At 44.4% G+C, this 135,347-nt stretch overlaps 2 protein-coding genes and 1 non-coding gene across 8 annotated transcripts; 1 reads left to right on the forward strand and 2 right to left on the reverse strand.

Annotated features, from left to right (window-relative positions):
• Positions 1 to 2,369: 2,369 nt before the first annotated feature.
• FAM83A (family with sequence similarity 83 member A) lies at positions 2,370 to 24,407 on the reverse strand. 4 transcript variants are annotated; one of them, XR_006885682.1, is made up of 6 exons: positions 23,752 to 24,407; positions 14,405 to 14,572; positions 12,629 to 12,753; positions 4,852 to 5,898; positions 3,964 to 4,045; positions 2,370 to 3,771 (listed from the first exon to the last, which is right to left on the reverse strand). XR_006885682.1 is itself a non-coding variant. In XM_046642674.1 (4 exons), the coding sequence occupies exons 1-4, from the start codon at positions 24,229 to 24,231 to the stop codon at positions 5,364 to 5,366; spliced, it is 1,308 nt and encodes a 435-aa protein (XP_046498630.1). In that variant the 5' UTR covers positions 24,232 to 24,407; the 3' UTR covers positions 2,370 to 5,363. The 4 variants fall into 4 exon arrangements, 1 of the variants encoding a protein (XP_046498630.1); XR_006885681.1 differs by having other exon boundaries at positions 3,964 to 4,111; XR_006885680.1 differs by having other exon boundaries at positions 3,964 to 5,898.
• A 21,794-nt stretch (positions 24,408 to 46,201) lies between these two features.
• TRNAM-CAU (transfer RNA methionine (anticodon CAU)) lies at positions 46,202 to 46,274 on the forward strand. The gene has a single exon. It is a non-coding gene; the product is annotated as a tRNA-Met (tRNA).
• A 4,803-nt stretch (positions 46,275 to 51,077) lies between these two features.
• TBC1D31 (TBC1 domain family member 31) lies at positions 51,078 to 116,001 on the reverse strand. 3 transcript variants are annotated; one of them, XM_046642386.1, is made up of 22 exons: positions 115,838 to 116,001; positions 111,599 to 111,745; positions 107,769 to 107,884; positions 104,144 to 104,322; positions 97,396 to 97,547; positions 94,262 to 94,421; positions 92,032 to 92,232; positions 87,838 to 88,014; positions 82,992 to 83,071; positions 82,766 to 82,912; positions 81,186 to 81,319; positions 76,252 to 76,385; positions 75,748 to 75,927; positions 74,550 to 74,782; positions 74,122 to 74,274; positions 72,969 to 73,104; positions 68,332 to 68,424; positions 62,596 to 62,736; positions 60,770 to 60,964; positions 58,534 to 58,672; positions 53,153 to 53,245; positions 51,078 to 51,416 (listed from the first exon to the last, which is right to left on the reverse strand). In XM_046642386.1, exons 1-22 carry the CDS (start codon positions 115,912 to 115,914, stop codon positions 51,283 to 51,285), a joined length of 3,201 nt encoding a protein of 1,066 aa, XP_046498342.1. In that variant the 5' UTR covers positions 115,915 to 116,001; the 3' UTR covers positions 51,078 to 51,282. The 3 variants fall into 3 exon arrangements, with proteins under 3 accessions (XP_046498342.1, XP_046498341.1, XP_046498343.1); XM_046642385.1 differs by having other exon boundaries at positions 53,153 to 53,248; positions 115,838 to 116,000; XM_046642387.1 differs by lacking the exon at positions 107,769 to 107,884 and having other exon boundaries at positions 53,153 to 53,248; positions 115,838 to 115,972.
• Positions 116,002 to 135,347: the final 19,346 nt, after the last annotated feature.

Below are 135,347 nucleotides of genomic sequence, written 5' to 3' on the forward strand. Positions count from 1 at the left end.
GTTTTTTCTCAAGTCCTTTGGCCATTCCAGCATCTTCCTGCCCAAGCCTGTTGCCCATCGGGTTACCTCTACTTGGAACATTCTCCCCTGCATTCTCCCAACCCTGCCACAAACGTCCCCTTCCTGCAGCTCTAAGCTCAAACGTCACTCTCAGACCAGATGTTCCTGATCCCACGCTTGCTCAGGTCCCCCTTTAAATGTTTTCATAGTGCCTGTACTTTTTTTTCAAAGTGCTTAACGTAGGGCCCGGCCTGGTGGTGCAGTGGTTAAGTTTGAACGTTCCACTTCAGCGGCCTGGAGTTCGCCGGTTCGGATCCTGGGTGCAGACCTATGCACCGCTTGGCAAGCCATGCTGTGGCAGGCGTCCCACATATAAAGTAGAGGAACATGGGTACCAATCTTAGCTCAGGTCCAGTCTTCCTCAGCAAAAAGAGGAGGATTGGCGGCAGATGTTAGCTCAGGGTTACTCTCCCTCAAAAAAAAAAAAAAAAGAAACAAAGTGCTTAATGGAAATATAACTGAATATTCATAGTATGAATCCTCCTTGCTCCATGATAAGTTCTAGGACTCTGTCTGTGCTTTGCCCCTTGATGGCAGAGCTCGGCTTCCTGGACTTGCCATGACCTCTGCTCCTTGCTGGCTTCCTGGGGCCCCCAGGCCCTTGCAGAGGCAGCCCTGGAGTCTGGTGAGCTAGCAGCCTGTGGGCCCGTCCCTACAGAGCTCCATGCCAGCGCCAAAGTGCCCCTGCTCACCTGTGCAGACTGCATTTCCACAAAGATGTGCTTCCTTTTAGCAAAACCTTAGGTAGACATCTCTATGGAACAAGTCCAAGTCCACTGTTTACAAAAAAGATTGTTTTAAATAGTCGCTTTCTAGTGCTTTTGAAATTTCATCTATGAAGGTAGTTAATACACTACTTTCCAAGATCTTAATCATAAAAGCAAAAAGCACAGAAAAACCAGAGCAGCTTACACAAAAGAATCCAAAGCTTTCGAAACTTCGGTCCTTGTGAGGGGCAGCGCAGGCCTGGCTCCCGTCCTGTCTGCCACTCGGAGTGTGTCCCCTGGGAGCCTTCACTGCAGAGGTCAGGAGAAAGAGGGCACAGGCGTTTGTCTACCTGGGGCTGCCCCTTCCTGGTTCTTTTCTCCCTCCCCAGCACAGAGTGGCTTTGTCACCTAAAGCTTCCGTGTTGTTGTTGTGTCTGCTCAGCCCTTGAACTAATGACCACCCCACCCCGCCCCCATCTCTGGGAACTGCCCTGTCACCCACAGGGGTGGGACCTGGCAGCCATATTTGTTCTCAGTGATCCAAATTGATTGGAAGGAGAGTTTACTTGACCTAAGCTGAACCACTCAGAATCTCCCCTGGAGATTTAGAAATGAAAGATTCTTCTCAGGCGTCTGAAACTAACACGGTGAAAACATGCGGTGGGCTGTGTTCTGCCAAGTGGACTGAGGAGCAGAGAGCAAAGGTCTGCAGAGAGAGAGAGCAAAGGAAAGAGATGCCCAGAAAGGCACAGAGGGACAGGTCTCTGCTATCTCCTGACTCCAGGCTCTTCTTGTCGTCTGGGCCCAGCTACGTTGTTGGCTGAAACCTCCACCAAACTCCTGGAAGGAGGGAGGCAGAAGAATGGCCGTCAGGTGTCCCCGTCCTAGCCCCCAGAACCTGTGAATGTGTTAGGTTACACAGCCAAGGGGAATGCAGTCTGCTAATCAGCTGGGCTTAAACTAGGGGAGTAGCCCTGCTTATCCAGGTGGGCCCAGTGTACGCCCTGGGCTCTTCGCAAAGCCAAGATGGAGTGTATTAGTCAGGGCTCCCCAGAGGGCCATCTGCAACCAGGACAAGGGCCGGTGTCAGAACCTGACGACACTGACACCCTGACCTTGGACTTCCAGCCTCCAGAACTGTGAGAAATAAAATCCTGTCGTTTATAAGCCACCCAGGCTGCGGCATTTCGTGACAGCAGCCCGAACGAACAAGGACACCTTTCTCCTTCCTCTGCTTCTCTCCTTTCCTGAAGTCAGGGGAGAGGCCTGGCTTGTGTTCTTCTGGGGAGATGGGGAACAGGGGGCGCAGAGCCTGGGGAACTTCACTAGCAACCATTTCAGTGGGAGGGTCTAGAAATCTGTTCTCAAAGACCAGCCACCAGGCATCTCTGTGTGAATTTGCCTGACGTGGTGAGCGGCAGCGGCCTTGGCGAGCTCAGCTACAGGCTGGATTCCAGCCTGCCCTTGCCCTTGGCCTTGTGCACCCTTTGAGCCTCTCTGTCGGCTCGGCGTGGCATCATGCAGACACCCTCACCCACCGCACCCTCCAGAGGAATGAAGCATGGAGCGCCTTGGGAGGCAGTGTGTCTGTCTCAACCAAAATACAGTGAACGAGAAAAAGGAGGTCGTGTTGATGCTTCCTACGTGCGTGTCTGCAATATTTACATTCTCTGATAACAGTTTTTCTGACACACATCCACTCTTCAGGAGGAAGCTGAGAATGTGAGTGACAGTTTCTCTGTGTCTAACAGCTTCTTGGACCAAGTTCAGGAAAGGAAGCATTTGAAGATAGGGCTCTGGCACTTCCATGATGGGCGGGCGGGTGGAGGCGGGGAGCCCAGGTCAAGGTGGGGGCAGGACAGAGGGGGAGGAAAGGTCATCCTGGGGCATCTGAATGTTTGTGCCTCTTGCAAGAGCAAAGCTCCTTGACCAATCGGTTGTCAGTCTGCCCTGGGGACGTCCAAGCCACTGTGGTTAGGGTTCCTCAGGGCCTACAAAGATATCCGTGGCCTCTGGCCTCTTACAATGCAGACAGGGGGATAACAGTTGGTATCTGGTGAGGACCCAGTGAAAGCTACAGATAGAGAGAGTTTGGGGGGCAGGGTTGGTCATTAGCAATCAGTTCTCTGGTCAGTCCTGGCTGCAATCCTGCAGGCGGATAATGTGATCCCCAGTCCCTGACTGGGGTACGCATTTGGCCTTAAGTGAAGCCCCCCTTCACCATGTCCCCTGGACAAGACTATCATCGTGTTTCTTTCATTCTCTCGTATTCTTCATGGGGGTTGTTCCGGCGGGTGTGGCCCCCGCTGACTTTGGAGTTCTCCAGGACAGAAGCGAGTCTGGGTCTCTGCCTGTCGCTGAACCCGTGCCAGGCACATGTGGGCGCCCCTTCGCTGTTGTTGAATTTCACCCTGTAGGAGAGACTGCAGATGTTCAGGACCGCCCCGTGCAAGTAGGCCGGCCAAGGCAGGCGCAGGTGTGCCTCCAGCCCGGAGCAGAAATAAAGATGGGCGTGCTAGGTTTGGGAGGATTGCAAACTTGGATAAGGACTTGCTTCACAGGTATGTAAAACTCTCCTAGACGCCTGGTGGATATGGTGTCTTGCAACAAGAGCCCAAGGCTGAGGGCCCTTGGGAATCCAGTCCCACAAAGGGATGGCCCAGCCTGGCATCTGTGGGTCCCAAGGTTGTATCAGTCAGACCGGGCTGGATCACAGTGCAGTAAGAAACAACTCCAAATCTCGGCGGCTTAAACAACCAAGGTTTATCTCTTGCTCTTATTACTTATCCACTGCTGGTCGGTCGGGTAGGAGGGGAGGGCCTGCTCAGCACAGTCTCTGAGGAGCCCGTGCTGGCAGAGGGGCTCCATCCTGAGGCATGCTCCTATGTGGCCGGCTGCTCCCAGGCTCTTCAAGCTTCCGCCTGGAAGTGGTCCTCACATTCCACGGGCCAAAGCAGACCCCTCCTAATGCCCCAGCAGGCAGGGATCACACACGACAAGGTGCCTGGAAGAGGAAACGCAGTACTTGTGAACGCCTAAGACGACCACAAAGGGGAAGCTGGCTGGCAGCGAGTGAGTGGGAGCAGCGGGGTTCCTTCTGGCAGCTAGGTCTCCTCTCCCCTGACACCGAGGCCGGGCCGGACGTGGGCGGGGGCCAGAGCAGCCCCTTGAGCTCCTGGCCCTTCGGAAGCTTTACCTTCCTGAAGCTCTCTCGGTAGACCGTGAAATCCAATTTAGAGCACCCCGTGGCACCCAGTCATTGAACCTCCTCATGGCCGCTAGGAGGAAGACAGCAGCATCAGGACCAGGGTTTGAAAAACCCTTAGGAAACAAAGGGTTCTGAGCTGGAAATGGCAACAGGGAAGACATCTGCTGAGATGAGTTGCAGGTGGCGGGGGCGTAAGGGGGACACAGAGAAAGGCAGATGGATGCAGGTTTTGCACCTGTTTCTCTCGGGCTGGAGCAGCCGGGATCACACCCACCCCCAGCTATGACACCCTTGTTCTTTAGGTCTCCGTGAACTGTCACTTCTCTGGGAAGTGTTCCCCAGCCTCCCCGAGCTGGGCTGGCCGACCTCCTCTGTGCTCCCTACGCACCCTGTATTTCTTCCTTATCCCCTGGCTAGGCGGTGCCCTTAGGATCTAGTACCAGCCCGGGAACAAAGTGCACACTGTGAATCTGAGAAGCAGCGAATGATGGGGCTCGTGAGGGCTCCACATTCGCGCTTCAGGTTGTCAACAAGCCACAGAGGCACCTGGATCTGGAGACAGCTGGCTGTGCCTGGGCTGCAAGGTCAACGCAGGAGCCTCCCTGGTTGCTCAAGGCTGCCCTGGGCACTGCTGCAGGGCCACCCCCAGATCCTGACAACTCAAGGCCCTGGGACTCAGTCCAGACTCAGGGACCTCCAGGCCGACCCAAGGCTCTTGGAAGTGAGAACCTGAGCTGATAAACTGCCCTGTCCAGCTCCATCACCTAGACGCCTCAGCCTGCCTCATCCCCAGTGGCTACACTTTCACTGGGGCCTCATCCCTAATTCATCAGGCCCAGGGATGAATTACACCTTTCCAGGGACGAGTTTTCCCACCTCTCCCAGAAACATCCAGAATGTTCCCATCCTTTCTCCTGAATCTCTGGGGAGTGGACTGTTCCTGGGCACTGGGAAACAAGAGTACCTTAATCACACCCACCCTCTGCCTCTCAGTGCCTCAGTTTACCCATATGTAAGGCTTGGGCTGCATCTGCCCCTTCTCACAGAGATTCCAGGAACATTTATATTAAGGCGCTGGCTGCTCTTTGGGAGAAAGGGGCTCTATTTCCATGATTTTGTCCTCTGGCTCCCCATCCCCCACCTCCCTGGAACCTTCCGGGATGTGCTGCGTAGGCCATGCTGGAGGGAAACCCAGGGAGTCGGGGGGTCAGCAAGTGCATGGTCTCAGGCCTGGGAACATTCAAACACAGGCAACGATTTCGTCTAAGTGCCTTTAGTTCAAAGGGAAGCAGGTTAAAGCTGCTAGTCGTCGAGGCGGGGTCCTTGGGCCAGAAAATCCAGGAATGCCCAGCCCTGGGCCAGGGAGGGCGGCTGGGGGCAGGGACCCTTCAGAAATGAGGTGAGGCCTGTAGAAAGGGCCTCCAGGTGTGGGCCACCCTGGGCACCAGGCCGAACTGCTCGAGCTGCAGCCGCGTGGGCCTGTAGGCGTTGAGGTTGCTGTAGAGAGCAGGCGGGCCATCCAGGGGCCTTGGGGACAAGTGGGCCTGTGGGATCAGGGCCCCCCAGGGACCGTGGTGGGACTGAAACCTGGGGGGCGGAGGTGGGTTTGGGGCCAGGGGACTGCTGGGCCCCGAGGACAAGGACAGGCTCTGGTTCTGGGGGTTGCTGCCCGTCGACGGGCTGCTGAAGGGGTTGGAGGATGTGCGGTCACTGGCAGAGCAGCTGCTGCCACTGAGGCGGGCGGGCGGTGGGCTGGGGCCTGCCCTGGGCTGGAGGGGTGAGGCCAGCCTGGGGGACTTCAGGCCCATCACGGGCTTGGAGGAGGCGTAGAGGTGGCGGAACTCCTCGTCGAACAGCTCCACTGCCTGGCCTGTGAACTTGGAGAGGATGTTCCGGTGGACGTGTCCGCAGAGCCAGGTGAAGCTGGAGGGGAAGAGGAGAGAGAGTGAGGGGTGGAACTGGGGAGGCGGCGCAGGGGGTCTCCGTGACACTGCCCTGGGAGCAGTGGGGGCTGATGGCAGGGCTGGTAGGAAGGGATTAACATACGCCCACCACTCCTGGAAGGAGGACCCCTGGAGGGGGAGGCCCTGGAGGGAGACATGGGTGTGCTCCTGTCACAAATGACAAAACTGAGGCTCAGACGCCAGCGACTGTCTGCAGGTGAAAAATTAAGAAGCCAGAGTGAAGCCCTGGCCTCAGGTCCAGGTGCCATCCTGGTGCTCAGATTACGGCCCCTTCAAAGATCCCTGGGGAGGCACAGAGGGGCTGCGTGCCAGCTGAGTCCCGGTGTCCTGACTCTGTGCTCCTCGGAGTCACCTAGCCACTGCGGCTCCACCTGTGAATGTGAGGCCACCTGCTCCTTCTAACCCAACAGGGGGCCGGTCAAGGCTGCTCCCTAGAAGGCAGGGGCTGTGTTGTCACGAAAATCTAAAGGCGATGGCTCCATTTTGGGTACATAAACCTGTAGGGGGTGGGAGGGCGAGGGAGAATCCCATGCTCTCTGGGGGCGGAAGAGAGAGCACAGGGGCGAGCCCACAGGAACCGGAAGGATGAACAGAAGTGCAGTTTGCCCGGCCACCCACCAGAGCTCCCCGTCAAGCAGAGGCCTGGGCCCTCCATTTACAGGTTTTAAATGAAAACAAAATGCTCAAGGCATTTATGCATTATTTTTATGATTCCCTGATTTAACCAAATTCCTTTCTATCTTTGATGGAAAACTCTCCTCATCACACCCCCCCCCCCCCCCAACCCCTGAAATGCCCGATGACAGCCCAGAAGACCCCCCCAGAGCACCAGGGTAGAGATTCCCGGGTCCCTAGTTATGTGAACCCAGGCGTGGGGAGCAATGGGGCAGGATGGTCACAGGGGGACAAGGTTACCATGGCCTACAGAAACGACCCTCACCAAGGGTCTCAGCCCCCAGCCCCCAGCCAGCCTGCCTTGCCACCGAAAGGCTGGGCCCAGCCTGTGGGATCCCTGCTCTGTGAGCCTGGGGCAACCCTGGAAAGAACAATGAGGCTTTGTTTAAACCCCACCTGCCGCCCAGGAGCCACCCACACAGCCCCAGAGAGGCGAGCAGCTGAGGCTGAGCCTAGAGCCAGCCAGGTGACAGGGAAGGTGACAAACACAGGGACAGGGGGACGCTCGGCTACACTAAGAACTCAATCGCCCTGTGTTGTTAGGAATCAGGCTAAAGTAGGCCAAGCAACTGCATGCTTTGCTCAGAAACAGGTTCGAAGATGCCCTGGCAACTTTCAGGCCCCTATGCACCCAGCATGTGCCTGTGCCCCCACCCCCCGGCGGCCCCAGCACACCCCTGGGTCCCTTGTGCTTCCCTGCAGCACCTGCGTGCCCCCACCCCCACAGGGGTTCCCCTTCTTTACATGGCACATGCCCATTCATCCTGTGCTCTATCTTCCACATTTTCTTTTATCACCACCCATAGTAAGAAATACATTTTATTTTTATTGTTTTTTGGCCCCTTAGTACATAGAATTGCCTTAATCATAAGCTTTGGCTCAAGACCCACTCTCATCATTAGTCTATTCATGAACCATTTTAATTTATGTAGCTATTTAATTTTTTTTTTTTTTTTTGCTGTAGAAGATTCACCCTGAGCTAACATCTGTTGCCAATTCTCCTCTTCTTTTGCTTGAGGAAGATTAGCCCTGAGCTAACATCTGTGCCAATCCTCCTCCACTTTATATGTGGGTCACCCCCACAGCATGGCTGGTGAGTGGAGTAGGTCCACACCTGAGATCTGAACCTGCAAACCGAGGCTGCCAAAGTGGAGTGTGCAGAACTTTAACCACTCAGCCATGGGGCTGGGCCCCTTAGTTATTTCCAATAATTTAATAAGCACCTATGGACCCACCACCTGAAATAAAAAGCTAGCATCTTGACATTAACCAGCATCTAACCATATGGTGCTTCTCAGAAATCCATTTTCTAGGTTCCCCCAAATAGAGGAAATCATCACCCTGAATCCTATGTCATAGTTCCCACACTTTCCTTTTTCTATAATTAAAAAAAAAGTTTTATGTACTTTGGAAAGTAAATATTTTTATTTTAGTTGTTTTTGATCAATATATGTGATCTTTGGGGATTTTGTTCCACTTAATATTAGACTGCTAAGATTCATCCATGTTGTCTCTTGTTACTATACTTCATTTGTTTTGACTGTTGTCTAATATTCGCCTGGTGGCCATAGCGTGATTTGGTCACCCATTCTCCCACTGACAGGCATTTGGGTCGTTCCCACGGTTTTTCTGTTGTGACCAGCGCTGCTATGACCATTTTTATACGTGTTTTCCACTGTACCGTGGACTCGCTTCTCCTAGAAATACGCCTAGGACTGGAAGTGCTGGGTTATAAACTAGGCGAATATTCAGCTTCAGGAGAAAATGCTGACCTCTTTCCAGAGTCACTGTCCCGATTTGCAGTCCCATCAGCAACGCAGAAAAGATCCTGTGAATCCAACATGCGGTATCGTCAGTCTTTGTATTTTTTTTTTTTTGCCGGTTGAAAGGTGTAAAATGCTCACTCCTTCTAGCCTTGCTTTGCGTTTTCCCGATCATGACGATGCCGAGCGCGTCTCCATGCATTCCCACACGTATCCTCCTCGGGACGTGCCGGCTCGCGTCCCTCGCCCACGCGTCCGTTGTGCTGCTTTGCTCTGTGATTCCCGGGAGTTCTTGGTGATTCTTGACATCGATCCCGTCAGCGCATCTGGAAAACCTGCTCCCGGTCTGTCATCTGACTTTTCACTTTCTTTAAGACGTCTTTCGACGAGCCGGAGTTCTCACCGTAAGACAGTCAGATTCAGCGATCTTTTGTAGTCAACGCTTTTTCGTGTTCTTTTTGACACAGAGGGCTGTCTGCGTGAAGACACCTCGTCCTACCCTGAGGTCTCAAAGATATTCATCTGTATTTTCTACTAAGAGTTTTAAAGTTTGTTTTTGACATTTAAGTCTTTCTAATCTATTAGGAGGGTTTTTTTTTTTTTAATGTGTGGAGTGGAATCCAATGTTCCATATGGAGAATTATTTTTTCCCAGTTTCTCCTTTCCCCGCTGCTCTGACAGGCCCCATCATGTGTGGGCCTGTTCTGGGCTGTCTGTTCCGTTTGTCAGTTTGTCTGTCCCTCCTCCAACACTACATTGCCTTGACTACTGCGGCTCCATGACGGGTCCCCATCTCTGATAGGGCAAGCCCCTGCTGCCTGTTCAGACTTATCCTGGCTATTCTTGGAGAGAGACATTTTACATCATGGCCTACTCATATATACAAGGACACACATAACCACACAGTTTCCAGAACATGCCTTACATCAGTGTGCTCTGATTATTTTTACTCTATCCTATTTCATTAAAGAAAAAAAAAAAACTGGGCATCATCCGTTAGGTTGATTTCACACTCTGCTAATACATGGTGATTCACCATTGGAAAAACTTTGCTCCTTCAGCCACGCTGAATGGCCAGGACCTAACATGGACTTTCATTCACTTATTCATTCACTCATTCAACAAATAGTTATGGTCACATAGTGTTCAGACTGTATTAACTGTCCTTCGTGCCAGGAATGCATTAGAGAAGAAAACAGACCCAGTCCAGGCCCTGACATTATGTTGTTTACAATCTTGGCTAAATAAGTCCACAGAGAAGGTCTCTAGGAAATGATCTGGAAGCTACCACCTGCAAGATAGGTTAACAGGATAAAGGTAACAGGAATGAACTCTCCAGCAGAGGGAATAAACAGCAAGTGCAAAGGCCCTGAGGTATGAAACAGCATGAAAGACCTGGGAGGAGGCTAGTGTGGCTACAGCACAGTGGAGTGGGAAGAATAATCTTGCTGAGACAGAGGCCATGGTAAGAATGTGGATGTTCTTTTCCTAGGACCAGTAACAAACATGGAAGGATTTTACAGATTTAAATGATTTGATCTCATTTGCGTTTAAAAATCTTTCTGTTTCTGGTAGAGAAAGCCCAGAGAAGAGACTGCGGGTCAGGGCAAGAGTGAAATCAGGGGCCAGTTAGAAGGCTGTGCTGGTATCATGCTGTTCCTCATGCTGTTCCAGCTACCTGATTTTGTACCCCCTCCCTGCCCCAGTCTTTCTCATCCTCCAAGGCCCAATCGAACCTCCTGGACCTGCCAGCTGGAGTGGGAGCTCCCTCCTGGCTGACCCCAGGGCACTTTCTTAGTCCATGCAGATGTTTGGGCACACACCACACCGCTCTGGGGCCATTTATCCATGTGTTTTGATGACAGAGAAGAGTTCTGTGTCCCCAGCACCTGGCACAGCGCCTGTGCTGGGTAAGATCCTCTACAAGGGCTTAAATGTTGAAATGCACACCCCCACCTGCACCCACACCCAAAGTTGAAGATGCAGACAGAACTCTTCCGGTTGGGAGAGCTGCATACGACCAGAGGGAAGAGCCAAAATATCTGAGGCCCAGACATGGCTGCACTGAAGGAATGGGATGGAGACTCTGTTTCGTTTCACTGGAGAGAACTCTGAGGGTCCCAGGGCAAAGGATCCTCAGAAAGGCTGGCAGACTGGTCGCCTTTGACCGTCAAGTGCAAAAACATTCCAGCTGTGCTGTGCTCGCCCCAGGAGCTGGCCTCTCCACGGTTCTCAGAAAAGGCCCTGCATGGCTCCAAGCCCACTGCCACCCTCCTTGTGGTGCCTCCCACGTCAGGATGACAAACCCAGACCCCACTCAGTAGACACTAGAGAGCTGGAGACCTAGTTAAGGAAGCTGGTGACCCTGGGCCAGTCACCCACCCTCTCTGTGCCTCAGTGCCCCCATCAGACAATTAGAAGAATAAGGCCTCCCTCAAAGGCTGTCATGTGGAATAGATCCTTCCTAAAGGTCTGATCGCACCCGGCTCAGGGCCTGGCCCAGAGCTCAGCGCGGTTAGTTCCGCTTCCTCCTGCCCGTAGCGAGGGCGAGGGCCTCTGTGAGGAGCTCCAGGAGGCGAATGCGAGGCTCGAGTCTCCCTACTGAAAATAAGGGGAGACTCTCCGCCCTCTTCATTGCTCTTTCAGAATGTCTTTCTCTGTCCCTATCAAACGTTTGGAAATCTTTGGGACGGCTCACTAAGCCTCTTGCTAGGCTCACAGCTGGTTGCTAGGGGTGGGGAGACAGGAATGGGGAGCGACTGCTCAATGGCAAAGGGCATCAGGACCTGCCTTCCCAAATCTATATGCCGCTCTCAGATGAGAAATGGTTTAATCTGCAGGAAGCTGAGAAACAGCCGGTGCGGGACCGAGTCTCCGAGCTCCCCTTCTCCCTGAAGCAGGTCACTAGACCCTCATGGGAGAGGTGCCCTCCCGATACCAGGAGGAAGGGCGCATCCTTATCCCCAAGGACGGAGGGACTCCGAGAGGAATCCGAGAGGTCAGGCCTTGCTATGTCCCCAAGTGACTACACTCAGCTCCCACCCTTCCGTCCTATCACGCTTTTCCAGGACCTTCCACTCTTCACCAAACCTCGTATGAACACGCTCAGGCTTAACTGTTTCTCAGAGACCTCATTTCCTTATGAATGCTCCCGTGTCATGTGAAACTTATATTAAGTAAATCTGTATGCTTTTCTCTCATTAACCCATCTTTTGTCAGTCCAGTTGACAGGGCCCCAGATGGAGAACGTAGGAGGGTGGTAGGAAAAAGGAGTTTCCCTGCCCGTGTAATGGGTCGTCTGACTTCTAGGCCAGGCTGCTGCCACTTCAAGTCCCTAGCACCAGCCTTAGGTCCCGTGGGGCGTGGAGACGCTCTGACAGGGGAGTGGAGAAGGGGCCGGGAAGTGTGTGGTTGGGGCCACAGAGGGTGACGCTTGCCATCTTATCTAGGACACTGCGACAGTTCAACAAGCCCTGCAGTGCTGAAGCGATCGGACGGCTGTCTTGGTGGCCTCCAGTCTTGTCCGGCCCACAGTCCGTCTCCCGAGGCCTGCCTGCTTGGCAGCACCCCCACCATCTTCTCAGCCTTCACTCTTTCAAATCTTGCCTATCCCGTCTCCCCTTGCCCTGGGACCTTGCCAGGGTACCGGCTGGCTAGTAGCAACCATTTCTTGAGCACCTACTATGTGCTAGGAACAATGCCACATGTTTTGCAAACTTTATCTCACTGAGCCTTACAATAATCTGGTGCAGAATGTATTGTTACCCTCATTTTACAGATGAGCACAGTGAGGCCAAAAAGAATTGAATTGCACACTTTGAATGGGTAAAATATCTGGTATGAATTATATCTCAATAGATTAGTTATGTTAAAATAATAAAACGTTTTGAAAAGAAAATGGGGCGCATACACACAACAAAACAAAAATTGCATGGCTTTATAATCACACTTGAGTGGTCTCAGGAGGGAGAAAGGATTCCATGTCGGATGGCAATGTCAAGGGAAACTGAGGCACTCGGAGGGGCCTCTCTCCCCTGGAGTCCACCAGGAAGGGCCCAGGTTTCCCCCTGTGCCCAGGCTGGTCCTGCCTCCAGCCTCATGTGTGGGATGAAGGCCCAGCTCTGGGCGGAGGAGGAGCGCCCTGGGAGCTGCTCCTGGGCGTGTGTGCCTGTGTGGCCGGCTGGTCCGCACCACACTCAGCCTTGGCCTCTGCGAAGCCTCAACTTCTAGAAGGGGCAACTGAGCGCTCACCTGTATGATCCAGACAGGACGTATCTCCAGTCGGAGATGATGAACTTCTCCTGGATTTGGCCGGCGAACTTCCTGCCTGATTTGGCACAGTACACCTCTCCTTCCACGCTCCGGATGGAGATGTTCTGGCGGAAGGAAGGCAAGGCTCTCTCACTAATTATGCGTTTATAGAAATACGTTTGCCTCGGAAAGAGTCGGGGAGGATGGTCACCAAGATGTAACACAGAAGTTATCTCTAGTTGGTGGGATTATGGGCAATTTTTATTTTTTCCTTGGCTGAATTTTCTAAATTTTCTTTGTTGGCCTGATATTATTTGAGTAATGGAAAAAAAAAAAAAAAAGAAAAGAAAAGAGGAAAGGGGAGATGGTGGAATTTAAACAAAACAGAAAATAGAAGAAAGACGAGGGTCTGATGCCCATGGCGTCCTCCGTCTAGGCTCCCATGGACCACAGACGTCTGGCAAGCCCAGCCCTGCTTTGCAAGTGGCGTTAGTGACATGAGTCCCTCAGCCCACGCTCGTCAGAGGGAAGGCCCAGTGCAGTGAGAGGGGCAGCTCTGTGGAGACCCCAATAGACACTAGACTGTCCTAAGAAAAAGTGTGTCTACAACCCAAACCATGGCCCTGTGTGTCCCTCTCCTCGCCAGCAGCAGCTGCTGCCCCGGCCCTCCTGCTGGAACACTTGGAAGCCTGCAGACGTGAAAGGGCGGGTTGAGCATGGGGGTCTCAAAGGAAGGTGGGATACTTTTGGGATCCTGTGAATGCCCACCGGTGGCTGGGCGGGCTCTGGGAAGGAGATACCCAATGCCTCCAACAGCCCCCCCGGCCCACCATAAGCTCTGTGAGATGGTGAGGGGGGCCACATCCCGCTGTCCCTTGGTGGGCAGAGCACTGTCAGGTGTGGCCGGTGCGGGCCGTGAAGGCAGGCCTGTGCTGACTCTCTGGGCCTGGTTCGATGGCCTCAAGAGCAGGAGGAGCGATGCAGATAACATCAAGCAAGCCCAGCCATCAGAGGACCTGGGGCCTGTGGCAGCAGAGGTGCCTCCTGGTCAGGGTGGAGGGGAAGGAAGGAGGAAGGGAGGAGGGTGGGGTCTCCTGGAGGCTGGCCTGCCTGAGAGAGAGGCCATCACCAGGGGACCGCCCACCAGGCATTCAGCGGGGCCTCCTCATGAAAGCTGTGGGTGGTTTTACATCGGCCCTCGGATTACCCTCCCCAGATTTGACATGACTAAATGAACCCTTATTTCTGGGTTTCTTTTCTCCCTGGTAGGAGAAGGAAGTGGGAAGTTCAGTTAAATCCAAGAAGATCCTGTTGGGGCTGTGGAGTCCTAAATATGTATCAAACAGGTCCTGGGTGTCGCCCTGCCCCATGGGGCACACCCACTGGGTTTCCTCGGCTGAGAGGAAAATAGCCATATGCCACAGATGTCGCTGCTCACCACCTATCTATCCATGGGCGCCTTTACACTTCCCAGCCCCCAAGCATCTAGGTGGGGTCAAAGGGCTATGAGTGGAAGTGACAAGAATCTCTTCCAGGTCAGATCCTAAAAAGACGCTATAGAACCCTCCAGCCCTCTCTCTCCGTGTCACTACCATCTTGGAGGCCACGTATTCCTTCTGGTGTCGCTACAAGTTGAGGGAGGGCCCTCTGACCTACTCTGGACTTCGAGCGAGAAAGAAACCTGTATGATGTTAAGCCGTTGAGAAGGGGGCATCTGTTACCATGGCACCGCCAACCCTATCTTGACTAATATAAAGTGCCTTTCGGGGCCCCTACCTTGAGGTGACTGTCGGAGATCTGGACTTTGTCACACATCTCCTGGAAGAGCTTCACACCTCCCTGGTCCAGGAGCACACAGACGAACACCCCACGCTTGTTGGCTGCCTCTAGAATGTCACAGAAGATCTCCACATCCGTGAACACGTCCATCAGGATGGCCAGGACCTGGGCCAGGCAGAGGGGTCGAATTCCAGAGGAGTCAGGGCGGGATGCTAACCAGTTTCAGCCAAATGTCCTAAGTCCCACTGGGCCTGGGAGAGCCATTCCCATTGCTACAGGGGACAGGATGGGGCCGGGGAGGGTCTGACAGGGCAGGACTCAAGGAAGGGGAAAGAGCTGGAGTGGAGGCTGCTGCTCTGTCCTGACCCCACCTCTCCAGCCCCGCCACAGATCCTCTGGCCTCTGTGCCCACTGTGGGAGCGGAGAGCACAGAGGAGGAAGGAGAGAAAAGCACAGAGAGAAGGAGAGCAGACAGGGGCAGAAAACAAGGGGATGTGGCCGGGCAGGTTCAGAGGACAGGGACAGACTTAAGGTCATGGATTCTCAGCCGTTTGGAGCTCTAACGCACTCTATGGCCACTGGATTTCAAATGTTTTTAAGCCATAGAATCTTCACCTCTAATAAAATCCAGTGTGGAGACCCCGTATGTAAACTAGACCAGACTGAGCTGCCCAGTGGGATGGAGAAGGGAGTCCTGCCCAGCCAGCAGTCACTCATCCTCTGTCACAGCAGCAACCTGGGGAGAGGGAGCCCTAGGCATCCAGCAGAGGGGAGCGACGGATGTGTTCCTGCCTGCCAAGCATCCATTCCTCCTTCTTCTGCCAACAGCACCCCAATCTCACTTTAAGGAATCACCTCTCCCCCACAATCAATGTGGTTTGGGTGGGACGACTGCCATGCCCTGGATTGGGCACGGGGAGGGCCCATCACCAAGGCCAGACCAGTGAGAGCCCTGTGTCCCCCGCTGACCCCAGAGATGGGTTGCGTGATCCAAGTTATTCTCCTGAGAGTCAGCCCAGGACTCCTGCTGGGTCTCTTGGGGAAGGCAGGCTTTCTTTCTAGTGGGTTGCTTAGCTGGTAATTTATAAGCTCCAGCTGCTGACAGCCATGTTGCCACCACGTGGGGACAGCCTGCCTGAAAATGAAGCCAGCCCCGGAGAAAGTAGGGCCAAGAGGTGGAGACAGACGGCCAGGAGCATCATTTGAACGTCTCGTTTCACTCGTGCCTGAAGCCAGTCCCACCCTCGACTTCTCCACGGTGGATGCTGAAGCACGTTCCTCTCCTTCAGCTTGTTTGGGGCTCCTTTCTGTCACCCAATCGGGAGTCCTTCCTAACACCCAAAGTGTGGTATATTGACAAGTGGATTATTATGTAGCCATTAAAATTGATCATTACAATGGTTACATAGAAACTATAAGACATCATGAAATGTTAAAGTAAAATTTGCTGTGTGGTAAGTGCTCAACAAATGTGTGTTAAAAGTAAATGAATCGAGTGAAAAAAGAAAACAGAACACAGTAGTTTGTCCACTATAACTGCCAGGGAGGGAAAGCGGCGTGCAGAGAGATAAGGACAGAGCCAAAACCAGCAGTCATGTTCACATGGGGGACAACAGTGATTTTCTTTCTTCAACATTACCTATAATAATGTGCTAACTTTTAAATAATTTTTCTAATAATTACAATAATTTGTGTGTGTGTGTGCTGAGGAAGATTAGCCCTGAGCCAACATCTGTTGCCAATCTCCCTCATTTTTTGCTTGAGGAAGATCAGCCCCTGAGCTAACATCTGTGCCAATCTTCCTCCACTTCGTATGTGGGTTGCTGCCACAGCATGGCTGATGAGTGGTGGAGGTCTGCACCTGGGATCCAAACCCGTGAACCCGGGCCTCCAAATTGGAGTGCACCAAACTTAACCACTACGCCACAGAGCTGGCCCCACAATAAATTTTTTTGACCATCAGCATCTGGGAAGTAGCAAAGAAAAGAAGAGTGTCATGGAGACAAGTGAGGGACATGGGTGGGATTCACTCGGAGCTGACTTTCTGCTCAGTTGACGTGGGCGTCTGAACAGGGTCGGGACCTGCTGAGAACTGCTCACCCTGGGCTAGAAGTCAGAAAGGCTGTCCTGATAGTGAGCCCTGTGACCCACTAGGACCACGGCCCTGTTAGCACAAGATTAAGTGTCTGTACACATTTGAGCTTATGGCGCCCATAACATCTAACACCAACACCCTCTCTCTCTCTGCTGAAGCATAAATGCTTCCTTGTCCAAGGTATTGACCAAAGAGACAATTCTCTCCTCTCCAGAGGTCAGTAAATCCTCCAACTTGTGTTCCAGTGAGTCCTTGTCTCCCTGGGATAGGGCTGCTGAGCGGGCGACCAACTGAACAGAGAAGGGGGCAGGTTGGCAAATAACCCAGCATCCTGGTTTAAGGGATGCTCACAGACACAGGCTCACGATGACGAGGTTCATCTTGTTTGCCTCCTGTTGGGACTGTCTCCCAGCTGGGTTGATTCAAGGCCAATGACTTCCCCAGTCCCTGGCGTGGGCGTGTGCCTGACAGGGTGTAGGGGGTTGACTGACGACCTCCCAAAAGACACATCCACATCCTAACCCCCAGAGCCTGTGGTTGTGACCTGATCTGGACAAAGGGCTTTTGCAGATCTCAAGATGAGACCATCCTGAATTATCCAGTGGGCCCTAAACCCAATGACAAGTGTCCTTATAAAAGACACCCAGAGGAGAGACAGGGAGAAGAGAAGTCCATGTGAAGACGGAGGCAGAGACGGAGGCAGCCATAAGCCAAGAAATTGGGGCTGGCCCCATGGCCTAGTGGCTAAGTTTGGCACGCCCTGCTTTAGCAGCCCAGGTTCATGGGTTCGGATCCCAGGTGCAGACTTACACCGCTTGTCAGCCATGTTGTGGAGGTGACCCATGTGCAAAATAGAGGAAGACTGGCACAAATATTAGTTCATGGCCAATCTTCCTTACAAAAAAAAAAAAAGGAGCAAACACAGTCCCTTTGTGATGGAGCTCACCTACTCAGACAAGCTCCCAAGGCCTTCCCAAAGCACCACGTGGTGCCACCTTCCAGGGGTGGACACTGGGGCTGAGTGGACCCTGTGGTTCCCAAGGAACTTTGCCTCCAAAAAAACACAAATGCCTGAAGCCACTAGAAGCTGGGAGAGGAAGGGAGGTTCCTTTCCTAGAAACTTCAGAGAGAATATGACCCAGTTAATATCTTAATTTTGGACTCTGGCCTCCAGAACTATGAAAGAATAAATTTCTGTTGTTTTAAGACACCAAATGTGTGGTAATTTGTCATGGCAGCCCTGGGAAACTAATCCAGAGGAAGAGTGGTCTGCTGGGAGACAGGGAACTTCGGCTCCAGCCCCAGGGCAACTGGAGACTAGCTGAGTGCCTTTGGACAAGTCACTCACCCTCTCTGGGCCTCAGTTTCTTTTTTCTTTTTTAATTTTTTGCTGAGGAAGACTCGCCCTGACCTAATATCTGTACCAATCATCCTCTATTTTGTATGTGGGTCACCACCACAACATGGCCACTGTTGAGTGGGGTAGGTCCGCACCTAGGATCTGAACCTGGGCCACCGCAGTGGAGCACGCCGAACTTAACCACCAGGCCATGGGGCCGGCCCCGAGCCTCAGTTTCTTTACCTGTAAAACATTGCCCAATAATAGAGCATTAGTCATCATGCAAGGTGGGTCTAACTGTGAGCCCAGATAATATAAGTTAAAGCATGTGCAAAAGTCAAGGTTGTTATTCTAGTGTGTAGTTAAAATGTATTATTTTTATATGCATAATTCATGAGCAAGTCTGGATAATGGTAGACTAACATCATGGATTGTTCTTTTAATCCAGGTTATTGAAGAGGATTAAAATCAGTGTCCACACCTCTAGGAGCGTAAAAACAGAGACAGGAGAGGGAGAGCTGTGTTCTTGTCAGGGCCAATGGGATGGACCAGCACAGTGGGCTGGGGTTGGCTGAGAAGAAGGAAGCCGCTTCTGTGACACTTCGCTGAAGATGGAAGTCAGCCTGGAAGCAGAGCCCAGCAGGCGGCTCTGGGAATAGGGGGCAGGCGGCAGCCAGGGGGATGCTGGTCTGCTGGGGTGATACCCAAAGGCAGGGATCATCCTGCAGTGACCTCAGATCTAAATCCTGCCTGGGGATCCCTCACTCCCTGCCAGGTGGACACGAGTTTCTCCTGGGCTGGAAATCCTGCCGCTTTGGGAAGGGCAAGCGTAGGAGGGAAAATGGGATTTGCGTCCTGGTGGGGCCATCAGTCATACTGGGGCCAGTTGTTGGGGGCACTTAGCAACCCATCCCCCTTTCTGTGCTTGTTTCTACTCTCTCCTCTTTCTCTTCTATGAGCCACGCTCATTTTTCTGAGCTTGCTTTTGACAAATGAGTAATAACAGGAGCAATGATTTGTCAAGCACCTCCTCTTGGCCATCTGTCATCTTCTGTAACCGTCACAACACTGTCATCCCCGCTTCCCAGGTGAGGAGCCAAGGTGCACAGAGGTGAAGCAACTTTCCAAAACCCACATGGCTAAAAGGCAGGGGAGATGCCCCGGACCCCAACCCAGAGCCAGGCCCGTAGTCATTCTGCTTCAGGCCTAAGAGGAGGACTCTGATGTCTGTCTGTCTGTGTGTCTGTTTACAGGATCAGATACAGCCTGAGGGGCAAAGAGCCTCCTCTGCTTGTGGGTTAGGGCTGGGCCAGGGAAGGAGAGTCAAGCCCTGGGAGGGTGGGGGGACCCCAGAGCAGAGCTCAGTGGACAGAGAAAGGTAAGGGGCCCAGGTGGACCCTCCACCAGTACCCCTCTGCTGACCCCAGAACGATGTGGCCACAGCCCCTGAAAAGGCAGCTGTGAGATGAGCCCACTAGGGAAAACACCTCTCCAACCACATGCTCCCACACCGGTTTGTGTCGCCTCTGGCTGTGCCTGGTGTTCCCCTGGTATTACCCTCCCCCACGGCCCAATCTGGAGCCATGACAATATGCCGGCACTTTGCCACATCCTGGGCACCCAGAGAGGAGAGTGACTTCCTTCAGGAAGTCCCATGGGGTGTGGAGACATGCCTATCACAGATCCCAGGAGGGTGGAGCTCCTCTGCTGGTCCTTGGGGGCCACCCCACCCCAGCAGGACCTGGGCTGGGTGGAGGCACCCTCCTGCCCGGGCCGGCACCCCCTGCACACCTGGGGGGCTGGACCCCTTTCTCAGTGGCTCCTTATCAGAGAAACAACCAGCGATCTCGCCCTGGGGCCCTGGTGGCCCTGGTATCCCCGTCACAGGTGTGGGGTAAGGGACCCCCTCATCAGCTCCCTCCAGGGGGTTATGCAGTTTCTGCTCAGGTTGCCCGCTCAGTCCCCCTTCCTGACCCTGAACCCTCATCCCTGTCCCCTGACCACTTCCCTCAGCTGGGCTCATCGTGACCCAATGACCGTGTTGGGGGAACAGCCGCTCCCAGGCAGAGGCTCAGCCTGTAAAGATGGTCCTTGACACTGGGGTTGGGGGTTGGGAGTGTCTCCGGAACCTTCTCGATATTTTCCCCTTCTCCTCCTCTGCAGGCCCTCACCCTCCCCTCCGCCTCCCAGAGGGCTGCCTGGATCTCTCCTTTCTGCAGTGAATCTGTGCTACTTGTCCAGGGAAAGGAGAGGGAGAGGCGTCGAGTGGGAAGAGAGGGCTTGCCTGAGAAAGGTCTCTGACTTTTTGATCTCAGACTCCTTGCTAGTCTTCAAAATTATCGAGGATTCCAAAGAGCTTTGGTTTATGTGGATTATAGCTATTGAGGTTTGTCATGTTAGAAACAAAAACTGAGACAATTTTAAAATGTCTGTTTGAAAATAGCTAATATTAGTTACTCATAATACTATGAAGCCCATTACATGTTACCATAAATAACAGTTTTAATGAAAAATAACTGTATTTTCCAAAACAACAACAACAACAAAATGGAGCGAGCAGGGTGACATTGTTGCACCGTTTTGCCAACCTCTGTGGCATCTGGTGTAACAGAGGACAGCCGGCCTCTGCTGTCTGCTCCTGCTGCAATCTGGGGCGACATGTTGTTAGGTGGGAGGGTGTGAAGCTGGTCCAGCCTCACACAGGTAAGTGGTTAGCAAGGGCAGGACCTCACAGACCCCCTGCAAGGGTCTCAGAACCTCAGGGATCCTTGGTCACACACACACTCGTGGCTTTTGTTGTTGGTATTCTATGATGCGTTAGCATCCCAGGGCTAGCTGATTCCTGGAGAGAGCAAACAGCTTGCCCATGAGCAGGCCTGTGATGTGCACACCAAGAAACACAGAGCCCACATCCCAACCATCTCCTTTATCCCTGACTCACCCCAGGGCCAGGCACTGGACAACCAGGGACCACAAATAGCTCAGAGCCTGCTGGAAGGATTCAGATGAGCCAGTCCTCAGCAGTTTACCCCACCTGCCTGTCTTTCCCGCAAAACCACCATCAAGGCCTGGGCCCACGAATGCCCCTCGCTCCCTCTGCTTCCTGACCCACCCTGGTGCTTCCTGTGTGGCCCTGCCTGGGGTGCCATGCCTTCTGCTTCGAGGGAACTGAGAGCAAAACCTCTTCCTTCATGACATCCAGCCCTCTCGCACCTCCTGACCTTTGTAGTAGACACTCCCAAGGCCTGGAATTTCTTTTCCCTTCCCTCTCTGCCTGGCACACTCTTACTCAGCCTTTGAGACTCAACTCAGAGGCCACCGCTTCTGCAAAGCCTGCCTTAGTCACCCACCTCTTCACTCCCAGGCACAGAGGTTGCTCAGGCCGGGGCTGCCACTCACCCGTGTTCTCTCTGACTCTCCCCGCCTCTCCCCTGCGGGCAGGCAGCTGGCAGGAAGCTCCCCAGAGGGAGGGAGGCCTCTTATTCTGCGCTGCCCTCCTGGGTGCAGGGCCTGGCCTGTAAGCTAGACTTTGTGGCATGAAGGAATGAGAGCATGAAGGGAAAGAGGGAGAATTCTTGATGCTTAGGGAATGGAATCACTTCAGAAAACACCTAGCAGGTTGGCTCTATTCCCCTCTCCTCTCAGGGGGCTGAAGCCAGAGGAGAGAGGGAATGCAAACCCATTCTCTCCACCCTCTTCTCTCCACCTCTGTGTGGGGATAGGGGGGCATGGCCTACTCCTATGGACAGCCTGTGGCTGGGTTCCAGCCCCACCCCTGGCATCTCTGTGGGAGCAGGCCACCCCTGAGGCCTCGTGTGTGTGTGCATGGGTGTGTACATGTGTGTTGTGTGTGTATGGGAGGGATATCACAAACTCTGCCTGCAGGGGCCTGACAGGCAACACAATGGGTGAGGCTCATGGGGCCTGGGACGACAGAGAGTGGTGGGGACTGCAGCAAAGGAGACCTACCCAAACAGGTGGCCACAACTCAGAGCCCACTCTTCCTTCCTGCTAAGAGGAGCTAGAGAGTCTTGCTCTTAGGTGAAATCTGATTTTTAAGTATTGTCCTAAATTCATAACATGCTGTCTTGCTGGAACAAAGGACGTCAGTGAGCCTCAGGGCCACAGAGGCAAAGAGAGGGAAGCCTTGCTGGGTGGGGACGCAGGGGAAGAAGAGGGGCTCAGCCAGGGGGTTATGTTTCACACGCCCCAGCCTGGCTTCTCTCTGGGGAGTCTCACCTGCTGGGTCACAGCTGCTGTTGAGAATATCCCCAACACCACTGGTCCCTACCCCTCAGGACAGCACTGAACTAACACACAGACAGACCAGAGCTACACCCTTAGGAACAGGCCCTTGGAGCTGGAAGGGGCCTTAGTCCAGCGTGGAATCTGAGGCCTGGGGAGGTCAAGGGACTTGACCTAGGTCATGCAGCTGGCCCCAGGCGGTGGCGACACTCCTGGCTGCCTGCCTGGGCCCATCTGTCAATTCCTAATGCTGCCCTGCCAGGGAAACATGAAATACCGCTCTGAAGCAGCCCAGTGGCATGAAAAGCCCACGCTCCACCCGTTGTCACCTTCTATTTATTTTCCAGAACTCAGCTCCCTCCCTCCCCATCCAGGCACAGCCTCCTCACCCCTGGTGGCTTTTTCTGGAGTCTTTAGATTTCACACAGTATTGGACTTGGGAGGGGACTCAGTCTTGAGACTGGGATCCCAGCAGAAAAGGAGCTTACGTATCAGCTTGTTCTTCGAGTTCTTTAAATGCAGCAAAATAAATCATGTTAGTGATGAGAGAGATTGAGGATCTTTAGAGATGGCAAATTTCTTTCCTTGGCGTCCGTTCTCACCCTGCCCCTCTGCAGCTTCGGGAAGCAGGAGCAGGCGTCCACAACCCTCAGCTGAATGGTCATTTTGTGCACCTGGGGTGGAATGAGCTGGACGGCCTCCACCCATTCCCCAGCTGAATTCCCAATTCCCCAGCAATTCCAGGAGCTTTGGGAGAACTCCTGAGCCAATGCCAGTCACGCGGCCTGCAATTCTGCCAGCCAAGCTCTGGTCTTAAAGGATTTTTCTTCTTCTAGACTCACTTATTAAAATATAAATACTCTGGGGAGGGAGCATCTTCTCTGCTGCCTGCTCCCTCTTCTGCCTGACCCCCGGCTGGATGCAGGTGCCACACAGTCGTTTGTGGGCAGACTAAGCTGAGTCTGAGAGGACAAGGGACAAGTGTGAGCCCCAGGGGAGTGGCCCCTTCATTCAGAAGCACATGGGGGAGGCCCCTCGGCCAGCCTGGGGAATTCAGGAAAGACTTCCTGAGAAAGGGGCTCCAGGGCTGGAGCTTGAGAAGGAGAAGGCGTTAGTCAGGTGAAGAGCAGGGAAGGTGAGGGGGGGGTCCCAGGCAGAGGGAACAGTACATGCAAAGGCCTGAAGACAAAAACAAGGCGGGTTTGAGAGTCGGCAGGTCACTCAGCACAGAGCGGCAGGAGGTGGCAGAGGAGCTGGAGAGGTTGTGAGCCATCCTAAGGGGTTTGCTCTTCCCACTGTGGGCACTTGGGAGCCATGGAAGGCTCTAAGCAGGGAAGGGACCATGTTAGACTTGAAGTATGAAAAAAGTGTCTACAGCAGCATGGAGACTGGGGGGTTGGGAATCAAGATGGAAGATGAGGGCCAGGCAGGAAGCCATTGCAGGAGTTCCAGTGATGGGTGGTAGTGGCCTGGACCCGGATTGTGAAGAGCGGGATCAGAAAGTCAGTGATCCAGGGCAGGGGCAGAGAGAAACACCCCAGACTCCATGCTAAGCCCCAACCATCTGGACTCCATCCCTTTGAGCAGGACGCACCCCTCTTCCTCCTCCACCAGCCCCCCGTTCCTCCCACCCGTGGCTGAGGAGACAGGCTCCGCCACGGCTACCTGCCCCGTCCGGTGGATGCAGCGGCGGATGAGGTCTCGGATGTTGTTGTGCTTGTCCGTCTGGAAGTACACGGTGGCACTGGACTTCTCCTTCAGGTAGGGCTTCTCAGGCGAGGCCCAGGTGTGCAGCAGGGTCGGCTCGCTGCCCTCCGAGGCCATGGGGTAGTAGGTCCCTGACTGCTGGGAGCAGGAGTCGAGTCCCTTAGGGCCTGCCTCGACCCCTCCCAGAGACTCCAGGGCACAGGGGGGCCCCTTGGACTGAGCCTGGATGTACTGGGCCTCTGCCGAGGACAAGAAGTCCACCTCGCCTTCCTGGCTGAGCACCTGCCAGTAGGCCTCAGGCCCCCCATCCAGGAGGGCATCTGTGGCCAGCCGGGCGCTCTCATTGTCGCTGAAGTCTGCCCTGGCCGGCCGGACCCAGTGGCTCTTGACATCTTCCAGGCGTTTCCAGATCTTGCCCACGTGCCTTGGCCGGCTCATGCTGCCCTGTCCCAGAGTGGTGGGGGAGAGACCCACTTGAGCTCTTCCTGATGACAGGGGCAGGCAGGCCACGCCACAAAGGAGGACCGAGGCTCTCGGCACCCCAGGGAAGCTCCCCGCGTCCAGCCCAACCTGCCACCCGTCGCGCCTGCTCCGAGGGACTGATTTCCCGCTGTCCTGGGCAGTGCTTCACAGTGATCATCCTCTGCACCAGGGGTTGGCTTATCTGTGAGTGACACCCGCCCTGCCCGTGGGCCTGGAGGGCTGGCTCCATCACGCCTTGGCACACTCAGCCCTGGGAGATTTCCTCTCCTCCCAGCAGCAGCGGGAGGCCAAGGTGAGCCAGCTTCCCGCCTGCTGGTTGCACAACTCTCCCGGAGACCGTCAGGCCTCTGTCATAAAACAAGGAACCTCTTGCAGCACCCTCCCCCTGAGCTCACCCTGGGTCCCTTGTGCTCCTCCGTTCAAACACCGAGTGGTTCAAAGACAAGAGTTTCCCCATGGGGGAAAGGTGCTGCCCTGAGATGTGCCATCCCTGTGAGGAGGGAAGCTGGAGGCAGGCCAGGCAGAATGTTCGCCAGGCGCCCCTCCTTTCTCTTGGGAACACCCCACGCTCCTGGCCCTCCTGGTCCTCTGAAAAAGCTCTTCCCTCCCGTCTCTCCTGGACTGTGTCTGTCGTGGTCATGTGTGAACGGAGCCCCCAGAGAGGTTCCGGTTCTGGGGCCAGCGCTGGTCCCGGGGAAGCAGCTGCTTGCAGTAGTGTCTGGGGAAGAATGTGGCGGCATCTGGGCCCATGGACCTGTGGGATCGGTCTCTGTCTGTGCTGGAGGGGCTGCTGGTCGCAGGCGTGTTGGAAGAATGTGAACAGCAAGGGAGAAGCCACGTTTTCTTTCCAGATCAAGTCAGCATCAATTCCACGTCAATGGAATGCAGTATCTAGAGTCCTGACTCTGTAATTGGGTTCTGCTAGAAACAGACTCTGGGACTAGGATTCCAGTACCAGGAGCTAATTGGATGGTGGGGGTTGGCAGGAGTGAGACGGGAAGGGAAGGGAGCTACTGTGGGTATGTTACTGAGCAGCTCACCAGTGTGGACATCTGGGGTCTAGGAACACTTGGGAACATCTGGGTCCTGTCCTGCCGGGGACCTCTGAGAGACAGTGTAGACGCATCACAGAGTTTTCCTACCCAAAGGGTGAGAAAGCTATAGAATGTGTCTACCGACCTCCATTTACTATTGGGCGAGGGCTGCTCCAGGGGCTGCCTTAATGCCCCCCTGAACTGCTCACCAAGCACAGCCCTGAAGCTGGAGAAGCCTCGAGGCAGAGAGCTCAGGGGCAGGTCAGAGACTGTCGTGGGAGTGAGGAGTGCTGAAGCCATAAGGCCGGGCCCTGACGATATCTGCTAAGAGAACATGCCAGAAAACCAGGCCCGCTCGGCCTTCAAATAACTGGTATCTAGTAAGAGCCAGTTGTCTCCCTGTGGCACGTCTACTCTTGGGAGGAAAATGCCCACAAGTGTCTGCAGCCACGCCGGAGCGGTGGCCCAAGTGGCTCAGTCCAGGAGTGGAGTAGAACCCTTGAAGCACAGTGCAAAGAGGAGAAAAGGAATTTAAAAGGAATTTCTTCTCCTCTTTTGACAGACGTTGAGGGAATCTGATTCATGACCTCGGGCAGCCCTCCCTTTATTCCGTTTTAGCTCCTCCCCCAGTCCCTGGAACCTTCAGGAAGCTCTCTCCCTATCGCCCCCTTCGCTCCGGGCCCGCTTCCTTCTCCCTTCTGCCAACTCTTGCTTGTGTGGTTGACTTAACCTCTTTCCCACATTCTCCTCCGATCTTCCCTCCTCTCTGGTCTCGTCCTTGTCCTCCTCAGCTCATTCTCTGCTTCTGCGTCACCTGGGTCCAGACCCCAGGCCGAGGAGGAGTTCCTGAGCTTAGCATCTGAGAGCCTGCATGTTTGCGAGCTGTGTGAACATTCCAGCCTGCCCTCTCCTACACTTGGCCATCCATGAGTGCTCACTGCATGCTGGCCCTCTGTGGTGAGGGAGACACGGATTGTTAGGCCTTATTTCGACCAAGGCTCAGAGAGGTTGAGTAAGTTGCCCAAGATCACACAGCTGGTAAGTGACAGAGCCTGGGCACTGTCCCTCCAAAGCCCATGTACTTTCCACTGTGCCAAACTTCACTCTTTCCCTTCCTCCCCCCTTTGTCTTTCTACCCTCAGCACAATCCAAATCCTCTTATCAGTTCCAGATTGTGTGTAGGGGAGAAGGAAAGAAGTGGTGGATGTCCTGGAGTTCTCCTCTCGCCTGGGCCTAATTCTCTTTGTTGGATGAACAAATGATTGAGGGTCCCCTGAGACAGAGGCAGGGCTCCATGGCCTGTAGGGACCATTTTCTCCTGTCCACTTGCAGAGCAGCTCTTATTTTAAAATAGAATCTTGAGGCAGGGGCGGGGGGGCTTTCCCCTCTAGAGATGCTGGAGGAAGAAGAGCCCTGCTCTCCTGTCCCCAGCTCCTTGCCCTCACACAGACCCCAGAGATTCTAGATGAATCCTTTAGAATAGACAGCAAATATATTCCATGCATGTCGTCACACCTGATCCCCCCATTCCTGTGCTTCTAACAGACATTACTAGTTGATCACAGAACTCATTCCCTGTGAGCTGGAAGCCGTCCCCTCACTGCTCTTTACAGGGCTCAAAGAGAAGCGCTCCCCTGGCAGAAATCTCAGATGTCCCGCAACTGCTCCGGTTTACTGATGAGAAAACTGTACCCAGAAAGGGGAAGTGACTGTTCTCAAAGTCACATAGCTGGCCGGGTGCTGTCATCAGCATTGCCCTCATCTCCTCTCCTCTGCAGCCCCGGCCTTGTGAAATGTCATCATTCTTGCTGGTCTGCTGGCTGAAACAACAAATTCCTCATCTGGGATGGCGCTTCTGGACCAGGAAGGCTGGCTGGCTGTTGAGCCACACCTTCACATGCTGAGAAATCCTGAGCGCTCGGTTCCAGGCACTGTGGATGACGGAGGACTGACTTACCCTCTCCCTTCCTGCGGCCTGCAGCATAGTCCCTCCTGCTCATGAAGACACTCCACAACGAGGCAAAGAATGAGAATCCACGCTCCTGTTAGCAAAGGAGTGGTTTGGGGGCTTCCTGAGAATTCCATTTACCTGGGGCGATGGTTCTCAACTGCGGGTGATTTTGGCCCCCACCCAGGGGGCCTCTGGCAGTGTCTGGAGACACTTTTGGTTGTCACAACTCGGGGAGTGATGCTCCTGGCATCAAGTGGCTATAAGCCAGAGCTGCTGCCACATTCTACGATGCCCAGACAGCCCCACAGTAAAGAACTACATGGCCCCAAATGTCAATAGTGCTGAGACTGAGGAATCCCCGTCTAGGACCCCGGCCCTAGCGGATGACGGACCTTGTCCATGTGGCAGGTCCAGTCTCCTGCCTTTGTTCAGCCTGTGCCCTCAGCTGGAAGTCCTTGCCTCCACCATCACAACCTATTCGCATCTTTCTCAGCGTTCAAGGTCGATCTCCATTCCCACCTAGGCGAGGGAGCCTTCCTGACCATTCCCAGGCAGCTGTCATTGCTCCTCCTCTGAGCCTTCACGGTGCTCGCAGGTCTTGTCTCGGCCAGTCTTGCAGTAGTTATGGGCGCGCTGCCTCATCTCCCCCCCTGCACTTCATTCCTCGAGTGGTGCAATGGTAAGAAGCTAGCGTGCCTTCGGAATCAGGCATCAGTGGGTTCAGAGTGTGCCTGTGAGAACCTGTGACCTTGGGTGGGGAACTCACGGAACTTCACTTTTCTGTCCATATACTGGCAGCTAACATGGTGGACCCTGTGCTGTGTGCCAGGTGCTGATCTCAGTGCTTTTCGTGTGTTAAGGCGTGCCGTCCTCAGAGGCCTGCGAGGGAGTGCTGTGGCCATTTCTGTTTCGTGGATGAAGCGAACTGAAGCACAGAGCTTACCTAACTACCTTGCCTGAGGTCACCTGGCCAGGAAGTGGCAGTGCCAGGAGCTACACACGGGTGGTCTGGCCCCAGAGTCCCCCAGGTAACCGCAATGCCATCTGCCTCTTTCACAGGACGAACCTCAAAGGGCGTGAGACCTAAGGGAGCAGGCCTGGGTAGCCAGTGAGCAAACCTCGTCCCGCTTCTGCGCCACTCTTCAGCCTAAGACAGCGCCAGTATTTTTTTCTGAGCTTTTTACATAGTTGATATTATACCACACGTGCAATTTTATATCTTGCCTTCTTTTATAGCTTAACAATACTCAGAAGCGTATTTTTCATATCATTAAAAAAGGGCCAGGCTTCTCCCTCCCTGTCCCTTCCCTTCTGCCTTTTCTTCCTGAACAGTTCAGTCCTAGAGTCCTTGGGTGGGTTGGAGCAAGGGAGGGCGCCTGGTGGGGAGGGGCCTGGTGGGGAGAGGACTGGTGGGGAGAGGACTGGTGGCCCATAGCAGGTGTCAGAGGCCGAGTAGGATGAGGAGGTGCAGAGTGAGGGGCGTCTGCACGGGGGAGGGGGCAGCCTGGAATGGGTATCAGAGGTTGAGCCGGGAGAAGTGGCCAGGGAGATGCTAGACTGGTTACAGACAGGGGCATTGAGCAAATAAGGAAATATATTAAGGACGATGGAAACTACGTGTCCTACTCTCAGACTAGGGAGTGACAAATACAGAAGGGGAAACCAGAATGAACTCTTTAGGGCTGACTATGAACTGGAGACACTGATTTGAACTCACAGCTTCCAATATAGATAAATTTAAACACTTTAGAAATTATATGAATTCTAATATATAATATAAAAATTATAAATAAATATATAAAATGAGTGATGTAAAACACAGACATGTTATATAAAGATATATATTTATGCCCTAGTTCCCTAGATCTGTCCACTGACAGTGACACGCCTACAGCAATGTCCACACCCAGTGCCCAGGGCTCCTGGGAGAAACGGCTGTTTTCACACCCGGGACAGGGAACATACAAGATGATCCTGGAATATCCTGTGCCGCAAAGAATGATGAAGTCATGTCAAAAAGACGCAAGCCAGCTTGAAGGGGCTCCTGCTCGCTAAACCTAGGACAACTTAAGCATCAAAATAATGGTAATAAAGGATTATAAACATGAAATAAAGTAGGAAACCATGAGTCCAGACTGATATAAATAAATATGTTGAAAGTTTGAGGAACAACAGGTATTTAAGTAGTTTTCAATACATTCCCCATAAAATACTTAATAATTACAAAGAAGGAAGAAGAAACTACATGGAGAAGCCTGTTGGACACCACCCTAATCAAGTGATCAGAGTGATCCTCATCAATAGTGGGACGAATGGAAATCTTGAGCCACCTACTGGGATGCAATGAGAAGAGCCCAGCATCACTTCCGTGATATTCCTGCCAAAGATGTATAACCTGAGTTTTGACTTTTTGTGTGTGTGTGTGTGTGGCGAGGAAGATTGGCCCCGGGCTAACATCTGTTGCCCATCCTCCCCTTTTTGCTTGTGGAAGATTGTCCTTGAGCTAACATCTGTGCCAATCTTCCTCTATTTTTGTATGTGGGATGCTGCCACAGCATGGCATGAGGAACAGTGCCTAGGTCCGTGCCCAGGGTCCAAACACACAAACCCTGGGCCACCGAAGCAGAGCATGTGAATGTAACCACTACGCCACCACACCGGCCCCTGAATTTTGACCTAAAAAAATATTTATTTTTTAGGTGATCCCACAAGGAGGAAACAATCAGACAAATCCAGGCTATGAGACATTCTATAAGACAAGCAGATGGGAGAGCTGGGCAGAGGCGGGGAGAGGATGTCATCAGGCACCTGGGAGGGAGTGGGCAGTCCCGTTACATACACACTGCACCCTATTACAGCCCTGCAGACTTTTTGTAGCTGAGGAAACTGAGGCACAGGGAGGTGAAGTCAATTCTTCAAGGACCCAGCCGCAGAGCCTGGATTGGGCTTGTCTTCAAAGCCCTCACTCCCATCTGCAGGCCGATTCTGGAATTGATGGTTGGAGCAATTTGGGGTGGCGGATGGGGCACAGGCAAGGCATGACTGAACTTTTTGGCTGGGGCTGGCACAGGGCAGGCATTCACTCGACATTTGTTGGCAGATACAGGGCTCCGTGCTCCCGGGCCAGCGGCCGGCTTACACAGGTAGAACATGCACAAAGAGGATTCCAGACGCATCCCTGCTGGGGGGCAGCCAGGCTGAGAGCCCGGGCTGTGGGCCCAAGGGCCTGGAGGAACAGGGTGCCTTCTGTTTGACCTCAAGGAGCAGCTGCCACCTTCTCCCTCCCACCTCTCTATCAAGGCCTGTAGCAGCAAGAAAATTGTAGTCTCATTACCCAGTGACCCGAGAAGCACAATTAAGCTGAAAATTAGTTGGCATAATTAATTAGATGGGTAAATAGCTCCCTGTCAACACCAATCAATCCATTCTGCATATAATCAGCTCAGCACCGGCAGGAAGGAGCTCCTGCAGCTGCTGCTTCTGCTGGCGGGCCAGGGCCTGGCGGGGAGCGGAAATGGGCACCAGGGGACAGGATGTGCAGCCAGGTACGCTACACCCCACCCACCCACCCCCAGGACCTTCTACAGTTGCTTTTCATGGGAGCAGTTGCTCCCGGCTATCCTCAGCGAGTCCCTCATTGGTCCCCAGCAAAACCACGGCTTAATTCCCAGGGGCCTGCAGCTGGAAAGTCCCTTTGCTTTCTCAAGTTTTTTATTTTCGAGTTCCTGGTTCATTGCTCAAGATTTCCGACATCATTAAAAACCATGGGAGCTCCCATTTTTTTTTGCTAGTAAATTTGCAGAAGCTTTTCTTAAATTAAGGTATAACTTAGATGGGGTAAAATTTACCCGTGTTACTATATGAGCTCCATGAGTTTTGAGAAATGCATACAGTTGTGTAACTACTACCACGATCAAATATAGAATATTTCCATCACTGTAAAAAAATCCCCACTCTCTTCTGTAGTCAACTGCTTCCCCCACCCTCAGCCCCTGGCAACCACTGAGCAGTGTTTGCTTATTCCAGAATGTTCTATAAGTGGAATCCTATAGTGTGAGCCTTTTGTGCCTGGCTTCTTCCGCTTAGCATAACGCACTTGGGATTCATCCATATTGTGGCATGTGTCAGTGGTTGGCTACTCATTATTGCTAAGCAGTATTTTATTGCATGGATGTACCACAGTTTATCTGTTTCCCAGCTGAAGGACGCTGGGCTGTTTCTAGTTTTGTGCATTTATGAATAAAGCCACTATAAATACTCATATGTAGGTTTTTGTATTAACATAAGTTTCCATTTCACTTAGATAAATACCCAGGGGTGAGGCTGCTGGGTCTGCAGTAGGTGTGTAGATCACTTTATAAGGAACTGCCAAACTGCTTCCTGAAGTCCTGTACCCTTTTCATGCTCACCAGCAATGCATGAGACTTCCAGTAGCTCTGTACCTTTGTTAGCGCACAGACTTTAAAGATCAATAGGGCTGACCCAGTCGTGCAGTGGTTAAGTTCATACTTTCCACTTCGGTGGCCCGGGGTTCGCTGGTTTGGATCCTGGGTGCAGACCTACGAACCTCTTGTCAAGACATCCTGTGGCAGGCATCCCACATATAAAGTAGAGGAAGATGGGCACAGATGTTAGCTCAGGGCCAGCCTTCCTCAGCAAAAAGAGGAGGATTGGCAGCAGATGTTAGCTCAGGGCTAATCTTCCTCAAAAAAATAAAAAAAGAATTAAAAAAATAATAATAATAAAAAAAGATGATATCCATTCCTGGTGACAGCAGGGCCGACTCCACAATTTGCAGGGCCCAGTGCAAAATGAAAACGTGGGGCCCTTGTTCAAAACAAAAGGAAGAAAGTGCCATAGATGGTGTTGAAATAGAAAGCTTTTTCCCTTCTTCTGTAGTCTTTCTCTCAGCTTCTCATAGTGTTTTTTAATTTGCTCTTTAATGTTGTTAAGTAAAGAAAAATTAAACATTAGAATTATTAGCATGAATTTTATCTTTCATTTTTATATTGTGCAATGTCATTTTAAACGCAAATATGAGAGCTTTTAACTTGTATGTAGAATGGGTGAAATTACACAGTCTGTGTTTTGTTTGTACACGCATCTGTATTTCGTTCTTACTAGAAAGTGGAAATACTCCACTGTGTTTATTTCACTTCCGAACATGCGCTCATTCTACCTTATTCTCTACCTTTGGCTCACTGATGAGTAAGGAAGGACAGAAAAGAGAAGGCACTATCTTCTCTTTCCTTCTATGTCGTCGTTTTCAGCATGAAGTGGTTGGCTAATACAGGGAAGTCACACGAGTAAGAAAGCATGTGGCAGAATTCCTTGGTCGTTTATGTCCTTCGAACACCATTGCCTTTTTCTGCATTTGAAGCAAATTCTGGTCCCAACAGAAAGTCGGATGTCTTGGGTCTGTCATCAGCCCCACCTAGTCAGAGATGTAAGACACTTACTTTGTCTTCACTGCGTCTTGCTGACCTCCCACGCGGCGTGGGTCCCCCCAGTTCAGCGCTCACAGGGCACGGTGAACACCATATGTGAGTGGTCGGCAAGGAAGTGTGGACTGGCATAGTGCGTGCATCTCTTCTGGTCCCTCCACCGATGGAGTTCACTTACAAAACCCAAGTTCAACGATCAAATCGTTGAGAATTTCAAGATGGTGACGGCAGAGCATTAAACCAAGTGTGGGACCCTTCTGAGCACGTGTGACCACATAGGTTGCACATCCATGAAGCCGCCCTGGGTGAACGTATGGAGAAATGTTTTTTCATATAAGCATTATTTGTGAAACCAAAATAAGATGTATTTTGTAATACAAAAAGAATTCAATCCCTGAAATCCTATCTAATTACATTATTTGGGCCAGTATTCTTCAGATGTTTATTTTGCTTGTGCTTTGTCTTTCTGATGAAATTGTCCTTTCTCTAGAATGAAGATGATAACGTCTGCTCTTTCATTACAGCACAGCCCCTGGCCCAGGCCAGGGCTGCCATGGGAACTCACGAAGTTCTGGCTCGTTTTCAGGGAAGTCCACTGCACTGGAATAAGCTGCCTGTGCCAGCCCAGCTTTGTGTGGGAGCAGGAGTGGGAGCAAGAGGACTGGGGTTCCCCCATTTCTACCACCTCCCCCGACCCTTCCCTACATATTTGAGAGTGAGTGGGGAAGGAAGGTTGAAGATATCAGCTGTTAAAGGAAGGAATTTATAAGTAGCTCATCTTTCTTTAACAACTTAGAAATAGTTCTCATGAATTTCACATAACCCTGGGTGCAGGTCACCCAGTGGTCAGAACCCGCCCACGGTGGCCATCAGGCTGGACGGGATCATCAGAAGGCCCCTCCCTCCAAGCTGGGCTGGGAAAATTTTCTCCTCTACAGGAATCCACTCAGTCTCCTTTCTTCTGAAAATAACTCTATTGGCTTTAGCCCTTTGTTTTGTGAATATGACATGTTCATTATAAAAATTTGGCAAAAACAAATAAAATAAAACGCATTCATATGATAGGAAAAAAATCAAGCATCTTCCATAGTCACAGCACTAGAGATGGTAATTTTTAACATTTTCTGGGGTGCTGTGGCAACAGTGTAGATTAGATCCTGGGACCCTCCACAGCTTAACTCTGGGGAAGGAAGAAGGACTGATGTGATTATATGATAAGAAGGACGTATCATCTCCTTTGTAGCACTTACGCAGTGTTTGTTTACCTACTTAACAACTCTTAATGAGGGAGGAACCAATTCTGTCTCCAAAGTTCACCACTTTGACCCCAGCGGCTATCCCACTGTTGGGTGGGAGGGGCACCTTCCAGCAGCCCCTATCCCAAGGGAAAGCAGAAATACCAGCTTCAGCCACTTCTGTAGACCTAATGGGCTGTATTCCTTCTACGTCTACCCCCCCCCCACACACACACTAGCTAATTGCCTCTTTCTGCAGAGAAAAGCAATGTTCTAGAAGATTCCCACCTGCACCCCTCTTTGGCTCTAGTGACTTAAAGATTGTAAGGCTGAATCAGCTCACTGGGGCCAACGCCCTGCTTCCCTTCAGTGAGCAAAGACCTGCTCTGTGGTGAGTGTGTGTGATAACTGGGGATAGATTTCTTTTCTTTTTTTTTTTGTGAGGGAGATTGTTGCTGAGCTGACATCTGCACCAATCTTCCTCTATTTTATGTGGGATGCCTCCACAGTGTGGCTTAACGAGTAGTGCTAGGTCCATGCCCAGGAGCCAAACCTGTGAACCCCGGGCTGCTGAAGTGGAGCCCCTGAACTTAACCATTGAGCCACCCGGCTGGTCTGGGGACAGATTTCTGAATAGAAAAAGACCCTGAGACTCAGGATAGAAACGTCATATCATTCATAGATTCCACAAACACTCACTGAGTGCCTCTTATGCACATGTGCGTGAGGTGCTGGAGGGGACCCAGACCTCCCAGCAAATGCCACTTGGTAATCAGACTTTCTCCTTTTGGCCACCAGACTGTCACCTACATTAGTTGAAGCCTCTAAGCCTTAAATTATGAGCCAGATGATGTGACTTTGCCATAATGTAGTTGTGGCAATTTCAGGCACAAATGTTATCTTTGAAATACAGGTGTGGGAGTAGATTTTAATGATATGATTTGAAAGGATTGATGTTCAAGCAGCCCAGCCCCTGGCTGCCTCAGGGAGGAACCACGACACCCATGAGACCTGTGAAGAAGGGGGCCTCATGGCTCTGTGTCTCAACACAGCCGGGGGAGCCAGGACACTCACTGTGACCCCCTGACATTGCCATTACACCTGTTGGAACTGTGGACAAAACCATGGCCCTGTTCCAGATCTAAACCTGGAAGGAGAGGCCCGGCTCCTTGGGGCCCCAGGGCTGCTGGGACCACACCCACTACCCTCATCTGTCTCACCTGTCGCAGGGGGTGGAGTGGGAGGGCCCTGAGAGGTGAGTGCTGTAACCCTTTCCTTCCCTCAGGGTAGGAGACCTTGCTGTGCTCCCCACACCGCATGTGGAGCGTGGGCGATGGACCTTGGAGCCCGTTCCTGGCCAGGTCACGGAAAGGCCTACCTGGTCACTGAAATCAGAGCCCACACACCTTTGGAACGAGGAGCCAGGTCTTTGATCAGAGTAAAAGCTGAGGATATAGAAATGAACCAACTGCAGGCCTGCCCTCAAAGAAAGACGTGCAGTTACAGTGGAATGTGAGGAGCGCTTCCTGTCATCATCAAATGCTGGTGGGCCCGCCGTGGGCTCTGCACAGCCTACAGCTTGGCCCCCGCTGTGGAGGGGCCTACACTCCAGTGGGAAAGACAGCAAAGGAGGAGTCACGACCTCCAACCTCCAGCTGGGATGAGTGTTAAGGTCAGGGGAGCAAGAGCTGTGAGAATACAGAGCCGGGTGTCCTGGCCCAGCCCAGGGCTGGAGGCGTGGTGAGGACGGCGAAGAGACAAGTTCCAGAGGGCAGGCCTCGGCGCTGGGGCACAGGGTGACTTCCTCCTGAAGCTGTTAAGCAGGACACAGACAAGCCCAGATTAATGCCTGTGACAGAGGCCTCTGGCCACAGTGTGGAGAAGAGCAAGAGGCCCTCAGGGAACATCCGGGCTGGCAGGGGTCAGGCCTTCCTTCTTCTCTGTGCTTCGTCAGCACAGTCAGAGCAATGACTCTCAGACGCTTCCAACAACAGGCTGACTCACACGGTGCGGTCCGCTCGTCCAGTCACAAATGGAGCTGGGAGGACGTGGCCTTTCGCTGCCCTGGATAGATGACAAAAGAACTGTTGGCTGTTCCTCCCGCCCTGCACTCGACCTCCCTGAACTTGCCCAGCTGGCTGCACCCTCGCTTCTGGCTTGTCACAGCCAGAATACTGAGAGGAGACACGTGGGCCACAGCGGGGTCCTACACCACCCCCAGTCCTGGTTGGGAAGGGGCCAGGCCTGGGAACCCTTTGCTGCCTCTCAAGGTACCACAGGAGAACTTTCTCCTGAAATGGGGCCTTTCTGCCCAGCCTCCTTCTTTCCCCGATAACCTCTCCCCTCACCTGCCCTCTGGACTCCCTCTAGAGTTTTTATTTTTTTTAAGCAGAGAGGACTGCAAAGCTAATGAGAGTCACAGTGAGCATGGATTCCGGAAGCCACTCACCCTGACTTCCCTCCCACCGGAGCAGCGACCGCAGAGGACTGTGAGAGGAAAGACAGGCTGTGGGCCGCGGCCAGCTCAGATGCGGCCCACTATCGGATTGTGACCCCCGCCGAGCCGATGGAGACAGTGACCCGTGGGTGGGAGGGAAGCTCAGGGAGAGGTCAGGGGTGAAAACAAAAGTCCCAGCTCTTAACACCCGTGAACACCCCCAACACAGACAAATCTTGGAGCTTCTGGGGGTGAAACAGAAAACCTGCCCAAATTCAGGACGGAACATAGTTTCTGGCTATCCACAAGCTCCTCAGACTTCCACTGTCAACATGCACAGGAATGTTCGCTACCGTATTTGCTCCTAACTGGGAAGAATTCGATGTTCTAGAATTAGAAGGCCTCGAGGAGCTCGGGCTCCATCACTAAGGACCACAGACTGTGGGGCTTGAACAAGAGAAATTTGTTCTCTCACAGTTCTGGGCACTGGGAGGCCCAGATCAGGGTGTTAAAAGGGTTGGTTTCTTCTGAGTCCTCTCTCGCAGCTTGCAGGTGGCCGTCTTCCTCCCGCATCTTCACATGGTCTTTTTTCTTCGCGTCTGTGTCCTGATCTCGTCTTCTCAGAGACAGTCTGTTATGGTTAGAAAGAACAGGAAGATCTACGTGTATTGGCAGGGAAAGAGTTTCCAGCTATTGTTGAGTGGGGAAAGTCAGTCACAGGACAATATGTTGAGGGGCGAGGGTGGGAAGAGTGCTCAGTTCTTCACTCTCTCCCTCGCCCTGGCTTTACAGCCTCTCCCACCGTGGGCCGAGTACATTTCCCAGGCCCAGGGATGTTGAACTTGGCCAGGTGACTTGGTTTGGCCAATGGAACTCAACGGAGGTACCCAGAGCAGACCCCTTCAATGTGCTTACTCAGCAGAGCTTGGTCTCTTGGGATGCTGTGACCCCCAGTGAGAAGAATACACCCCAGGGAATGGCTGGTCCAAGGAGAATGTGGAGATGTGACAAGCAGAACTGAGCCCAACCTCAGCCTGGAGCTAGCCCAGCAACTCACATACCCAGGAGCAAGAAAAATACACACTTACCTGGAAAGCATTATGCTGAGTGAAGTAAGCCAGACACAAAGGACCAATATTGTCTGATTCCATTTGTGTGAAATATTTAGAATAGGTAAATCCATAGAAAGTAGACCAGAGGCTACCAGGGGCTGGGGGGAGAGGCGAATGGGGAGTTAATTACTTAATGGGTACAGAGTTTCGGCTTCGGGGGATGAAAAGGTTTTCGAAATAGTTATGAGACTTGCACAACATGGAGAATGTACTTAATGCCACTGAACTGGGCACCTAAAAATGGTTAAAATGGTAGATTTCGTGTTATATATATTTTACCACAATTTCAAAAAACGATGTAATACATACAGTCATGAACCACAACGATTGACCAAATATACGACAGCGGTCCCGTAAGATTAGTACCATGTAGCCTAGGTGTGTAGGAGGCTCTGCCTTCTAGGTGTGTGTACGTACACTCTCTGATGTTCACACAACAACAAAATTGCCTAATGACGATGCATTTCTCAGAACACATCCCTGTTGTTAAATGGCTGTACACAGAAGCCATTGAACTGTACGCTTTAAATGGGTGAATTGTATAGGATGTGAATCATATTTCAATAAAGCTATTTTTTAAAAGCACACTTGTTCTTTAAACCGTTACGTTTGGGGTGACTTGTTAAGCAGCACTAGCGCAGTGTGGGAATAGCTGACTGATACAGTTTGTATGTGTGTAAGTATTTTATAATGAGCACACTTATTTGCGTAATACAAAATGTACAAAAACGGAGTTTACTGGGTTCCCCCAAACAGGCCCCTTCTTTGCTGTCTTCCTGCCTGGTGGTGGCACCGGATGTTTCTGGACCTTGCTCATCCTAATTTGGAGTGACTTTGCTTCCCTCTTTGTGCTTGGCAGTTAAGCAGACCCAAGGCCTGGCTGCTCCTGTAGACTCTGTCTCCACGTGGCTCCCTCCTCTTGGTCTCTGCAACCATCTCCCAGGACCTTCTTTCATCACCCTTGGCTGGGACTGTTTCATGGGTTTCCCAGGTGGTCTCGCTGCCGGGGTCCATCCAGTGCCACGGGAGACGGCTAACTCACAAGTTTCCATTAAGTTACTCTGCTCAGGCAGCCCTGAGCCCTCCACACACACACACACACACACACTCTCACGCTCATACACTTACCTTCTGTAAAATGGGCTTACAACAACCCCTACTGCCTGTCAGATCAAATCTAAGCCCCATCAAACGTCACTTGGACATGTACCCCAGAGGTCCATAAAAATGTCCTAATATTGATCAAGTGGAACACGAGCTGCTGTCGGGGGGGGGGGTCAGGCCATGGCTCATTTCTGATCTCCCCTTTCCCATGTGCTCTTCTGCCACCTTCAGGATCTCACTACTTGGGTGCGAAAACCTCCAGCACTGCAAATAAAGGGAATGTTCGACTGAAAACACTGGTTTACAAGTTGAGACAGTGAAAGTCTCTAATGACCAATGACTGTGGCTTCCAATTCAAAACCGGAAGAGGACCTAACCAGCTGATAGAGGGATGAGAAGTGACTTTTTAGGATATAACCTGAAATTGTTGTTGTTTTTTTTTTGAGGAAGATTAGCCCTGAGCTAACATCTGCCTCCAATCCTCCTCTTATCGCTGAGGAAGACTGGCCCTGAGCTCACATCCGTGCCCATCTTCCTCTACTTTATATGTGGGACGCCTACCACAGCATGGCTTGCCATGTGGTGCCATGTCCACCCCTGGGATCCGAACCGGTGAACTCCCGGCCGCCAAAGCGGAATGTGCGCACTTAACCACTGCGCCACCGGCCCGGCCCCCTGAAACTATTTAAGGAATTAAGTTTTAGTACTGAAACAAAACTCTTTCCATTCTTTTTTATTTCATGTGAACAAAGTTTCTCAACATTTTTACATCTGTAAATACAAAAAATATGAACAGAATTCATGCTGAACCCCATCTCATTCTAGCAAAAAGTAATAGCTGGTGACCCACACACGAACTAAGTGGGATTAGAAAGTTGCATCTATCTCACAGGTATTTGTTTTTGATAAAATTTTACGTTTTTCTATTTAATAATTGTTCTTCAAATCTATAAATAAATTTATAATTTTTGATTAATTGTGTACTAATAAAAATAATGATATGTCAATTTAGAAGAAAATTTTGACACTTAGATCCTTATTGCCACAGGAAACAAAAAAAATTTCAATTTATGTGTATATTTGTATTGCTGAGATGCATGTTAGGGTGATCAATAACAGACATGCCGTCATAAAATATGTATTGTATGAGGATAAAATTCTGTAGGGGGAAATAGAATGGAAATATGAGTTCAGGGGGGAAAATAAATGTAAACTTGTGTTAAAGAGGAGCTTATTATGTATATTTAAATTAGATTATGGTCAGTATGGAATCCGTAGGCTATCCCGAGTTCATTGGATGCGTGTTAAAAAATCATATATGTGTTTTTTTTGACAAGATCCTACAGCCATTTATGATAAAAACTCTTAACAAAAGGGGGCTAGAAGGAAATTACCTCAGCATAATAAAGGCCATATAAGACAAACCCACAGCCAACATCATACTCAATGGGGAAAAACTGAACGCCATCCCTCTGAGAACAGGAACAAGACAAGGATGCCCACTATCACCACCCTTACTCAACATGGTACTGGAGGATTTGGCCAGAGAAATTAGGCAAGAAAAAGGAATAAAAGGAATCCAAGTAGGGAATGAAGAAGTGAAACTCTTGCTGTTTGCAGATGACACGATCTTCTATGTAGAAAACCCTAAAGAATCCATCAGAAAATTATTAGAAATAATTAACAACTACAGTAAAGTTTTGGGGTACAAAATCAACTTACAAAAATCAGTTGCATTTCTGTACTCTAATAACGAACTTACAGAAAGAGAACTCCAGAATACAATCCCATTTACAATCACAACAAAAAGAACAAAGTACCTAGGAACAAATTCAACTAAGGAGGTGAAGGACTTACACAATGAAAACTAGAGGACATTATTGAAGGAAATAGATGATGACATAAACATATGGAAAGAGATTCCATGCACATGGATCAGAAGAATAAACACAGTTAAAATGTCCATGCTACCCAAAGCAATCTAGAGATTCAATGCAATCCCAATCAGAATCCCAAAGACATTCTTCACGGAAATAGAACAAAGAATCCTAAAATTCATATGGGGCAACCAAAGATCCTGAATTGCTAAAGCAATCCTGAGAAAAAAGAACAAAGCTGGAGGCATCACCATCCCTGACTTCAAAATATACTACAAAGCCATAGTGATCAAAACGGCATTGTACTGGTACAGAAACAGACACACAGATCAATGGAACAGAACTGAAAGCCAAGAAATAAAACCGCACATATATGGACAGCTAAAATCTTTGACAAAGGTGCCAAGACCATACAATGGAGAAAAGACAGTCTCTTCAATAAACGGTGTTGGGAAAACTGGACAGCCACATGCAAAAGAATGAAAGTAGACCACTATCTCACGCCATACACAAAAATAAACTCAAAATGGGTCAAAGACTTGAAGGTAAGTCCTGAAACCATAAAACTCCTGGAAGATAATATAGGTAGTACACTCTTTGACATCGAACTTAAAAGGATCTTTTCAAATATCACGTCTTCTCAGACAAGAGAAAGAAAAGAAAAAGTAGACAAGTGGGACTTCATCAGACTAAAGAGCTTCTGCAAAGCAAAAGAAACTAGGATCAAAACAAAAAGACAACCCACCAATTGGGAGAAAATATTTGCAAAACATATATCCGATAAGGGGTTAATCTCCATAATATATAAGGAGCTCACACAACTGAATAATAAAACAACAGTCTGTTCAAAAAATGGGCAGAGGATATGAACAGATATTTTTCCAAAGAAGGTATACAGATGGCCAATAAACACATGAAAAAATGTTCAACATCACTAACCATCAGGGAAATGCAAAGCAAAACTACACTAAGATACCGTTTTACACCTGTTAAATTGGCTATCATCACTAAGACTAAAAATAACAAATGTTGGAGACGGTGTGGAGAAAAGGGAACCCTCACACACTGCTGGTGGGAATGCAAACTGGTGCAGCCAACTATGGAAAACAGTATGGAGATTCCTCAAAAAACTGAAAATAGAACTACTGTATGACCCAGCTATCCCACTACTGGGTATCTACCCAAACAACTTGAAATCAACAATCCAAAGTAACATATGCACCCCTATGTTTATCGCAGCACTATTCACAACAGCCAAGACATGGAAACTATCCAACTGCCCATCAACTGATGATTGGATAAAGAAGATGTGGTCTGTATATATACAATGGAATACTACTCAGCCATAAAAAGGACAAATGCATCCCATTTGCAACAACATGGATGGACCCGGAGGGAACAATGCCAAGCGAAATAAGCCAGTCTGAGAAGGACAAAGACCAGATGATTTCACTCACATGTGGAATATAAGCAAACACGTGGACAAAGAAAACAGTTCAATGGTTACCAGGGCAAGGGGGGTGGGGGGGTGGGCACAGGGGGTGAAAGGGTGCACTTAGGTGGTGACAGAGAAGAAATAATGTACAAGTGAAATTTCACAATGCTGTAAACTATTATAAACTAAAAAAAAAAAAATTTAAAGGGCCAGCCCCAGTGGCCTAGTGGTTAAGTTCAGCGTACCTCACTTCCAGGGCCTGGGTTCGGCTCCTGGTGTGAACCTACACCTCTAGGGGCAGCCATGCTGTGCTCGCGGCCCACATGAAAAAAAAAATCATATGTGCAGTTTTGTTGTTAAAATATCAGCATATACAATCTGCTGGAAATGACATAGTGTGTAACTGTTTGAACTTAGAATGATAAAGTTTAGATATCAATTTAACATTATGCCAGGAGGTGTACAGACTTTTTCCAAAATTATTTCAGGGGGTGCCCATGACGAAACACTTTTGGAAACTGCTGCTGGGGGCGGGGGAATCGATGGTTGAGAGGCCTGCGTTGCCATCTGACTCAGGATGGAATCCTGCCTCCGCTGCCAACAGCCGTTCGACCTCGGCTGGTCGCCTAATCTCTTTGGAGTTTGCGCATCGGTAAATGTAGGGCAATAGTTACACGGACCCCTTTAGGTTGTTGTTGGAGTCAAGGAGCCGCCACAGGGAAAGCGTATAGCCAGGATGAGGTGGGGTGGGCGGGGGCTGGAGGAGAAGCCGACGAAGAAGGAAATGGAGATCAGGTTTTCGCAGAGCAGGTGACCTTGACCTGGCTGAAGAAGGGCGAGGAAGAGATCTCCGTCACAGAAGAGGGGCCTGATGTCAAGGGGCATGTCAAGCCGAGAGAACAGCTCGGGCAAAGACCAGGAGGTGGGAAGGGCTTATTCCGGGAGCCCAGCGCAGGCACAACCTGAGGCCCTGTCACCCAGCCCCGCCCGGCAAGTCCACGGCCATCGGTCATTCACCACTAGCCAGGCCTGGGGATCACCGCCTGCAGGAGACTCTGCGCCTGCGACCTCGGTGGGCATGTAACACTGACCACCCTTTACTCTGGACTCCATCAGGGCGCAACCAGCCGGCGGTTCCCTCCACAGCACCTACGAGGTGCCAAGTGGGGACCGGGCACCTGCCAGATCCTGCAGGAGCACGAGCTCTCTCGAGGCAGTAAGGAAGCACGTGTGTGTGTTTCATTGTACCGACACGCTCAGAAAAGTGTGTTGAAAATCGGTGGCACACGCATTTAAGAAATGGAGACATTTTATTTAGCGGAATACCGCCCCCCCCCACCCCCGCCACCCCCAGCTCTGGTTGTCTACCCTCCATATACCGGCTGGATGACGATGGTGGTCACCCCTGCGTGTGCCCAGCCTGGTACCCCGCACGCGGTCGGGGCGCAGTCAGTGTGTCCGAGCCTGGCCGAGTGGCGGCCCCCCAGCCCCACGCCGCGTACCCTCTTCCCCTCCTGCCCCTCCCCCCACGCCCCACTCCCTCCCCCATCTCAGGGCTTCAGGCCCATAGCAACTCTAGAACCAAACGGACACCCCCGCCTCCCTTCTCCTGCCTTCCGGCGCCGGGAGCCCGCTGGGTGATGGCGGGGACCCTCGGCAAGGCGCCCCCTCGCGGCCGCCCGGCAACAGGCCTGGGAGCCGGGAAATCGTGGGAGCCCCGGGCAGGACATGTGACACGGGAGCCTCTCCCTCCTTCTCGCCCTCCTCCTCTCCCCGCTCCTCCTCCTCCTCTTCACCTTCCCCTCCTCCCTCTCCTCCTCTTTTCCTTCCTCCTGTCCCTTCCCCTCCTCCCCTCCCCCATTTCTTCTTCTTAGTTTCTGCAGTTTGTCTTCTAAATTAATATATTTAAATTTTAAATAGGTACTAGATTAACACAGCTTAGGGTTTTTTTTCAAGTATTCAAAGGTCTTCATCCTAGAAAAACATCAGACAAATACCGAGACTGAGGGACATTCTACAAAACGGCTGACCAGTCTTCCTGAAAAACGGTCAAGGCCATCAAAGATCAAGGAAAGCCTGAGGAAGTGTCCCAGCCAAGAAGGGCTTAAGGACACGTGATCGTGAAAAGTAATGTGGGATCCTGAAGGGAACCTTGAACAGAAAAAGGGGGAAACTAAGGGAATCTGAATCAAGATGGAGTTCAGTCAATATCCTGTCAACACTGTTTCCTTCATGTAACAAAGGTACCACACTAACCTAGGATGTTAATAACAGGAAACTGGGGGCGGGCATTCTGGGAACTCTACCATCTTTGCAAATTCTCTGTAAATCTAAGACTGTTAAAATAATAAAGTTTATTTTTTAAAAAGTCTTCATCCCACCCCTGCCCACAATCATACAGTTTTCACTCCTCTGCACGTATTAATCATGGGTCTTAGTTTTTTGTGTACGCATACTTTCTAAGGTTTAGTGAGCAACTACTAACAAATATGAATATACCTGCCCTGCCCCCCTTTAACAGAAATGGTAGCACACCCCACACGCGGTCCTGCTCTTGCTTTCTTCCCTTGTTTGCATCAGACACAGAGCCTTCTGTGTTCTTGTTTACAGCCCGGACAGACTGTCATTCCTGTGGCCACTGCCCTGTTCATAGACACTGGGCTGTTTCCAATTTTTTGCAATTTTTTCCCTAATCTTATTGTATTTTTGTATTGAGATGTAATTGACATATAACTTTCTATGAGTTTCAGGTGTGCAATTTTTTTGCAATTCTAACAAGACTTCAGGGACAACCATGGCCTTGGGTGAGTCTGTCTGTTGGACATCTTCCCAGTCATAGGACTGCTGGACCCCTGAGCGGGTTAGTTTGTAATTGGCGTAGGCAGGGCTGTTGGGGTGTAATCCACACGTTAATCAGTGCTCCTTCGGCCTGGAGATCTGGGCGAAACTGCTGTGACACCCCAAGTCTGCAGTCCTTAGGGGTCCCTGCATTCCCATCCCAAATGTTGAGGGGCTTCCCTCTGTGTTCCTCTGCCCCTGCCTCTGCCCTCCCGCACTTGGGGGGCGGTCCTGGGGCCCCAGCGACCTTACCCTCAGAACACTGCCCCTGAGTGGGGTTCCTGCCAGCGAAAGTGGGTGGGAGAGCTTCCCCCAGGACTGAGAGGTTGTGGGGTTCCCACTGGGGACCGTGGGGGTGGGAAATCTCCCCCAGGATAGAGTGGAAATAATTCTCCTACGGATTAATTCCCCTTTGGGCGGAAATGTCTCCTCCCACGGAGCCACGAGGATGCCCTAAGGAGCCCACCTCATCTCAGCTACCTGCGGGGTCTCACCCGCCCTGGAGCTCACAGTACTTCCCCATCTGGGGCCCCGCCGACCTCCCACTCCAGGGGGCTCTCTCCAAATGCAGCAAGATCCACCCCCTCCAGTGTTCTCTCCCCACCCCAGGAATTCTGGTGCCTGCTCCTAAGATAATATTATTTTCTCCACCTCCTTACACTCATACTGCCATTTGCCTCCTTAACATCCGACCGCATGTCCCCAATTCTGGATGATTTAAAAAAATTCCTGCCCCAGCACTTCATAATTAAAAATTTCAGATAAACAGTAACGAGGAAAGAATCGTACAGTGAAAATATCCGTGTACCCACATTAACATCTTACTCTCACAGGCCCCCGAATCTCTCGGCCTCTCTGTCCTTGAGTCCGTCGGTCCATCATATCGTCTCATCTTCTGAGCGCTTCAGACTTGCAGCCCTTCCGCGTGCCTCTCATTGGCTGGCCTCAGCCCGCGGCGCCGGGAGGACCCCGGTTCTGCGGTGGGGCCGGAAGATGTGCATGTGCGTTTTCACATCGTGATCTGCGCGCCCACTCCAACCCTTTGAGGCCGGGAGTGTCCCTGTGGAAGCAGCATCCAGCACAGGGCGGCGAACACAGTAGGTGCCCAGTAAGTGTTGCACGAGATCACAAAGGTGCAAACGCTGTAAGCGCTATACAGAAATAAGAGTTTACAACCACAGGAAGAATCCCAATACCCCGTGTCCTACTACCCAGCACAGCGCTGTCAAGCAAGCGGCAGTGTGTGTTGATTGACACACAGGCAAGCGAAGGAGGAACGGAGAGCAAGTGGCCGTTTCGGAGAGGGCGCCCTCGGGTGCGGGCGCGGAGGCCTGGAACTCCGAGTGTCCCGGGCTGGGGACCAGGGAAAAGAAAATTAAAACAGCCACCGTTTTCTGAGCATGCGCACAGGCCGCTGCGCTAGCCTCATCACCCTACGGCCGGAAGCAGCTCCTAGGTGCCTCGTTAGCGCAGTAGGCAGCGCGTCAGTCTCATAATCTGAAGGTCGTGAGTTCGATCCTCACACGGGGCACAATACTTTTGTTCGCTCTGAGCCTTAGCTCGCAAGAAGGACGGGTTTTACTTGCTCGTCTGTCGACCGGGCGACCCCGAGTGTCCGCGCTCTCCGGGGCTGGGGTCACCGGTGTGTCGGCCTCTGTCCCGGCAGGGCCAGGACCCGGGCACTGACCCACCTCTGCCGACTCTACCCCGCCGCCGGGCCTGCTCTCGGGGGCTGGGCTGAGGTCGGAGGACTTGACTGCAGGCGGTGCACGACGACAAGGGGGACACGTGCGGGAGACGCCTCCAAGGAGGAAGCGCGCCCTGGGCGCCGCGGCGGGGGTGCCCAGGAAGAGCACGCCTGCGGCCCCGTCCCTCCACCACGGGTGCCGCCCTTGCCGTCGAGCGCCGGCCGTCGCGGGGGGCACGCACGGCCCGCAGTGGGGCCCGAGCCCCGGCGCTCACCGTCCGGGGGAGCGCTGCAGGATCGAGGGGAGTAACGGGAACGCGGGGCCTCGGGGAGGGGCTGGGTCTCGCCGCCTGACCCCGCGGGAGGGTGGGGCTGGGGGCCGTCGGGGGCGGGCTGCACGGGGTGGGAGGCCGGCCAGCGCGGGGGCGGTGGACGCCGTGGGGAGGAGGGTGGGCTGTGGAGCCGGAAGCGGCGGGACTCGATGGGGTCTGGGCAGGGGGTCTTAGGGAGGTCCCGCGGGCAGCTGTGGGGCACGACCTGGCGGGGCCTGCGCTCATCCTGCTTCTGAGACGGTTGCCGCGGTCGAGTCATCGTCGATTGTTCCTGACCATTCAGGCATTGCGCACAGGGCAGATGGCAAACTAGATCGGGCTGTGATAGCTGTAGCCGCCCCTTCATCCTCCCGGTTTTGACGGCGGCACTGATCTCCGCAGTTCCCCATCAGGGAGCCGGTAATCCTTGGGCTTACTCTCCTGGTAAGGGGGACCTTCCAGAGCTTTCACTTGGCTTTTTCTACCCGAAAGGCTGTTACTCGATGGGTCATAGTGCCAGTGTGGAGCTTCTGCCATTTGTCAGTATGTTTATTAGACACTCAGGTACTCGGAAACTAGCCACAGTTGCTTCATGGTCCAACTTCGTCCGCCGTAACTCAGACTTGGCCCAAGACTCCTGCATCACCTGACCACCATTCGCCCTGACTTTGGTGTCAGATTTGGAGCCAATGTCTAGTAATCCCTGAAAGGTCTGGGTGTGTTCTTTTCCCTCTTACACAGTCATTCGAGTCAATGGCCACAGGTGCCTTTGGAGAAGGCTGGGAGATTATTTATGGTATATACACGTGGCCCTCACTGCTGCAGGATCCTTGCTCCAGCGGACCTGGCCTCCCCTTCAGGGAAGAGGCTTTGGATCTGGAAACTAGTTGAGATCTGGAAAATGAGTGACAGGCATGACTTTCCATCGTGGTGGCTCAAATCAGGTTTTTGGCCCCCAGATCTGAACTTTTTCTGCTTACGTCTATCAAGCAGCATTTTAGGAGGCTACCTATCTACTTTATTCTCAGGGACATAATTAACTACCAGTAGCCCCAGATCCCTTACTAATACTGCTCTGCTGCCCTTTACTGTGAGTGGTTGTCTTTGGTAGTTAATGTTGTCACTTGGCCTCTGCTGCTATGGAATCCCATCATGCCCAGTGAAGTCAGGAGCATATCCAGGGTGGCCTCACACCTTCACACATCACCAACAGAGGCGAGCCACCACGGAGCTGTTCAAGTCTGCAGACACTCCTTTCACTCAGTGCCTTAACAAACGGAGCGCCTTTCAGGCTGAGCATGTGGTTGGGAGGTGAGCGAGAAGTTCATATGTCATAAATCCACTCCCACATTCCTACCTTCCTAAGCCTTCGGATACTTTCATCTACCTCATGCCGGGGAAATTCTAGCATCTTCATCTCATTAAACAGAGGGCCAACAATGAGTGTGCATTTCTGTCAACCAACCAAGTAAACCTAGAGCCACTTCCAAGTGCACGAGTGTGCCAGTTATCAACTTCCTGCCTCTCGGCTCCAAACGCCCTCTTAGCGCCCGCTCTGCGGTAAGGGACTGGACTCGGGCGTTTCTCCTTACAGTGTGCACGAGCTGGAGCTGTCAGTAGAGGGCGCTGGAGGACGCGGCAGCAGGAATGGGCTGCTCTTCCTAGCTGCAATGTGCTGTGGCGCTTATCCTTGCTCGTGCTTCACGGTCCGTCAGCAGTGTGTGTGTGTGAGGACCTTCAGTGGTGCTCTGCCCCGGCCACGTGCCCAGAGTGCACAATCTCTTAGTGACTCCACAGCCCCAGCCCGATGACCACTTTGCTGCAGTCCTCCCAACGGGGACAGCGCCAGCAGCGGCGCCCTGACTCGCTCTGAGCACCTGCCTCCAGCCTTGGTTTGCTTGTGCTGCAGAGAGGGGTTTCCCATGGCCCTCTCGACATGGACCGTGCTGGACAGTGCACAGACCAGGCCACACGCCACGCTGACATCACTCGAGGTCCTGATGCAGAGTCTCTGTATGCTGTCACCCAGGAGCCTCGAATTGCCTGCACCCCAGTCTTCCTTCCTGCTGCCTGGGCACCCAGCAACCTCTCCCTTATGCAGCACTCTGCAACCGCACCTCCCCCTACGAGGGCTGCACCTGAGCCTGGGGAGGGAGGGGCCTCCCTTCCCGCTCTGTCCCTCCTGGGTGCTCTCCCTCAGTCCTAGGCACCCTTGAATTCTCTCTACATCTTTATAGTTACTCCCCAATCATAGTTGAGTAACTCTTTATATTAAACTTTTCCCGTTGAAATATCATGTGGTTTGTCCCTCCGTAGGACCCAGACTGGTAAGAGATTAAACAGTATGTCCAGAATCTGTGCTTAATGCTCCCATGCTATTAAGCCTTTGGCAGTCCTCGTAGTCACGACTCTGTAACGGTCAACATGGAACCATGGTCAACATGTGGACGGGCCTTCAGCAAATGCTCAAATCCGGCTCAACATCAGAGAGTGCATACCAGAGGAAAACCCGAATGAATACAATAACTGTGCACAGGCCTTTAGCCAAGTTAACAGCTTATTCACTCAACACCACTCAATAAATACTGGGAGGAACTCTCTAAGTGTGTCGTTGTGGAGAGGGATTTAGCTGAAGCCCCACGTTCACCCAGCATTGTACGGGAGAGAAACCGCAAGGACGTAACAAATAGGAAAAGGCCTTTAGGAACGGCTCTGCTTTAACAAACTCAAAGGAGCCTGGAGAGAAGCTTTTCGAATGTAGCCAGTGTGGGGAGAGTTTTAGCCAAGCTCAAACTTTATTCAATTCCTAGAGAACTTACATCATAAAGAAATTGGGGTAAGGTTGAGGATATAATGCCACGAAGCAGGAAGAGATAATCAGAAATGTATTTCATATATTTCATTAAATGTGATAACCTTTGAAATGCTAGCCAAGTACATATGACTGAAGAGATTCAGCCAAGTATGTGAAATGTGCCAAGGCAGTGACTTTATCAAGATCATTATTGGGAGACTGGCAGGCTCAGAGAAAATTGAAAAAATGTGATAAAAAGAACTTCCACATTTGGTTGAGAGGATGCATAACTCGCTTTCACTGGATGAATAGAAACTTTTTTTTTTTTGAGGAAGATTAGCCCTGACCTAACTACTGCCAATCCTCCTCTTTTTTTCTGAGGAAGACTGGCCCTGAGCTCACATCCGTGCCCATCTTCCTCTACTTTCTATATGGAACACCTACCACAGCATGGCGTGCCAAGTGGTGCCATGTCCGCACCTGGGATCTGAACTGGTGAACCCCGGGCCGCCGAGAAGCAGAATGTGCGAACTTAACCACTGCGCCACCAGGCCGGCCGCGAATAGAAACTTTTTACAAATGAAATACTGTAATACTATAAAAGCAGGGTGTGTGTGTGTGTGTGAAGCTGCAAAACCACTCTGAGCAGGTATAAATTCTAGTGAAAGAAGACCTGAAGCAGAGGTCAAAAACTGGCAATGTACAGCTGATTCCGGCGGGCAGAATCACAATATTTTAGAACTTGAATGCTTTTGGGTGCACAAGCAATTTCTCGGTCACCCAAGTTCCCATCATACCCTACGTATTGTATATATCCAGTGACTTCCTGTTGCCAAACGCACCCACCTGGCCCACGAAGCCTGCTGTAACTGCCTGCAAACAAACAGAAAAGCAGGCTGAGGGGAGCGCTCTCGGGCAACGGCGCCTCGCACAGTGCCGGGACCTTATTTTAGGACTTGGCCTCTTGCACAACAGAAAGCGCTCTGCTGACTGAAATTGTCTGGCCTACCGTACAATTATGCTCTGTGACCCCAGAAAACAGAATTACAACCATGGACTGCACACTTACCAGCCGGCATGGTACCCGGGGCTTTACGTACATTATCTTCTTCAACCCTCACATCAAGTCCACGAGCTATTTCTACCATCCTTCTAAAAATGCGCTGAGAAGTGATTTGCCCAAGATGAGGAAGTCATGAGCAGCCCTGTCGTGGAGCTAAGAGGGGACAGTGGTCAGTGCTGTCGGGAGCAGCAGGCAGAGGGTACGAGAGGCTGGAGACGTGGAGGCAGAGATGCCGATGGGATCACTGGCAAAGAGGAGATCCCGCTGCTGGGCGCGCAGGGCTGGGACTCCAGCCGCTCCCCGCTGGGGCGCCCTGGAGCTGCTGCGGTCCTCTCAGTGCTGGGCGGCCACTGTGGAGACGGCTCCCTGCTCTTATCTCGCTGCTTCTCTCTAAAAGGGAACCCCCATCAACTAAAGTCACTGAGGTTCACGCTGCTCCGTGCAACCTGAGAAAACCGAACCCACGTGCCAGTGGCTTCAAACATTTTTTTATTGTGGAAAGTACAAGAAGCCATTTACAAGCCAAAAAGCATCAGAATTAAATAGAACACAATTTTTATATGCACATTTTTCTATACAAAAGGCTGATCTCTATAGGAATTTACAATAAATAATCTAAAAATCAGTGTCACTGATTGCAAAATAGGTCTCTCTCTCTTTGACTATCTCAGGGTGACAAGCCTCCTACGCAGCCAAAAGGTGAGGCGTCTGACACCTGTGGCGCGCCCGGGCCGTGAGTCTCTGGCGAAGATTTCTCACTCTCTCCATCAGGTCCCGTTCCACGCCGTCCCACTGTACTCTTCTTTGACTTAAAGAAACTTGGAAACAAAACTTACAATTACTAATAGTTTGATTTTCTGATGGTAGCAATGATACAGCATTTAAAGGTAAAAAAAATCAATAATTAAATGAATATTCTAAAAACCAAATTTCTTAAACAAAAAAAGTCTAACATATTACTGGCCCTATGTGGTTCCATTTACAGGCCAAACATTTGTTAAATTGCATGAATGCTATCAGGGAACTTACCTACTTTTGGTTATTTAGCACTTTTTTTCTTTGGGGGATACAGACAGTCTTTTAAATTAGGAACAAAGCTTGTTTAAGAGAGAATTTAAATTCTTTGCAACAGTAAGTTTCCTTACTATGATGCTTAATGGAAGTGAGAAAAGGCATTCCAAGTCGCCCAAATTAACACTGCAGAATGTATACCATGACCACTTCCCAATGATTAAAAATAAGTAAATCAAATGCTTTTCTTAGTAGTAACACAAGAAGAATCCAGAATCAAAGTGAAAATATTACAGTGTGTCCAAGCATAACTGCCATCCCGTACTGATTTAGAGGGGCTGGTAAATACTGGAATTCGGGAAAAAAAAAACCAACTCAAAAATACACTTCTCTGAAACTTAGTTCTACAAATTCAAACAGTTTTGACTTCTGAAAACTATTTTCCCCCCAAAGGACTACAACTTTTATGCTTTTTTGTTTTGTTGTCCAATAACCAAACTTACCAAATGTCCTCAGCTTGATTTTCAAATTTGGAATTATCTAGTTAAAAAGTGAGGCTCTGCCATGTCAGAGTAGAGGACAGTTGAGAAGCTCCTGTACTCTCATTTGACTTACAGACGATTTTGTTTAATTCATATTCTGACACAGAATTTATAGATGCGTATAAAAGTATGAATTAGCAAAAATATTTTACACAATGCTGGAACCTCAGTGGACTTGCTATTAAGTGTATTTCTTATAAAACTAGTCTTAGGGGACATCGTATAAACTTTGTCTTTCTAAAAGAACTCAAAGACCTCGTTAAATTCTGATTGATTTATACAACAGTTTTATTGAAAAAGTTGTTGGAAATAAAGTTTAACAGAGCTTCTTTCCTTCCCCACCTTTTAAAAACAAATCCAAGACTTTCCTGGGAAATCGTTAGCTCCTGTAAGGGCTAAAGCTGTGACTACATTTCCGTAAGACGTTTCCACTTCGTCCCTTCCAGAAATAAACAAAACCTCCGGGAAACCAAGTCAAAGGACCAAAAGTCCAGGCGTCAGCAGGAAGCCACCTGCCCTCAGCGGTTCTGCCTCGGCTGGCCCAGTGCTCGGTCCATCCGTGCCCATAGCAGGCACCAGTTTTCAACGGAGCCCAGCCCAGAACAGAGTCAGGAAAATTCAAGTATTAGTAGTAGCTTTGAAAAATAATGCTGAGGTTTTCTTTTCACAAGAATGTAAAAAGTAGTTATGAGCATCATTAATTTACTTAGTTACAGGCTTCTGCTGGAGCCTCCGACGTTTTCGGGCCGCAGGGCTGGTGCTGAAGGAACAGAGGAGCACTGGCGACGTCGGGCAAACTTTCTCTACTTGGGGTTCCATCTGGCCTAGTTTTTCCCCAGCTGGAAATTTGAGAATCTTGCTGCCTCCATATTAGGATTTTCATTATCAATGCCTTGGGAAAATGGCCTCAGTGTGACATAAATACAATTTAAGCCACAGTTTTGCTTAAATATTGCTAACTTTTAAAAGATAGAAGGAATCTTTCTTGCTTATCAACTTACTCCGTGTTGAGGAATCCATCTCAGAAATGTCACTTGATTGGGAGGTTGCAGGAAAACAGCTTGAGGCGACCTGCTCATTTTGGCATCTGGGCACTACTGTTATAAAAGTGAGGAACAAACAGGATGTCTGAGAGTGGGTAGAAAGCCTTTATTAATTCCAAGTGCTCCCTAGTCATTAAAATGGCCAAGGATCAAAAGCCTCTTACTTTTCTGTTCTGAGAAGAAACTGTCACCACTCAAAAGGAAGGCAAATGCAGTCAGTGAGAATTAAGAGCTGAGCTGAAGTTTTGGTAAAATACTTTCAAAACATCCTTAATTAAAACAAAAAGCCAACAAATAAACAATCCAAAAAAACATACATTAGGACAGAGATCCCAAATATCTGCTGGAAGATTGTGAGCTGACCAGCAAGCCCCTGCCGAGAAGCGCCGCTTTAAAGCAGGCAGGGCCCCGCGCAGAGCCAGCCACAGGCAAGGCGAACTGAAACCGAGAGCGAGAAGCACGGCCGTGTGCCAGCACCTCACTGGGCCAACTAACCACGCGCCTCATCTCAAAATTTCTACTCCCCCTTCAGCTGTGTTTCCACGGTTCCCAACTCCTACAGCTTTGCATCCAATAAGACACAAGGTCTTCTTGATTTTTCATCCCAGCGTCGTCCCTTCCTTTCTACTCCCATCCCTTGGGCCCAAGCCACCAGGAGCCTGGCCCAGACTGCTGGGGTTGCATGGGTTATTAAAATGCTTTTACCTGGTCTCAAGAGCTTCAGCTAAAGGTTTTAACTCATAGTTTTAGCTCAAAGTCATTAAGACAATGTGCCTAGTTACCAAATGACTAATTTGAACTGGTGTAGGAGAATGGAATATGACTCATTTTCAAGGGCCAGCCCCAGTGGCCTAGTGGTCAAAGTTGGCACACTTGGCTTCATGGCCGGGGTTCAGTTCCTGGGCGTGGACCTATACCACTTGTCTGTTAGTGGCCATGCTGTGGTGGCAACTCACTACAAAAAGAGGAAGACTGGTGGAAGATGTTAGCTCAGGGCCAATCTTCCTCAGCAAAAAGAAAAAAAAGGGGTCATCTTCAAATATTTGAGGGGCTGCCATGTATGTGGCAGAGATAGTAAATGTAATCTGCATTGCTCCAGAGAACAGTGTCTAGTGAGAGAATTTACAAAAAACCAGTAAAACAAAACAAAAACAAAACCAGATTCAACTTTACATGAGGAAGGAGTAACCTTTAAATGAAATACTGGCAGAGTAGGGAATAAGGAATGAGCCCTGCAGTTCAGTAAGTATTCTGGCACAGGCCGGAGGACCACTATCCCAGTGGTGCAGAGATGATTCACAGACCAGATACTGGATCCTTCCAAACCTAAGCCCTCAGAGGTCCTTGCCTCTCACTGGTCCTCCCAAATCCATTCTGCCACGGCTGGTTAGCTCATCTTCCCAAAGGGCCATGTTGTGAATGTCCTCTGTTCAAACAGCTAACAGTTCCTTTTGCCTACAGCAACATTTCACACACTGTGAGCAGATCCCCCTGTGAAACCTTAAAACAAAAATCCAGCTTCCTAGCTTTCACCCTAGATCTGCCGAATTAAATCACCGTTGGTGAGGTCCTGAATACACGTAGGTTTAAAAAAAATCTGTAATTTACAAAAAACCCCAAAGCTAATTGTAACAGATTTGAACACATAAGTAAAAAGTGAGTTCTTCTCCTATACTTTTTGAACTGCAACTTGTTTTTCTTAATGTACGTATTTTAAAGCCCCAAAGGTGAGTCTTATTTTAAATTAGTCTTTATTTACTCAATTGGCATTACATGAACCATAAAATTCAAAAGGAACAAAAGGGCACAAACTAAATTTCCTTCTTTTTCCTTACCCAGGCGGCAAGCCCTATGCCAGGGTTCTTCACAGTTCCTTCTGCTCTGCAGCCAGGCTGGCACACGGGATGGGGCCCAGTTCCTGGGCCTGGCACTTCCGGTCCCTGTACCTACCTTCTCCAATGGCACCTATATCCATCCTTGTATGGTCACTCTGCTCCAGTTGCCCTAACCTCTATCACCACGACAGGCAGCTGCCTGCTGTTGATCAATTACCTTCAAGTTCTATCACACACAAGCAAAGTTCGTGGAGGCTCTTGGTTGGTGAATCCACAGAAATTATACGGGAAAATTTTTCTGTATATGTTTATGTGCATGTTTCTGGGGGAGATTCTCAGAGAGGCCCACAAGCCACAAATTGTTAGAAAGTGTAATATAATGTTAGAACTGTAACAAAATTAAAGATCACCTAGTCTATAATCTTCTCATTTTACAAATGAGAAAACTGAAGACCAGTACGTATTTCTGAATAAATTCAAATGAATGAAGGCAAGTAGTTAAATAAACTAACCAGAGAGCACAGCTTAGTGACTCGCTAAGTTGATTTAAGCTCTTGTGTTCATCTGCCATAAAGGTGGGACTTGGGCCCAGGACTCCTGTCATCCACTTTCGGCTGCTGCACCTACCGTGAAATTCTCCCTCTGACACGTCCTCCCCACTGCTCTAAGCCCTCCCCTTTCTTCAAGGCCCAGTAGTTTAAAAACCTGGGGCAATGGTGCCACAACATTTACTAATGTATTTTTTTTTTTAAATAACATTTTCATTGAGATACAAGTCACATTCCATAAAATTCACTCTTTTGAAGTGTACGAGTCAGTGTTTGTGGTATATTCAGAGTTGTGCCACATCACCACTAATTCTAGAACATTTTCATCACCCCAAAAAGAAACGCCATACTCATTAGCAGTCACCCACCAAACCCCCAGCAACCACTAATCTACTTTCTGACTCTACAGATTTGCCTATTCTGGACATTTCATATGAAAGGAATCGTATGACGCGTTGCCTTTTCTGTCTAGCTTCTTTATCTTAGCAAAAGGTTTTTAAGGTTCATGCATTTTGTAGTATGAATCGGTACTTAATTCCTTTTTGTTACTAAATAAGATTCCACTGTACAGATCGGCCATATTTCGCTGATCCACTCATTTGATAGATACTTGGCTTGTTTCTACTTTTTGGCTATTACGAATAATGGTACTATGAACGTCATCACCAGTTTTTGTGAGGACATATTTTTGAATCTCCTGCGTATATACCTTGGAGGGGAACTGCTGGGTCATGTAGTCACTCTATGTTTACCCCTTGGAGGAACTGCCAAACTGTTTCCCAAAGTGGCTGCACCATTTTACACTCCCACTGGCACGGATCCAGTTTCTCTGATCCTCACCAACACTTGCTCCTGTTTGATTATAGTCCACTAGCGGGTATGAAGTGGTATCTCACTGTGTTTTAAAAAAATTTTTTAATTGTTTTGTCATTTGGTTTTGATTTGTATTTCCTTAATGACTAATGAAGTTGAACATCTTTTTATGTGTGTATTGGCCATGTGTATATCTTCTCTGCAGAACTGTCTATTCAAATCCTTTGCTCAGTTAAAAATCTGGACTAATATTACTTTATAAGACATAGCTATTCAGCTACAATTTAAGTTTTTGGACCTCGGATTTTAGGAGCAGCAAGGGCCATTCACAATGTCCAGAAGGTTCTGTTTTCTGGAAGAGAATAAGAATTTCTTCTCCATTGCTAGTAAAGATTTGACACTGGGCGAGTTTTACGTAAGTGCCCTGCTGTTGGCACATGCCTGTCTGCTTCCTAGCTCCTGGTGCCTCCCTTCCAGGCTCTGAGCGACAAACCAGCACCGAGCACCTCCAGCCAAAAGGTCATCCTCCTAGTTAGAGCTGATTATCTCCTGGTTCCAGGACTAAATGACTCTGGTTTAATTTATACACACTAATTAAGAAAATGACAAATCCTTACATTTTGCCTTTTGAAAAATGGATGATTATTAACCAATTTTAGGTGAAATTTAGGAAAGTTAAAAACTTTAGGTAGCACGGTGGGAAGACATCACGGAGGCAGAGGGGCCGACAAGTAGGAAGACTGACGAGGGAATTTTTTTGCAGTTTCTTCCTCTTTTCAATTTCTAAATCCACAGGTTCTCTAAAAGCCTCCAGGTTTGTTTCTTTCCAAAGCAGGGGTAAGTGTGAGAGGGCTGGGGAGAAGGGGCAGCTCCAGCAGTATCTCTCATAAGCCAGTTTTAAATGGCTAATTTGTGCAAAGAGCGACATTCCACTCCCTAGTCCCCTCAAGTGCTCTGGGTGCTATTTGGGACCTAAATCTAAAGTATGAGAAATAATGAGGGGTTTCAAAAGTAGACAATTATATGATGACAGCTTCAAATATATATTTTTACTTTTCAAATTTGTGAATTATAAGAGTCATGCACATAGCAGCATCATTCACAAAAGCCACAAAGTGGACTCAACCCAAATGTCCATCAACTGATGAATGGATATATAAAATGTGGACCGTCCACACAGTGGAATATTATTCAGCAATAAGGAGGAACGAAAGCATTGATATACGCTACAACATGGGTGAACCTCCAAACATGCTAGGTGAAATAAGTCAGACACTAAAGGCCAGAGACTGTATGATTCCATTTATACGAAATTTCCTGAGGAGGCAAATCTATAGAGACAGGAAGGAGATTAGTGGTGGCCAGGGGCTGGGGGCAGGTGATGGGAAATGGGGAATGATTGCAAAGAGGTATGGCATTTATTCTGGGGTGCTGAAAATGTTCTAAAATGGATTGTGGTGATGGCTGCACAACTCAATCTATTTTTTAATATATGGTAACACAATACCATTGAACTGTACACTTTAAACAGGTGAATGGTATGCCATGTGAATTATCTATCAACAAGGCTGTTACTAAAAAAAGCAACAGATATACATTACAAAGACCAAAACAATACAAACTACAGTAAAATAAAAGTTCCCTGTATCTGTACTCTATTTTAGAATTTTAAATTGTAATTCTGATTTTTCAGCTGATGCCACTGTAAGCCCTGAACCAAAACCTAACGTTTGGTTCGATCTTACAAGAAGTTTCCTTGTGCTACTTTAATACTCTATTGTTCTGAGGACCAGCTATTGGCAAAGCACAAATTTTTACTAAAATGAACTAGAAATAGCACTTTCGGAACAAAACATATTCTAACACATTAAGGGAATGCCAAGGAACCATGGAATAAAAGACAGTCCTACAGGATGGTTGAGAACTTTTTCTTGACTGGAGCTGTTTTTTTAACAGCCCCATTTCCTCAGCTTTTTCTCACTCTTTTTGACCAAAAAAATGGTGACTAGTGATTACCTTTTGGCTGAGCAATAATTTGAATACCAGTGCCACAATATACCTCAAGGACTTATCCACGATAGCAGGTCACATGAGATGAGCCTGTGACAGCATGAAGAGGGAGAGAGGCACTTCAGACACTCACCTTTACCATGCGGATGCTCAGCATGCTCCACAGCGTCACTTATCTCCTTCTCTAGAAACCACTTTCTAGATGCGTCTGAAAGGGCAGAAACCTTCCTTTCCGATTTCAAATGGAAGTCTTTTTCTTTGGCTTCCTCCCACTAAATACAAATAAGTGAAAAAAAAAAATCACATAAAAACTGTGCTAATGCAAGCTCCTGCAGAGGAATGAGCCTGTTTCCTCCCCTCCGCCTCCTCGTGGATGCCCCAGGCACGCAGCAGCCATGTGGAATTAGGGCGACCTGGGTGCCTGGGCCCAGGGCTGCCGCAGGGCCTCGAATGTAGAGGCACTCCTGACGGACCCTCAGTACCTCAGGCGCCACGTGCAAACAAGTGTCATCGAAATAATCCATTCCAACCCATTTCAAATCTCAACTCTTATGGGATTAAGCTAGTTTTTAAATTAATGGCAATTGTTTTATTTAATTTGAACGCTATGCCTTTAAAGTCTACAAAATTCAGAGACTGAATTCTTGCGACGATGACTACAGGGAAGCCGTGTGATCTCCATTAGACCCCACCTTCTTCTTTCTGAAGTGAGAAAACGATTATCTTAAATTAGCTCAAAGGGTACTAAAATTATAAATTTAAAATACTATATAACACCTTAAGTTTACCAATGTTCTAGAGATGCTACAGCTTTTATATGCAAACACACACATAATTTTTATGTTATAGAAATGCTAATGTATTAAATATGCATTAAATTACAAAAATACCTAAAGGAACCATTAAGGCCGGGAAGGACCATCAAGGTCCATCCCTTTCAGGTTCCTGATGAGGAGACTGAGTCTGAGTGATGTTCCAAGGCCACAGAGTCGCCAGCCAGCTCTAGAAGCCAGGACACCAGACACAGAGAAGCACCTGTCCCTGCAGAGCCTGGGCGGTGCCTGTGACTCTCAGGCTGCTCACATGGACCACTTCACCGAGGAGAGCAGCACCTGCTCTGTTTTTTTTAAGATTTTATTTTTCCTTTTTCTCCCAAAGCCCCCCAGTACATAGTTGTATATTTTAGTTGTGGGTCCTTCTAGTTGTGGCATGTGGGACGCTGCCTCAGCATGGCTTGATGAGCTGTGCCATGTCCGTGCCCAGGATTTGAACTGGTGAAACCCTGGGCCACCGAAGCAAAGCACTCGAACTTAACTACTCAGCCACGGGGCTGACCCAACACCTGCTCTTACCCACTCGTGCCCTCGAGTCAGCAAGCCTTGCCTTGAAGTTAAGTGGGCTCCACCACAGCTTCCCGAGGAGGAGAGCCTCAGTGACCCGGGCATCCCTCCCGCCCCTCCCTGTCCTTGGTGGAAGGGCCGTCAGCTAGGGGCCCACGCCCCTGCGGTGAGGTCGGAGGAAAGTGAATCTGGAATAGCAACTTGAAGAACATACACGATGGAAAGCTTTCAGAATAGACGTTATGATGGAGCAGCAGAAACAGGAAGGGACTGAAGCCAGCTGCCTCGTTCCTGATCTCTCCCCAGCCCGTCAGCGTCCTCAGGGAAGGGCACTGTGTCTGCAATGTCTACAGAGCAGGGAGCCCGGAGCTGAGGGGAGGATCAACCCAAAGGTAACACGTGTGTGACGAATATTCAAGCTGCCTCCTCAAATCCATTCTTTGATTCTTCTTTAGAATGGAATTCTAATTTTATTTGACATGATAATGTTCCCTGCTAAAGATACTATATTTCCCAATATCCTTTGCAATCAAATGCGGCTAGAAATGTGGGATTTCCAGAAAGGAGTAAAAAAGGAATTGTCTTGGCTGGGAGGTGAGACCTTTTGCACTTCTGTCCTATATTCCTCCTGCTGAATGGAACGTAGATGTGATAGCTGGAACTCCAGTCATCTTGGATGGTAAGGCAGCCTTGAGAATGGAAGACATACACCAGGAAGCCGGTGGAAAGGCTGGAGAAGGCAGCTTCCCTGACGACCTGGGAGCCAGGATACCAAGGACTGCCCACCTCCAGACTTCTTTCATACGAAAAAGAAAAACACTTCTGTCTGTCTCATAGTCACTGTTATTTTGGTTTTGTTACCAGCAGCTACATATAAAACATTGGATGTCGTCTTTGCGCAACATCTATTAAAATGAGATCATCTTTAAGATCTTTTCCAACAAAAATTATTTGGTGTGGTGCTTTTGTCATTTGATATGTAATATTCCAAAATTTAAATGGTTAATAAGTTTACCACCCCATTCTTACCTTTTTAGCTTCCTCCTCGCTCAATGCATTTAATACTTCTATTTCTTTCCTTCTGTTTTTCTGAAGGAGTTTGGCCATTTCCTGGTAACACTCATTTCGCTGTAGATCACCACTTCTTTGCTTACGTAAAGCTTGAATTCGCCAGTCAGTATTCAGACATGCTTGTTCAGCTTTTGCCAAATTTTCTTCAATTAACTAAGAAAAATTTCAGAAACAAGGTCAGACTATAGAAAATTATGGTTTATCCATTCAACGTATTCAAGAGTCTAGGGCAGCTGTTCAGCCTTGGTTGTATATTAGAATCAACTCAGTGTTTAAAACAAACTGATGTCCAGGCCCCAGCACAAAGCAGTTAAATCAATCTCTGGGGTGGCTGGATGCAGGTACTTGTAGAAGGCTCTTGAGGTGATTCTAAGGCAGAGCCGAGGCTGAGGTCTTCCAGGCTAGGCTAACGGACGGGTGGGATTAAATACCTCCATGTTTCAGCCCTTTGAAAAGGAATCAGAAGAGTCCACTCTTACAGACTGGACAAAAGCCTATGAGGAAAAAAAAATGGTGCGATATTCCAGAGGGCGCAGCCAAGGGATTTTGCAGAACAGAAGGTACGAAACCTTACACTATCCCTGGGTTTTGGACCAGGGCCAGGCCCTGCCACAGACCCATGTAACATTTCGTTAAAAGGATAATAGAGAAAGTTCTTTCTTGATGATCTTAAATTCTATTTCAGTCCATTTAAGCCAGCAGTCCTGAAAGGGTACTCCACAAGAAATTCTATAACATAAGTTTAGGAAATTTTCTTAAAGATTCATAATGTACTATATCTTCAAACTTGGCATGAAAAAACCTAACTTTAAGACAGTATTTCTAATACTTATTTGCCATCCCCTATTTTATTGAATAATAAATAGTTACTAATGACAAATAAATGGCAAACAATAGGATACACTGGAGTATATGAGGAAGCCATTTGGTGTAAACCTAATTCGGCCTGACCTTGTTTTTCCAAAAGGGCCTGACATGGCCGTTGAGCATGCGTTGTGTATCTGCTTTAAGCATTTGCTATGTCCCAAAGACAAGATCAAATGGCCTTAAGATAAAGATGCAACTTCCCACACTGGCATTTCTTTAAGGATAAGCATCTCTCCTCATGCTTGGAACTGATTGCTGCGCTCCCCTGTGATCACCCAGCTCGAGACAACAGACCTACCACCCTGCTGTGTCCACTGAGACCTGCTGTGTCCATCAGTTGCTGTGCCGACAGAGCAGCCTCGTGACTGCTGTAACAGAGGCATTCCAACCCTGTGAAACATGCTCTTTGAGGGTATATAACCACTCTGTACACCTTCCTTGCAGAAGGCAGGCCCCGGGCTCTATGGTCCTCACATTTGGCTCAGAATAAACTCACCCCAATTTTCATTTATAGATTGGTTATGGACTATTTTCGCCGACACTAATACTCTAGACAATCCCCTCTGGAAATGCTGGCTCGTATGCCAGGCCGAGACCTGAGGTTTTGCAGCTGATCTCCTCAGGGACAGTTTCTGAGACGTGACATGGTGGGACACTACAATTTATAAAGTTACCTTTTCCTTTGTATTTTCTTGTCTTAAAAGTCTCAGAGTATAAAAGACAAGTGTATATGGCTGTCAATGAAGTAAGTAACCTATAAATAAAATAACGTGAGATTCTAGGAACTCTAATAACTGAAGCAAAGAAATGAATAACTTCAACTTGACAGAGTTCAATTTTGAATGCCTTCTTTTACAAGGATGACGAATGGGAAGGCCCCCCTCCATACATATATGCTAAATTTACCATATTTTTACCTTCTGGGTGTTTTGGATCTGAGTTTGATGTGTTTCCATCAGTTTATGAAACACGTGTTCTTCAAGATCCACTTTTCGTCTATAGGCATCTGCATCTTCTCTCATTTCTTTTGCAATAGCTTCTTGACTTGTACTAAGATTCTGTTAAAGAAAATCGTTTGTAAAAAAAAAAAAATCACCGATCTATATATAATGTTAGAACACAAAAACGACCGTTTTTCAGAATACTAATATGCTCACAAATAGAAAACGTAATCATCTTCCAAAGTAAGAAGCAAACAGCAGTGACATCAGTGAAAATAAGAGTAAGGAACTGTACACGCTCCTCCTAACAGCACGAGAACACTGGGTAAACAAGCTTTCTCCTGGCTCTGGAAATCAGCTGAAGGCTCACAGCAATCTGGGGAGCAGTTATTTATAAAAACGGCTAAAACCTGCTAAGAATGGCAAGCTGGACAGCATTTTTTATTTTTTTTTATTTTGAGGAAGATTAGCCCTGAGCTAAGTACTGCCAATCCTCTTTTTGCTGAGGAAGACTGGCCCTGAGCTAACATCCATGCCCATCTTCCTCTACTTTATACGTGGGACGCCTGTCACAGCATGGCTTTTGCCAAGCGGTGCCATGTCTGCACCCGGGATCTGAACCGGCGAACCCCAGGCCGCTGAGAAGCGGAACGTGTGAACTTAACTGCTGCGCCACCCTGGACGGGCATTTTTAACTTGCACGACTCCTATTCCTCCCCATCTCTCAGCTCTGCATTAGCCTTGAAAACCAGCAGCCTGATGGCCAATGGAGGGGGCAAAATGGAGCTGGAGCTCCTTCAAACTCCCTTTCCCTGAGAACTGTCACCAGCTGACCTGGCGGGTGGTTCTGGAAGAGCCCACTACCAAGGCTGTCTTTATTTGACCTGACTGAGAACTAGTCTACTTTTAACAGCTTATTCCCTGGAGACAATCAGAGGAAGCAGTTGAATATCCTGGCTGCCTGAGGCAGTGGGTCACAGAGCAAACAACAGGCTCCTCAAAAAGCTTTATAGGAAAAGCTGGGGAATTAGACATCTACAGCGGGTTTTGAAAGCTCTGACAGATTCCTGGGACTCTAGAAGGCTGCGTGCATGTTTAGGGCCGCGCGCATGCCAAGTGCTGTGTGAATGCTCAGACCTGAGAAGGTCCCAAGCTCTCAACTCTGGTGAATTGAGGTTTTGCATCATCAGGAAGTAAAATCTAAGACAGAGTTGTAAACTATCTAGCTGAGTGCTGAGGGTTAGCCCCAATGTGATGCACACAGAGCCCCCAGCAAAGACTAGGGCCTTACTGGTTCAAGGCATCTAAGAAAACCTCTGTCCAGAGACTTCAGTGGCTACAAATAACAAAGAACAGAGAATTTACAGAATTAATTCAGAAAAGTCACTAAGCAAAGAAACAATAAGAAACCCTGCAGGGTGGGGGGAAGAGGAGAATCTGATTCCAGAATTGCCATATTTTATTACTTAAAATGTCTAGTTTTCAACAAAAAATTCTATGACATATTAAAAGTCAAGAGAGTATGGTCCTCCATACTTTGAATAGACATGAACCACATGATCTCCAAAGAAGACAGGAAAATGGTCAATAAACACATGAAAAGATGCTTGACATCACTAGTAATTAGGGAAATGCAAATTGAAACCACAGGATACCACTTCACACCCACTAGTATGGCTATAATCATAAAAACACCAACAATAACAATTGTTCATGAGTACAGAGAAATTGGAACCCTATACTACTAGGTAAATATTTAAGAGAACTGAAAACACATGTCCAAATAAAAAGTTGTACATATATGTTCACAGCAGCACTACTCATCACGGCCAAAAAGTGGAAACAACCCAAATATTCACCCACTGAAGAAGAGATAAACAAAATACAGTCTATCCACACAATGGACTATTATTCAGCCATAGAAAGGAATGAAGTACTGGCTTATGCTGCAACATGGATAAACCTTGAAAACATTACGCTATGTGAAAGAAGCCAGTCACAAAAGACCATATACCGTATGATTTATTTATATGAAATGTCTAGAATAGGCAAATCCAGAGAGACAGAAAGTGAATGAGTGGTTGGCAGGGGCAGGAGAATGGGGAGAGAGGGCTAATGGGTACAGTGGACGGGGGAGGTAGCAAACAGTATTCGTGAAGATTTCAGTTAAAAAGAGCAAAATATCAATTTTATGTTCCAAATAATCTCACTTATTCTTCCTGATGATATCAGTAGGTATTTTCCGATTGATGGATTCTTTTCCTACTTTTCTAATTATCTATTGGCAGCATAACTACCTTCATAATTAGTTAAAAATGTGTTTCACCTATATGTAGAGAAACGAATGTGTGAAGAAATTTACTGCCAAAAATTGTAACCCACTTAACCATCTAACACCAGAAGCCAAGTTTACATAAGTTAGGGCTCATCAACAGCCACTACGAATGACGACTATGAAGGCTTATGACCATTCAGAAAAAGGATTTTATTAAGTCAAAGAGAAAAGCAAACTACAGAACTTTAGCTACTCCATAGAGAGGTAAAATGGTGTATGTATGGAGATTAAGGATTAGGAGGAAGACAATGGAAATCTAAAAATAATGAAGAGCATAAGATAGGGTGACGGTTTGAAGCAGCAGACGGGGGGGAGGAAGCTGTCAGCTCATTTTGTAAAATGATGGAGCGTTTTAGGCCAAGGGGGAAGGAGGGGAACTAACAGCTACCCAGCTGGTGCCACACATCAGACACTGTGCAGTAAAGCGTTCACTCAGTAGTCTGATTTATTCAAATCCTGAACATTCCACAAAAACGATTAGCCCTTGACCAGCTCCAAGCCCTTGGAATATCCTTCCTGATAGGAGTGTCTCTGTACACCTGGGGCCTTGGCCCGTGCCAGATAGTTTATACTAGCAATGTTATTCACAGTGAGCACTTTGGGCCACACATAATCAGCCTGCCCACTGCTGAAGAAGTAAGGCCAGCCACATGCATGCTCCACGCTTACATGACCAGCCCCCAGGCAAATCCCAGACACCAAATTCAGGTGAGCTTGCTTGGTTGGTAATACTCTATCAGGGTTGTCACACAACTTTGCTGACAAAATTAAGTGCTATCTATATGGTACACTGGGAGAGGACAACTGGAAGCTTGTGCCTGGTCTCTCCTGGACTCCACCTACGTGCCTTTTTTTTTGTGCTGAGGAAGATTCGCCCTCAGCTTACATCTGTTGCCAATCTCCCTTTTTTTTGATATGTGAGCCACTGCCACAGTGTGGCTACTGATAGATGAGTGGTGTAGGTCTGCACCTGGGAACGCCGAAGTAGAGTGTACTGAACTTAACCACGAGGCCACCAGGGCTGGTCCCCTTATGTGCCTTTTACCTTTGCTGAGTGTAATCTGTCTCCTTCCAGTGTAATAAACTGTAACTATGAGTATAACAGTTTTTCTGAATTCTCTCAATCCTTCTAGCAAATCACTGAACCTGAGGGTAGTCTTGGGAACAACTGACACAGACATAAACATACTAACTTATTTCACCCTCACAGCAATCTTGGCAAGGCTAGTCTTATGCCAAGGAGAAGGTACACGCACGAGGACACACGCAAGACAGAGACAGAAAACGGACTTGATGAAACAAGGTCCTAGAAAATGAAGAAGGGGATAGCATCTGGATCAAAGGCCAGTATTTGCTTCTTTGTTTGTGCTTAGTTTTATTCTTTTGTTAAAAAAATTTTACTCAAATTAGATATATATGGAATGCTGAGCTCATATTTCCAATAGAGGTAATCACAATATCATCTGTTTTCCTAGGATATACTTTGTTTAGAAATAGACACATTTAACCAACCTAACGTAAGAGGTAAGTTTGGCAGATAAAGAGTTAATCACTAAAGTTAACTTGAAAAAGGCAGTTGCAGCACCTTTGTATCGAATGACCTCATAAAATTCATGATTTTATAAGTTAGTTTTACTGAGTAGGTTGTCTTCTCTAACTGTATTTATTTGCTTAAATATATCTTTCAAAAGATAGCAAAAATGATATGATACACAGAAAGAAACAGTATCATTTCTGTGGCATGCCAGCAAGTGTGTGGAAGTTGACTCTTATCATGAGGGAACAGAGAAACACGAACTGAGGGACATTCTACAAAATATCTGGCCTGTATGTTTCAAAAATATCAATATCATAAAATATAAAGACAGATTCGGGAATGGTTCCAATTTAAAGGAGACTAACGAGACATAAGTGACAAATGGATTATCTTAGATTTTCTTTTTCTCTAAAGGATGTTTTAGGACAATAAGTTTACTCTGATAAAATCTAAATAAGGTGTTTGCAACAGATACTAATAATATGTTAATTTCCAGATTTTGATAACTGTATTGTGGTTATGTAATAAGGAATCTTTGGTTTCAGGAAATATACACTGAAGCAATTAGGGTTAAAGAGGAACATGTCTGCAACAGCATCTGTGTGTGTAAATGTGTACAGATAGAGAAGGATGATGCAAATTTAGCAAAATGTTAATATTTGAGAATCTGAGAGGAAACTATTTGGAAATTCTTAGTGTTTTTCTTGCAAATTTTCTGTTAACTTGAAATCATGCCCCCTGGTGCCACCGTCTCACCTCCCCCAAAGAAGAGATAGTAGAAAGTAAACTTAAGCTTGGTCCAGATGAATTAACCTAATTCAAAATCATGAGAGACTTCGCTGAAGGGTGAGTCACTGGTTTAGCTCTTCAAGTTCAGCATGGAAACTTAAAAAGTGGTGTAAGCATGAATGGATGCTATATGTTTTAAATCTTATTTAATGTGAATAACAATCAAATGTACGTTCCCTGGTGTATATCTGCAGTTATCACTAATTTGAAACTCACAGGTGGACTTTAAGAGGGCTGAAGGAAGTTTCAACATTAAATAGATGAGTAGCAAAATGCTCTTCCTCTATAATAAATATTTATATTAACAAAGTTCCTTTTCCCAGTGTCTTGGAAACTGAATTATGTGTGTAAGTAGACGCTTGCTGATTTGATCCCAGAAGATTCCATTTTAAGTACTTCACAGCTCTCGCCTGATTGACCTTAGAAGGTCCCTGTGAAGCAGTGGGACAATTTTGCAGTCACTATCACAGATACAGGAAAACGCAGTCAGCTGGTAGAAGATCCTGAGGCAAAATCTGGGGCTTACATCTGGTGCTTCAGACACTAGACTAAGTTGCTAAGAGAAACAGGAATTAAAGAATTACAACAAGCTCTGTATATTCAGACATTCTGGCTACCTTACAATCCTGGATGGCACTATATTCTGCTTAGAAAAACAAATAAAATGAACATTAAAAAACCATGAACATACACTCTAAAAAGAGCTCATATAGGGGCCAGCCCGGTGGTGCAGTGGTTATGTTCACGTGCTCTGCTTCGGCAGCCTGGGGTTCACGGGTTCGGATCCTGGGCACGTATGGACCTACACACCACTCATCAAGCTATCCTGTGGTAGCATCCCAAATACACAATAGAGGACTGGCACAGATGTTAGCTCAGTGACAATCTTCCTCAAGCAAAAAGAGGAGGACTGACAACAGACGTTAGCTCAGGGCCAATTTTCCTCACCAAAAAAATTAAAAAACAAAAAAATCCTTAGTACTAAACCCAAAAAAAGAAAAGTGTTTGCACAAACCCTGCTTTTCTTATATTGCAAATAGCTGATTTATACCTTCTCATAAAGTCTTTTTTGTGATTCGAGTTCCAGACGTCTCATTTCTAGGTCCTTGGCTGTGGTAGCAATTTCTCGATCTCTCATGTGTACCTACGGCCACAAAGCAAACTGTGAATATTTCACTTAATAGATTTAGTAATCTTATGACCTAAACAACCCACTAAAAGTATGTAAAACAATAGGCATCATTAGGTTTTTGAAACCAGAGTACCTGACAATATATTAACATTCACTGTGGAATCTAGGAATAACGTCCGACTTAATGTTAAGCTTAATTTTCCAAAAAAGAAAGCACAATTACCATATGCTCATCTACCCAGACTGGGAGACCAGATGGCAGTTCTCACCATATTACATTAGCCAATATTATGAGTTAGAAAAACTTGAGCAATTTAAATTTGGGGTGGATAAGAATATGGAATGTTCAATCTTATTAAATATAACATTTATCTGATGTTCTTTTTGATTAAACCTCTATACTTCTATAAATTCGGTTTGGCAACCAGTTTAAATTTACTGTGGACTATTCAGCCTGTATGTGCCCTCCTTGGACTCAGGGAATTGGAAGCTCACCTTTCTCCCAAATTTGATTACTTGCAAGCTTTACACTCCTATACACTAGGGGGTTTGCATAAGGCACTCTTTAGACTAGAGAATCTTAGCAAGTGTCTTAAATACTGGGCTGCCTAAAGTCCCAATTTTGGGGGATGAGAATAAAATACATGACATGTGTTTCAGAAAAAAACAAAACTACAACCCATCAGCTATCTGAGCCCATTCATTTATTCAGTAAACATTTAATGATTGCATTACTACCTGCAATCATAAGGCAAAAGGTTAGATATTGTAAAGATAAAAGACACTATCAAATACCTGTAATAGGAGAAATAAACAGTAGAACTGAGAATGTAACGTGATGCGTAAGGACATACATCCAAGGCGTAAACCACCATGGACTGGCAGCCAGCTCCACTTCAGGAGGTTACTGAGCAGTCAGCTCAAAGGTGGGGATACCTGAGTTTCTGAAGCAAGAGCAGTGACAACGCCAAGAGGTGGAGGAGAGGTTTGGCAGAGCAAAGAATGCCTTTCAGGAATTTCAACTACAGAAGCTCTTTTGCTTATGAGTCTTCAGAGATACAAACAGCTATGTGCCAGAGCAAAAACAGATCAGCACTGCTTGCTGCTAACGGATGTCCATGGTCACTCTGGACTCAAGCAGCCTGTCCTGATGGATGGAGCCTGAACTGTGCCCAGAGAAGCTTCTGCAGTTAGCAGGGTCAGAACTATCAGATTAGGAGGCTGGAAGGGTAGGCAGAGGCCAGAACACGCCATTGGAAGGACTTGAGAGCATTCTCTGACCAGAAAATTGCTTTCCACTATCCCAAAGGGGTCTGGAATAAAGAGGTCAAATGCTAAACCCGTATTACTTTTGGAGAAGAACATATACTTTTCTACATCGAGTTTTCAACCTCATTCACTAGATGAGAAAATTAAAAGGAATCAGAGATTTTAAAAACCAATTTAGGGGCCGGCCCGGTGATGCAGTGGTTAAGTTCGCATATTTCACTTCTCGGCGGCCTGGGGTTTGTCAGTTCGGATCCTGGGTGGGAACATGGCACGGCTTGGGAAAAGCCATGCTGTGGTAGGCGTCCCATGTATAAAGTAGAGGAAGATGGGCACAGATGTTAGCTCAGGACCAGTCTTCCTCAGCAAAAAGAGGAGGACTGGCAATAGTTAGCTCAGGGCTAATCTTCCTCAAAATAAATAAATAAGTAAATAAAAAAGCATTAAAAAGAAAACAATTTAAAAGTAATCAGCTTTAAATAAAACAAAAGAGTATTACCTCATGCTATAAAGAGATAACAGATTTCTAATACAGATGAATTAAAAATACTTTAAAAGATTTAAAAAATATTTAGTATTTTATTAAAACTAGGTTTGAAACTCCCTAAATTAAATTCAATGCAATCTGAATAGAAATTCCAATAGGATGGGGGAGGTGGGGATTCAGAGAGAGAGAGGGTGACAAAATTTTCAAAGTCTATTTGAAATGATAAACATTTGAGAATAATGAAGAAAACTCTGAAAAGGCAGATTAATAGTGGGAATTAGTTCTACCACTTAGTAAAACAGTGCAAAGCTGTTTTCTAAACAGTGTGTACTGGCTTAGGAACAGACAGACCAATGGGAGAGATCAAGTATATAAGGGAATATAACATTTAACAACCGTCAGTTGGCAAACGACTTTGGTAATACTCAACAAATGGTGTTGGGACAATGGACTTGCCTTGGGAAAGAAGCGAGCTTGATACCTAACTCATTCCTTACATTCAATTTTCAGATGCATCAGGGGTTGGCAAACTTTTTCTGTAAAGGTTCACAGAGTAAATATTTTAGGCTTCGCGTGTCACAGTTTCTGTCACAACTGTTCACCTCTGCTGCTGTAGTGCAAAAACAGCCAAACACAATGCGTACACAAACAGATGTGACTGTGTTCCAATAAGACTTTACTGATGAACACTGAACTTTGAATTTCATGTTTTAAAAAATTTAATAGGGCCTGGCCCTGTGGCCAAGTGCTTAAAGTTCCACATGTTCCACTTTGGCGGCCCAGGTTTGAGGGTTCAGATGCTGGGGTGCGGGCCCACTCCACTCATCAGCCATGCTGTGGGGGTGTCCCACATACAAAATAGAGGAAAATTGGCAGAGACATTAGCTCAGGGCAAATCTTTCACAGCACAAAAAAAAAAAAAAGTATGTCATGAAATTATTATTCTTTGATTTTTTTTAACCATTTAAAATGTTAAAAGCATTCTAACATAAGACTAGAAGAAAATATGCATAAGTGGTAATATAACCTTGGAATGGGAAGGTCTCTATAAATATGACACGAAACCAAGAAGTCACAAAAATTTAATAAAGTTGGTTATCCAAAAATTAAAATATTTCACATAAAAAAAAAAGAGGGTCAGCCCTGTTGGCCTAGTGGTTAAGTCTGGAGTGCTCTGCTTTGGCGGCCCGGGTTTGGTTACTGGGTGCAGACCTACACCACTCATCTGTCAGTGGCCATGCTGTGGTGGCGGCTCACATACAAAAATAGGAAGATGGGCAATCTGAATTGTTTAGTTCATGGCAAATCTTCCTCAGCAAAAAAAAAAAAAAAAAAAAGAAAGAAAGAAAGAAAAAAGAACACTAAACATGCTTAAGAGACAAGCAACACAGACCAGAGGAAAACATTTACAACAGACAAAAGGGTTAATGCCCCAGCCTTAGGCTGTGTGGCAGCCACAAGTGGCTGCTGAGAACTTAAAATGTGACTAGTCCACATGGAGGTGCGCTGTAAGTATAAAAACTCACTACTGGATTTCAAAGATTTAGTAGAAACAAAAGGTAAAACGTTGTTAATAATGTCTTTATACTAATTACATACTGAAATGATAACCTATAGATACATTGAGGTAAATAAAATGTTATTAAAATTAATTTCACCTGTTTCTTCTTACTTTTTTAATGTGCCTAGTAGAAAACTTAAAATTACCTATGGGGCTCACACTATTTCTTTTGGACACTGCTGCCCCAAATGATACAAAGAGTCCATGTAAATTGATAAGAAAAAGATGAACTTGATAGAAAAATGGACAAATGATAAGGATGTGCAATTTACAATTCTTCTCCAAATGGAAGATAAATAACTGTAGAGATATTTAACCTCATTAGCAAAAAAAAAAAAAAAAAAAAGGTTAATTAAAATGTATAATTTTCTCCCTATCAGATTGGCAAATATCAAGACTGACGTACTCCAAGCTGCCCAGGGTATGGGTGCTCTTATACACTTAAAATGGCCTAAATGGGTTCACTTCTGGAGGACAATTTGGCATAACCGGGAATTTACTCAACAAGCGTGTGTGCACGCACTCAAGGACTTGAACAGACAAGGTGCAACGCGGCACTGCTTCGTGCGGCAAAACACTGCAAACCACCCAAATTCCCAACGGTCAAGGACTAAACTATGACATATTCATACAAGGGAATACTATGGAACCACGAAAACGAGAAAGACAGACACAACACAATGTGTGTGACAAGAAATTCAAAATGTATCATTTTAAGAAGCAGGTCACAAAAACAATGTCTAGGAGAATAATCCCATTTTTATACAAATATAAGAAAATATGAACGCAACTATTGCTTTACCTATAGCAAAACATCTGAAAGACCATGTAATTAACCATTTTTTAACAGTTTATCTCTGGGGATGAAATGAGAAAAGAGTGGAAAAGGTCTATTTTTAATTCCATATATTTTATAATGAAAATGTTTTTATATTGGCCGTAAGTTTTTATATTTAAAAAAAATATTTCCCCTATTAAAATTAACTTAATGGTTAATCGATACTTCTATTTTTAGAGAAACTGTCACCAAAGGCACCAGTCAACTTCACTAATTTTCCTGGCATTTCTAAACTATTTAACAATTAATGAAATAAAAAGAGAATAAAAGCTGAGGGAAGAATAAATAAAACGAAAGGGGCTATTTAGGATTCATGTGAACTCTAGGAATACTATTTAATTTGAAGGTGCTCATTACATTTAAAGGAGAGTAAACAGAGATAATGTATGAGTGCTAAAATGAACCTTTCTCTCAATTTCATCATCCAGTCTTCTTAATTCCATTTCACGTTGATCTTGCTGAAGCTTCAGAAAACGCCTTCTTGCAGCATCTTGTAAATGCATTTCCTTTACTTTCAGTTCTCTTTTCACAGCAGCTAGTCTTAAACACAAAAAACATCAAGAGGAACATGTAATAATATTTCCCAATATAGATTTAAATGGAAAAATATTGTTTCCCAACAATGAAAGGTTGACACCTAGTTTGGTCCACTTTCCCAATTTAACTGGTGCCATTGTAGCACAGCCATCTTTATAATACAAAAATGAAAGATGCCCAATTACAAGTCTGCATTCATGAAAATGATTAGTGGTCCACATGCAAGTGGATGGCCTTTCCATATTCAAAAGTTCTCAAGTGTCTGCTACTCAGATGATCTCAATACAAGTGATACCCTTTATCTGAAGGGAGGGCGAAAAAATGCTCCCACGTTACCAAAGATCACATATGCTTATTCTTTTAGAATTTCAGTAGCAGGTTAACGGCTCAGTTCAGTAACTCTTTTTAACCCACACCAGAAATCTGTTTCATAAAGTCCCACCCAAGAATAAGAATTGATGAACACGTAGAGAAGTGAGTTTCCCAACAATTAGGCTTAGTCTCCATGCTTGTCCCATATTTTAATTAAACATTTTATCTATTAGCAAACTTCTGAATAAGCGTTAATACTTCTTGCCCTGTCCTCCAAAGTATGAAATGAGTAGTGACATAGTCATTTTATGTTTCAATTTTCAGTTCACACAGATACGTTTAAAACATAATTTAAGAAATTATGCTCCCTAAGGGTGATTTACCCAGCACTCTATTACAAGGCATTTCTGCCCACTATAGAATCTTTCTAATAACATCTTCCAAGGTACATTAGATCTTGTAGTACTTCTGAATAATCAGTACAAAGTTATATCATATTCAGTACAGCTTTAGAATTATTTTACTATATGCCAATTTTTGAAAAGTGGTATACACAGATTTCTTTTTATTAACTGAAATATTTGCTTAAAGAAACAGCACGGCTGGGTAATCCTATATATAGTATTGTTCCTATAATGAAAATGAAAGAAAATCAAAGTTATTCAACGAACTCATATGCCCAGATTTTTCCAAAGTGATAAAACCTACTTCTGTCTTTGTTGTATCATTTTCTCCTCCTCTTGTAAGAGCATTTCTCTCCTTGTTTCTTCAGCTTTACGAAGTAGTTCTTGTTTTTGGTACCAAGCTTCATCTTCATCTCTTTGCTGGTCTACTTCAGCTTGCATATCTTCAACCGTCTGCCTTAAGTAGACAATATTTAATATTATATCAAAACGCCAACAAGAAAACTGAGTAATTTTAGTTCAAGAACAACTAAAACACAAAATGTAATCCGACTGATATGCAACTGTTTTCCTTCTATATGCAAGAAGTAAGTATCTTTAAAAATATTTCCAGTCTTCAAATTCTGCTTTCACAGAAATATTTAATAATTTACATGTATTTTTCATAAAAAATTTTCTTAGTTATAACAGATTTTGTTTCTATTACATAAAGAACAACTATTCCATGATTACCTCTCTCTGAGGTAATCCAATTCATCGTTCCTTATTCTTTCTCGTTCCTGTGTCTGATAGTCCACAACGAACTTTGGATATTTATTAAACACTGGATACTGCCCTTTTGTCAGCGACACAAAAGCATCAAGCATGCTGTTTGGATGAATATCGGCAGGCGTGGTGTCCATGAGATGATAAACTTCTCGAATTACGACGCTGATGTCCACATTATTCCGATGGTGAAAAAAATACTGTAAGAAAACTTTGTGTTTAATTTGAGATTTACCTAACAAAGCAACTATGAGGTAGAATTAAAACAAGAGTTTCAAAAGGAAAACATGAATTTGTCTTTAAGAGGATTTTTTTTTTTGCAAATTCACTGAAGCTTTTCCTAACCCAAGTTTTAAAATGAAGATCCAATTTAATATTTTCAAAATGCAATAAAATTCTCAAAACCACATTATGACCTTTTGAAATAACACTTTTTAAATTTTAACACAAACTGAAGGCTTCCTTTATAATAGAAGAAGAATGCTTCAACAATGGAACAAACTCTTCTGCTTGAATTTTTTTTCCTTCAAAATCCAAAATAAATTTGCGTATAAATGAGCTTCTTTAAAAATATCTGAAACGTTTCCATATTATCTTGTTCTACTGGCAGATCCAAATTCTAAAATATATATATGTCTGTTATCTTGTGAACATGAAATAAAAATAAAGTTTAATTTGACAAGAACCACAAAACAAGTAACAAAAAAACGATTCAACCTGTCTCCAAAAGAATCTGTCCTTTTAAAACCACCTCCAATGCTTTCTTTCAGTCACTTCCCCATCAAGCCTCAAAATTCTCAGTTACCATTTTGCACGTGTGATAAGCATCCAGACTATCACAGGCCAGATGGTCACTGATAAGATCATGCACAGAACAAACAACTACCCAACTGTTAAACTCCTTTATACAGGTAAAAAGCATAAAACTCCAATGTTATGTTTCTTTTCTGAAGCTAAGATTTTAAGACTAACAGTCTGCTCTAATTGCTTGTTGAACTGTCTACAAACTATGTAAGGGCAAGGATACGGTATAACTTGTTCTCCACCATATTCCTATCACCCAGCACCAGCATCTGACATACAGTCGGTACTCAATAAGAGGATGGAGTTTTCAACTGAAATAAATGAAATCTGAGAATGGGTACTTAAGAACAAGGATACTGACCTCGAAATCATCTTTAAGATTACAGTTGAGCAAAGGAGCCCTCGAACATATGTTGTAGGCTACGACAGTCATCAGGAGGAACGAGGGATGGTTGGAAAAGACATTATCAAATAATTTAAGCCACTCCTCTCTTGTTAGTACTTCTGAGAACACAGTTTCAAGAAGAGGCCACGCATATAACTAAAATAAACAAGAAAAAATTTATTGGTTTTCTAGGGAAAAGTTACAATAGAGGTATTGCTAATATTCTCTTACATTTGATTTAACTATTAAAATTATTATATTAAAAATATAATTATGACAAGAACTACCTTAATTTGGACCCTTCTTTATAGACTTTCAGGAAAGCAGTTTAATGAAGAAAAAGAATGAAATACTGTTAAAAATACAAAATGTAGTAGGTTTTTATTATACTCTTTCAAGAAAATACTGTTTTGTTTATACCAGAACCAATATTTGCTTCCAAAATAAGTTCTGTCTTTCTAGAAAGCTCATACTTCTCACCTGGGAAGTTACGTCATGCTCCATGAAGTGCTGTAGCAGCGTCCTGTCATGAAACGCCAGAACATTTTCTACCACACTCAGAACGTTGATAGGAGGGTTAGGGAAATATTCAAACCAGTGCTGACACCAATTGACTACGGAGGAAAAAATGGAAAATTTACCTTTACTTTTCTGCATTATCAAAGGACTTTGCAATTCCTAAAAGAATCCACTGTTTATGTCCTCAACATGCCCATTAGTAGAGAAGAGAAAACATAACTCCTTAAATTCCAGAACAAGAGATTTAAAAATTCCATCATGTTAACAAAGTACTTTAGGCTTATAGAAATTGGCCAGTTTCTTCAGAGCAGTCAATGAGAAAGTGTCAATAAAACAAACAAAACTTCCCAAAGCATTCCTGATCCTGGCTATAGGGCACTCTGGTTTCTACTGCCTCGCGTTACATACTTTTGGATTTCTCTTGGTTAACAAAATGATCCTTCTAAAAAAGGCTCCTAGGTAAGTCTTCACTAAATGTGATCAATGTTAAATATCCATCTCCTAAAATCTACTAAAATCCATACCTAAAGTTAGAAAAGTTTAGGAAAAATATTCAAAATTACATTTTACATATAGATAGCAATATATGAGAACAAATGGGTATATAGCATATCCCTATCCATTAAATGTTATAATGAGGATAAAAACAGTCCCCGTTACTAGGAAAAGATTAATTATTCTATAGCCACGGTAACAAGTAACCATCAGAATTGGTTTTAAATCTAATTGATCAATGATGACTTGTTCGGTAAACTTGATATTGAAAACCAACCAATCAGTGACAGCAGCATCCTCTGAAAGTCAGCCAGTGGAAAGCAGAATCCGCGCCAGTGAAGAGGCTTCGAAGGCTGACTTTAACTCAGTAACCAGCACGACCCCCCAGGTCTTCTCAAAAACCCTAGTAAGATCATCAGTTTGTTTTGCACAATGAGCCTATGTCTAACCACCACAGCTCTCCTCAGTTATCAAATTTAGATATTTTATTTTAAATATTGAGTTGTGGTTTCATCTTCTGACAACCAGATCGCCTTTCTCAAACTAAGAAAAGAAGGCTTTGATCAGCAGAGTACTGGATTACATATGGCTTGTAATTATAGGGCTTTCTAATTCTAGAAGTCCATTATCTCATTTATTAGTATTTAAATTTGAGTTAATAATTAAGTCATAAACTCTTGCAAAGACTAAGCTTTAAAAGAAATATTTCAACTTCTTTAACTGCTGCTCTTAAATAAATTAACTTTAAAAGGAAAATCCAGCTCAGCAACATGTACTAAGCAAGTAGCTACTGTGTCTCAGACACTCCTGGTTCTGGGAATTTTACACCACACATACAAAAAGCTCCGATTCTTATACTTAATCTTCATCAACAGAATATCATTGTCAATTAGGAAGGAGGGAAACCCTGCTTTCTACAGTGACCATTTGCCATCTCTTCCTTTACTCTGCTTGGTGCCACCACAACAGAAGTGAACAGAGGCCCTAGCAACAAAGCTGAGTGAGAGCAGAACGAAGAGCAAGGATAATTGTGTGGAAATCCTTTACTGAACATGAAGAATTTCCTCTTGGTCATAAAAGAGACTAAAGAGCACTTAAAAATGACTTTTATAAACATGTTCCAAATTATACATACAAGTGACTGTATTCCTTCAAACTATCTTCTAGGTCCCAGCTAGACTGTAAACCTGAAAGCCAGGACAATGGCTTATCCCCGGCAGTGCTAACATTTAGTTGAAGTTCCGTGAAGGTTTATTGAATAAAACTACAGTAGCCCCCCCTTATGCGTGGGGGATACGTTCAAAGACCCCCAGTGGATTCTTGAAACTGAGGATAGTACCAAACACCATACACATGAAGGTACTGTTTCTTCCTAGACATACCTACCTATGATAAAGTTTAACTTATAAATTAGGCACAGTAAGAGATTAACAACAACAATAATAAAAGAGAACAATTATAAGTGTACCATAATAAAAGTTTCATGAATGTGGTCTCTATCAAAATATCTTATTGCACTGTTCTCACCCTTCTTCTTGAGATGTGAGAAGTTACAAAGCCTACGTGATGAGATGAATTGAGGTGAATGACACGGACATTGTGACGTAGTGTGAGGCTACTACTGACCTTCTGACAATAAGTCAGAAAGAGGATCATGGAGCCATGACAATGTTGATGGCTGGATGTCAAAAGCTGATGAAGTAGATGGTTAAGGATTCAAAAAAGGGATGATTCATGTCCCGGGTGGGACAGAGCCGGATGGCGTGAGATTTCATCATACTACTCAAAATGGCGTGCAATTTAAAACTTATGAATTATTTATTTCTGGAAATTTCCATTTAATATTTTTGGACTGCAGTTGACTGATGGTGATGATGCAGAAAGCAAAATTGTGCATAAGGATGGACTACTGTAGTTTGAAACTCTTGAAGAAAATCCATAGCTACACATTATGGATCTTCTGGTTTTAGATTTCAGGAGTAGAAGAGAAAAATCAATTTCCTTAGCATATAATCGTACTTTAGCTATGTAACAAGATTTTACTTGAAATAAAAAAAAATAGTTTTGCATGTCTACCTAAATCAGATGTTTCTTTTCTTTCTTACGGTAAAATGTGCCATGTTAACCATTTTTAAGTGTCCAATTCAGCAGCATTAATTATATTCACAATGTTGTGCAACCATCACTATTTCCAAAATCCTTTCCCAAACAGAAACTCTGTACCTATTTAGCACTAACTTCCCATTCCCACTGCATCCAGCCCCTGGTAACTTCTAATCTACTTTCTGTGTGTATGAATTTGCCTATTTGAGATATTTCATATAATTTGCCCTTTTGTGTCTAGCTTATTTTACTAAGCATAACGTCTTCAAGGTTCATTCATGTTGTAGCATGCATCAGAATTGCATTCCTTTTTATGGCTGAATAATATTCCATTGCATGTACAGTTCATCCATTCACCTGTTAATGGACATGGGTTGTTTCCACCTTTGGGCTATTAGGAGTAATGCTGCTCTGAACACTCACATACAAGTATCTGTTTGAGTCTCTGTTTCCACGACTGCAATGACTGGAATATACGATAATTCTATGTTTAACATTTTGAGGAACTCCAAACTGTTTTCCACAGTGACCGCACCATTTTATATTTCCACCAGCAATGTACGAAGGTTCCAATTCTTCCACACCCTTGCCAACACTTATTTTGTTTTTTTTTAAATTATAGCCATCCTAGTAGTATGTATAAAGTGGTATCTCAGTGTGGTTTTGATTTGCATCTCCCTAATGACTAATGATCCTGAGTACTTTTCATGTGCACTTTAACCATTTGTTTATTTTCTATGGAGAAATGTCTATTCAAGTCCTTTGCCCATTTTAAAATTGGACTGTTTATCTTTTTGTTACTGAGTTGTTTCTTTTCCTTTTAAAACTCTCAGTGTTACTGGCAGGGTAAAGTAGTACAACCCTTTTGGGGAATCAATTAAAATATTCATATTTTATGACCTAATAATACTAATCCTACAAATCCATCCAAAAGAAATTATAAATATTTGTATGTAAAGATAGTTGTAACACTGTTTCTTTTAATAGGGAAAAATTAGAAACAATCTAAATGTCCAACAATAGCATATTAAACTAGTACATGCACATTATGGACTATTACAGTCAATAAAATGTTTATCAAAGTTTATTAAAATAAGATAATGTATATAACAGTCAATAAAAGTAGTATGATTATAGAAATAAAAAGCTACTTAAAAAGTGTGGAAAAATTAGGAAAAACCCACTAAAAGTCTAGGAGTTGATGAATAGATAAATGATACCTATGAGATGAAATAGTATATTATGCAGGCAATAAATTATGTTTTTTAGGAATATTTAATGATTTGGGAGAAATGCTCTTGTAAGAAATTCATCAATATATTATCAAAAATTATCTCTAGGGAAGAGGAACATTGGTGAATTTTCTTTTCTTCAGTGTATTTTCCTACATTTTCTCCAATGAACAGGAAAAATTTATCAAAGCAAATACAAAGCAACAAAATGAACAAAAAATGTAAAGAGAAATATACTGAAACATTCTCAATATGTATGCTGGGACCTTTTATTTCTACTTTTCAGAATTTTACTATAATTAAGTGCTTATGTTCTCTGTACAAGAAAACACTTTAATTTAAAATACATATAAAATTGGTTATTTTTGTTAAACCAATCTATAATTTGGATCCAGTTTATTAACTGTTTAACAGACCTGACTTTATGAATATGAAAAAATGACTCACTTTTCAGTGTAGATGATGAAGATGACCAGCAGTAAACACAGTGGGTGGGAGTACAGGCTATAGAGTCTGACTGTCTGGGTTCAAATCCTTGTTCTGCCACTAACCTAACCTTGGAAACTTAAGCTCTTTGTGCCTCAGTTTCTTCATCTATAAAAAGGAGATAATCATGACACCTATCTCATAGGATTGTTGTAAGGATTAAATGAGTTAATAAAGGCAAAACAACGAGAATGGTAGCTAGTACACAGAAAGTTCTCAATAAATGTTAGCTACGGATGATGAGAATGAGAGCAGGCAGCACTTGCCACTGCAGGCACTGTGTGTGAAATGCTTTACATACATACTACGATCCTATGGATAAGAACTCACTTTTGGTAAGTGAAGCATCTGCTTCCTTCTTACTAACTAAATCTAGCCTATAATAGTATCTGCTGGAATGCAACTATACAAATTTTCTCATAAATAAAAAGGTTTATGTATAAATGTCGGAATTGTCTACTTTAGGCTCTATATCCGATTGTTTCACACTAGCATTACTAAACATTGCAAAGGTGCAAGTATATTAGGAAAACGTATAAGAATCCACGCGATTTCATTATTTAATACTTATTTACTTACTTATGAGAGTAGCAATAACTTCAAAACAGAGGAGTTGGTTGTTCTGGAATAATTTTACAAATGGAAATGCCAAGAGTGGAAGATATGGTGTGTCGCTAAAGATGGCAGACCAGTGAGCTAATGCAGATAGGGTTCTGTGAATAAAATGACAAAATAAAGACCAGAAAATGGTTTATGATTAAAATTTATTTGAATAAATAATACATTCATATGATAAAAATTTGATACAGAAGGTGTAACGGGTGACCATTCTCTCTCCCATCCCCATCATCTAGCTCCCCTCCCAGAACCAGTGTTAAAAGTTGCTTATAAAAGACCCAAAGCTATGTTTAACGTCACTGTAGGTATATCATTCTTCACGTGGGAATACAGAGTTAGATGAATTCCTAGAAGTGGAATTGCCGACTCAACGGATACGCGCAGTAGTAATTCCAAGAGCCAGTGTCAAATTATTCTCTGCAAAAATACCATCTATTTACGTTCCCATTAGCAATGTGAAGGGATGTCCATTTTCTCACTCTTGCCAACATATTATCAACCTTCTTTCTAAACCTTTAATCTAGGTAAGAAATGGTATTTCAACACAGTTTCAAAAAAATATACATTTTTCGATGTAGTTTTAGTTGGCATTTCTTTTATTATAAGGGAGATTAAGTATCTTTTCATGTTTAAGAAGCACTTCCACTGCCATGAACTATATATTCAATCCTTTTCCCATTTTTCTTATTGGTTGGTCTTTTTCATGCTTACAAACACAAGCACTTCATATACTAAAGAAATCAGCCTTTTATCTGTCAAATGTTTTGCACGCATTTTCTTGGTTTTACGTATGTCTTTGCTTTGGGAAACTTTCTACCTGTCAAGACCTTTATTCACAGCAATCTCTTCTGGATATGTCATGCTTAGAAAAGCCTGCCTTACTTTGGGATTACAATTCTCTCACATTTATTTGTAATACTTTTAAGATTTTTTCTTTCTTTTTAACTTTTTGTTTTGAAATAATTTTAGGCTTACAAAACGTTGTAAAAATAGTAGAGTTCCTATATACCGTACACTCAGATTACTCTAATGTTAACATCTTGCATAAATACAGCACAATCATCAATACTAAGAAACTAACATTGGTACAATGCTAGTAACTAAATTACACACTTCATTCAGATTTTACCATTTTTCCCACTAGTGTCATTTTCCTGTGTGTCATTTTTTCATTTCACTAATCTAGGACGCAACACTGCATTTGTGGCATCACCATAGTTTCCTCCAGTGTGAGAGTTCCCTAGTCTCCTATCTTTTATGACGTTGACATTTTTGAGGAACACCAGTTATTTTATAGATTGTTCTTTAATTTGAGTTTGTCTATTTTCTCATGATTAGAGTGAAGTTATAAATTTTTGGCAAGAATACTGCAAAAGTCATGTGCAGGATCCTGAAACGTTTTATTACTGGTGATTTTAAATGCGATGACTTAGTTAAGTTGGTGTCTGCTGAGTTACTCTACTAGAGAATTACTATTTTCCCATTTGTAATTAATAAATATTTTACGGGAGGTACACATTGCTGCAATATACTGAACGTACCTCTGTAATACTCTGAGTAGTTTCCTACTTTTGATGGGGTAGTTCTTCTGGAGGTTGAGAAAGGCCGCATGAATACCCTTATCTATTAGGTTACTAAATGCAGTATGATTTTCAGGCAGTTGTAGCAGATAGCGCCAAATGAACATTCTGAAATTAAAAAACATTTTTAACCAAGAAAAGTTTTGGGGGGTAAGACTGATTTAACATGAGAGAATTTAAGTTTTACCTATATTTTGTTGGATATTCACCATAGCCTTTTAATAAGATTTGTAAACGCTTTTTGCTTAATCCCTCTGACAACTCATTCTATAAAGAAAAAAAACAGTATCAATAAGTGACATAATTTTAAAACTGAAAAGGTACCCTAGTTGACAGTGGCTTTCCTATTTTAGAACACAACACACAGTAAAAAATATTTTTACATCATGGGACTCTCTCTACATACACACACACACACACACACACACACAATCTCTCTCCTGAGTGTGCATATTACACAGCTGATAAAGTTGATGACATATTATTTTCCCTAGAACAGGGTTTGACAAACGTTTTCTGTAAAGGGTCAGATAGTACATATTTTGGGCTTTGTGGGTTAAGAGGCAAAATCAAGGATATTATGTAGATACTTATATTACCACTTAAAATGTAACCATTTAAAAAAAAAAAGTAGGGGAACAGCACTTTTTCCCCTGTTTTGCTTTTTTTTTGGTCTACGTTCATTTTAGTGGAAAAATATTTTATAGATTTTAGGATTACAAAGCCATTTTCATAGATTATCTCAGTTGATCCTAACAACTATATGAAAAAGATGGAATGTTGTCTTCCTTTCTTTGAGAAAATGGGAAGGAAGGTCAGAGAAATTCAGTGACTTGCTCAAAGTCACAAACCTGCTAAGTCTTGGCTCAAGACTCAAAGCTAGATTTTCTGACTTAGTTCAATGCTCTTTTTACCATAAGAAACAGGTAATCCAATGCAAGAGAGGGGTGAAGGAATAGCCCAAGATGATGGTGAAAGATCCATGGTTGAGAGCCATGTGCCAGATATCGAGGGCAACCCGTCCACACTGAAGCACTATGATCCACGACAGAGACAGGCTCATCACTACCATCACCTCCCAGACATCTGCTGCCACTGACGCCTTTTTTTTTTTTTAAAAGATTGGCACCTGAGCTAACAACTGTTGCCAATCTATTTTTTTTCCTTTCTGTTTTTTCTCCCTAAATCCCTGCAGTACATAGTTGTATATTTTAGTTGTGGGTCCTTCTAGTTGTGGCATGTGGGACGCTGCCTCAACGTGGCCTGATGAGTGGTGCCATGTCTGTGCCCAGGATCCGAACCAGTGAAACACTGGGCCGCTACAGGGGAGCGTGCAAACTTAACTACTTGGCCACGGGGCCGGCCCCCCTCCCTTTTTTTTTTTGAGAAAGATTAGCCCTGAACTAACATCTGCTGCCAATCCTCCTCTTTTTTGCTGAGGAAGACTGGCCCTGAGCTAAGACCCGTGCCCATCTTCCTCTATTTTATATGTGGGACGCCTGTCACAGTATGGCTTGCCAAGCAGTGTCATGTCTGTACCCAGGATCCGAACCGGTGAAGCCTGGGCCGCCGAAGCAGAACGTGCGAACTTAACTGCTGTGCCACCAGGCTGGGCCCTGAAGCCTCTTTTTAAATAAAGATAGAATGCCCAGGTTGAGTTCGGCCCCAGTTTTATCTGTGTTTGTCTTGACCATAAGCTGATGAAACTCCTACTTCCCTTTCTATCTTGATGCCAAGATTAGTTGTGGACACGCATTTCGCCCCATAGAAGGGTTCTACTTTGACCTACTCTGCAGAGCTGGTTACAGGATTCTTAGCAGCAGCCCATCCCTGATATATTTCTGTAGGACAGTCTGATTTGATCCACACTAGGGCACTGCCAAATGCCTGTCATGGGAATCCTCTTATTTCCCAGAAGGCAATGACCATGCTCACTATTTTCCAAGAAAAGGTTCCTATAAACTCTCAGGAAAGCTGAAGCCAGACCATGTTTCAGAGACCCCATTCAGCTGATCTTCTCATTAAAGCATTCAGCTAATACGGGCAATACTGCCCAATCTTTACACAGCTAGGTTTGTGCCTGAAATTTAGTTTTTAAAAGCTGAACAATATTTAGGGTTACATGTAGAGGTGATAAAACTATAAAGAAAATCAAGGATGTAATTAATACAGTGAAGATAACGGTTACATCTACGGGATGGGGAGAGAAGTGAGACTGGGGACAAGCACATAGTGTGTGACCTGGAGCGTCGAAGCCCCTACTTCTTAATGTGACGATGGGTATGCCCAGAAACGAGTTGCAGACAGGTTGGAGACTGCCCCCCTCAGAAAGGCTTGCTTGCGAGGTTGGGCCTTGTCTGCTGTCTGGAAACCCTGATTTCAGGAGGGTCCTCACCATGCCAGGACAACGCATGGCTTGCTGTGCCTATACGGTTTGTACACTGGGGTTTGCGTTGAATCCCTGCTTTCCTCGTGGAGTCCGCAATTTTGAAATGCACTAAACAGAGGGGTCCTATATAACCAGCCTCAAACCCTGGGCACCGAGTCTCTAACAAATTTCCCTGGTACACAACACTTTACACATTGTGTTTTTTTCTGCAAGTTTCACAATTTTAAATGCTTAAAGAAAAACTATTAAAAGTTATTAAAATTAATGTGAAAAATACCAAGTGCTGGTGAGAATATGGAGCAACTGGAATTCTCAAACACCCCTTCGTGGGAATATAAATTGCTTCAATCGACCACTTGGGAAAACTGTTTAACAGTATCTATTCAAGCTGAACACGTGCACAGCCTATGAAGCCAGAAATTCCTCCACGGTTTATACCTAACAGAAATGTATCCTAATGTTCACAACAGAGATGCACTAGAACGTTCCCAGCAGCACTATTTCTAACAGCAAAAATATTGGAAAACTACCCAAATGCCTACCAACTGCAGAATGGATAATGCTGGCTTATGCACACGATGGAATTCTATACTGCAGCTATGAGTGCGTGATTTACAACTCCACGCATCTCTCAAAAATATATTGAACGAAAGAAGCCAGACACAAAAGACTACAAACTGAATGATCCAATTTATGTAAGTACAAAAAAGGCAGAACTCCTCTACAGTGTTACAAGTCAGGACAGCAGTTTTCCTTGGGTGAGGGGGAGAGCGTCTGGAAGGGGGCACGAGGGGAGCTCCCGGGGGGCTGCTAACAGGTGTGTGAAAATTCACTGAGCCGTCCATTTATGTGTACTCTTCTGTGTGTGAGACTGACTGACTGAATGTCAGTAAGAAGTTTAAGAAGTCCCTGAAAATGTTAGCGACCTCTCTGTTAATATTCATATTTTCTTTCAATTCTAAAGTAATATACGCTCTTTGCATAAAATTATGAAAAAGCAAAAAATATATATAAAGAAGAAAATAAAACTGACTGAAATCCTTTCCCTCAAAGATAATTCTACTAGTATCTTGGTCTTTCTTATGGAGTTTTAAAAATAATATATGGTACTCATCTCCTTTTTATTTTTATTTCTTTTAAAGATTTTATTTTTCCTTTTTCTCCCAAAGCCCCCCACTACGTAGTTGTGTAGTTTTAGTTGTGGGTCCTTCTAGTTGTGGCATGTGGGACGCCGCCTCAGCGTGGCTTGATGAGCAGTCCCATGTTGCTGCCCAGGATTCGAACTGGCGAAACCCTGGGCCGCTGAAGCAGAGCGCATGAACTTAACCACTCGGCTATGGGGCCAGCCTCCTCCTTTTTAAATCAAATTGAGATCCAAGAATATAGTTCTTGTAGCTTGCTTTTTGTATTTAACATACTATAATTATTCCCCTTTCTTCTCAAATATTCTTAGATTTCTAGTGTAGAGCTCTACGATAATTTATGATTAGTGACCTACTATTAGACATTTTGGTTGTTTCTAAGCTTTTCTTGAATAAATCACACACACGCACACACACACACACGTTACCAGATCATCTCAAACAAGGCCAAAAGGCAAATTGGTACATTCTTTTTGAGAACAGCTTGGCTGCTACTATCAAAATTTTTATGCACACACTCTGACTTAAAAATTCTACTTCTACAGATACATTTGCACAAATGTTCAGAGATCATTGCACAAGGATATCCACTGCATCACAGATGTATTAACAGAAGACTGACAATACAATGTAAATGCCAGTCAGCAGAGTACCAGTTAGATAAACTAAGGTATATCCAGAAATACAATACTTTGCAAATATTTTTAAAAATGTTGTAGCACTATACGCACTAACATAAAAAGAAGCAAGTTAGAGAACAGTGCTATAGAATGATTCCATCTATGTAAAAGAAATAAAAGTAAAAAGGTAACATATGCAGACATGTTTGTTTACATATGCACAGAAAACTTCTGAAAGGATATCTGTAACTCCTGGCAATGGCTACCTCTGGAGAGCGCGATGAAGAGTGGGCTGGAGAACAGGGAGGAAGCAAAGTATGCTTTCATCTTTTCCCCTTATAACCAGCATCATCTAACAGATAACACAAGCCACAAACGTAATTTTAAATTTTCCAGGAACCACATTAAACAAGTAAGAAGCAGCAGGTAAAATTAAGTTTAATAATGTATTTTATTTAACTCAATATAATAAAAATGTTAGCATTTCAACACATAATCAACATAAAATTGCTAAATAAGAAGATAGTTAACATCCTTCTGTTCATAGTAAGTTTTCAATGACTGATGTGTTCAACATGTACAGCACATCTCAGTGCAGACTGGCCACGTGGCGAGCGGGCAGCGTCCTGGACAATGCAATTCTATACTGTCTGATTTTTTAAAAAACCATTAAGTATGTATTAATTTTATATTAAAAAGTTTAAAAAGCATATTAAAATTTCAGTTACAACTTTCTTCTCTTCACAGAACTTTCCTTTAATTCCTAAGAGAGGGAAGAGTTATGACAGCCTAGAAATCACGAGACTGGCCTATAGCAGAGTCACGACAAAAAAAGTTGAATTATAAAAAAAAAAAAAAAGTTGAATTATAACACATTCTTACCTCTTTATTTTCACAATGACCAGCCCGGTCTTGTTTTAATATTCTCGTCTGTATTTTGTTTTCCCTTGATTTTGATGGCCGCTGGACCCTTCTCGATGTTACTTTTACCTTAAGATCACCAGCATTCAGTTTACTCTTAGGCAAATCTTCAATCACTTTCACTAAAGGAGGAGGCGGCTAAAAGGAAAAAAAAAATCCAGTGGCTATCTTTGGAAAATAGACCTGCCACATATGATTCACAATATTCGTTTTAATCAATTCAACAATGTGCCTTAATATATAGGTAATTATTCTTCAGGCAAGAAGTGTAAATAAAATATCCAAGAGTGCTGTTGACTAACAAAGTGAATTTCTACCAAATTCCTTTGAAGAACATAATAAAGATAGATGACTAACAACAACAAATAGAATTTAATTATTCTTTGAAAGCTGCCCTTAAATCTTAGAGTACCGGTCCATTTTTTGTACTTGCAAGATACAGTGAGCAGTATGGTGACAACCCGAAGCAGAGAAGGCGCAGGGAGACGTGCAGCCCTCTGGAACGCTGGCTGAAGCACCTTGATATTCTTCAGGCTCAAGCGAAATTGCTGAGGGAAACTGCCAAACGCCTTTGCTCCGGAAGCACGGACACTGCCTCTCTATCCTTGGTTACGTTTTTTCATCTGCATAGAGATAGCTGCTGGTCCCTTCCTGCTTCAAAGGCAGTTCAGACAGCACGACTTAGATCCCAAACCCTCATTTTTACGGGGTGTTCCAAGCAGGAAAATAAACCCCGACAACTTCAATTTAGTTAAGGTAAAGTGGTTCACTGAAACATTTTATCCACAAATAATACTCCGAAATCAAAAGATCTTCCTGGTTCAAAGGAAATGAGCAGATAAGGCATTTCAGGCCTTCTGAGTTCTGACTATGATTCAACTACAATGACTTTCACGGGGGATTTAAATGTTTGAGACCATTATTGCTGAATGTTCCCTTAGTAATTAGCCCAGACCCAAATCAAAGACAAGGTGGATTTGCGATTTAACAAAAAATGTTTTTGAAGCCAAAGTGCCAATTCCTTTCAGATGAGGACAAGAATATACGGAACACTCTATATGTCCAAACGAACACTGTAGATTTCAGAAAAACATGTTACACACATTACCTTGAAGTCAACTGTCATGAAATCCAGAACAGTATTCTTCCAAGACGACGTATAATGAAAATGAATCACCACTCTTGGGCAGAGCTCTTTGAAGCAGAAACCAAACTTTTTTGACCTCCTCCCCTCTTACCCCCAAAAGAAAGAAAGAAAACAAAGCAAACATCTTGACTTTTTTTAATAACACAGACTACTAAAAGACTGCTTTGAGGTTTCAAAGATTTTTCTCATGCTGTCTTCAGAGGTTCAAGACTTCTGCTTTTGAAACCTGCAGCCAACTATAAGACCAAAAAAGGTATTCCCTAATGTCAACTGCAGTATATACAAATCCATAACACTGTAAAATGTGCAGAGTAGGTAACATGATATTTTTGATTTAAAATTATTATGAAAAATATTTAGTTTTAACTTTATAAGGTTTTCCAAAGAGTGTTTTTCTAGGATACATTATTTATTCTCATCTAGAAAGATTACAAGGATAATGTAAGATAGAATAACAATAGCTCTGACCATAAAAAAAGTACGATGACTACTCATTCTATGATTTTTCAATTCTTTATCTATGAAATGTAATTAATAGTGTAATTAATAACTGACTTCTGAACACTGCCCATCTTTAATGTCCTCGAACTACCTTCTAACCTCAATCCATTCTAAATCTTTATTAAAATGTCTATTCTAGTGCCACATTTTTTCCTGCATGAACCCCAGACTCTTCCATGAAATACAATCTCCCAAAAGTTAGAGCCTGAGATATGACCTAAATTGCCATACCTTAGTAATGCTAAAACTTCAACACCTTTAGCACAATACCAGAAATTCTCCAACAGCAAGAAAACAGGACTGAAGGAATGGGATGTAGGTAAGTTCAGTTTTGTAGTGACTATGGACCTGGGCATTTGTGTAGGCCCAGAATAGCCACAGAGACATTGGCGGTGCTAGTAATGAGTCCAAAAAAACCAGATTATCCTCTTTCTGTTATAAGGTAGCTTTTCTGGTCAATATGATCTCAATTTGCCTAACAAACAGCAGAGAGGAGGTCAATGACTCTCTCTTACCTTCATTTTTCTCAGATCTCTCCCTGTTTCTACTAATAACACTCACCTAGCTCTTGTAAAATTCAGCTAGGCCAAACACTCCCCCAGTAAGAGCAAATAATAATATATTATTAAAATTTCTAAGGTTTACAAATAGAGTATAATTCCATATATTTAAAGAAAATGCGTGCACACACACACACGCACACAGAGTAGATTCTCATTATTCGCGGTAGTTATGTTCTATTCAGTCCCTGCAAATACTGAGTTAGTGAATACTGAATCATCGCTCAGAGGGGAAACAGAGTTAAGTCCTTGTGAGCCTGCCTAGTCACAACACGTTTGTCAACCAATCAATACATAACCTTGTTTTGTGTATGCGTTTATTTAAAGACACTTATTTAATACATATTGTTGACTCATTACCATTGAACTCAGGCCAAGAGCACTGTAACTCATGCTAGAATGAAGTTTATCTATCACAGGGGTCTTGTGCTTAGGGACACCAGACAGCACTTCAGCACTACGCTTGAGGGCAATTTTAAAGAGCAAAATCACCTACAAAAAGCACAAAAATGTGAAAAACACAGCACTAAACAGACCACAAAAAGGATGCTGTTTACAGTCTGAGATGAAATCAGAAGGTGGAGTGTTGCCTTGTTTGACCTCAGCTGGGAACCTGCATGTTGGGCAATTCAAAATGTGTTGCTGCTCTGCACAGGCCAGTGTCTGTGAACACGTGGTGAACACTGATTTTACAGGCACAGATACATTTCACGAGCAGGTGAGTCGACACACACAAATCCGTGAATGATGAGGAATCACTGTATACGTTTACACACAGAAAGATGGGGCACGTAGGCATTTCAAGGTCACTGGAGGATGCTGAGACTGTGATTCTTATTTATCTACTCGCTTATTGGTACCTTTTCATTTTTCTCTGCAATAGGACATTTACTACTTGTCTAATTAAAAAAAAAGACAAAAAGGAGCAGGTAGAATGGCAAAAAAGCTTGTCATACTAAGAACAGACCATCTGGGCCCGCTAATGACTGGCTGCGTGATTAGGGTGGGCGTGAGCTTCTTCCTCTGCAGAGCGAAGTCCCCGACTTAGTGCTACCTTGATACAGTTCCAGACCTGGAGAGGCCGCCCACAGACAATGAGACGTGGAAAGAAGCTGGGGAAATTTTATAGAACCATAAAAGAAGAGAAGGAAGTATATTTAGATGAAATGAATAATGCAGATAACAGATGCAGAAATGACAAGGGCATTACAGGGAACAATGGAGGAAGCTACCAGTATGGAGAACTAAGTTAGACAGGTAGAGCAGACAAGATAGAGAGGACCTTGAGAGCCGGGCAGAAGAGGCCGGACTTAATGAAACAGGCAAAAGGAAGCCACTAAAGTAGCACTATTTCAGAAATGATGAAGCAAGTGTTATTTTAGAGAAATGCTACATGAAAGATGGTTGATGGGCAGGGGCAAGCACTGAGGGCTCTGAGTGTTGGTATACTTGTTGAAATTACCGTTACTCAAGAGCAGTTAATGAGGACCAATACAAGATGGCTAATACGGAGATGGAGAACAGGCAGCACATACGTAGATATTCCAAACTGAGGCAATTACATAACCTAGTATTGACTAGATTTAGGAAATAAAGGAGTAGGAAGAGTCATAGTACTCCAAGGTTTCTAGCCTACAAGATGGGAAGAAAGAGAGACAGATATGAAGAGGCTGGAACTGAACGCCCTTTTTGGGAAGCATGAGGGCACCCTGAATGGGACAGGGCCACCAAATAGATGCTTTAGGGAGGCAGCAATTTAGGAACGGACGATAGGTGAGAAATCAAGTCTAGATGTGTGGCTTTGGGAACAGGAGCAAAAAAAAAAATTCCAGAAAAATGGATAGGGTCCAAGGAAGTCAGAAAAACACAGCGTAAAGATTTTATTTTCGATGATATACTTAAATCTTAAAAAAACAAAAAATTGACGTTTTTGACTTGGTCACATACCTTATTTATCTCTTGTGTTAAAGCCTGAACTGAATATATGTTCAGACTTCCATTCTCCATGATGGACGCAATGTACCGTCCGTGGGGGCTGACCACCGCCGAGCTAATTCCCTCATCAAGGCTGCCGATTTCAAAGAGAAGCTTGCAAGTCTGTATATTGATGAATCTCATGATACCATCTTGACTTAGCACTCCAAGAACCTAAGAACAGAGAGAAACAACATATGAGTTCCTAAAAACACATTTAAAAGTCAAATGTCTGAAAGTGTGTATTTATATGTTTATCAATTTTTCTTTTTTGAGGGGAGGACAGAGGAGATGACATTCGCAGAGAGTCATTACATATTTTCAAATCCCTAATGATGGCTCATGTAGTTTGCCCTGCTCAGGTCCAGGTAAGCTTGGCTCTACCCAGACCCAGCAAGGAGCCCATCCTGGTGGACTATGGAAAGGTCACCTGACAATCTTTCCTTCCCATGGGGAGGCCACGTCTCCACTAGTCCCTACGGAGGGAATACAGATGATAAGACAGGGCTTAACTCTGACCTCCACACTGCTACCAGAAGCGAGGAGTGTGGAGGGTTCGTGTTCCGTACCGTCCCCACAGCTCAGTCAGAGCTAGCAGCCACCCTGCTGCCCCATACAAACCTGTGACTCTCAGTGAGGCTCCCCACCGTCTACCTGCTTCCAGCTGTGTAACTAACATTTGGGGAGTGGAGAGAAAGGTCTGTGAGTTGCAAGGATAGTGAAGGGGTAAGAGGCAAGCTATTCTTTTAAGGGGGAAATAAAAAGCATGTTCTTCTGTTGGTCAGGCTGTAGGACATCCCATCATTCACAGTTGACGCAGCCTCTCTGGAGGGCTACTTGGCACTAACTATCAAAACTGCAGATGCACATGACCCTGGTACCACTATTGCAACTGTGGAGTTTTATCCTGCAGACAGGATGCGTGAAATGAAGTGAGCAAAAAGTTTTTCAGTGCAGCATTATTTGTAATAGGAAAGGACTAAAAACAAGTTAAGTGCCCAATAATAAAGGATTGATTTAAAAACTATGGAATACTATGCAGCTGTAGAAAAAGAATGAAGTGCTGTACCGATACAGAACAATCTTCAAGGTAAATTAAGTGAAGAAAAGCAAGGTGAAAAGAGGGAAAAACATTAAGACTAACAACAGTGGCTATGGAGAGCGCATAACTGGGCTAACGGGAGAGAGGAGTAAGACATTCGCTGTACGCCTTCATGTGGTTTATGTTTTCAGCCATGTGAATGAATTACCTACTCAAAAAACTTAAGTCAAAAGAGATATGGTAAATATACACAATTATATATAAACACATATACATAAAACATATATATTACATGTAAATAAAATTTATTGAAGTGTAAGATCCAAGATAGCTAATTGAAAATAAAAAAGTTAAGGTTTGACTGTACTCAACTATTAAAAAGAAAGAAGATGTGTGTGTAGGGGAAGCAACTTGCAAACTAAGGCAGGACAGAAAGAAAACATGTTTCATGGGACTGCGGCACCAGTTACGGTACATAAAACACAGCACAACAAAATGGAAAAATTTTAGTTCCAGCCCCACCTTCAATCTTTAAAGTTCACAAAGAGTGTTGACAAGTCACTTAAGGTTTCTAAGCTTCAGTATCACGATCTGTATAACAGTGAGAATACCTTCCCTGCCTATGTTCAAAGAATTCTTTAAGGATCACATAAAAAGTAACATGCTAATGTGCCCTGTAAACCATAAAGTATGACATAATTAAATTAAACCATAAACTGAAATCAAGTATATTGATTTTAGAAAAAGGGTACATTGTCAGTAACATACAGAACCTAAGATTTAAAATTTTTTTTCAGGGGCCTGGCCTGGTAGTATAGTGGTTAAGTTTGCAATGTCTGCTTTGGTGTACTGGGGTTCACAGGTTTGGATCCTGGGCTGTGACCTACACAGTGGTCAGCAAGCCATGCTGTGGCAGAATCCCACAGACAAAAAATAGAGGAAGACTGGCACAGATGTTAGCTCAGGGCCAATTTTCCTCACCAAAAAAATTTTTTTTTTTCAATTTTTTTTTCAATTTTAGACTCTTCACAAAAACAACACATTAGTAATTTTAAATCCTTGTAACAATCAGGGTACAAGTTAAGTACGAGCTAATATAGTTTAAAAATTGTTCAGATTTTTCTCAAACAGTACAATGTCACTAACACTTATGTTACTAACCTGATTAGAACCAGCATCGAAACTATCAGGAAGAAACTCTAGATGGCGAATGGCTCGAACTTTAGTAGGCATCTGGATAATTCTAAATAGCTGCTTAGCTTCTAAGCACCATAAATGAAGATGATTTGATTTGCCTCCAGCAGCCAGGATTCGACCATCTCTGTACAACAAAAAGGTAAGAAAGTAAGACTAGATGAATTGTTTACAGCAGCACTGTCGAATATGATCTGATATGATGATGGAAATGCTCTGTATCTATGCATCCAATATGGTCACTACTAGCCTAGCCACATTATTGAGATTGATTATTGAGAACTTGAAATGCGGCTAGTGTTTCTGAGGTCATTCTTAATTTTTCTTTGTTTTTGGTGAGAAAGATTAGCCCTGAGCTAACATCTGTGCCAATCTTCCTCTATCATGTATATGTGGGATGCTGCCTCAGCATAGCTTGATGAGCAGTGTGTAGGTGTGTCACTGGGATCTGAACTGGTGAACCCCACGCCACCGAAGTGGAGCATGTGAACTTAACAACACCGCCAGGCTGGCCCCGGAAATTCTTAATTTCATTTCATTTTTACTAATTTAAATAGTCCCATATGCCCAGTGGCCACCATATAGAAAAACTCAGGTTTACTGCATGTATTTTTTTTAACCTCTGGTGCTAAAACCCCAACTTAACAAACATTTGTTTGCTGACTGGATTGTGGGTTTCTAAGTAATGCTTATATTTTATAGCACGATCTCACAAAGTCACTTATCACTACCCAACTTTCCACATTTCACATATGACTATACTGAATTGGTACAGCACTGCTATATGAAAAACCAGAGAGCCCAAACATTCTTTCTGCTCAAAGAAAGCTACTTTATGTTTATAAAGAACAAACAGAACAAGCTGGATTGATTTGCAAGGTTGTTGCTCATTCATTCACCAAGAACTTGTCAGGTGTCTACTATAAACCAGGTACCAGTTCAGGCGCCAGGAACACAGTGGTGAAGAAGACAAGTAAGGTTCCTGCTCTTATGGGACTTTCAGTCTAGAAGAAGGCAAACCAACCAAAAAATGAACTTGATTTATAAGGGGATGATAAATTCTGTAAAGAACTATAAAATGAGGCGATGTTACAGAGCTGGGAAAGGAGGAAGACCAGCTCCCTGAATGCAAATGGGCCAGTCACGGGATGATTTGGAGGGAGAATGCCATGCTGGGCAGCATTCCAGACTGGAACAGCTTAGTATGAAGGAAGAGTGAGAGGCCACACTCAAGTGTGGCTGGAACAGCGATGGGGGAAGGAAATCAGATGAGGAAAGAGAGGGAGGCCCAGGCCAGATGACAAGAGGCCTCAGGGGATGCGGTGCGGAGTTCGCATTTTGTTCTAAGTACGGTGGAAAGCCTTCCAAGGGGGTTCAACAGGGCAGTGACATGATCTGACTTAGTGACTTAAAAAGACCACTCTACCTGCTATGTAGAGACTGACTTTAGGAGATGAGACTGAAAACAAGGAGACCAAAGAGGGAGGCTATCATAACAGTGTGAAAGAGAGTAGGGTAACAGCTGAGGGAACGGACAGAAAGGTAGGCCCATTCAAAGCACAGTCTGGGAGAGCTGATGGGATTCACTAATGACTTAGAAGAAGAGGGTGGGAGAAAGGGAGGAAATAACACCTATTTCCTAGCTCCTTCCACTGAAAAGGCCTGGAAATAATGACCAACCCAGTCACAATGAGAACCCCTAGCATCCAGATTCACTTCCCACTAAAATGAACCCAGGCTCTTTAGAGAAATGGCTGATTCCAGGTTTGGGACTGGAAACACACAAATAAGCCTGGAACATCCTGTCAGACCAGAAAGAACAAAAGCTATCACAGACCAATGGGGTTGTATCAGAAGGGCTCAATGCCAACTGAAGAGGATCCCACTGCTCAAAGACGAAAGAACTGGAGCATCGCTAACAGTGACCACTTTAATCGACCAAAGCATGTCCACTAGATTAAACCCAGGAATTTACCAGGATTAAAGACAAAAGACTTCACTGGCCACCTTCGGAAGATGCCAATAAACCAACTGATTATTTTGAAAATTTTTCTTTTAAAAAAAGAGGGGGAAATCAAGCATTTATCCTGTCTTTCCTTTACAAACTAAACATCAAAGTAATGAAAGAAATGCAAGGATGTTTGGAAGGAACATCCTTTGATGAAAGGAAGTTTTTTTCTATAGGAGTTTCTACTCGGTAAGGAAAGAAGGAATGAGAGAATTAGAGTAGCACCATTTTACTAACCTCTAATTCAAAACCAAATCTAGGTAATCATCATCAATGGCCGCTAATATCACATGAGAAAGAGCACTATCTTTCTCCTGATCAAAGTACACAAACCACCCATGTTTTCTTGCCCCAAAATCAAACCTGAATCAGATCAAGCTTCCAATTCATAGGAAATATATGCAGAACTAGTTTACAATATGAAATGCAGATGACAGAAGATCATATTAAACAACATCTCAGGGATGCAAAGAGCAAAATCCAGAATATGGAAAACTCTAGGACAAATGACCAGCTGTTTAACAAATAAACTGCAAGGAAAAAATTAAAAGAGGGCTATATCAACCAAGAGAATGTGTGAATCTTATTTTATTCCTGATTTAAACAAACTAACCATAAAAAACAATTAGATAAATCAGGGAAATTTGAATAATGATTAGCTATATGACAATATTAAGAAATTACTAATTTTTAAAAAGTGTGATAATAGCACTATGGTTGTGTTTCAAAAAGGGCCCTTATCCTTTAGAAATGCACATCGAGATATTTACAGATGAAACGATATGCTTTGTCTTTGCTTTAAGACAATGCAGTAGAGAAGTAGTACACAGAGTTATAGATAAAAAGGAGTGGCTGCTAGTTGATGATTATTATAGCTAATGAGAATACTGTACTCAGGGGTTCATGAACTTTTATATTTTTATGTTTATTTTAAATTTCCCATGATAAAATTAAAAAAAAAGTTCTATAGACCATATCTAAATTTGAAGGAAACTTTTCCTCAGATGACAATGAGATGTAGAATGAAAATTTGTAAAATTTCACTGGAAGTTATATTTCTTAAAAATTCTCAGTATCTTAAAACGCACATCACCTGGTCACAGCAAACACTTTGTATAATATACTGGAGCTTTCTGGTGGAGCTGGCAATTGATATTTGCAAAAAAGAGTATCACATTCCCAGGCGAAGATGGAATTATCTTTAAAACAGCTGAGGATGGTATTACTCAACGGTAGAAAGAAAACCTAAAGAGGGAGAAAAAAAGTTATTGGATCATTTAGCCCTCGTTAAATTTAAAATTACACAAGTAGTCAATTTTTCTTTTTTAAAATTATTTTTTCTTAAACTGGAGAAAAATATATTTACACTATAAGACAGAGGGTAATACTGATATTTCACGTATTACTATAAACTAAAAGAAAAGGTATTCACCTTTAAATCAAAAGTAGGTGACTATAATGACTAAAATTCATGAAATACTAAGTAACAATTTATAAATATTTAACCTTATAAAAGGTTCAAATGAAAGTAATGAGATACCCTTTTATGTGTACCAAATTTATTTTTGTTTTTTTTTAAAGATTGGCCTTGAGCTAACATCTGCTGCCAGTCTTTTTTTTCTTCTTCTCCCCAAAGCCCCCCAGTACACAGCTGTACATTCTACTCGTAGGTCCTTCTAGTTCTGCTATGTGGGCCGGGTGCTAGGTCCATGAGCAGGATCTGAACCGGCGAAACACTGAGCTGCTGAAGTGGAGCATGCAAACTTAACCACTTGGCCGTGGGGCTGGCCCCCAAATTTATTTTGTTTTTAAGTGCACACACATGCATAAACTATACATAAAGTAACATGTGAATTATATTTATAAACTATATACTAATATAAACACTGCATTCAATACTAACTACTGATAAATGTTAAAAATACAAAATGCGTGGGCCAGCCTTGTGGGTAGTGGTTAAGTTTGCATGCTCTGCTTTGGTGGCCTGGGGTTTGTGGATTCAGATCCAGGGTGCAGACCTACACATTGCTCATGAAGCCACGCCGTGGTGGTCTCCTACATACAAAATAGAGGAAGACTGGTACAGATGTTAGCTCAGGGTCAATCTTCCTCACCAAAAAAAATAAAAATAAATAAAACCACACAAAAAAAATTACAAAATGCTGGTGAAAGTACAGGAAAAGGCATTTTCATACATTGCTGCTGATAGCAAAAACTGGTTAAAGATGTTGTACAACATATCGCAACTGCCTTAAAAATATATGTCTCTTCTGAATTAGTCAATCTACTTATAAGACTTAATCCTTTGGAAACAATCCAGCAAAGTGCTTTAAGATAAATGTATACAAATGCTTGTTAAGCATTATTTATAAAAGTAAAAAGTTGAAAACAAATACATGGTCATATTTTCTTAGAGGTTCAATTATTTAATGGACGAATGAGATAATTGATAGCAAGTTCAAAATATAATTCTTCTAATTTCTATTTTTCTATTACATAAGCACTAAACAATGCTTGGTTTTGATAATATAAAATTTTAATTAAAACTGACCAATATTTTCTCGTATTAAGAGTTCAAATGGCCTCAAATATATATTTTGTGTGTCACCTGTGTAAAACACACAAAGGGAGGAAGGGAAAAAAGGAAAAGAAAGAAGGAAAGAAAATGGAAGAAAGCAATGCCCTGAGGACAAAATACTCCTGCCCATCTTCTCAAAACAAATCCCCTCAAATAGCTTGAGACGTTTCACATGATTCGATTGTTAGTTACATCTTTAGCTATTTATTCTTTGATTCCCATCTAGAATGACCTTCTTACTTGCATTATATCTTATTATAACATCTTATATTTGAACATATTTCATCATTGTTTCTACTGGTGTGTCTTTGCAAGCCTTATTATTATTTTTTAAAATATACGATTGCTTCTATGCTGAAAAGAGAGGAGCAGACTCACTGAGGAGGCAGAGACCTTTAAGAATTTCTGGCCTCTCCTTCTGACCCCTGATGTCACACAGCTTCACAACTTTACTAGTGTCAGGAAGAGGCCTGTCTTCTCTTGGAATGCTACATTCTTTGGGGATGAGTGGTCAGCGCCGTTGTTTTTAGCACTGTATTGGAATATCTCCTGAGTATTAGCATCTGGATAAAACCGTCATCACAGTACTGAAAAAGAGCAGGCCAGAACTCACTCTGTTCAGGGGAAAATCAGGAGCAACACCCATCTACCACGGTTTTGCTCACTGTTGCAAAAATAATGGGTCAACAAGGCACCTATATGAATGCTGCTGCAGCCTTGCATCTAATTTGTGTTACTGTCACCCAGCCTATTATATACATACAGTTAGGAAATGATTCTAAAAGTTATTATTACTATAAAAGTTTCAGGGGGCTGTAAGCCATAATTTTCATAACAATAGTTGCAGGCTATTATCATAAACTGTTTTTCTCATACACATATAATAGTATCTCTTTTTTCAATAACAAATAGTGCTAAAAAAAAACCCCATACATACACATATACATAATGCACAATGGAACATATTGGTTAATGAAAACAATCTACTCAGGGTTAAGACTCAATAAAAATGCTCACTCAACTACGTAAGGTGTTGCTGTCCTTGCCTGACCCAGTTCCTCACTTTTGTCCTTGGCTCACTTTGTCAAAGACAATCTCGGTACATCTTTTGCCAACAGATTCATTACGTAGGAAGACTTCTAACATACAGGTCTCATAGAAAGAATGTGCAACGAATAACCTACAATCTATAAAGAAAACATTAAAACATGGTTTCAAAACCAATGTCAAAAAAAAGTGACAAAGTTTTCATTATAGTCTGCAATATTTTTCTAGAAAAGTAATAAAGTTTGTTCCTACTGAGAGAAGCAAAAGCTTAAAAGTTAATGAGCATCAAGTGCTATTTTAGGGGCAAGGCTGTGATAGATTATGGCTTACATGATTATTCATTACCAGATCTGTGATTTTAATTGCCAGATTTAATGATTATAAAATTGTTCCTAATGAATCATGTCATTATTTAGATAGTGTCATCTCTTGACAAACATAAAAAGCTTCGAGAAAACTTCAAAAGTACTAACAAAATGGACTTTTTGGAGGGCTGGGTACAAGGATGGGGCTGCAGATCTCCTTATAAAATATGCAAATCCTAGCTTTCCAATTCATTTTAGACAAGGACATGAGCTGTTTTCACAGAAAGAGTTCAGGACAGTAGTTAAGAGCAAGTTAAGGTCAAATGTACAACTGAGCACAAATCTAGTGCATGCCCAGTGTATAGAGAGACGGAACTAAGTTCAGTAACACACTCCATTAAATGTTTTCTGATATCCATCACAAAACCTTTTCCAATACACACTAAGCCACAGTAATGAGAAATCCCAGGATTTACTCCAAAATTCCTAAAGAAAAAGCTAAATATTCTACCTCCAAGCATCAACAAAAAATTTAAAATTTATGACTTCGAAGACGTGTGACTTGTTTACCTGAGAGGCAGTGTGGTGCAATGGGATGACTGTGGAGCAAGACTGGCTTGGATTCAAATTACAACTCTCTTTAAATTTTTTAAATTTTCTTAAAGATTGGCACCTGAGCTAACGTCTGTTGCCAATCTTCTCTTATTTCTTCTTCTTCTCTCTAAAGCCCCCCAGTACATAGTTGTATATTTTAGTTGTCAGTGGCTTTGGCTGTGCTGTGTGGGATGCCATCTCAGCATGGCCTGATGAGTGGTGCCATGTCCGCGCCAGGATTGGAACCGGTGAAACCCTGGGCCACTGTACTGGCGCACGCAAGCTTAACCACTCGACCACAGGCCAGCCCCAAATGGCAACTCTTTTATAAGCTATGTGACACCGGGCAGGTTACTTAATGTTTCTGAACTTCGGTTTCCCCGTTTGTAAAACGAGGATTATTAGTATCTACGTTTTAGGATTATTTAAGCTTAAAAATAGCTACAGAATGTTAGGTACATAGTAAGCATTCAAAAATTGGTATCTATTACTATTAGTGTTAAATTACTGCTATTGCTAGGTACAAAAAACAGTGGCAAGAGGTTGGAGTGGTAGGTTCTTTAAAAACATTTCGAAATCAAAGGTCCATAGTTCTTTATCTGAAATTCTTCGGATCAGATGTGCTCCAGAATTCAGCAATATTTCTGATTTGAGAAAGGTAATACAATGCATACTCTGTAATATTATGTGGAACTCTCAGGTGACCTGCAGCGTCCATACTCAAACATATTAATATTTCAGCTTCATGAAACGCACTTCAGGTCTTACTGCCAAATGAATTCAGGTCAGATCAGATTTTACCACCAAGTCAGTTAAAAATTTATGGATGTTTGAATTGCTAATAAGAGATTATGCATCTATTTAATGTAGTCAAAAGAAAAACAATACAGTTGCCTTACAGCTTTTTAAGAAGATCTGTAATTGCGCTGAGATAATCCCATAACAGAGCTAGATCATAAATAACAATAATTGTAGATAATAGTAACAATAACAACAGTAACAGAAACAGCAGCAGCTGCAGCTTTCATGAAGCACTTACTACACGAAAAGCATTGTGCTAAGTGCCTGCACACGACGTGTCACACTCAATCCTGAAACCAACCCTGAAGTGCCATTACTATTTTCATCTTACACATAAATCGCGTATCAAAAATATTTAACACGAATCTGCTCAAGCCTTTAGAATTAAGTTCTAGTTTATAAGAAGCACAGGTGAGAGGACAAGTTAAATGATGTAATGACGGAACAGTAAGACAAATCCAGCGTGTGGGGCATTTTTCAAGACAATTGGTCTGGTCTGTCTCTCAAAAAAAACTAATGTCATGGAAAAAAAATGGTGGGAGGCTGTTTTAGATTAAAAGAGCCACCATAAAATGAGACCCATAGCATCATGTGTTACCATATGTCATAAAGAAAAAAAGATCACAAAAGTTCTACTTAAAATAGAGAAACTGGAATAAAAATATAGGTTTAGTAAAAACTTGATAAGAATAAAAATTTTACTTTTAAGATAAGTTTACAATTATTTCCTATTTTCAACAGAATAAGCCAGAAGTGGCAACCACCTGAGCCATCTCCACGTCTTATACAGCCAAGGACCTAAGAATGGTGTTTACATTTTTAAATTATTTCATTTTAGATGGCTGCATAAGTACACACATAATATCCTCAATCTTGCTCTTGGCCTGCAAAACCAAACCTATTTACTATCTGATCTTTTGAGAAAAAGTTTGCTAGTAACTTACAGACTACAATGTTCTGTTATTTTAGAACAATATATACATGTACTGCATATTATATGCGTACTTATATGCATACTGCATATTATACATCCATTTTCTACATTTAATTTTATTCTTCTATCACTAACATTTGGAGTCTTATTTTTTAAACTAAAATGTCTAAATGACGAAGCAAGGTTAGAATTGGCAACCATCCAGTGTATACTAATTTTAATTTCATGGTAAAAGAACAGATGGTTTTTGTGTCATTTCATAACTCTGCTTCCATTGTGGGCTCAACTCCCAGTGCTCTCTTCTTTGGAATTTAAAATTGAATTTAAGTACTAAAGCAATTAAAGAAGAAAAGACCTACTAAGTCATTTGGCTTAAGTGCCTGATGAATAAGCTAGCTACAACTTTTACCTTTTTCTAATTATTAAAGGCAAACTAAAGAACTCTGGGATTTCCATGGAGACTACAAAACAAATTTGTGGTTGGCATGCACTGCTAGATGTTCATGTTTAATAATCAAGAAATTAAAAGCAACACTGCATGTATAATATAACCCGAGGCAAAATAATTAATCACACGGGAGGCTCAGACGATCCTGAAAACAGTATGTGGTTAATCAAATAGAAAAAAATTAAAGCTTAAGAACAAAAAGATTTTTTAAAAAAAAGTGACATACGTAGTCAATGAAATATTGATCAGTAATAAAAAGGAACAAACTACTGATACACACAACAACATGGATGAATCTCAAAAACATTATGCTAAATGAAAAAAGCTTTACACATATCACTACTGACTGGCTCTATTTACGTGAAATTTTAGAACAGACAAAACTAATCTATGGTGGAAAAACATCAGTGTTTACCTGCGAGGGGACAGGATGGAACTTTCTGGGATGATGGTAATGACAGGTCTGCACAGGTTATAAAGGTGTATGTATTTGTCAAAACTTAACAAATGAATACTTAAGATTTGTGCATTTCATTATATATAAATTTTTACATCAACAAATACTGAACCCTAGTCAATTAAATGCAGGCTTAAGTATTTATGGGCAAATATACAGATGTCTTCACTTTACTTCAAAACGCAAACAAGAAAAAAAGTGAATTACTGAACAGAGGGAGAGAAAGATAGATAGGTCCATAATATAGTTTAGTAACATATAAATACAGTAAAGCAAAGTATAGTATAGGAACTTGTTAATGGTGGACTATAGATGATGAGTGTCATGAGTCCACTGCGAAATCCTCACAAAACTGCTGTATGTCTGAAACTTTTCATAACAAAATTTTGGGGCGAGGGTTTAAAAACTAAAACAAACCCAATCAGCTAAATAAAAACTATCATCTCACTAAAGCTGAAGTTACAGACTACAATAATAACTGGAAAAAAAAAAAAAGAAGAAAAGCTCAGTAAGTTATAAACTGCAGCCACAGGCAACATTTTCAGTTCTGCAGGCCACTTCGCCTTGCTTGTGGCAGAGTTATGAGAACATAGATACGTGGGACAAAGTGAATCATCACTCTTATATCATCTATAAATCCTGCTCACCAAGAACGAGCCCGAGAAGCCCTCACTGACCTTTTGTATACCCACAGACTGGAGAATATTCAGCTTCCGCTTCCTCTGAAAGGTGTCCAAGTCCCAGAGCTGTGCCGTATCAGAGGAAGTGGTGATGGCGTACCTCCCCGATGCATGCACGGAGATCGAAAACACTGACGACTCATGGCCTCTCATCCAGCTAACCAGCTCCTTGGTGACTGAGGGGAAAAGTACAACAGACAGACAGGTGCAACACTATGTATCACCCAAGAACTGATTCAACTGATGGCCAGGTACCCACAGAAATGGAAGGCTGTGGCTAGGCGATAAGCTGCACTGTGGGACACATTAGTAACGTGTGTATCATGGAGGTATAAGGAGATGAGGCTGACAAAGGGTTTAAGAACAGCCTTAAATGCGACACTAGGGAGTTCGGGCTTTCTCATGTGAGTAATGGTTTCATGCTGAGGAGCACCAGTTCTGGTCTGTGTTTTAGAAAGAGCACTCTGAAGACATATGGTAGATATACTGGAAAGGGGGAAGAGATTAGTCAAGACAACTCATTTATTTGCTGCTGTAGTAATCCAGGCAGGAGATAAGCAGGGTCTAAACTAAGAATGTGGCAATGGAGAAAGGAAGAAATTAGAGCTAGGAAGGAGAAAAATCAAAGGGATTAGTGATCAAATGGATGGGTTAAGATACAAGAGGAGTTAAGACTCCAGCGGTTCCAGTTTAGCTCTGGAAACAGATGGTGATACTATACTATTAAACGAGGTAAGAAACACATAAGGAGGAACAGATTTAGCAGTGTGGGAAGAAGAGACGAATTTGATTTCTAACATTGATTCTGAGGTGCATGTGTGTGTGTACATGTGCATGTCACAAACAAGCAGACGAAACAGGCTGGTAGGGAAAATGTCAAAAACTATTCATGATAATTATCAATGTGTAGTAAAATTACAAGTGATTTTTAGTTTCTCTTTACATTTTTCTGTGTTTCCAAAGTTTTCGACAGTGGACATGTTTTGCTTTTACGATCAGAATTTTTTCCTCCAGAAAGATGGAATTGAGGAGAATAGTCAGAAAGCAAGATGTAAATCTGGGAAACATTAAGATACAAAGTAGGTCAAAACTGAAGACGGAGGAACAGATAAACCCTTAGGGAGAGGGTAGTGGTTCCAAACATCAGTGTAAAGTCTGGCATTAATTAATGACCAAGTTCTCATTGGCCCTGAGTAAAATGAGAAAAATTAGGATCATGTAATGAGCTTTTCATAAAGCTAAATTTTAAAGTACTAGCTTTTAATTTTGTATTATATCCGTATAAGGTTATGTTTAAGAAATCCCTTGGTTTATAAAATGAAGTTCTATTGTTTTTTCCAATGTCAATTAGCAAAATCAAAAGCTAACAACCTGTGTGGGTTCCTCTACTTTTTCTTTTTAATTGGGTCAAAAATCCAGAAGTCTAGAAACTACTAGAAAAATCCAGGAGAGAGACAACTAAGCAGCAGCCGGAAAGGCAGGAGGAGAACCCAGAGAGAGAGGAGTATGAAGACTAAGACTCCTAAAGTAACCCAAAGTGGTAAACGCTACTGAGAAGCAGGGTGAAACGCACAAAGAGGATCTAAACAATCAGCGGCTACTAATGACCTGAGAGCTGGAAGCCTCAGCAGCACGGAGTGGGGGGAGCAGGAGTCAGAATCCACTGATGGATGCTGTGAAGCAGCAGGATGTGGCAGTGACGAAAGAGGGAGGTGGAGACAACATCTAAGGAAGGGGCTTCAATGGGGGGGGGTCAATAAGACTGAAGAGACTACCAACAGAGGAACTAAGAAGAGAGGAAAAGAGAATGGGTGAAATCCAAGGAAAGCAATCCCAGATGAGGATAAAGACTTAGTTTTTCAGAAATTCTGTGACAGTAGTGTTTGTAATACCAAAAACTGGAAACAGTTTAAAGGCCCAAAGTAGGTTACAGGTTAAATAATTATAGTACTGTAAACATCTGTAGAATATTAGGTACTGATTTTAAATATACTAATTTTCTATGAGGCTTAGAAAATGATTCCACAAAACAATATAGATAGGATGATCATATATTTGTTAGAAAAGGTCTATGCATAGAAAACAGACTGGAAACAGAGGTCCCTGTTATAAAAACACTGACTGCATCTCTGGACATCCTGAAGCATGACTGCTTTTCCTTCCTGCGTGTACAGTGAGAGAGGAGCAGTGATTAAGAGCAGGGACCCCGCAGCTAGACTACAGATGAGGAATCCTGGCTCTACCACTCACAAGCTATGAGACCTAGGTCAAGTTACTTCTGCGCCTCGGTTTCCACATCTGCAAAATGGGGATAACAGTATCCATTTCCAAGGGTTACTATGATGACTAAAATTAATTAATATGTATAGTCATAGAGCAATACTTGGTGAAGAGTAAATACTATATAAGTGTCTGCTATCACTATTATTACTATTGTTATTATCATTTATATATCTTTCTAAATATAACAATTACTTTAATAACAAGAAAAAACAATACAATTGAGATTTATTTGTTTTTTTGAGGAAGACTGTCGCTGAGCTAATACCTGTTCCCATCTTCCTCTATTTTATGTGGGATGCCACCACAGTGTGGCTTGACAAGTGGTGCTAGGTCCGCACCCAGGATCCGAACCTGCAAACCCTGGGCCACCGAAGCAGAGCATGTGAACTTAACCACTATGCCACTGGGCTGGCCCTGAGATATTTTTTTTTGCTAATAAGAGCTTCATTTTAGAGAACTCTAAGTTCCCTATTAAAAAACACAATGTCGTATAAAATACACAGGTTATATTAAAAAATATTATTCTTGTATCTGTGTAGTAAGGAGTTTGGCCCTCAAAGAGAGGTCTTCGGCCCCTCTGGCCTTTGTCCAGCCTCCTGGGAGGCAACCTCTAAAACCCTGGGGTTTCCTCAGTGATAGGAGTGTCTGTCATTCCTGGTAGGTCCTCAGACCTCACAGCAGATGGCATGTGCTAAGGAGTGAACCTCAGAGTCGGGGCTGGCCACACCAGAGAGACCAACCATGTGAGTGATTAGAAGGTTGGGGCTGGGGCCACGTGATATCAGCCCGACCTCCAGAGAGGAGGAGGGCTGGAAATTGAGTTCCACCAAGTAGGCAACAATCCAACCAATCACTCGTATGATTAGGAGCCTCAGTAAGAACTCTGGATATCACAGCTTGGGTGACTGTCTTGGTTTGGCAATACTCAGTGCAGAGGGCTACACACCAATGCCGAGGGTAATGTGTCCCTGAAGACAACAGAGGCTTCTCCTTTGGGAGCCTCCCAGATTCCACCCTATGCTTCTCTTTCTTTGGCTGGTTCTAATTTGTATCCTTTAGCTACATTAAAACTACTATAATCATAAGCATAGTGCTTTTCTGAGTTCTGTGAGTCATTCTAGTGAACTATCAAACCTGAGGGTAGTTGTCGGGAACCTTGAATTTGCAGCCAGCTGATCTGACATCAGGGTGGCCCTGGGACCCCCAAACTTGTGGTTAGTGTCTGAAGTGAGGTCCGTCTTGTGGGGACTCTCCCAAACTGTACAGATTGGCAAACTCCTTGCGGTACTTCAGTCTACATTTTACTCTGCTTCAAAAGGTAAACAGGAGGACTTCTTACCTGTATCGAAACATTTAACAGAATAATCAGCTAATGCCACAAGGAATTCAGACTTCCTATGAAGATTAAAGGCCAGAGCTGTGCAAGCTTGTGCTGTTCGCTGAACAAGATTAAACCTAGTAAGAGATGACTGCATTAGTATCAGAAAGTCTTCCAATAATCATAAATTTTACATTGAGGAATCCTTAGAGATGAAGAAAATAAAACCCAGAAAAATGAGCTCCCACTTTGGTAGGCCAAAACCAGATGATGAAGAACGCCAGGCGCCATGTAAAGGCTCTTGGATTTTACTCACGCGAATGGGAGCCGTCAAAAGTTTGCAGCACAGCAGAATTATGAGCAGGCATGTCTTTTAGGAAGATGATTCTGGCAGGAATGGCAAACGGATAGCGCAACAAAGAAGAAGAGATTATTAAGACAGCAAGCTGCTACAGAGCATCTCAACCAGAGTTAGGGGCATAAAATAGAAAGGGCTAATAAGAGAGGTGTCGAAGTCAAGCGGAAAGAGACTTGGTGATGTGTCAGATATGGCATGAAGAGGGAAGAATCAAGAATTGCTCGGGTGTAAAATGAAGAATACCTATCTCATAAGTTTGTTGTGACGATAAAATGAAATGATATACAAGTGCTTAGCAGAGTTCGTGGCAAAAACTGGAATTTAATTTACAAAAAAAATTAAGTTTTCAAGCTTGGGCAAAGGGGAACAAGTTTGAGAGTAGGAAATAATAAGCCTGGTTATAAACATGTTGAGTTTAAGGCCTTTGCAGAACATTTAGAGCTGTGCTGTCCAAAAGAAATATAATGAGGGCCACACGTGTAACTTAAAATTTTCTAGGAGCCACATTAAAAAAGTAAAAAGAAACAAGTATAATTAATCCTAGTAACATATTTTATTTAACTCGGTATATATCTAAAATATTATCATTTCAACATTTAATCAATCAAGAAATTATTAAGGCGATAGTTTACGTTCTTTTTTTTTTATACTAAATCTTCAAAACCCAAAATTTATTTACACTAACACCACATCTCAGTTTGGACCAGCCGTCTTTCAAGGTCTCAAGAGTGACATGCAGCTGGTGGCTACCACACTGGACGGTCCAATCTAGAAGGTATCCAGTAGGAACAGAAGTGATCTGAGTTAATAGCATTTAGAGGGTAGCTGAAGCCTGAGGCTGGGTGGTGGTGAGAATATCAAAGGGAAGCCATGGAGTATGGAAGGAAGCAGGCCCAGGGCAGACACCTGTGGAGCACAAACGATAAAGGGGTAGGCACCGGGGCAAGAGTCAGCAAAACAAGGGAAAAATGGCGAGAGAGGTAGAAAAATCAGGAAAGAGTTGTACCTTGAAGCCAAAGAAAAAACTATCAGGGGGGGAGGGGAAGACAAGAGTGTTTAATACTTTAGTAAGATGAGAATGGAATCAGACAGGCCTGGTTTCAAGTATCAGCTCTGCCATTTACTCCTCTGCTCAGCCACGAATAGTCATACAGAGAAAAGGGACAGGGGACAAAATAAAAGGAACACTCATGGTGCGAAGTCCCAGAGGAGGCTGTAGAAGATAGAGATTAGCACTGGAAGACATTAGGATCACCTATTTTTATGAATAAGGTAGCAGAGAAGCAGGGATGGTGAAACTCACAGATGTACCTGAGACCGTGGCTGGGGAGGAGGAAAGGAGGAAGCTTGCAGGCATCTATGTTCTCAGGAATTAGGAGGCTAGGCAGTCAGAATAAAAGTAGAGTGAAACACAAGGAAATTGGTAGCGGTTTGGAATACTCAGAGGAGAATGGGAAAAGCAAGTAATGACAGACAAGCAAACGAAGTGCTAAGCATTGCTGATGCTGAAGTTCATTATTCTATAGAGTCAATCAACAATTGTCTGATTTTGTTTAGCAGTGGCAGCAAAGAAAAGACAGTTGTATTGATTAAAGATTGGGAATTGGCAGGGTAGGCTGGGCAAGAGTAAAGCATGGGAGAATTTTTGGTAAAGAAGAGAATTTTTTTGGTAAAGAGCAGAAACAAAGATTAACAGATTTCTACCTTGTAAGTCAGAGATAAATAAATCATATATGACCTCTTCTTTTCCTGAACTATTTGAGAATAAGTTCCCAAGATTAGGTTTCCCACAAACAAGGAAAGTCTCCCATATAATCAACCTATAACAATCAAAATCAGGAAATTTACATATTACCACCATCAAATCCTTAACTCCCCATTCGATTTTGCCCGTTGTCCCAACAATGTCTTTTAGAGTAAAAGGATCAGTCCAGATTCATGCCTTTGTCATGGCTCTAATCTCCCTCAATCTGGACTAGTTCTCCAGTCTTTCGACAGCTTTCATGACCTTGACCCTTGTGAAGATTACAGGCCGGTCTTGTTAAACAATGCCCCGCCCTTAATTTAGCTTTGTCTGGTGATCCCACCGATTAGATTCAGTGTGCATGTCTTTGGCAGAATATCACAGAAGTGACCTGTGTTCTTTTTGCTGCATCCGATCAGGTGGCATGCACATTTTGATTTCTCTCACCACTGTTTATATTAACTTTAATCATTTCATTAAGGTGGTGTTTGCCAGGCTTCTTCACTCTTACTTCCTCTGTAATTAATAAGTATTTTGTGGGGAGGTACTTTGCTAATATGCAAATATCTGTTCCCACTAAACTATTTGTTTGTTTGTTGATCGCAGCATGAAGTCATGGATTTCTACTTTATCGAATGGGTTTTGACCCATTAGTATCATTATTTATTCTGATGCTCAAATTGTCTCCAGTATGGCCAGAGGGAGCTCCATCAAGCTGACACTTGTGTACTTTTGACACATCCCCCTCATTCTTTAAACAATCCCTTCTTTCTGGCTATAAAATGTAGGGGTATCTTGTACTTTCCCTGCCTCCATCCTGAAACTGGCCACTCCTGCAAGGATTCCTGACTCGTTTCAGCAGAGTTTAGTGGTATTTAGAAAAGGAGAACTGGGCACTGAGTATATTCACTGCTACTGGGGTGCTGTTGCTTCTGGGCCCTCTGAGTGGACAAAGCTAGGGAAATATACATACATATAATTCATTCATTCTCTCACACACCCCCCTCCATTTTTATGTCTTGCTATATATATTCAAAACCAAGAGTTCACAGTGATACATCCAACTCCAATCCAGTCCCACGTTCATTCTAGCTTTCTTTTCTCTCTTTCCATATTTGTAACTCCTCTTTCCAACAGTGAGAAATCTGCCCCCATTATCCTCAACATATTTACTCATTTGATCAAAGCCCGCTGTCTTTCCCATGACTGCCTCATCCCTGCACAGACACCTTCTGACCCCATGGCCAGGCCGATGCAGCTCTCTCTCCCGCCTACCCCGGCTGCACGGATGCCTAGGCTGGTCAATCCCACCTAATTGCTTTTGGACTAAATTGTTAGCAAAGAAAGAGCAGAGAAAGAGGAGTGAGGAACGGTTTTTCAAAGTTCCTGGATCTGGTATACTGTGACAAGAACATACAAAAGGAAACTGTGTTCTTTCTAAATTGCCTAATGAAGTAGCAGATATTAACAGATAAGTTAGGAACAACGAATTTTCAAATTTAAGGAAAAACAAGCTACTAGAGATACTGTTAAACCAGTACTTTAATTCTCTAAAAAAATCTAATCATATTATCTTTCTCTCCTTTCCTACTTTCTTCCATCAGCACTTATGACAGTTTTTCACAAGGTACTTGAAATATAGCAAGAACCTCATAAATCTTTCTGAACAAATAATAAATAGCAGGTACTAAAATAGTCAGTGAATTAATAACTTGTTAAATAAGATAAAAATCAAAACTGTCTGCGTACCTGTTTCCATACAAGTCAAACACGTAGATATTTCCTTGATGGTCGCCAGCAAGTAAGCAATCACCTGAGCTATCAAAAGCCACATTCAAAAATCGCAGAACTTTGGGAAGGTAATCAGAAGTGTTGTGAATGATGTTCACTATAATTCTGTCAAAAAAACCAAAACACATTAAATTCTATGTCAACCATTACTTAATATTATGAAAAATATGGCTTTTGTTGCATACTTCACTAATTTTGAAGTTTTCTGGCCTATCCATTCCTCCCTCTCCGGCTGCCGCTCCTTTTCCTGTCCTAGAAGCAACCCTACGATGATTTCTGAAAATCGTTCAGAAAGTTATTCATGATCAAAGTAGCTACTGTTCATTTATTCAGTAAATATCTGAAAACTCACTATGTGTCAGACACTGAATAAGCCGGGAGCCAAGAGTAATTGATAGACGTGGGCCCTGCCTCACAGAGCTTTCAGTGTAGTGGTAAAGACAGACATTAAAAAAATAACACACATACATGAACAGATTTATAAAATGGGATTTAAGTGACAGACAACAATAGGCTTTGATAAGAGAATGTATTCTAGATCGAGCAGTTGTTACATTAAGCAACGGACACATTAATCTTGCTAAAAATTATGTAATTAGTGAAAAGTAGTGAGTTATATATAAATCACAAGCTACCAGATGTAACAAAAATTTCAATTCAATATCCTAATTTAAGACATCCTAGTGAGATTTTATTTTTGTGATACGGAGGGCTTCAGCGTGAATTAAGTGTACATGAGTTTTAGTTTTATTTCTAATATATTTACCATAATACCCTCGAAGGTGAGCTTGCTGAGCACAGGGACCCTGTTTGCCCATCACTGGATCCCACACCTTGGCCTGCACTTGGCACACAACACACAAGCACTCACAACATGCCTGCTGAACGGATGAGCGCTTTAAGAAGTCACTCTTTTAAAATCCATATTTATCATACTTCTATTCAAAAGATTAAGAAAGTTTACCAAAAACAGAAAAGGAAAACTTACACACAGGAATAAAAAATGAACACACACTAAAATATTAACAGCAGTCGTCTGTGAGTAATAGAAATACGGCCAATTTTTTCCCCCTTCTACTTTTCTGTATTTTACACATATTCTTTAACGATCACATTCTGCTTATTTTGTTTATAACAGAAAACACAAACTTTATTAAGAACACGCAGCTATATTTGTCTAAGGTTACTATTTTTTGAGAGGAAGATCACGTACCATGAATGTGCTGAAAAGAAAACTTCATAAAACTTGCAGCACAGAATAACTAACTCCTTAAAACAATACATGTGTATATATTTGGTGCACAAAGATCAGCACAATCCCATTCTATATTGCAACAATAGTTTTTAAATCATAAAAAATGATCTTAATTGACTTTTTGTGAATTTCTGAATTTTAATATTAGAAACGTCTATTTCCTCATTATCCCTTCATTGAGGCATGCTAAATTGAATTAAGTGTATTAAACATTTTCTTCAGTTTATCTAAGCATAAGGCTTTTCAGACTCATTTTGGGGAAACCGCAAACTTCTTACAATGCTATTTTTATCTGGTCCCTGACAAACATCCTTGGCTTGAGCAAACGTGAGTCAGGTGCCTGAACCCTCTTCTAGGCCCATCGGCACACTTCCTTATGAAACCTAGTTTCAGCAAGAACCCTGCTCAGTGAGTTTAACCAGAACCCCCTACCCCTGCTACTTGATCACCCTTGACATCCCATCAGGTTCCTCACCCTTCACCACCTTCCAGGGGATGTCTGCTCCCCCTGGACCGTCTTCAGCAAGAATCCAGCTCGTCAGTTTAGCCAGGACTTCCTTACCCCAGAAGTTTCCTTTTAGAAAGTTTCCATCCACTGACCTTCACTCTGCTCCTTGGCTCTACGTTCCCGCTGGCCCATGCTGCATTCGGATTGTACCCGGCTCTATACTGAGGTCTCTTTTCCCCTGTTGAAATAGTCCTGAATAAAATGTGTTTTCTACCACTTAAACTACTGTCCAGCTCTGTTTTCTCTTTGAGATCCCCAAGAGGGGGTAAAATAAACGTCCTGAACTGGCAAGTAATAAAATCAGAATGTTCCCTGGTAACTAAACTCAGAGCAAGTGACTAGCCCTCCAGTCTTTTTTCTGTAACATTTACTATGTTTGAATTACAAAATTACATGATCATTGTTAAAATGTGGAAAATACAGGAAACACCAAAAAATAAATAAAATTGATTATAATCCTACCATCTAGGTACAATTACAATTAATAGCAACATTCTGTCCTTCTGATTGTTCATATAAATCACACACACAAGTATTTATTTTGCAGCAACGTCTTTCCATTGCTCACAGGTGGCCTGACAGAGTTCTTCAGTCGTTAAACATAATAAAAACATCAACTATTGACTGAACACCCAGATGCATGGGACTATTTTAAAGTCTTCATAATGCCCTAAGATAACCCTGGCTCGTAGGTGTGATGACCTTCACTTCCAGTCTTAGCGATTAACTTGCCTAAGGTCGCAGAGCTAGTAAACAGACTTTGACTTCAACTAAAGTCCATCTGACGCCACGGTCAGGGCTCCTTGCCTCTCTCAACTCCATAACAAGGGGTTTCAATGAACAAAAAGAAAGCTATGCTTTAGTGGAAGAAGCAAATAAGGATATTTGCACAATGAACTTTTCTTTCATTTTCTGAATCTTGCATGTTTTATATTTTATAACAAGAGAAAGAATTACTGTAGGTTGGCAATGACTTTTAGAACATTTTGAGAACATTAGAACTAGGGTTGTTATTTACATAAACTCCAAATTTGGAAATGAAAAGCCCTACTCTACAGAAAAATTTGTATTCAATGGAAGTGAGGGACACCAGCATTGTTAGGGGGCTGACAGCAGCCAGAAACCAAACAAGCTGCTAGTACAAGGCTGGGCCCTGAGCTTTGGGCACACATAGCTGGCACCTAAAGTCTGTTGATTTGTTGAGGAGCAACCAAAGGATCAACAGGAAAATCACTAGAACTCTGAAACAGGAACTGAAGTGATGCAGCAAAGTTGTGATTGGCACCACTTTGGGGCACAGGCTTCCATTAAAGTCACACAAGAGAGGCTGAGCCTCAAACAGGACAGATAACTGGGAACAGAATGAAAAGAAGGGCTGAGGGAGGAGCGATGAATAGGCAGAACACAGAGGATTTTTAGGGCAGTGAAACTACTCTACAGGATACTAGAATGGAGGACAAGTCATTACACATTTGTCCAAACTCATAGAATGTACAACCACCAAGAGCCAGCCCTAATGTAAACCATAGGCTTCAGGTGATAATGATCTGTCAAAGTAGGTTCATCAGCTGCAACAGATGTACCACTCTGGTGGGAGATGTTGATAATGGGGGAGGCTATGCATGTGTTGGGGGGGGGTGTACACGGGAAATCTCTATACCTTTGCTCAGTTTTGCTGTGAACCTAAACTGTACTAACAAATAAAGTCTATTTAAAGAAAAAAAAGCAGCGGCGCTGGCTATACCTGAAGGCCCTCCTGCATTGTAGAAAGTACACCTCTGCCTCCGACACAAACAGGCTAAAATACAAACTCCAGAGAACTAGAACTTTGTTTTGTTACGCTGCAGTCCCCCAGCACTTAGAAACTTGGCACATAGTAGGCGCTCAGCAAATAGCTGATGGATGCATGCTTGTCTGAACACACAATGATTTAAGGATGGATAAACTGCGGCATTTGGAAGAAAGAGAGAAGCGCACTAGTCTCCTCCCCCCGCATCCGTTCCTCCTCTTGCGCTCCTTTCCAGCTGCAACAGATATTTACTGAGCATCTACTACGTGCCAGCATCTACTACATAGGGGTACTATGATCAGGGCAGGCAGAGTCCTGGCATCACCGGAAGCGCAAGTTCTCTCACGTGATCTGAGGACCACCCGCCTCCTGCTTCACGCTGAACCCGACCAGACCCCTGCCCCCAGGGCTGGGAAGGGGGTCCCTGCGGATCGTGGCATCCACAGCACACGAGACTCAAGTTACCTGCGTGTCCCGAGGTCACTCAACCCAGGGATCCGGGGCAGCGTCGGAGCCAGAACCTGAACCTCCAAACCCCCTAGACCCTCCCCAACTGCACCTCAAATGCCTCTCCGTCGACGCGGGTCCGCCCTCCCCGGCCCCCATGCCCCTCCATAGCCCGCGCCCTCACGCCACGGCCTTTACCCGTCCCGAGTGGCCGGGGACGGCTTGCGGTGCCATATCTTGCCGCTCTCCTTGTTGCCCAGGTCCGTGCTCTGCATGTCGAAGGCCCGCCGCGCCTCCGCGGGCACAGCGCACAACTGTCCCGGCTCCTTCCCGGCAGGCCCCGCGCTCCCGGCCCGGGAAACTTAAGAGCCGACAGCAGCGGCCCAGGTCCCCGTGGACCGTACCAACCGCGCGCAGGACGCCGGCCTTTCTGTTTACAGCCAATCGGAAGGCGGTTTCCTCCCAAACTGCCCAGGCGACCCCTCCCGCTCTGGACAATGGAATCGGCCAACGACCTTCTCTTAGACTCCGCCCCTTTTTGCGGTCCGTCCCCGGGGACCCAAAGCCTTCTGGGAGTCGTAGTTTTCTGCAGATGGAACGTGGGCGTGAAGAATCGCCTTGGGAATTTTGCATTCTGGGCGCCTCGCAGGGTTTTAGGGTACCAGCGGAGGCAACAAAAGTGATTTTCTCGTCTGGTCCCTGCATTCCGTTCTAAATTGCGTTTGGGGATTAAGGAATTGTAGAGACAGGCAGTAGAGAAGCAAGGACCTAAATGTGTTGAGAATTGAGAAATTCTTTTTACAGAACATTCAGACTCCAAGATCCTTATAGATTAGTCCACTCTTCTTGACCTTCTCACCATCGTCCTGATTATTTTTTCAATTCTGTAATCTAACAAGAGCTCCAGTATTATGGTGTCCAGTCCACCGATCACGGTCCAGAAAAGTAACAACGTCATCAACAACCAGTTGCGTTGACGTTATAGAGTTCTTTTTTGTAAAAATTCACTTAGTACTTCAATGGTGCTTACTAGGTATAGAGCACTCTTCTAAGTGCTTTTCAAAGATCGACTCATTTAATTAACGTAATCCTCATAGTGAACCTACAACATTGGTGGTACTGTTACTCGCATTTTTAGTGCTCTGTGAGGTTGTGTGTTGGTTTCCGGAGACAGTAATAAATTACCAAAAACTTCATGTTGTAAGTCAACAGAAATTTATTCTCTCACAGTTCTAAAGGCCAGAGTCTGGAATCAAGGTGTTGGCAGGGCTGCTCCATCCAGAGGCTCTAGGGAAGATGTCGTTCCTTGCCTTTTCCAGCTTCTGGTGCTTGCTGGCTTCCTTGGCTTGTGACCACATCACTGCATTCTTTGCTTCCATCTTCACATCGCCTTGTCTTCTCCTTCTGTCTCAAATCTCCTCTGGTTTTCTCTTCTAAGAACACCTGTCATTGGATTTAGGGCCCACCTGGATAATCCAGGATGAACTCTCCTCAAGATCCTTAACTTAAGTACACTTGCAAACACCCTCTTTCCAACTAAGGTAATATTCACAGGGATTAGCATGTGAACATATATTTTGGGGGCCCACCATCCAACCCACTACAGGTAGGTACTTCTAGTATCCCCATTTTGCAGACAAGGAAATTGAGTCAGAGGGAGAGCCAGGATTAGAACTTTAGTCTTTTCATTCTTGGTCCCCATGTTTTTCTATGACAGAAAAATGACTTAAAAGATTTATATGGGAGCCAGCCAGTGGCGTAGTGGTTAAGTTCAGCACACTCCACTTCGGCAGCCTGGGTTGGCAGCTTCGGATCCCTGGCAAGGACCTACAACACTTGTCAGCCATGCTGTGGCAGTGACCCACATAGAAAGTGGAAGAAGATAGGCACAGATGTTAGCACAGAGCTAATCTTCCTCACGCAAAAAAAAAAAAAAAAAAAAAGAGGAGGATTAGCAATGAATGTTCGCTCAGGGCTAATCTTCCTCAGGAAAAAAAAATTATGTGGCTGTGATATTTAAAAAGCTCAAACTCTATCAGAAAAGCAAAACTCTCAAAAAAGTTGACCAATGCAGCTTTTAAAACTTTTAATATTGTTACCAAGGGGTAGCTTGAACAGACCAGACAACTTTTAATAACCTATTGTAGAAGAGACAGCCACATCCCTCATTTTTGTTTATTGGATTTAAGATGGTAATAAACTACATGTATGAATGTTTGTATTCCTATTCAGGAAACTTGGGGTGTTAAGTTTATGGGCACCTAACTTGAAACACAGGTTCTTTCCCAAATTTCTATCCCACTCTGGTCATCAAACAATGTTTTTATCGGTAGCAGAGACAGATCTGCTGGATGATTTCCTTAACTACTGTCCTTTATCCTGCCTGCAGCTCAGCTTGTATGGGCTATCACAGATCATGTGACCATCCTATTCAATTGTGATGAAGAGGTTTCCATGTCACTTTACACTTATCTTTGGATTTAGTTGGGCCAAATCTAAAAGTCAGGCAGGCAACTGAAGAGAGATGTACCCACGGCTGCCAACCTTCTATTCATTATAATCTCCCAATTTTTTTTTTTAAAGATTTTATTATTTCCTTTTTCTCCCCAAAGCCCCCCGGTACATAGTTGTATATTCTTCGTTGTGGGTTCTTCTAGTTGTGGCATGTGGGACGCCTCCTCAGCGTGGTCTGATGAGCAGTGCCATGTCCGCGCCCAGGATTCGAACCAACGAAACACTGGGCTGCCTGCAGCGGAGCACGCGAACCCAACCACTCGGCCATGGGGCCAGCCCCTATAATCTCCCAATTTTTATAACCCAAGTTGGTAAACCATTGATAGTTCCTTTCTGAATCACTACTCAGTCAGTAACTGACGCAGCCTATACATTTTTTGTTTCAGCTTTATTGAGGTGCAATTGACATTCAATAAACTACACATATTTAAAGTGCATATTTTAATGTTTTGACATAAATATACCCCTGTGAAACCATTATCATAACCAAGATAATGAACATATTCATCACCCTAAAGGTTTCCTCCTGCCTCTTTGCAATCTCATTTTATCTCCACCCCACCTTGCCCGTAGGCAACCACTGATCTGCTTTCTGTCTTTTAGATTAGTTAATATTTTCTAGAAATTGGTGTAAATGGGTCCTAAACTATGTACTCTTTTTTAAATGTATTCTGGCTTGTTTCATTCAGTGTAATTATTTTGAGAGGCAACTATGTTGTTGGCTGTATCAGCAGTTCATACATTTTTCTTGATGAGTGGTATTCCACGGTATTGATCCACCACAATTGGTTTATCCATTCACCTGTTGATGAATGTTTGGATTGTTTCCAGTTTTTGGCTACTACAAAAAAAGCTGTTATGAACATTCCTGTATAAGTCTTTGTATGAACATATGCTTTCATTTCTGTTGGGTAAATTCCTAGAAGTGGAATGACTAGGCCATATGGTAGATGTAGGCTGAACTTTTTAAGAAAGCATCAAGCATTTTCAAAGTAGTGGTGGCCTTTTACATCCCCACCAACAGTGTAGGAGAGTTCCAGGTGCTCCACATCTGTGATGAGTCTTTGTAACTACAGCCATTCTAACAGTACAGTGGTACCTCATGGGGATTTTAATTTCCATTTCTGGAATGACTAATGATGTTCAGCATCTTTTCATGTCGACATTTGCCTTCTTTTTATATCATTGGCGAAGCATCTGTTCAAACTTTTGCCCAATTTTTCATGAGACTGTTTGTTTTCTTATTATTGAATTTTGAGGGTTCCTTATATATTCTGGATACAAGCTCCTTTTCTCCCAGTCTGTGGCTTGTTTTTTCATTCTCTTAACAGCGTCTTTCAATGAGTAGAAGATATTAATGTTGATGAAGATCAACCTAACAATGTTTTCTTTTATGGATTGTGGTTTCGGAGTCATATCTAAGAAATCTTTACCCAACCCTAGGTCACAAAGATTTCCTCCTTTGTTTTCTTGGTGTGTATTTCAAATACATTCTCAGAGGAATGGAAACTTGTGCGTGTCCAAGGGATTTTGGTCTTTTCTTTGCAAAGTCCTTTCTTCTCGCTCTCTCACCCATCCCACTTTCACCATTGAAGGATGCCTTCCTTTTTGCAGTGATAATATATAGTCTGCAGAGAGAAGGAGCCTTTCTACTTTGTCTACTTTGCTAGAGAGAATTTAGCGGACATTTGGATTGCTCAACATCTGAACACCCTTTCCATTTGGGAAAAATCCCAAGATATTTGGAAGGTAAAGAAGGGCAGCTGTTCTCTTTCCCAATTCCTTGGCAACCAGATCTTTAACACCCAAAAGACCCAGGCCAGTAAAGGGTTGGCAAGAAAATTAAACGAGTATGATAACCAAAAATGACTGAAAATACAATTCAAATATTTACTGCAATCTCTCAAAAGCACCAAGTAGAAAGTAATAACCTTTAGCAAACTTCCTAAAATATTGTTTCCTACCTGATTAGTCAGGTTAGACTAAGTTATAGCACAATAACTAACAACTCCAAAATCTCAGTCGCTTAAAACAACCCCTCATGGCTGAGTGTTCAGCTCATCTTAGTCTCTAAGGGGCTCAGGCTGATGGAGTAACTACTGTTTCAAAAGGTTTTGGTTATTGTGCCAGGGGGAAAAGAGAGTTCTGGTGGGTTTCACACCAGCAATTAAATACCCCAGTCCAAAAATGTCACTATTACTTTTACTCCCAACTCACTACCAGAACTATGGCCCCATCCAAACACAAGGGGCCAGGAAGTGCAATTTTACTAAATTAGTTATCCAGAGCACAATAATGCCGGGAAAAAGCAACCACCAAACCTCTGTGGGATTCACCGATAAGCATTATTGCCTATGCATCTGGGATCAGCCAGGCAGCTCTGCTGATCTTGGCTGGGCTCACTCCCATGTCCAGGGGGCAGCTGGCCATCAGTTTATAGGCTGGCCTCACTGGAGCAACTGGAACAACCTGACTGTGTTCCAGGTGTCTCTCATCTTCCCACAGACTAGCCAAGGCATGTTCTCATGGCTATGGCAGCAGGGCAAGTGAGCAAGCGGACCTGCAACGCCCCCAGCCTGGTGCTGACACACCATCGCTTTCTCCTCTTCCTATTGGCCAAGGCAAGTTACACAGCTGAGCCCAGGGGCAGAGAATTATACTCTGCTCATAGTGGGAGAGATTTGAAAACTTCTGTGGAAGACATGGATCCAGGGATGAATGGAGAAAGGTGACCAGTTCTGCAATCTACAACATCTACTGTGTGTTTGGAAGGAGAGAAAACGTAAAATATTTGGTGAACAGAAAAATATTGGGTGACATTTGAGCCGGTCCTGGGAGGATGAAGTGAAGGCTTTCTACACAGAGGAAAGAATGAGTTTTGGAGGCTGTTTGTTACTGCCGCGTAAAGTAGCCCATCCTGACTGATAGAATGATGTTGTTCCCACTTTATAAATAAGGAAACTAAGGCATAGAGTGGTTATTGAACTTATCTAAGGTCATACATCTGTTAAGCGAAAATTCAAATGTGGACCTATCTGTCTCCATTATCTCATTCTGCCTTTCATGCACCAGGTCGGTGTGGTTCTGAATTCTTCCAAAAGACCTATTGCCTGGACCAGAAAAGGTTTTATTCCTAGCCTGGGTTAAAAATCTCTGGAAACTTTTATAACAAGATTCTGTTTTATCTCCTTGGAAAAAGGGTTTATTTGCACATTAAAAAGAGTGTTGGTAAACAAAGATGTTGAGAGCACTTAAAAAAAAGTACAGAGGGGGCTGGCCCCGCGCCCGAGTGGTTAAGTTCTCACGCTCGGCTGCAGGCGGCCCAGTGTTTGGTTGGTTCGCATCCTGGGCGCGGACATGGCACCGCTCATCAAACCACGCTGAGGCAGCGTCCCACATGCCACAACTAGAAGGACCCACAACGAAGAATATACAACTATGTACCAGGGGGCTTTGGGGAGAAAAAGGAAAAATAAAAAAAAATTAAAAAAAAAAAAGTACAGAGGAAATGGGGTTGGAGGAGGGTGAGGTAGGACTGTAGACATGGATAGTTTTGCCTGCCCAGCACCCTCCCCACTCACCCTGCCTCCAGTCCTCCCACACATACACAGTCTGAGAAATGTCCTGTCTTCTCAGCACATTTCTGAGAAATGGTCTAGCCCACCCCTCACTGGTCATATGATTGGCTCAGGGGTGGGGCCTGACTCAGCTGAGCCAATCAGAGCCCTCTTCTGGGATTTCTGAGACTGAGGAGAGCAAGGCTCAGTCCGTCTCTGGTAGCAAAGACTGGGAGCTGCTGGAAGCCGGTAGTTCCAACTTTGTGGTGATAGCCAGTCTGTGAGAGGGTAGCTGAAATGCAGAAAAAAGAAAAAAAAAGATAGTAAGAGAGGATCCTGGCAGCATTTACATCTCTTGTTTTAACTGTCCCAGAAGTTCCCCTGGCCACCTGTCCTTCCTCTACGCTGGTTACTTGAGCTAAAACACTGCCTTCTATTTCTAAAATAGATGGAACTAGAAGAAAAACAATATCAAGGAGGGCTTCAGGAGGTGGTGATACATGAGCCGAGTCTGGAAGAAAGAGGAGAAGTTAGGGAAGGAAGCAGAACCTGCAGGAACGCAGGGGGTTTTTGAAACATCATGGAACCTTCTAGAAACTAGAGGTGCTCAATGCAGTTAAAGCACAGGATGCACAAGGAGTCATCATGCGTGTAAAGTGCTTAGTACCTAGAAAGCCCTCAATAATAATAATAACAACTATTATTATTACGCTATGGGTGAATTGCAGGAGAATCAGAGTAAGACATATGTAAAATTCAGAATTTAAAAGACCAAGTCTGCCATTCTAAGGAGTTTATGTCTTATCCTAAAAGGTTCTAGGGAAACTTGTGGTTTCCAGACACATCCTTCTGACTCCAGTGGAAAGATCATTTAAAAGAGTTTGAGGCTTGTGGCAGAAAGAAGGTGGGGGCTGTTGTTCCACTTGAGACAAAAAGTGATGAAGGGTTGACCAAGTCAGTCATCATGGAAGGAATCCAAACGGCAACAGAAGAGAAGGGTGTGTTGACATATTGGGTAGGAAAGCTGACATTGCAAAGGAAAGAGCTCTGTTTCATCAGTGAAACAGAAATGTGTGTCATGCTCCTGACTCATGCAAACCCAGGCAATGTTTTCCATTTCCTAGACAACTCAGCTATTTGGCTTTGTAAAGAGTGGGTTTGGAGGCAGAAGCCATTATAGGTATGACACACCCGCAACTATGACATAGTGCGCCTCTCTCTCCCTTTAATATGAGTCAGGACAGAAAAAGAAAATCGAAAGGACGTGCTCCAAGTTGCTTAAATAAATATTCATGCCTAGGTGTTCTCATAAAACATACATGAAAGCAACCAAGGGCAGTGTTTCATGTGTAATCAAAAGGATTTGGCACCTACAGCTGAAATGGTACAGTATCAAAGAAGAGGGGCAAATGTGATGTTGACCTTGACAGGCAGCGAGATCATTCCCACATACAAAGAGAAACTGCTGACATAGACTGGGGTTTCTAAAAGGCCTTCTCTAGACTAAAAGAAGGAGGAGACCAGAGAGTGAAGCACCCTATTCCGTGGCAGAATGGGCAGAAGCTTTACAGCCCTTCACATGGCCAGGAGAGGATGAGGGTGTGGAATTCTTGGCCTCTGTCATGTCCAAAGCTGTCCTAAGAAGCAAGGACAACCTAGAGCCACCTCTAACTTAGCCGCCACTGCATAATATCCCATCTTATGGATATGGCATGATTTTATAATTCCCCTATTGTTGGCAGTTGGGTTTTAAAAAATTTTTTGCAAACTTTACTCTAGAGAAATTGATATCTAAGTGTGCTGTTGTAGGCACTCGTATAAGCCAGCTGGGGAAATTTCTCTGGGGAAGCTTAAACCTTCAAAATTATGCTCTGCAGGTAGTGGCCTATTCCAAAGGTCTTCCCAGGCAGAAGGCTGTGGATTCAGAGAACGCTGGGAATATCTCCCACAGGACTGAATAATTAGCTTTGATTCACAAGCTCCCAATAACATATGTGGGCTTAGAGGACAGGTCATCAATCAAGCGTGACAGGATGCTGGTAAATCTTGAGTAAAATGCTTCTAATTGCTGTAAGGGAGGAAGGCAAGCTGCTTGAGCTAAGCGTTTATTGTCCACTAAAGTATTCCAGGGCAGTGTGGCATCCTTCCTGCAATGCCCGCTCTGGGCAGTGCGTGCAGAGAGGCCACAGAGCCAAGGGAGGATGACCAGCAAGACACCAGCACCTAACAGACCCCTTCTCCGCCAAACTTCTCAACTGGCTCTTCTTTTTTTTTTTTTATTCTTCTCCCCAAAGCCCCCCAGTACATAGTTGTAGATTCTAGTTGTAGGTCCTTCTGGTTGTGCTATGTGGGATGCCGCCTCAGCGTGGCCTGATGAGCGGTGCCATGTTCACACCAAGGATCCAAAGCAGCGAAATCCTGAGCCACCAAAGCGGAGCGCGCAAACTTAACCACTTGGCCATGGGGAGGCTCCCCAAGTATTTTTTTTAAAGACTTTAAGAGTGTTAGGTTCTCAGAAAAATTGAGAGGAAAGTACAGAGGTTTCTCATACATCCCCTGTTCCCGAACATGCATAGCCTCCCCTGTGATCAACATTCCCCACCAGAGTGGTACCTCTGTTACAACTGATGAACCTACGTTGACACATCAGAATCTCCCAGATTCCATAGTTCACATTAGGGTTCACTCTTGGTGTTGTACATTCTATGGGTTTGGACAAATGTATAACGATAGGCGTCCACCATTGTAGTATCAGGCAGAGAATTTTCACTGCCCTCAAAATCCTCTGTGCTTCACCTGTTCATCCCTCCCCTCTCCCATTTCCCCAAGTATTTTTGTTGTTTTCATTATATTGATGGCTTTGGAAAATACAGCAAGCAACCTTCTACATGAGGAAAGAGAAAGATAAGATAGGGTATGCACGACGGGATCGTCTATTTCACCTATACACCTCAGAGGAGGGCTGTCTTTGTTAGTCGTGGCTCAGAGAATTCCACGTAAGGAAGCAGGTGTGAACATGGGGTGGCGTGGGGTAGGTAATGGAACCCACATTGACTGGGCACCTGTGCCAGGGTTCTGTTAGCTGCTTCCCACTTTATGATTACACAGTTTGTTCTTTGGTCTCACTTGCTATTAGTTTTTAATCCAACAGAAGCTCCTATTTGAATTTTGCATACAAATAAAAGTTCTAACTCATGAATACTGTGAACATAGAGTCTTAAATTCCAATATACTGCCCTGTTCTCCCCATAAGGACATTGCACTTATTAGATCTTGTACCCTGACTAATGGTTTGGAAATATGGGCCATATATGTAAAGACATGGGACCCGGAGTGCCTGAGTAGTTCATTGGCTCCAATGCTGACTAGTGTAATAAACTCGGATAAAGTATTCAACTTCTCTCTGCCTTGATTTCTTCATCTGCAAAATCAGGATAATAACAGTACCAACCCCATAGAGTTGTGAGGAGTTTAGAACGGCATCTAACACACACAAGTCCTCAAAGAATGCTGGCTATGATTATTGCTACAAGCGCTGGTTTGTAGGATTTGGCAGTTTCTGTGGTATAAATACTCCTACTGTGGTGAATTTCAAGATATCAATATGATGTCATTGAATGCAGAGTTGACAAAAGGTGAGCAATAATACACTATACATAGTATGTTCACCATACAGATACAATAGACAAAAATAACCATAAAAGGTAGTACAATAACTAAGAAATGAGGGCCAGTCCCAGTGGCCTATTGGTTAAGATGGTGTGCTCTGCTTCAGCAGCCCAGGTTCAGTTCCCCCGTGTGGACCTACACCACTCCTCGCTCAGTGGCCACGCTGTGGTGGTGGCTCACATACAAAAAGAGAAAGACTGGCAGCAGATGTTAGCTCAGGGCAAATCTTCCTCAGGAAAAGAAAATTAAGAAATGATATGTTTTGAGTATTTATTACCTTTAAAAATATAATTTATTTCAATCTAAGTTTACATGTTATAATTTTAAATTATGGCTGTATTTAATAATCCACTCAGAAAACTCCTGGAAGTTTAACAATTGGCTCTTGTGAGCTAATATGAACCTGCTCCAATGCTACACTGCTTCTTAGTCATTTTGATCAACTTAGACACTGGATAATGTTTCAGTTGTCTATTGCTGTGTAGCAAAGCATCTCAAAATTTATTGACTTAAAACAAAAATGACTGCCTATTTTTCACAATTCTGTGAGTTGTCTGAAATCAGATGAACATTTCATCTGCTCCACATGAGCTAGTCAAGGTCCCTCCTGGTTGCAATCAGCTGAAAATGTAGGAAATGTTCAATGTTCCGTTAGGACAAGTCTGCATGTATAAGAGTTTAACAAGCCTCTGCTTGCATCACCATGCCTGCTGTTGCCCCATTGGCTAAAGCAAGTCACATGGTCAGGTCTGGAATCTGTGTAGAAGGGCACTGCACTCATGCGTGAATCCCGGGAGGTGTGTTTCGTTAGAGGCTACTAATGTAACGGTTGACCACAGATAACATCAGAAAATCCCAGGGGCGCACTCAGAGAGAGTACACATAGGAATAAGTCATCCTTTGAGGAGGGTTGGGAGGATTGTCCTGCTGTGTGTGTGTGTGTGTGTGTGTGTCTTGGGGATATACAGGGAGCTGCAAAAGTCAGGGGATAGACAAGCATCACGCATAACTCAGTGCTTCTCACCTAGGGGTGAATTTGCCTCTGGAACCCCAGAGAACATTTGGCCATGTCTGCAGACATTTTTGGTTGTCATAGCTGGGGAGGAGGGTGCTCCTGTCATGCGGTGGCCAAGGATGCTGCTTACTGTCCTACAAGGCACAGGGAAGCCCCTCACCAGCAAAGAACTAAGTGGACCCAAAGCGTCAGCAGTGCCGAGGTTGCATGTAACCCAACACACGCACAAATTCAGCTGTTCAGTATGTACTCTCTTTCTTCCCAACACATTTTCCCCTAATGCCTTTGACAGCATGTACGAGACAGAAAATTCTCTTAGAGCTCTCTAAATGCATGTTCAGCCTACTTGGATTGGCTTCAAACAAACGTGACAGATGAAGCTTTTTTAACTGCGACGCCTTCCCAGTCAAGCATATGCATGCTTGCACATCACATCTGCAGCATCAGCAATGACATTCCGTGACTAAAAGAGGTCACACATCTAGTTTTCACTAAAACATCTCAAATTTCTTTACTTTTCCTCTAAGTCTTCTGGCTCTCAGGTGCTCTTGACACCTCTCTTTGCTCTCTTCTCCAGGTAAGCTATTCTGTTCTATTCCTCATTATGCTAAGGTTACATTTGCCCTCTGTCTGGAAGGAGATCCTCATTCATTAGTTCAATAAATGCCAATGGCGCTCCTACTGTGGGCAAGGGCTGTTCTGCATGCTGGGGTCCAGCAGCGAACAAGACAAAGGTGCTCTTGCGTGGCACTTGCATTCTAGTTGGGGAGACAGATAACAAGTAAGAAAATAAAGAAATGATGTTATGTCAGGTAATGAACAGTAAAGAAAAACTGAAGCAGGGTAAAGGGATGTGAACGATGGGGTGGGGTGACACCTTGATTAAGGTGTTCAGGGAAGGCGCTGAGGGGTGTTGTCTGAGCCGGTCACTGGGCACCGTGCAGCAGGGAGTCACAGAGACAGGTTTTCAATAGTGTCCTCATCACGTTGTGGGAGGTTGGTATTCGTTTCCCAGGGCTGCTGTAGCAGAGTGCCACAAATCGAGTGGCTTAAAACCATGAAATTTATTCCCTCACTTTTCCAGAGGCTGCAAGTCTGAAATCAAGGTGTTGGCATGGTTGGCTCCTACTGGAGGCTCTGAGGAGAGTCTGTTCCATGCTTTTCTCCCAGCTCCTGGCTCCTAGCTCCTGGTGGTGGCCGGCAATCCGCGGTGTCCCTTGGCTTGTAGATGTGTCACTCCAATCTCTGCCCTTGTCTTCACGTGGACTTCTCCCCTGTGTGTGTGTGTGTGTGTCTACATTTTCTTTTTATAAGGATACCAAGTCATTGCTAATCCAATGGATTAACTCACTCTAATCCAGTGTGACCTCATCTTAACTTGATTACATTTCCAAAGACTGTTTTCAAATGAGGTCACATTCACAGGTACTGGAGGTGAGCACTTTATATCTTTTTCACCCCATAAGATGATTGTTTTGGGTTATCAAAATGACTAGGGGATCAACTGACATTTAGGACAATGGCCAGGGGTGCTAGGCAGACATCCAGCAATTTATAAAACGGTCCTGCACTCTTTTGAATGTTTTCAAGATATTCCTGTAAGTGAAAAGCCTATTTGTAATATCTGAACTAGAACCTAAATGTCTTAATATAAACAAAAGAATATTTATAAGGATTTGATACACTAAATTTTTCTGGAATGCAATTACTATATTCATTATGACAGGATTGTACTTATTCTTTTTAATGCATGTGTGTATGTGCATATATATTCTTATTTCCTCTTATATTAAAAATGGTATATTATATATAGTATTTTGCGCTTTTTTTTTTTTAAAGATTTTATTTTTCCTTTTTCTCCCCAAAGCCCCCCAGTACATAGTTGTATATTCTTCGTTGTGGGTCCTTCCAGTTGTGGCATGTGGGACGCTGCCTCAGCGTGGTCTGATGAGCAGTGCCATGTCCGCGCCCAGGATTCGAACTAACGAAACACTGGGCCACCTGCAGCGGAGCGCGCGAACTTAACCACTCGGCCAGCCCCTATTTTGCGCTTTTTTTACTTACCAAGGCATCCTGAAAATCACTCCACATGTGTTCATAGAGACCTTCCTTATTCTCTGTTTACAGCTGCATATTATTCCAATGCGTGAATGTACTATAGTTTCTTCAACCCAGCTCCTATGTATGGACACTTAGGTTCATTCCAACATGTTGCAATTACAAATAGCATAACAATAAATAACATTGTATCTGATTTTTTTGTACAATATTTTTTGTCCTGTTACAGGTTTATCTTCAGGGTAAATTATTAACATTGACGTTGTCATATTAAAAGGTCAATGCCTGTATTGTTTCTATTGTAATAAATTCCCTCCCTAGAGATTACACTATTTTTTTGCCAATCTGACAGGTGAGAAATAGAATCTCAGTCTGGTTTTAAGTTACATTTCTCTTTTTATGAGAAAAATTGAATATCTTTTAATATGTTTTGGGGTAATTTAATGTATTTTTTTGGTGAATTATCTGTGTATTTTGTCCATTATTTAATTGGGTTTTTGGTCTTCCCTCATTTTTTAACAAGTTCTTTATATATTTGGGGCTTTTTATCTGTGATATACCTTGAAAATATTTTCTCCCATTTTATCATTTACCTTTCGACTTGGTGATTTTTTTGGTCATGGAAACATATTTTATTTTTACATAGTTCAGTCTATCTTTTTATTTTATTACATAGGAATTTTGATGTACTCTGTTATATTCAGAACTTTCCTGAGAGTTGTCCACCATTTTGGATAATCATGTAACCAATGCCAGGCTATGCAGCTCGGGGTGTTTGAGTCACAAATACGAGACATGGGTATCTGTCTGCGTGTGTAGCTCTTCGCTCCCCGTGACTCTACGTCTCACTGCCAGCACCAGACTGCTTCATGCCATGTGCTGATGTAGTGCTGCCTGAGCATTAACGTATTAAAATACATATTAGAATAATAAATTAATTTCCTTTTATGTCTCATTTATATAGCAATTAGGCATTATATTTATTACATTGGAACTGTAATTCATAACCTATGGTTTTCATTTTTGGATAGCAAATATTTGTTTTACAAAGAGGGCATTGGTCTGACGGGGTTGAACACCACTGCTCCGGGGGAGGCATGATCCAGGCTAAGGGTCCAGCAAGCATGTGCATTGCCCTGGCCTGTCCAATGCAGGGAAGTCAGCGAGGCTGGAGCACAGTGACAAGGGGAGAAGTAGGAGGAATGAGTCATAGAAGTAGCCAGGGTTCAGATCATATAGGCCTTGAAGGTCATGGTAAGGTCTTTCCACCACACTTGGAATAAAATTCAATGGAGCTTTCAGCAACGGAGTAACAGGATCTGATTTAGGCTCCTGTGTGAGAACAGACTGCAGAGGGGCACAGTGGAAGCAGGGAGACCAACTAGAAGTCTACCGCGGAAGTTCAGGCCCTGAGCCATAGTAGGTTGGGTCAGGAGGCAGCACAGTAAAGATGCTGTGAAATGGTTGGATTGGGGATAGATTTTGGAGGTGGATTTGCTCATGAAATTTATTCAGTCTTCTATGAAGAGTTACAAAACTCAGTCTCTGCTGAAGGAGCTTATGCTCTAGAGGAGACAGCTACCCCCAACACACACAAGTAATTATAAAACAAGGTGCTGAGTGCAATAATGGTGATTTGTGTAGGGTGTTCTAGGAGTATAGAGGAAGGTAGGGGGGCATTAACCTAGCCTGGGGGTGATGATGGGGAATGGAGGAGGGTGTCAAGGAAAATTCCTAGGATGACTCATAATCCATCCACTCAATAAGTGTTTCTTGAGCACCTACTATGTACCAGGCACAATTGTAGGCACCAGGGATACAGAAGTGAACAAAACCAAGACCCTGTCCTTGTGGAGCTCGTATTTTAGAGGTCACAGTCTGAGACTTTCTTCTTCTTCTTTTTTTTTTTTTTAAAGATTGGCACCTGGGCTAACAACTGTTGCCAACCTTTTTTTTTTTTTTTTTCTGCTTTATTTCCCCAACCCTCCCCCTAGTACACAGTTGTATATCTTAGTTGCAGGTCCTTCTAGTTGTGGGATATTGGACGCCGCCTCAACGTGGCCTGATGAGTGGTGCCGTGTCCGCACCCAGGATCTGAACCCTGGGCCGCCGCAGCGGAGCACGCGAACTTAACCACTCGGCCACGGAGCCGGCCCCAACTTTCTTCTTTTTGATGGAAACAATTAATACCTGTTAGTGTATACATAATATAACTCATCGATTTTGTAAAACTGTAGTTGTAGAATTCTGGAAGGCCATGCTCTCAAGGCACCTGCATGTTTTCAGAGGGAAAGAAATGGGAAGAGGAGGGGAGGGCTTTGGCTGGAGTGGGAGGGCAGACAGGTAGGGCTGGACTGAGACATTTAGAGGGACCCCTAAATTCAAACAGATGAAGGGACCTACCCCTAATTGTAATCCAAAATCTGAAACAACACTAAAACTTAAAACACAAAGGAAAGAAAGTCCATTCTAGATGCCTGGGAAAGTCTAGATAAGTTCATGGAACCCCTGCTTTGCTGTTGTCCTAAACCTGTTCATGGGTTACCAGTGGATGCTGAAGAGGATTGGTCATCTGATCTGTGCATGGGCTGAGAGCTAGAAGCGATCCCTAGATGGAAACAAGAATTTGATTGGGTTCTCAGCTGGAGGTGCTGGGACCTGATCCTCCTTTAACTCTATGCGGATGGCTCTGAATTGAATTAGAGTCTAGGGCCTTCATCTGTGAGCTAAGGGCTCTATGCAAGGACAGTATAAAACCACTGAGGGCAGCAGGCCACACAGGTCTCATCAAGCCTTAACAACTGCTAACGACTGGGCTTCAAGCAAACCAAAAGCTCAGGGGAAGATGACCCCGGAGCCAGAGTAAGCTTTCTATGGGTGAAAAGCAATATGACGATATGAAGTAAGTGGGCAGATCCCCATTTGTTGGGCCTGAAGCTTATACAATTTGGGGGCCCTCTTTTAGAAAAAGAATATAAAATTAGGGAAGAGCTTTGGGAGGATCCTACAAGTATGGGGCCCTGTAGCCTAAATTTGATCAGCTTCATAGTCAGGCGGTCTCTGGGAACAAGAGTCATAAAGATGTTCATATCCTTTCATCCCAGAATCCCACTCCTGGAAATCTGTTCAACAGAATTATTGAGAAGCAGTGTGGCATAGTGGTCAAAGAGCAGAGTGAAATACAACATCCTATCAATAACCTACAATGTCCTACACGATTCTGGTGACCGTCTCCTTCCTTTCTCTCTCTGTCCTTCTCCCCAGCTCTCACTCCACTCAGCCACATTGGGCTTCCTACTGCGTGGCTTCCCCTGCTTGCTCTTCACCTCCGGAGATCTTTACTCAAGCATCTCCTGACCTCACAGTGAGGCCTTTGGTGGCCAACCCAAATCTCCTTCTCTTCCTTATTTCTTCCTCCAAGGGGGCAGAGATATTTGTCAGTTGGTTCACTGCTGTATCCTCCGTGTGCACATGGTACATAACAAGCTGCTGTGGTCTGATTGTTTGTGTCTCCCCAAAACATTGAATTCCTAAGGCTCAAGGTGATTGTTTTAAGAGGTGAGGCCTTTGGGAGGCTCCAACCTCCTGAACAAGAGCTCCCTTGCCTCTTCCACCATGTGAGGGTAGGAGGAGAAGTCTGCAACACGAAAGTGAGCTCTCCCCAGAACCTGGCCATGCGGGCACCCTGCCCTGATCTTGGACTCTCAGCCTCCAGAACTGAGAGAAAAACATTTCTCTTGTTTACAAGCCACCCAGCTTATGGTACTTTCTTATAGCAGCCAGAACGGCATAAGACACAAGTATTTGACAAAAACATTGTTGAATACCCAAATTAAAGAGCATCATCTTTGGCTTGAGATAGACATGGATTTAAGCCTTACATATGCATTTGCTTGGAAGTGGCAAGTTACTTAACTTTTCTCAGGCTGTTTCTTCGTTTATAAATGGAAATAAAAGTACCTCATAGGGTTGAAGAGTTCTTGTGCAAACTAACTGAGACCATGCCCATAAAGTGCCAATCAAATGGTAAGCACTTGACAAATGCTTGCTATTAGTAAAAAAAAAAAAAACTACTAGCATACAAAAATATATGTACAGAAAGATGTTCAAGCTATATTTAGTATTGACAGATATCAGAAATAGGAAAATGGTTAGAAGACTATGCTACATCACTAGCGGAATATTATTTAGTCAGCAAAATAATTATGGAGACTTTGTAGAAATAAAGTTTTTTTTTTAATGTAAAGCTAAACGAAAAGAGCAGACTACAGAATGACATGGACAAGAACTAGGAGATAGTAAAAATTTTTATATCCATTTCTTTCTCTTTTTTTTTTTTTTGCTTTTTTGGTGAGGAAGATTGGTCCTGAGCTAACATCTGTTGCCAATCTTCCTCTTTTTTCTTTTTCACTCTCCAAAGCCCCAGAACATAGTTGTATATCCTAGTTGTAAGTCCTTCTAGTTCTTCTATGTGGGATGCCACCACAGCATGGCTTGGTGAGTGGTGCAGAGGTCTGAGCCCAGGATCTGAACTGGTGAACCCCAGGCCGCAGAAGCAGAACACACAAACTTAACTACTTAGCCATGGGAATGGCACCCATCTTTTCTTTTCAACAAGCATCCTACCTCCTCCAAGTCCTCCTCTAATTACTCTATTCCTTTCCAGAAAACAACTTACCCTTAAAGTTTTTAACGACAAAACTCACAGTCTTATTTACATTTTGGTTAACAGATGTGTGATATTGTGATATGACAAGAAATATATATTTGGTCTTTGTCCCCCGTTCCTGGCACAGAGCTTCTAAAACCCTTGTAATTTCCTGAGTGATGAGAGTGAGAGGAGCATCTTCTGTTGTTCATAAGCCCCTTTCTACCATACCTGAGTTTATGCTAATGAGTGACACTTGGAGGATGGGTGGGGTGCTGCCAGAGGAATCAACCACGTGGTTAGAGGGTTGGAACCACTCCCCAACCTCGGGGAGGGGAGAAGGGCTGGGGATTGAGTTAATCACCAATGGCCAACGATTTAATCAATCTTGCCTGTGTAACGGAACCTCCAAAAAAACCCTAAATGAAGGGGTTCAGAGAACTTCCAGGCTGGTGAACACATGGAGGTGCTGGGAGGGTGACATGCCCGGAGAAGGCATGGAAGCTCCAAGTACTTTCCCCGAAAACTTGCCTCATGCATCTCTTTCATTTGGCTTATCCTGAGTTGTATCTTTTATAATAATCTGGTAATAAGCTGTGGAAACAGGTCTTGCATCTGTGTAATGGTTCACAGCCCTGGTTAATGTGTCTTTCTCGAGTTGTGTCACCAATTGAAGGTTTTTTTGAGAGTTTTGCCTGTGCCTTAATTCTAGTGGAATGTCCACCTTATGGGTGATGACTTGGGTCCAAGTTCAACTGATAAGAATACTGCATTTAAACACATCTCACGTTCTGACACTGACATGAGCTTGAACAGTTTTCTCTTTAGTTCAGAAGGAACGCATTTCAGATCCTTGCAGGCCCTCCTCAAGGCATATCTTGAATGCGTATCATTAACTAGTGTTCTGATTATGAATATAAGCTATGAGTTGATGAATATAAATTACGAATAGCAATAATTTATTGCTTGGATTATTGTTATTCTGATGATTTTGGTTTGCAGAGTTGTTAGTAAAGAGAAGTTTGATACAAATTAAAGGGATTATTTTCTTCCAAATACTTCCTACACAAACTCTGGCCCAGCCTGTCTGGTTTACTCATCTATGAAACACTGAGCGTCTCCCCTTTATTGGTCCTTTGCATTGGTTACTAGAATAAAACTAGTACCTATGAGATGCTTTGGAGTTTATAAAGACTTTACATGTGTCACAGAGGTATAGCAGACTGGCTAAAAGATGGTCTCAAGTCAGACAAACCTGGATTTGAATTGCCACTTATGGTTATGTGACCTTAGATAAATTAGTTAATCTCTGTTTTTCAATTTCTGTAGTAACAGTACCTACCTATGGGAGTTAGTGTGAACGTTAAGCAAGATGATGCCCGGAAAGCACAAGCACAGGGCTTGGTAAACAGCAGGTTCTCAATTGAAACAAACAACAAACAACCTCAGTGTAGGTGGCAGTTAATACTAACACAATCTTGATGTAGTCAGCTAAGCGGTGAGCGACTGGCCCATGCTCACACAATCAGCAAAGAACAGAGGCAGGACTGGAACCCAGACTGATTCCTTTACAGCACATAGAAGGCTGACTTTATTTGGTAGACACACACACACAGGTGCATCAGAATAACAAATGGGAAATGCTTTCTATACTGTTTAGTAACACCCTTGTCCCCCAGACCAGCGTGTCAAAATTTTAAAAATTTCCCAAGCTTATGATTAAAAATAGAGGACTGGTTCTGCTGGCATGACAGAGATAAATTATTATTCTGGCCACAGCTCCTTCATCTGCAAGACGGGGCTAATGAAACTGCCTACTAGTTAACATAAGGATTAATTACATCTTTGCAATATGCTTTGAATGACGCCGCTTACATGGCAGGCATCCCACTGGGATAGTGTTCCTATATGACTGCTGTGACTGAATGATATCTGAGTCATCAGCCCCCTGTCTGTCGGCGTCACTCAGCAGAGCAGCGCCAAGCTTCAGCACCAAGCAATATTGTGCTCTTAACTGTTGGTCTCCCTCCAATTTTTTTAAGTCCTTTTTTTCTGAAAGAGTAGGAAATATATTTCAATTATAGCAGGAAAGACATAATTAAGGTCATCTTTTCTCTTTCTCAATCCTTTTGAAGCTTTTGACATTCAGCCCATTTCTTTCTGAACAAACCTTTCTAACACTTTAAAAATAATCTTAAACACAAGCACATAATATAGTTGGGACAAAATTTAAAAGGGGCAAAAGGA

Source organism: Equus quagga, chromosome 16, assembly GCF_021613505.1.
Source record: "Equus quagga isolate Etosha38 chromosome 16, UCLA_HA_Equagga_1.0, whole genome shotgun sequence".
Lineage (NCBI taxonomy): Eukaryota > Metazoa > Chordata > Mammalia > Perissodactyla > Equidae > Equus > Equus quagga.

What these genes read in the sequence shown, in the direction of transcription:
- FAM83A (XM_046642674.1), bottom strand. Translation starts at nt 24,231, where the DNA reads ATGAGCCGGCCAAGGCACGTGGGCAAGATCTGGAAACGCCTGGAAGAT. An exon ending in TCTCCGACAGTCACCTCAAG is followed by an intron (nt 12,754 to 14,404) that starts GTAGGGGCCCCG and finishes TCCTTCCGCCAG; the next exon opens with AACATCTCCATCCGGAGCGT. An exon ending in GTCCTGTCTGGATCATACAG is followed by an intron (nt 5,899 to 12,628) that starts GTGAGCGCTCAG and finishes CTTCCCCTCCAG; the next exon opens with CTTCACCTGGCTCTGCGGAC.
- TBC1D31 (XM_046642385.1), bottom strand. Translation starts at nt 115,914, where the DNA reads ATGCAGAGCACGGACCTGGGCAACAAGGAGAGCGGCAAGATATGGCAC. An exon ending in GAATATCCAACAAAATATAG is followed by an intron (nt 82,913 to 82,991) that starts GTAAAACTTAAA and finishes TTTTAATTTCAG; the next exon opens with AATGTTCATTTGGCGCTATC. An exon ending in AGCATGACGTAACTTCCCAG is followed by an intron (nt 75,928 to 76,251) that starts GTGAGAAGTATG and finishes TGTTTATTTTAG; the next exon opens with TTATATGCGTGGCCTCTTCT.